General features: G+C 36.5%; 7 protein-coding genes and 3 pseudogenes across 12 annotated transcripts; 4 read left to right on the top strand and 6 right to left on the bottom strand.

Moving 5' to 3' along the window:
• The first annotated feature begins 16,203 nt into the window (after window positions 1-16,203).
• Window positions 16,204-23,341, top strand: LOC103940483. Its single transcript, XM_048591735.1, has 7 exons — window positions 16,204-18,050; window positions 18,899-19,017; window positions 19,970-20,596; window positions 20,685-20,997; window positions 22,428-22,593; window positions 22,732-22,834; window positions 22,948-23,341. Exons 1-7 carry the CDS (start codon window positions 16,893-16,895, stop codon window positions 23,063-23,065), a joined length of 2,604 nt encoding a protein of 867 aa, XP_048447692.1. The 5' UTR covers window positions 16,204-16,892; the 3' UTR covers window positions 23,066-23,341.
• Window positions 23,342-53,000: 29,659 nt separating this feature from the next.
• On the bottom strand, window positions 53,001-56,797 carry LOC103940484. 3 transcript variants are annotated; one of them, XM_009350596.2, is made up of 5 exons: window positions 56,691-56,797; window positions 55,454-55,622; window positions 53,900-54,971; window positions 53,353-53,519; window positions 53,001-53,236 (listed from the first exon to the last, which is right to left on the bottom strand). In XM_009350596.2, exons 2-5 carry the CDS (start codon window positions 55,585-55,587, stop codon window positions 53,131-53,133), a joined length of 1,479 nt encoding a protein of 492 aa, XP_009348871.2. In that variant the 5' UTR covers window positions 55,588-55,622; window positions 56,691-56,797; the 3' UTR covers window positions 53,001-53,130. The 3 variants fall into 3 exon arrangements, with proteins under 3 accessions (XP_009348871.2, XP_048447834.1, XP_048447833.1); XM_048591877.1 differs by lacking the exon at window positions 56,691-56,797 and adding an exon at window positions 55,303-55,360 and having other exon boundaries at window positions 55,454-55,591; XM_048591876.1 differs by lacking the exon at window positions 56,691-56,797 and having other exon boundaries at window positions 55,303-55,592.
• A 6,211-nt stretch (window positions 56,798-63,008) lies between these two features.
• On the bottom strand, window positions 63,009-72,752 carry LOC103962808. Of its 3 annotated transcripts, XM_048591763.1 has the most exons (14): window positions 72,112-72,751; window positions 70,746-70,832; window positions 69,970-70,073; window positions 69,747-69,797; window positions 68,565-68,736; window positions 68,131-68,442; window positions 67,620-67,823; window positions 67,016-67,525; window positions 66,677-66,886; window positions 66,170-66,358; window positions 65,237-65,409; window positions 64,076-64,228; window positions 63,893-63,974; window positions 63,009-63,815 (listed from the first exon to the last, which is right to left on the bottom strand). In XM_048591763.1, the coding sequence occupies exons 1-14, from the start codon at window positions 72,598-72,600 to the stop codon at window positions 63,426-63,428; spliced, it is 3,126 nt and encodes a 1,041-aa protein (XP_048447720.1). In that variant the 5' UTR covers window positions 72,601-72,751; the 3' UTR covers window positions 63,009-63,425. The 3 variants fall into 3 exon arrangements, with proteins under 3 accessions (XP_048447720.1, XP_048447722.1, XP_048447721.1); XM_048591765.1 differs by lacking the exon at window positions 63,009-63,815 and having other exon boundaries at window positions 64,076-64,175; XM_048591764.1 differs by lacking the exons at window positions 63,009-63,815; window positions 63,893-63,974 and having other exon boundaries at window positions 64,185-65,136; window positions 72,112-72,752.
• Window positions 72,753-79,284: 6,532 nt separating this feature from the next.
• On the bottom strand, window positions 79,285-79,820 carry LOC125480720 (annotated as a pseudogene).
• A 1,471-nt stretch (window positions 79,821-81,291) lies between these two features.
• Window positions 81,292-93,034, bottom strand: LOC103962776 (exocyst complex component SEC5A). The gene is given in 22 exon segments (XM_048591762.1): window positions 81,292-81,722; window positions 81,985-82,197; window positions 82,630-82,779; window positions 83,012-83,068; window positions 83,174-83,251; window positions 83,774-83,867; window positions 84,621-84,843; window positions 84,929-85,044; window positions 85,194-85,404; window positions 85,482-85,608; window positions 86,194-86,337; window positions 87,670-87,731; window positions 87,734-87,854; window positions 87,944-88,081; window positions 89,126-89,200; window positions 90,048-90,152; window positions 90,492-90,650; window positions 90,746-90,873; window positions 91,588-91,782; window positions 91,923-92,011; window positions 92,106-92,263; window positions 92,357-93,034. Coding segments are annotated over 22 exon segments (3,294 nt in total). The 5' UTR covers window positions 92,792-93,034; the 3' UTR covers window positions 81,292-81,506.
• Window positions 93,035-99,628: 6,594 nt separating this feature from the next.
• Window positions 99,629-102,119, top strand: LOC103941463 (annotated as a pseudogene).
• A 15,402-nt stretch (window positions 102,120-117,521) lies between these two features.
• Window positions 117,522-118,184, bottom strand: LOC125480692 (E3 ubiquitin-protein ligase SDIR1-like). The gene has a single exon (XM_048591721.1). The coding sequence runs from the start codon at window positions 118,182-118,184 to the stop codon at window positions 117,522-117,524; it is 663 nt and encodes a 220-aa protein (XP_048447678.1).
• A 4,291-nt stretch (window positions 118,185-122,475) lies between these two features.
• On the bottom strand, window positions 122,476-133,391 carry LOC103962807 (SEC12-like protein 1). 2 transcript variants are annotated; one of them, XM_048591827.1, is made up of 11 exons: window positions 133,090-133,391; window positions 132,799-132,899; window positions 131,354-131,486; window positions 131,148-131,239; window positions 130,706-130,802; window positions 130,511-130,583; window positions 130,300-130,420; window positions 129,726-129,845; window positions 129,262-129,332; window positions 129,064-129,171; window positions 122,476-122,818 (listed from the first exon to the last, which is right to left on the bottom strand). In XM_048591827.1, the coding sequence occupies exons 1-11, from the start codon at window positions 133,273-133,275 to the stop codon at window positions 122,733-122,735; spliced, it is 1,188 nt and encodes a 395-aa protein (XP_048447784.1). In that variant the 5' UTR covers window positions 133,276-133,391; the 3' UTR covers window positions 122,476-122,732. The 2 variants fall into 2 exon arrangements, with proteins under 2 accessions (XP_048447784.1, XP_009373853.1); XM_009375578.3 differs by lacking the exon at window positions 122,476-122,818 and having other exon boundaries at window positions 128,720-129,171; window positions 133,090-133,389.
• A 2,077-nt stretch (window positions 133,392-135,468) lies between these two features.
• Window positions 135,469-136,752, top strand: LOC125480691. The gene has a single exon (XM_048591720.1). It carries the CDS (start codon window positions 135,469-135,471, stop codon window positions 136,750-136,752), a length of 1,284 nt encoding a protein of 427 aa, XP_048447677.1.
• Window positions 136,753-141,413: 4,661 nt separating this feature from the next.
• LOC103962810 lies at window positions 141,414-142,691 on the top strand (annotated as a pseudogene).
• Window positions 142,692-144,179: the final 1,488 nt, after the last annotated feature.

The raw sequence follows: 144,179 nt of genomic DNA, 5'->3' as shown, positions 1-144,179 counted from the left end.
TTGATTTGTATCAGTGAGAATTTCTTTCTGTTTGATGAATTCCAAGGCCGATTGTCATCGTCAACTAGTTTGCTCGTCGATTTCTTGAAGAATTGTTGATTGTGGAGGTTTAAAGATTTGGTTTTGGTTTAATTTTTGGTGCAAATCAGGTGATTCGGTTCTTCGAAGTCATGCATATGTCTATAATATTGTTGAGACGATTTACTGTGTTCTAGGTAGTGTAATTTCTGTGATGCTTTCGATTTCTCCAAAATCAGGGGTTTTTTTTTTTTGTGATAGTTGTGATCTTGAGATTTTCATATGCTAAAGTGTAGTCTGGTGATATGATGTATATTCATCCCAAGAAAGTGTCATTCCTTCTTGGTTAAGTAAGTGTAAATTCTGCGAAGTGCACAGGAGTATCAATCTCTTGTTATATCAGATTTGTTTTACTGTCAAAGAAAGTGTCAGTCTTTCTTGGTAGAAATCGATATAATTTTTTTTGTTAAGTTTCATGTCAGTGAAGTGAAAAGGAGTGTCATTCTCCTTGGTTGATTTGGGTTCTTGGAGTGTCATTCTCCTTGGTAGATTTAGTTTCTTGGGGTGTTATTCTCCTTGGTAGATTTGGTTTCTTGGGAGTGTCATTCTCCTTAGTTGATTTGGTGCCAATCTCTGTAAAGCTTGAGTTAGTTAGTCTCATCTGTAGATGACAAAGACTTCAACAAATTAGGATTAGAAACTGTATTGTGCAGAGCATTTTCAGCAGCAACATAAATTTTAGCAAACATCACAGGTTGATCAATTGAGCTATCTGAAATTCCTAGTGAAGAGTAATTGATTATTCCACAAAATGTTCCACATCCTTTGAAATTACAGAATGATGTTGTATTGGTGGAGTAATTGCATTCCTAGAGGAGAGTAATTGACTATGGTATTTGTGGATTCGCGTAATGGTTGAGTAATTGACTATGGTATTTGTGGATTCGTGTAATGGTTTTCTTTTGCCAACACCTCAGATGAAGCATCTAGTGGAAATGAGGGCTAAACTGTAGACTTCGACTAGGGAAGCATGTTTAGTGAAGCACTATTTCCTGCTCATTAATGTCAACAACTCCAGACTATCATACACTGCTCACTGCTCCAAATGGTATAAGACAGGGGTTTGAGGTTTTATGCAGTGTTTAGCTTCATAACAATAATTGCAGATATATTACCAAAGGATTGCATAGTCTAATGTTCTTGAAGCATTGTAGACATCTTGGTCTTGCAGTTCCAGATCAGTTTTAGAGCTTTAGCTAGTTCAAACTTCACTTGGTCCTAAGTTCAGTTTGAGGGGGGAGTAATAACATAAATGTTAGTATTGTTAGAAGGGTATTATTGTAATTAGGTTATATGGCTATATAAGGGATTGTATAGCTATCATTTCCTCAAGTTCATTTGTATACATTTTCTTCATTCAATCAATACAATCTCTCTAGTTTTCTCTCTATCATTTTCCTTTTCCTTTGTACGAACTTTATCTTTTGCAATGTAGTTAATAAAACTGAGGACTGCTTCCTATTTTGATGTAGATTCCCTCTTTAATAGGAAATTAGATCCTTCTAGGAAAGGGAAATAAATTTCTCTCAAAGCCTATTTAAGTCCACCTTAAGTGGGTTATTAAATCAATTTTGGAGATCGATTTATTCTACCCTACAAGAGAGAGAGAGAGAGCTTAGAGGATATTTGTTCCCATTCCTCTAGCAATCTTCTACATCTTGCCCGTGCAAATGACCATCTTTCGTTACTTTCTTTGTCTTCTCTGTGCCGCACCGATGTAAGAAAAAATTAATTTTCCTTATTTTCTTCTTAGATAGTGTTGTCGTAGGGCAGCCATCGGGGTAGTGCGACAGGTCAGTTAGCAGGGGCCAGGAGTCAACTCAGCATGGACCGATGATGTGTTGTGGCAGAGACCACTGTTTTAGGCTGCTTGGCTTAGCTAGAGCCAATGGCAACTTATGTGGGGCCGCAGATTGTGGCGTTGGGGCACAGTGCTAGGCGATCACATGGCTCATGTCCTGGTGCCCAGGCTAGGGCAGCCGGGGGTGAAGCGCTGGATGATGTCGCTGCTAAGAGCGTAGCGACTGCTGAATGTGTGGCTAATGAGTAGTCGTGGGATGTCTAAGTTGTTAAAGTGTAGTCTTTTAGGTAGCCTTTAAGATTTTCTTTGTTTTTCCTTGTAGCTCTTGTTTTTCTTGAACTCTTTTGGCCTTTGCTAGTTGTTTATTAACATGATTTCTTCGCTTTTCTTCATCTTCGTTTCTTTTGTTCATGCCCTAACCTTTAGACTTTATAGACCAATGGCAAGCGTGCTACTTTTCTATAAGCAAACAGGCATGTGTAGCCTATGCAATCGTAGGTGTTGGTGTAGAACTTTGCAGAGTTGTTAGTCATAGGGTTGGCAGCTGAATGCCTTACTTATAGAAGAAGACAAGTCTGCATAACCACTAGGCTGTTAACCTTGGCATTCTCCGATTCCGTAGGTTGCTTAGCAAGAATCACAACACTTTAGGACTTGGTGTAAGTTGTTCCGCGCTTGGCAGATGTAAAGCTTATCGACTATGTAGCATGTCGGCAGTGGATAAAGCTTCGTATATGCACGCTATCTTATTTAACCTTTCACAAGAATGTGCGGTTCTGTAAGTCTAGCATGGTTTTACTACTCGAAGGGCAAGTCGTAGGCAGTCTTCTAGAAATTGTAGGCTACCTTCATGCACTCGGTAACAATTTTAGGGTTCCGGGGCAGCCGTCCATCGGATATACTGCATAATGTGCCCCCTCCGTCTCTAGGGCCCGGTTCCCCATGGATTAGGCCAAGAGACTCAAAATCCTTCAGTTAGCTAAACCTTGAAAAAGACCATTATGGCTACTTCTAGGAATCCCGGCACAAGCCATTGTGCATCTAGTTATACTAGGGTAGCTAGGTTCATCCACGTCTGGATATTCGGAGTGTAGAGTTTATTCTCCCGTCTTGGAGAATTGACCCATATGGGTGTCGGGGAATTGGTTTACCCTTTCGCACTGTAGAGCATGGTTGGTCCATTCAGGGGCGCAATTCCTGTGATGAGTCCCTAAGAAAGGTGAGGTATTCTTTTGAAGTGTAGGAGTGATCAGTTGTTGTAAGCATGCAGCCGAGCCTAAGTTGTGATTACTTCTGAATTCCTCATTAAAAAAACGAGTGAAACGAATAAGAACTTAGTTGTAACGTAGGAACTGCATAACAACTGGATAATCCTCGGCTTGTAAGGTGGTGCCCGTCGAGTTGCTTGAGTTTTTGGGCTTTGATGTAGTGAGGGGTCACACATGGTACTTTTTCAAATTGTAGGCGATTCACTACTTTTCTATCTTTTTGTCATTTCATGGTAGCGAGGGTGTAATTACTCTTGCCGCCTACTCTGCTGAACTTGTACGGACCTTCCTAGATGGGATCCATCTTTTTGGAGCCTTCTTTGTAGGCAGTGATGAAGGCTTTTCTTAAGACTAGATCTTTGGGCTAGAATTGCCGGATCTTGGCCCTTTTGTTGTAGTTGGAGATAAGTTGATGCTGGTAGGCTGCGATGCGGGTGATGGTTTACTCATGTTTCTCTTCTGCCAGATCTTAGCTTGTGGCCATCTCCTTACTGTTCTACTCAATGTTTGGCAGTAGAGCGACGATACTTGGCTTGATGACATTGGGATGAATGATTTCTTCTGAGCCAAATGCCAAAGAGAAAGCAGTCTCACCGGTTGCTCGCCTTTTGGTGGTGAGATATGCCTATAGACATCCGGGGAGTTCATCTGGCCATTTTCCCTTCTTGTAGGTGAGGGATTTCTTGAGGTAGTCGAGGATCATCTTGTTGGATGCTTCGCCCAGCCTATTTCCTTGAGGATATCTCGACGTGGACATGTGCTGCTTGATGCCATACTTTTGGAAGAACTTCGCCACATCTTTGCCCACGAATTGCGGACCGTTGTCGGTGACGATGGACTGAAGGATGCCAAATCGACAAATGATGTTCCTCCATATGAAGCGCTCTATGTCCGTCTGAGTCGTGGTGGTCATGGGTTTTGCTTCTACCCATTTGGTGAAGTAGTCGGTTGCCACGATCATCATGCATCTGCCGCCAGTAGCAGGCGGCATAGGTCCTACTAGGTCGATTGCCCAGTAGCAAGCGACATAAGTCCCACGATCATCATGCAAATTTCTTCCTCCTTGATGTTGGACAAAATTGCACCTACAAAACAATTAACACCTTTGGTCAAGGCCAAGAGCCTCACGCACCCATGATGAATTGGGGGGGGGGCCTTTGGCCGAAAAACCTCCGATGCTAAAGTTAGAATTTAGAGAGAAAGTGTTTTAGAATTTTAGAGAATTTTAGTAAAAGAATTGGAAGTGAACTTTGAGGAAAAGAATGGGGTTTAAATAGGAGAGTGGCCGGCCTCCTAGGTGAGAGAGGACTGGCCACCTAGCTTTGTTTGTGGGCTAGGTTCTTGATTTGTGTTAATTTGGGAGTTATGGAATAATTACCTAATCAATTAGCTAATTAATAGAATAATTACCTAATTGATTAGCTTATCAATATAATAAAAATGAAAGATTTTGGGAGTTACCTTGTGGAGAATATTGGATTAGGATGGATGAAATAGATTTTGAATTGTTACCTATTTTGGGTATTTTTGACTTGGTTGAGAGCTGATTGCTCATTACTTGCGCATAGGAATTCCGGTATGCATCAAGGGTATTTTTGTCTTCTTATATCTAAAAATTCACGTGTCGCCTTATGATTATTTTTGGCTCCACAATTATGTTGGGAGATAGTATTGAGGTTTCAGGTTTGCAAAAAGGAAATTATCCTAATTTTTAATTGTCTATGAGATTGACAACAAAAAAAAAAAATCTATGAGATTGGGGCCAGTGATCGGATATTGAAGCATATGCGGAAGCCTAAAGATTTGGTTTAACTTGTACTTGAAGCATGTGAGGCATCTTTTTCCTCATTTGGAGTTTTCTTCCCCATGATTTCCTTCAAGCAGATATTTATTTAGGGTCACTTCATTAGTGTCCACGTTTAGCATGTTGCCCCTTTTTTTTTTTTTTTTTTTTTTGGGAGATTTTGTATTTTAGTTAGAATTATTGCCAGTGCGTTTTTCTTGTCTTTTATACTCCATGAAAGTAATCAGCAGAGAATAATAGTTTTATATCATCCAATATATTCCTATGAAAAGAAGAAACTAATAAAAAATTAGTAATATTAGATAAATTAAAATTTCAAATCAAATAATATGCTACTAATAAGAAATAAACAAGTTAATTAATATTTAAATAATAATTTAATCATTAATTTTTTTATTTAATTTATAAATTTAATCTGCAAATTTAATATCATTAACGTTACTAATAAAAAATTATGTAGATGGGTCGGGCCATCCTAGAGTAGGTTATCGTTTTGGAGCAACATTCTTTTTATGTCTTTATTGATTTATTTTGGTGTATATAATATATCAACCTTTTGTTTAATTTATTTGGTAAGTTAGGTCTATCTCCTTATTTGCTCAAGGTGGAAGCATGCATGGGCGTTCACACATTGGAAGGAACGCAATGTGTCGCCATGCAGAAGCAGATGCACGTGGGTTCCATTGTAACTTTCTTCCTCAACATCTGTACCTACGGAGCAGGTGAAGATAACGACAACAAGGGAATTCTTTTGTAATTTTAATTCTCCACCCCTCTTATTTCGATCAATTAGTTTTTTCTTGAGCAACAAAACAAAGACTGCCAAAATGATCCTTCAAATCTTAAAACGATACATATCTTATTCTAATTTAGGATGCACAATTGTATGAAAGTTACAAATTGAATACAAGTCAAAATTTTGATCATATTTTAGAGGACATAAATGTTTGTGTTCATTTGGAAGACTTGTTTCCTGACTTATGATTTTACAATCTTTACTGTCCGAATATCATAATCAGAACCAATTTTTTTTTTCTTGTCATCTAAAGAGCATATCTATAAAAAAAAAAAAAAATCATTTGATTTGGAGATCGTTTAGTCATCCATACGTATTAAACCAATCAATAATTTTGGTAACAAGTAACATCCTCATGATGAGCCATCTATTTGTTTTCATATGAACAGCTAAACGTCCTCCAAATTGAATATATTTTTTCCGGATATGATCTTTAGATGAGAATAAAGAGAATAAACAGTTCTGATTATAATAATTATATCTTATTGCTTAGACATACAATTAAACATATAAATACCCATTAAGCATAGAAAAATTATGTCAACCACATAGGATTAGCTTGATATTGGTCATCCTTACTAGTTTATCTACTCATCTTAATCTTAATTCTAATAAATCTAATTGATCTAGATGCAAAATTCTTAAGGTGATCGATCATTAGAAATCCAAATCTAGAATAGAATGCATGCAAAGATTAACAATATAACATGTCATGTAATCAAATAATGATAAACAAATTAGTTCACGATCATGTCATGGCTTCATATAAACTTTAGAAAATAACTTAGTTACACATACAAATAAAAATAAAAGAAAGAACCTAGGCTTCATGGCGAAGTATGTCCCTAAACTCTTCTTCACGAATTGCGGTGTGTGGTAATGGTATAGTATTATGATGGAAGGGAGAGAGAGCTTAGGAGGCCTTATTTCTGCTATAGAAAACCTAAAAGGTCTGGTAGAACTCTCCAAAACAAAACAAATTTCAAACCAATTAATGACACAAACTAGTAAAGAATCCTTATTGGCTTGGGAAACACATGATCCATTTTTCACACCAGTTTGGTGTTACAAAATATTAGCCACATTTAAAATTGAGACATTTACAGATCAATCAAAGAAATTCGGAACATAGTGTTTAAAAAAAAATTCAGATCAAATTAATCTTTTAATATAGAAAGATGATCTATGAATGAAGTTAAAAAAAAAAAAAAAAAAAAAAAAAAAAAACTATGTGAGTCATGCGTCCGGTAAGTAGTCCCATGTTTTGTTAAAAAGAAAATGGCGAGGGAGTAGTAAGCAACCTATATACACAATGGAAACACAAAAGAGGATTTGTTTGGATTATTTTTGTCAATTATTGTACAAAGAAACAAGCATTTCCAATAAAAGATTAGACTAAGAATTATATATAAGAGCACTTCGGAATGAGCGTTTAAGCTATATTTTGGTAAAGGATTTCCATATCCCACCCTTGAGGTTAAGTTATTAAAAAATAGGCGATCACAAAATATGAGATATAGGATTATAATTAAAAGCCCTCCATGACTATTATAAAAGCATGTTAGAGGAATCTACATAAGCTCTACGCTAAGGGAGTAAGGGAGTGGGCTATGACTCACAATGAACTAGTAATAATGTAGTTTAAACTTTTCTTTGGCAAGAATCAAACCTAAGACCTCTTGCTTACAAATGAAGAGAAATACAAATATATAGAAATACAAATAAACAGTAATACTAAGTGGCTTGTATTTAACAGTACACTTTTTTCACACAATAATTTGAGCTCTTATTTGCAAATAATTTTCTTACATTTTAACCAAAACCCCTTTCTTCTTCGAATTTTGAAATGAGGATTCTACCCTAAACAACTAAAAGAATAGAGAGATCAAACTACGGTTTGGTCAACCGTAATGATAGAATTGTGAGATGCTAAATCGCTTTGAATATTCACACATTTGTCAGCAGCAAGTTCAAACCCTTCAATCAAAGGGTCCACAATAAGATAAATATGTTTTCACTTCAATATCATTTAATTATAAGCATGCTAGAGAACTTAAGTACCCTCCAATATTGTTGACCAAAAAAAAAAGGCACCCCCCTATATTATCACTATCACCATCTAGATAACCATATAATTAATATAGTTTAGTAATATTATACGAGTAATAGAAATTATATGACATTTTCTCTACTTTCTTGACTTTGAGATAAAGCTAGCTTAGGGAATCTTATTCTCCAATCATAAAAGGAGATAAGATAATATGTTTTATTTAACTTATGTTCGAACCTCGTTTCATGCTATATATATATTAGAAAAAAAAAATACCAGGTGGATCCCTGTGCATATAGTTGAAGGAGATTGTAGATGTAATAATTATAGTGAAATTTCTCTTCTCTTTAATTATTTCTTTTGGTAGGAGTGCTCAATCAGCTTAAATCTCGTATTTGAACACCCTTGAATTTTATTTAAAATGTAAAACTACTACAAAGTACGTAAAAGTTTCTTAAAAGAAAAAAGAAAAGTTTCTTGCAAACCCATATATCGAACACACACTAGGTTTTGAAACAATAGAATGTGAGTTTGCATAAGATATATTTCAAGTAAGTTTTTACATAATCTTCTTTTGTCCGAAGAAATAATTCATCGGAAAAATGAGTCATAATTTTTATCGATACATCTGAAATCGTCAAATGTTTAGGTGTGACATCCCACTTCGTCCAGGGAAGTGATCCTTATATGTATATTCTCATCTCTACCTAGCGCAAGGCCTTTTGGGAGCTCACTGGCTTCGGGTTCCATGGGAACTCCGAAGTTAAGCGAGTAGCGCGCAAGGGCACTCTTAGGATAGGTGACCCATCGGGAAGTTCTCGTGTGAGTTCCCAGAAACAAAACCGTAAGGACGTGGTCGAGGCCCAAAATGGACAATATCGTGTTACAATGGTGGAGTGGGCCTGGGAAATGGTCCCCCCGGGCTGGGATGTGACAATTTGGTATCAGAGCCTAACCCTGGCCGCGTGTGTGCCGACGAGCACGTCGAGCCCCTAAGAGGGGTGAATTGTGACATCCCACATTGCCCAAGGGAGTGATCCTTATATGTATATTCCCATTTCTACCTAGCACGAGGCCTTTTGGGAGCTCACTGGCTTCGGGTTCCATAGGAACTCCAAAGTTAAGCGAGTAGCGCGCGAGGGCACTCCCAAGATGGGTGACCCATTGGGAAGTTCTCGTGTGAGTTCCCAGAAACAAAATTGTGAGGGCGTGGTCGGGGCCCAAAACGGACAATATCGTGCTACGGTGGTGGAATGGGCCCGGGAAGTGGTCCCCCCACGAGCCGAGATGTGATCTTAGGTGTTCCTCTATTCAATCTTTTTCCTTCTTCTTGTTGCTGGATATCTCATTCGTACACATTTTCTCTTTGTTTCTCAAGCCTATAGTGAGTTAGACAAAGAGAAAAAGTATAGTCTGGAGTGTTGGAGAAATATTAGAAAATATGAAATATAACAATATAATTCCAATGATAATAATCATAAGGAAATTCACAACATCAATTATATATGAGATTAATATAAACAACTAGAGAGAAAGTTAGAATAACTGACAAACTTGGAGATTGAGGCTTGCATAAATGCAATGTCCTAAAGATAAAATTTCGCCCCTACTTTTGTGCTTATAGTTCGATAGGCGTTCATCTCCCAGGATTCAACAATCTATAATATGAAGTCAAAGCGCTTCAATCTTGGGACTCTGGCGAATTTTATATATTCCGTACTCTCAAGACACGACTCAAAATTTGACTCACGAAGCATGAGAGAAACAAAGTGGGGAAACCCTATTTCTCAAAAGTAAAAATTAACTCTAATTTTCTATATTTAATACCAATGGTTTCATGGGTTTATATAGAATCCAATGTCTACTTATTAAAGAGATGTAACTTTTCATCTATAAGTATACGTCACTTCTCAAGAGAATACACCTAAACAACATAACCTTTCTAAGAAATTGGTTAACAATATTTTTCATTCAATTATTAAAATTATTTATTACAATATTTCATATTATAATATATAATTTTTCATTCAATTATTAAAAAAAATACCAGGTGGATCCCTATGCATATAGTTGAAGGAGATTGTAGATGTAATTATACTGAAATTTCTCTTCTCTTTAATTATGTCTTTTGGTAGGAGTGCTCAATCCGCTTAAATCTCGTATTTGAACAACATTGAATTTTATTTAAAATGTAAAACTACTACAAAGTACGTAAAAGTTTCTTAAAAGAAAAAAAAAAGTTTCTTGCAAACCCATATATTGAACACACACTAGGTTTTGAAACAATAGAACGTGAGTTTGCAGAAGATATATTTCAAGTAAGTTTTTACATAATCTTCTTCTGTCCGAAGAAATGATTCATCGAAATAATGAGTCACAGTTTGTATCGACACATCTGAAATCGTCAAATGTTTAGGTGTTCCTCTATTCAATCATTTTCCTTCTTCTTGTTGCTGGATATCTCATTCATACACATTTTCTCTTTGTTTCTCAAGCCTATAGTGAGTTAGACAAAGAGAAAAAGTATAATCCGGAGGAGTTGAGTGATGGGAATAGCCAAAGTTCATTTTAGGGAATAACCAAAGTTCATTTCAGATACAATACAAATAGAATATGATCCTCTTTCATTTCTTTCTATATTCATCGACAACCTCTATAATCTTGATAACAAACAAGTAAGTCTTATGAGTACTTTTACAGTTTTTATTTGGATTTTATTGTCTGATCGTTGTGTTGCATACGATTGCAGATCATTGTGTTGGCACGTTTCAATTTTTATGTTGAATTTGCTTAGAAGTAACAAGTAGCCTGTAGTTTTTGTCAGTGATTATTCCACTGTTATTAAAACATTTTATTCACTTTTAATATAGTAGTCAAATATTATTATTGTTGTTAGTTGTGAATAACTAAACAATATAAGCGTAAAAGAATGCTAATCACTATAATTCGGGTTTGCTATCTAATTTGTTTTGGTTGTTGAGACTGATCCCAATTAACCTATATGTTCTAAAATGTTCTCAGTCATAGGATTGTGTGTTGACTATTCTCAAAAACTGGTATTTATTGTGTTTATAATACTCGTTTCATGTCAACAAGAGTTTGATCGCTAAAATAAAGCAAATTAATCATTATCTTTTGCATATCATTGACTTTGAGATTCTACACCACAGGTTAAAGGTTTGTTCTGTGTATCATCTGGATTTTTATCCTATGTTTTACATAAACTTGAATGGATTCATAATACTAATTTCCTAATGCAAGTTGAACTAAAGCTGAAAATATTATGTACTTAGTAAAATAATTGTGGTTCCACCTTTGGATTTCCTTCCTTACATAGGTTTGATTTGGATATTGGTGCATACTTCCTTCCTCCAGATAATACACTAAATATAGAGAGGCTATGTATGGAGTAGCTATATGTCCTTAAATAATATCATGTTATATATCACGCCTATAGCCGGCTATAGGATGGTGTAAGTGATGCCACCCAGCAAGATCTCGGTTTTATAGAACCCCAAATTTTGGTCTAATAGTTCTGTACAAGATGTCAGTTTTTTCTTAAAAAGTATACATACAGTAAGAATCTCTGACATCCTCATTTTCTTCAACTCTAATATTGTGTATTGACATGGTTAATTGTCTTTAGTATAGATCACCATATAGAAATTAGGATTTAGATCTTTAGTAGCATATTAGTGGATCGCTTTGATTTTTCTTTTATGATACCTAAAATCTAAAATCTAAGTTCTAAATTCATTATATACTCTATATTTTGAATAATCCACTTAGTAAGTAGATTTATAGTTGAACAAAAGTAAGCATGTTATGCTATATTTTCTTAATTTTTATTTTCAAAAATATAAAATGGAAAAGAGTTTCAAATCACAATTTTTTTCCCTTTTTGCATTTCTATAACTCTTTTGTTTCTTCTTTTATGAAAGTTTTAGTATATTGTTATCTTCTAGTGTTTTTTTTCTTCGGGTTCGTATGAATTTTCGACGCATATATTGAATATTCTTTAATTTTACTATTAGAACTCCTTTTGCTTTAATTATTGTTTACAATAATTTTCTTCCATGAACTTTATGTAGCCTTTGGAGCTTGGTATTTAACGATGTCTATAGCTAAGACGCCTCATTTTAGTTTTTTATTGAGTGTGAAGCCATAATTTTTTATGCCCATGGCATGTGGTACTCACACTAAATGTGATTGGAATAACCATAAAGCCCTCATAGTGTAGTCAGAGCTATATACGTATTCCGGATTGGACTACCACATGTCATGGTAATCCAGCACGACTCCATTAGTTTTAAGCCCATTAAAGCATATTACTTGTTTTCTAAGTAAAGAAAACCTAATTCAAGTCAAGTTAGGATATCTTGGGGATTAGGCAATGTAATCGTAATCTTAGGAGGATTAAATACCTTATCCTTGATTCCTTACTAGATAGTCTCCTAATTTAATAGGAATTACTCTCTCAAGATCTATATAAATACCCTAGTCTAGGTATTTACTGGAGTGCTCTCTTTGACATCTCCAAGGATTCTCTGTGGATATCTCTACAATTCATATCCTATACATTACACATATTCTTTCATGCACATCATTGTCTATGCGTAGACATAGAGACTCATCTCTGCTACGCGCCTAAGCCAAGGCACCTTCGTCAAGGATGTATTTCGATGTAGCACGTATCATACATACTCCTTTCTTAGAACTACACTCGTGATTTGATTCTCCTTCCCTGGAGATATGTAGGTAGTTCGATCATGGATTCATTCACACCCCAAGCAACCCCATTCTCTCATTGCCAGAGTTCATGAGCAATTCCAACTTAATTACGCCTCTATTTGTGGATGTGTGTGATTTTGGTTCCAACAATTGGTGCTTAGAAAAATCATATTTTTTAGCCAATGACCTTTGTTGGGAGAAATGACGAAAGATCTTGAAGACAAAGCTTTTGATTGATGCTCCAAAAGAACAAATCTCTTGTTGTTCATAATAACCACCAATTTCGGTGACTCACACGAAAAATACTTTCTGAATGAATATTGCTGTTGTCTATGATCAAGGCCTGGGTTTTCCAAGCAAACACAAAAAAAAAAAAGAATTTCTAATAGCTTTACTTATTTTTTTCCAATATCCTATTGCTCTGAAAAGTGTAATTCACTTAAGCATGAAACAACTAAGAACACAATTTGACTAGTTGTTATTGTTTTAGAAGAGGGACATGTGTTGCTCGCACAACCCATTTATTTTGTGTTATTTGGCAGCAAAAACTCAGGCTCCTAAACCAACGGAGCTTCGAGAGGCAATCTGACTGACCAAGGTCCCCATGTCGAGAACTTTTTTGTTAGCCATTCTGCCAGAGCTAGTAACTCCAACAACAACAAATCCTTTTTGACAAGTATAACAAAGTCCCATCATGGGAAGAATTTCACTGGGAGCATGTCACCCCAAAGGAAGGCATAAGTTCAATTCTGCAACTCTGCCTACAACCCAAAACGTCATGCATTGCGGGTACCTCATTTGGAACGCATGACAACTACGCCTAGCAAAGGCTCGGAGCTTGTTCATGCAAAACGATCCTTGAGTTAGATAAAATATAAACAAGGTGCTACTTGACGATACAAACTCTGACTAAATGCTTAGTCTGGAATGACTTGTTGAGCATACAAAGACCTTGTCAGAAGTCTACAATCAAATTTTCATGCGAGTCAATATGAGTTCACACTAAATGGGGGCAAGTGTTCAAAAGCTCTAGGAGTAATGTAATTGTGTCTTAAACCAATTATGCGCACTTAAATGATTTATATCAGAAAAATGACTTTCCGTATGAATTTCATTACATAGCCAACTGGGAACGAGAGCAAAGCTTGAAGATTGACAGTGTCAAATTAATTTTTGACCTAATCAATCATTCCAAATCTTTAAGCAAAGATAGTCACATATGCATTCTCGTCAAAACTGCACATATGGGAGAATAAATCTTCTTGATTTTTCCATGTGATGTTCTTTATATCCTTGGAAAGATAAGAGACATAACTATAATGTTCCTATTTTACAAAAAAATTCAGAATGAAGAAAAGTCTCAGATCTGGCATGTAACACAGCTAAACAGAAAACCAGCACAACCAGCACATCACAGAAGCACTGTCAAATTAACATGTTAAACTGTACTTGCTAAAAAAGAACTAGGCGTTACTATATTAATTTGGTATTGAATTTGTTATCTATGAGATTCGAATCTAATACCTTTTACTTACAAATAGAGAAGAATACTACTAGACTATAATACAAATGGCTATACCATATCAACTTAAGCTGCACAATATGGATGACTTGGTAAAACATTCACGCAGTTACAATCACGCTCTCATTTTTTGGATTTATTTCCTTATATAGTTTGGTTTTGGATATTATTCTTCTTTTTCTTAACAGTTCTGGATATTATTTCACCTCTTTAAGGAAAAGTGAGACTCAATTATTAAAAAAAAAAAAAAAAAAAAAAAAAGTGGTTATTTTGTAATTTCTTACATGATGTTGAAAATACCGCTAACCCACTAAAAAAAGAAAATCAGTATTTAAATGAAAAACAAAGAAGTATATGGCATCGCCTAATAGCTCGGCGCTCTTGTCTCTCCTTACCCTTTTGGACTGTTCTCTCTCTCTCTCTCTCTTGTGTCTCCCTGAAATGTTAATATATGAAATTCTGCAATCATTCCCTTCTCTATACTTTCTTTCTCTTCTTTTTATTTTCTCTGCGTCTTCAACAATTCTCTCGTTCACTCACATTTGGCTAAAGCTAATCCTAAGCTTCTATTCAATTTAGCATGAAACAACTAAGAACACAATCTAACTACTTATTATTTTACAATAGGGGCATGTGTTGATTACACAACCCCTTTATTTTGTATTATTCGGTAGCAAAAACTCAGGCTCCTAAACCAGCAGAGCTTTGAGAGACAATCTAACCAACTGAAGTCCACATATTGAGAACCCATCTGTCAACCATTCTAGTGAAGGCAGTAACTCCGACAACAACAACAATAATGACAAAGCCATTCCACAAGTATTTAGAAGTGCCATCATGGGAAGAAATTCACTAGGGGCATGTCACCCTAAAAGAAAGCATAAGTTCAACTTCGCAACTCCACCTATAACCAAAACGCAATGCACTGGGGGCATCTCATTCAGAACGCATGACAACTCCACCTAGCAGAGGCTTAGAGTTAATTTGCTCATGCAAGCGATCTTTGAGTTGGATCAAATATAAACAGGGTGCTATTTCATAACACAAGCTTCAACTAAATGCTTAGTCTGGAACGACTTGCTTAGCACACAAAGTACGAAAAAAGGAACTTGGCTCATTCCAAAAAAAGGTAGCAAAAATGGACCAGCACCTCATAACGAATCCAACTCGTAGACCTCTTGTCTAAAGTCTACAATCAACTTTTCATGCGACTCAATTTGAGTCCATCAACTCTCAAATTAGGGCAAGTGCTCGAAAGCAATGAGGGCCACGTATTCATGCCTTAAACCCATTCTACACACTTAAATGATTTCTATCAGAAAATTGACTTCTTGAATGCATTTCAACCCACGACCAGCTGGAAACGAGAGCAGAGACTAAAGATTGACATGTCAAAATTTCACAATTTTACCCAATCCATCCTTCCAGATCTTCGAGCAAAGAACGTCACATCACATTTTCCATCAAAACTACACTTGGGAGAACGAATATTTCGAAGTCTTTCTGTTTTTTCCATGTGATGTTCCTTATACCTTTAGAAAGATAAGAGACATAACTACAATGTCTCTATGTTTAACCTAAATTTTTTTAGAAGGAAGAAAAGCCTCAAATCTGGCATGTAAAGACAATAAACTAGCACAACCAGCACATCAAAGCAGCATTGTCAAATTAACAGATTAAACTGTACTTGCTAAAAAAGAAGTGGGGTTCGCTATATTAATTTGATATTGAATTCGTTAAATACGAGGTTTTGACTTAAAATGTTCTATTTACAAATAAAGAATAATATTACTAAACTATAATATAAGTGGCCATGACATATCAACTTAAACTGCACAAATATGACTTACTTAATAAAATATTTATGCAGTTACAATCATGCTCTCTTTTTTGGATTTATTTCCTTATACAGCTTGGTCTTGGATAGTATCCTTCTTTTTCTTAACAGTTTTGGATATTATTTCACCTGTTTAAGAAAAAATGAGCCTCAATTATTGAAAAAATTAATAATAAGTTATTTTGTAATTTCTGACGTGACGTGGAAAATACTGCTGACCCACAGAAAAAAGAAAATCAGTATTTAAATGAAAAACAAAGAAGTACGTGGCATCACATAATATCTCTTCTCTCTCTCTCTCTCTCTCTCTCTCTCTCTCTGTGTCTCGTGTCTCCTGAAATGTTAATTTATAAATTCTGAAATCATTCCCTTCTCTGATCTCTCTCTTCTTTTTTGCTCTGCGTCTTCAACAATTCTCTCGTTCACTCACATTTGGCTGAAGCTTAGGGTTTCGTTCTAGACGAAACTCTCTCTATCTCTCTCCATCTCTCCCTATCTCTCTCTAACATACACCCAGTGAGGTTAGGAAACCAAAAGATTGAAGCTTCAGAGGTACGTCATCTTCTTCTTCGTCGAACCAATCATAATTCCGACATTTCCGCGAATGCTCACAGGCCGATCTATTTTGCCTCCAATTTTCGTGTTTTCATCTTCCTGGAATCATCCAATTCTCAATTGGGTATGTGCAATTGTCTTGTTAGGGGTGTGCGTTTGCAACCTATGAATGGATGAATTTCGATTTTGAATTAGATTAGTGCTCACTGTTTCTTTGATTGCGTATTTTTTTTATATTTTTGGAATCAATTTGGGGGATTGATTCTGGATTGCCGTAGATTATGAATGTTGGTTAAGCTGCAACTTTTGTTTTTTGATTAATTTAATATGTTAGTTTTGACTTTTGGGGCTGGAAATGGAGTGTTAATGTTTAGGGGAGTGGCGGGAATTGAACAGAGCGGGTAAAGGTTGGTGCTTGGATGCCCTAGTGTGGGATTTGATAGGTTAGTGATGACGGATTTTGAGCCGTTACAACAGAAACCAGAATCCGCTGATGCCTGTGCCGATTTTGAGCGTGGATTTGAGGAATTCATGCGTGGGCACTTGGATGAATGTATGTCATTTGCATCATGTAGTTCTCCTCGTAATCCTGATGATGAAGATGACGAGGGTGAGCAGCTTGTGCGGAGGAGACGCAGGTTGGATTTGGAGGGTGATGATTTAGCAGAGTCATCTGTTGCGCGGTGCCACCACTCGCGGATTTTGAGCCGTTGGGCTGCACGGCAGGCGCAGGAGATGATAACAACGATTGAGAGGAGGAATCGTGAATCAGAGTTGATGGCACTTGCAGGGCTGCACACGGTTTCAATGCTTGACTCCTCATTCTTGAGGGAGTCACAGTCTCCTACCTCAAGGCGGCAGGGGGCTGTGGAGAGGCCAAGCACTCAGGCATCTGCAATATTGCAAATGTGGAGGGAGTTAGAGGATGAGCATGTGTTGGATAGAGCACGTGAAAGAGTGAGGGAAAGGTTGAGGCATAGGAGGAGTGTTGAGGCTAATACTAATGAGTCAACCACAAATATGTCTGAAAGTCGTGGGACTGAGAATCAGGGTAGTTTGGCGGATGCAAGTGAGAGTGAGAATGAGTTTGGAACTTGGTCACATGATCAAATAGGTTCACAACGTGAACATGGTGCTAACGACGTTTCTAGTAGAGAGCAATCTCCTGATCTTGGCGAAGTCGAGAGGGAGAGAGTGAGACAGATTGTACGGGGATGGATGGAAACTGGGATTAGTGATCATTCGTCCAATGTTGCTCAGAGAAACACTAGTCCCAGATCAGAGTGGCTTGGTGAGACAGAGCGTGAAAGGGTGAGAATTGTTCGTGAGTGGGTACAAATGGCAAGTCAGCAAAGAGGAGCTCGTGGGGGCCAGAGCGATGAACAAGTCGCCAGTGGCGGTGCTCAAGTTGATCAAGCTCGTGATGGGACGGTTACTGACCATGAAGAAGGCCAAGCAGACCACATTCGCAGGGACATGCGGAGATTGCGTGGAAGACAAGCTCTAATTGATTTACTTGTAAGGATTGAGAGGGAACGACAAAGGGAGCTCGAGTGTTTGGTGGAGCATCGGGCAGTCTCTGATTTTGCTCATCGTAACCGCATTCAGGTCAGTTGTCTCATGAAGATTGTTTATTCATGCCTTCTATTTTTTAACATAAATCAATTTTCTCCAGTGGTGTGGTTGATATTTAAAAATTGGCTTTTATCAATGAATGTGATTTCTATGTTCTAGTTTTACCGGATTTTGTAGAATACTTAAAGTTTGTGCTCATTAATTGTCTGGATTATTTAGAAGATCAAATAGCTGGGTACAATTGTTGTCATATGAGTAGCAGAGATGTCCGCATTTTGTGTTTATGATCCCATTTTCTATTATGAATGAATTTTTCTGGTCCTATTTGTATCTCCTTGTATCAGTGGATAAGGATGAGCTAGAGGCACAGAACTGATGGTTCAGTATGGAAGGCGTTTTCTTATTTCTCTGATATACCTTGCTTCTGTCTCAGTGGGAGATATGGGCTTATTCGTAAGTGTATCGTTTTGGGTTGCTATATCAGGCTGCAGAGATACCATTGTATTCACTTAGCTTGCTCCCAAATTAGAATCTACACCCTGCAGAATACATTTTAACACAAACGTTTATCAATAATTATATTGCTACAAGGTGCATGATGATGTATTGTTAATTTAGGAAGAATAGCTATCAGTCATCCTCTATCTTTTCCCCCTTTTATTCATGCATTTTTTAAGGCATTTCCTATTTATGCCTGGTCTCATTGCCATTACCTATAACATAGACGTGCTACAAGTTGCATTGATGGTATCCCAACATAATGGAATTGCGTATTTCTTTCCGGCACAGCTACCCAAAATTTTCTGTTTTATGACAGTAGAGATTAAGTTTCCTGCAAATGTGGGCATGATTTGGCTACTAATACAATTAAACATTTTCAGTCATTACTCAGAGGTAGATTCCTGCGAAATGAAAGACCTGTTGAAGAAGAAAGACCGCCTTCCATGGCTGCTGGTGAATTAGTTCAGTTGAGACAGAGACACACAGTTTCTGGTTTAAGGTATGTGATGTTTTTAGTCATGCCATACGTCTTACGATGCCTAAATTTTTTCATCACTTCCTTATTTGTTAACATTGGTATTTTTTTCGTTTATTCTTTTGTTCAGACTTTTAGTAGTTCTCTGATTTTTTAAAAGCTATCTATTTAATGAGAAAAATCTAAGGGAACATAGCATACTTTATGTTGTCTTGAAGGAACACATTTATCATCTCTGTCATTTCTCTCTAGTTTTGTTGTTGAGTCAGTTTACATCATTATATGAATAATTGGTTGAGGTTAGAGAATTCTTTTGTGAGGCCTCCACAGTAGGCCGGAGAAAGTGAACATGATACCAATATATTGAACTCATATAGGAATCACACTTCTATAGTGGGCCTGAAAAATTTGTGTGTGATACCAATATATTGAACTCGTGAGTGTGATGCTTATAAACTAATTCTGGAAGTATTGACTCTGACAGTTATTGGTGGGCTTGTGGGAGATTTTCTTTTTAAATCTACTATGCTGCGAAGAAACATAACTAATGATGGGCTTGTGGGGGTGGGGGAGAAACATAAAATTTCTAGATGGCATTGCCAGATCAACCATTACTTTAAGCATGTGTTTTTCTCCTGTTTTCAAATAGAGTAGATAAAGTCTTATAGCTGAATAAATGTGCATCAGTATTACATATTAATACTAGTGGCTATGCTGTAATACTTGGGATTGCTTTACAATATTTCTTCCTGGATAATAATAAAAATACAGAAAAAATACGAGATACTCTTTTGGTTTGCGTTTTCTTATTCTTGGTTTTACTTTGGTTTACTTTATTGTTTGGGTTTTAATGCTCCAATTATATCTTTTGATTATTGTTGGATTCCATTAAATGAATGATAATTCTGTGTTGAAGGATAAACAAGAGTTGTGAATGTCAGTTGTTAGCATAATGACAAGTTTGTTTCCTTGTTAGGGAAGGGTTCCGCTCCAGATTAGAAAATATTGTTCGTGGTCAAGTTGGCAGCCAAACTGATTCTACGACTAATGGTAATATTAATGATTTTAGAAGCGAGTATACTCAAACAAGTGCTTCACAGGACGTCCAACAGGAAAATAATGATCAATTGCAGCCTGGCAGTCAGGCAACTGACATCAATCAGTTGCCAGATCAAACGGTTAGCTTGGAGAGCAACACTACTGATGAGCTTCTAGATTGGCCAGAAACTACTAATCAAGGAGGGCATTGGCAGGAACCAGTGGCTGAAAATGACACACGAAACTGGCAGCAGCCAACCTTTGGTCAATTGAATGAATGGAGAGATGGTAATTCCGAAGATACGGCTGAAAATTGGCAAGGAAATTCAGTCAATAATTGGCCTGAGGAAACAACCAGAAACGTTGATGGAGAAGCAGATCATCGACAAGAAGCCCAGGGAATTTGGCATGAGAATGGTACTCGGGAGGCTGTTGGAAATTGGGCCGAAGGGCCTTCTGGTCCAGTGAGAAATCGCCGCTCCGTTCCAATTAGAAGATTCAATAGATTTCATCCGCCAGATGATGATAATGTGTACAGCATGGAACTCAGGGAACTTCTGAGCAGGTATTTGATCACTTGCAGATTGATTACATGTACAACATAGACTTATTATTTGGTTCTTTTTATAATGGTTATGATTTCTATGTTGTAGGAGAAGTGTCTCTAATCTTCTTCGCAGTGGGTTCCGTGAAAGTCTGGACCAACTGATTCAGTCATATGTTGAAAGGCGAAGTCATGCTCCCATTGATTGGGAATTGCATAGAAACTTGCCAACACCAACTCCAGCTTCACCAGAGCATGATCAGGAGCAACAGCGGGATGAGCAGAATGAAGATCAACGTGATGCCATCAACAGACCTTCACTTATTCTACCATCTCCACCAGTGCCCCCACCACAGCCATTATGGCATCAGGACTTACATCACACAGGCTGGTCTCGTCATAGCATGCATCGTTCAGAAATAGTGAGCCATCTTTTCTTTCTCTTAATGCAGCTTGTTCAGGCTTTCTGATCATTTTTTTCTCAAAATTTTAGGTGTGGCTTACCAAGACCATGCGTAATAGCCAGCTCTATATTCTGTGTCACTGGCTTTTAAAGTTTTATACCAGGTTAATTAATATAATATATTATTTATAAAGATATAAAAGATATAATATATTATTTATAAAGGAGTAATGCTGGGGAGACCACATATTTGTACCACGTTGATGTACCATCTCATGTGGCAAGTGATGCGTACAATCAACATCCAATTAGATAAATCCATTAATCGACTTGCCACAATAGATGGTACACAAACGTGGTATAAATATGTGGCCTCCCTAGCATTTTCCCTTATAGTATATACAATAAACAGTAACATTTACTATTTAATATATATTTTTATTTGTATTGAATTTTATTGTCAATTAATATATTAGTATCCAATATCTATTATACTGATACTATTATTATATGTATAATATACAATTTTAAACTCGCTAGATTTTTATTTATATTTAAATGTCTAGAATTCATAGTATGTAGAATAAGACTATATTTAATTTGATCCCTATCTCTTTTTGTCATTCATTTTGTTGGTCATTGAGTAATTGGGACCTTAGTAAGATATCACCTCTAGGATTAAGGGCTGGTTTGGTATTGCTGTGTTTTGAAAAAAAAATTGTTTCTGATGTGCTGCGAGAATAAGCAGCTGTGAAATAAAGCAGCAGAGTGTTTGGTAAACTTTTTTGTAAAAGTACTTTTGAAAAAAAAAAAAAAAAGCAATATTATAGTGTTTGGTAAACTTTTATGTAAAACAAAAGTGAAAAAAAAAACCGATTTTTCAAAGCTGGGTTTTGCAGCTTCTTGTTTTTGGCTTTTTTTTCACCCAAAACTGTGAAAAAAAGTTGAAGCTGAATGTTTACCAAACACAAAAACAGCTCCCAGCTTTTTTTTATTCCAGCTTTTTTCAGAAGCACCTCAGTACCAAACCAGGCCTAAATGACATGATTTTTTTTTTTTTTTCACTTTTTCATTTTATTCCATTTATAATTCTGTTTGTAATTTATTTTATTCCATTACTTTTTCTCGTAACACCATGTGTTGTAGTGATTGCGATGTTTAGAATTTATAATATTTTACTTAATATTTGGAAATTGTTGTAAATTTTACAAATTTTTAAGGGACTCTTTCATTCCTAAGACATCATACCATAACAAAACTACTTGTGATGTATTGCGCCTGTTTAGTTGATGATTGATGCGAAATGCAGTTGGACTGGATTTTATGTATTGCGCCTGTTTAGTTGATGATTGATGCGAAATGGAGTTGGACTGGATTTTCTTTCCTGTGTCTAGTTTGTTTCCTTTCTCTATTCTGCTTTCTCTGAACGTGGATCCTGAAATGGAGCAGGAATGGGAGATGATTAATGATCTCAGAGCAGACATGGCAAGACTACAGCAAGGTATGAGTCACATGCAGAGGATGTTGGAGGCCTGCATGGATATGCAATTGGAGTTGCAGCGATCTGTCAGACAGGAAGTCTCTGCAGCTTTGAATCGTTCATCTGGTGAAAAAGGTTGGTTTCAGTTTCAATATTATAAATGACAAGGAAACAAGTTTCTTCCGAGAATCTGTATGAATGTGGCATCTGCTTTCATTGAAGCTACATTTTAATCTCCGGGTTATTCATATGAAAGATGCTATTGCTTTGCAGGTTTGGGCGCTGAGACATCAGAGGATGGGTCCAAATGGGGTCATGTGAGAAAAGGGACCTGTTGTGTGTGTTGTGATAGTCAAATCGATTCTCTCTTGTACAGGTATATTGCTTATAACCATGATACATTTGTTTTGACGGTTGTTGATAACTATCACTTTGTAATAAACTGTTCTTTGTATCCCTTTTCCCCCCTTTTCTTTCGTTTGGGTGCAGATGCGGGCACATGTGCACTTGTTCAAAATGTGCGAACGAGTTGATTCGTGGCGGAGGGAAGTGCCCACTTTGTCGAGCACCGATTGTTGAGGTGATTCGAGCATACTCCATACTGTAAATTTAACTATTTAATAGGAAAGAAAAGAAAAATAAATAAATAAAAACTGAATAGAATGACCGGAATGGTGGAAAGAGGGGGGAGACGGTGGTTGTTCCATAGGATGAAGATGAATGGGAAGCTTCTGTGGCCCTTTTTTCTGTGGAGTGTTTTAGTAGTTGCCGATGTTTTTCTGATTATATATGGAAATTCGAATGCATTGTATAATTAGAATAACAGACGGCACTCTTGATTCATCATTCTTACGTAAATAAAATCTTCGCTGAATTTTTTTTCTTTTCGTTTTGTTTCCCCGTTGGTTCTCAGCTCTAGCTATCATAGGCAAGCATAACTGTGATTAGTAAATTGGTACAAATTTTTACAGTATAGTAGGGCGGAGAAAGTAGGGCAGGTGAGAGAACAAAACGGAGTAGGTAAACGTAAGATTATGTGTAATTAGTGCATTTAGTGTAGTTTTTAACAGAATTGCTTGTAAATTACTTGCTGTGATGGGAACATAAATAACAGTTGCTTGTGTCACGATGGACAGATTTATTTCTTAACAATAGTATAAAAAAAAAAGAGCAGAATGACATCTTGTTGTCTTTGTACCGAAGCTTTGGGTTTGATGATATTCGTGTAAGTATTATTTCCCCCTTGTGCAATTCTAAAAATCTGCTTCTGGAAATGTGTCCTTGACATTTTTCTATGAAAAATGAAAGAGCTCGTGAATCTAGCATAAATCATTTTTGTTATTTCCCTTCTCTTTCGATGTTTCTTTGGATTATATTATATAACATGAGTATTTATAGAATATTTGTAATGATATTGATGCCAAAACCAAAACATTTGTCATGTTGTGCAGATGAGAAGATGTAAGTTTGGGATTAAAATTAGAGAACTTTAATGAAAAGCTCCAGTACTATTTATTTTAACGAAAAAATCACATTTTTACACTAAAAAATCAATCATGATACTATTTATTTTACTCTTTATTTTGTCATTATCGTTAAAACTAAGTTTTTAAGTTTTTTTTGTTAGTTTTTCTTTAAAATTAATATCGGTGGAATTAATAAAGAGGTGTGTTACTTACATGCCTTTTTTATCTCCCACACTTCCTTCTTAATTTCTAACCGTTATGGAATGAATTGAAGAAAGTTATATGACGGAAATTAACAAAGACGTGTAGGAAATAAATATGGGTGTGTGGAGACTGGAGAGCACCACTATTAATAAAAGATCATTGGCTTGTCATTTTGAATCTTGATCCTACACGCATAAATTGTAATAAAGCTTAAGAACTTGAAAGTTCAAATGCTAAGGAGATTATCTTAAAAGTTGGACTTTCCATGCATTATCTGCCATCTTATGTTTTTGGCACAATTTTCATGTTAATCATAAAACATTATGTAAAAAACATAAATGATGGAGAGTTCACGAAGAGTTCCACTTTAAGAAAACCTTTTTAATATTTCTCACTCGAGGTTTATGTTATCTTCTAGTTAATTTGCAGAGAAATCGAGATAATTAAGGAACCCAACAGTTCAGAGTTTGTAGGCTTGGAGCTAACTTGTTTTTGCTTTGAGGCTACCTCATTATCCAAACGCACTGATACTGTTCACCCAACAACAACTCCACTGCACATGTCCTGGGTTTCTGTTACATAAACTCGCTTGGCCAGTTTTAGCCTTCTTAAAGACAAGTTGCTCTAGTCATATATAAAGAGTTAAAAGACAAATGTCAACACACTCAATATTTGTTTTTTAATATTTTCTAAACACTAAATAAAATTTCGGAATAAGATTACTTTAAGCTTCTATGACTAATTACCCTTTTTTTTGCTATACCATTTCACCGATGATTTCATCAAAATATTTTTACTATAAAAGGTAAATGCCACAATTAATAAAAACCTCTTAGAGTGTGTCGAGAATATGGACCTGTTTTGAAAGTGCATTTCAAAAAACTAAAAGCGCTTTCAAATTATGTGTGACAGAAAAAGTTAGAAGTGCTTATGAGTCCAAAAATAAAACTTTAAATGTTTTCTAAAAGAGTCACTTATTGGTGATGTGAAAAATCAAAGGTACACATTTTCGCTAATGTAGATGTCAACTTTGCATCATGTAAATAAAAATAAGAGAATAAAATTAAAAACAAAATAGTAATGAACTTAAATAATATAATTTCATAATTAGATGATAGCTCTTTTAAATTACTTAAGAAATATTGACAACCTCCAAACTTAAAAAGTATAAATCTTGGGAAGGAGTTGCACTTGCATGATAGCATGGGTTCGAATTCTGTCAGTAGCTAATCTTACATTTAATCTAACAAAATTTATCGTTTGACAAAAAAAAAAAAAAAAAAAAGACTTAAAAATATAAACTTGGGAAGTTGATTGAAGTGAGACATTGAACCGTAATATATAGTTTTATGCAACTTTCTAGGTAGACAATTCCAAATCCCAGGAAATTCTTTTTCCTATGTTTGGATGAAGAAATTTAAAATTATTAAAGAATTTTAAAATGACGGCAATTGAAATGATATGATTTTATTTTCTAAAATTTGTGAATTTTCTTGTTTAGTTATCCTTAAAGAACAATAGAATTGAATACATAATTTGTTATTTTTTAAACTCTCAATCATATAAATTGGGAAATGACACTTATTTATATGAAATTTAAACTTGAGAATTAGAGGTCCCAAATTCCAAATTTTTTTTCCATACAGAAATTCTAAATTTCTATGTTTACAAATCTAAACAAGGGAATTGGTACATGTCAGTTTATAAATTCTAACTTTTATCTAAATTTTAAGTTTATTTTCTTCATCCAAACATAATGTAATTTTCCATCCATGAAATAACATGATGAAGTATAAAATCTACCTCAATTCCCAAGAAGCAAGATTCCTTCCAACCTTTCATTATAAAAAAAACACCTGTCTTACCAACTTACCGTAAGAATATTAAAAAAGTACAAACACTTGAAGCACAAAATGGTTGGTCTTAAGAGGAGCCCTTTTCTTTCACTTTTCCACGAGTCTCTTTTCCAACTTGTCATTTCTGTTTGATTTTCTTTTCCTTTAGTCCACCTTTTTCCTGAGATTTTGATTCCCTTCGGCATAAAGAAAGCAATATGTAATGCAAACGATTAATGTATGGATACTCTCTGTCTGGGGAAAGAGAAACTAACTAAAGCAATGTTCTTAGTGATGGCTTTAACAACGCGATCTCTGGAAGGTAGAATTGTCTCTTCAAATTTTTACATTTTAATAAAAAATTATCTACTAACTTTATTTAATGATAAGGACAAAAAGTAAAAAATAAAAAATAAAAAATAAACATAAAAAACACAATTTGCGTTGGACGCGCGTTGAATATAATTGAAAATAGTATTTTAAATATAATTACTGAAAACATAATCTTCTCAAGTTTTGATCTAAAGGTTCACTTCTGAATTCATTGTTTTCAATGCAATGGATACTTTTACAGGACCAAAAATTGTCTAAGTTTCAAACCTTATGAAACTGAACCAAGAATTAGACACTATTTATAAAACTTGACCAATAAGTAGACACTTTTTATTAAATTGGACTAATAAGTAGATAATATTTATGAAACTGGAGAAGTAAGTAGGCACTATTTATGAAACAAAACCAAGAATTAGGCAGCATTTCTAAAACTAAACCAATAGGTGGAAAGTATTTATGAAATTGGACTATACACTATTTATGAAACTAAACCAAGAATTAGACACTATTTATGAAACATAACCGAGAACTAGGCATTATTTATGAAAGTTGACCAATAATTAGGCACTATTTATGAAACTGGACCAAGAAAGAGACACTATTTATTAAACTGTAGCAATTACTATACATTATTTATAAAACTGGACCTAATAACTAGGCAGTATTTATGAAACATGACCAAGAATTAGGCACTATTTATGAAACTAGACCAATAAATAGTGTAATATCGTTCAGCATCATAGACAATGTTCAATTTCATAAATAGTGTTCAGTTTTATAAACAGTGTTTGTGATGTACGCATGAGTCCCACGTGTCAGTTTTTTTTTTAATTTTTTTTATATTAAAATTATGTTATTTTCATTAAAATTTAAGTTCTTTTGCCCTTTTTATTAAAACTTAAGAATTTTTCATTAATATTTAATTATTTTTCATTAAATAAAGTTATAGCATGATTTTTTGTTAAAGTAAACATAGCTCAAACCCTTTTCATGAAAGCTCCCTTTATAAAACTCCTTATGATGCTACAACTCATCCCTAATTTTTTTGTATTTTATTTTCCGAAGTTGTGAAATTATGAAAATGCCTCATACGGGCTAAGTGAAAATCCTACGTGGACATCTGAGCTCATTTCATATTTTGTCTCTTTTCTTGGGGTCTTTTTAACAGTGCTCATTGATATGAACGCGTGAGCGCAAACAGAACGTAGGTCGAATGTATAACGAACAAGTTAGACCATCTCCAAAGAATATGTCAAATCCTAAATGGGATGACACGCAATCAAATTTGAAAGTAGAAAGAAACTCCAACCGATATGTCAATCCTACATGCATTGACATATGAGTTTTTCATAGTCAAATTTGACATATGAAAAAGGTGTTGTCAAGTAATTATTTAATTATTTTATTGTGTGAGTTCCATTACTGCACTGATTATATATCTTGAAAATTTATTTTAATAAAAAAACATATGGGTTGGAGGAAGAAAAAAATCTAACATTACCACATCAACAATTAAATTAACATTTGACGTTTATTTTTTTACTTATTCATTGGAAATGCTCTTAAGCACCTTTCAAGATGAATGGCATTTTGGTAATTTGGTACCAACGTGCAGTGACTTGTTAGAATCTGCCAGCCTTACAAGTGGGCATTAGTTTAATGTTTTTTGATATTTAGGGTTAGTGGCTATCTAACACACTGTTCCCTAGGGGAAAGATTTTTCATTGTGATCGTCACACAAGGTGGTACATCACGTGTTACTATACAAAATGTGGGATATGTGTGTTAAAAAGTTAATAACTTAAAAAGTAAAATTTTTCATCACTTACATAAAAACACGTAATGTACCATCCATATTCTTGTCACAATAAAAAATTTACCCTTGAAGGGAACTTACCTAGACTAGTATCCTAGTAGCCAACCTTTTTTTTCCTTCTCTCTTTTCTATCTCTCCGAATCTCTTTTCTTTCCCGTCTATGCATAGAGACATAACGGTAACATATCGGCATCTTCGACGAGCCAAGCCGCCACACCACCACCATTTTCATCGTTACCCCGCACCCAACACAAAGATAACATTCATTTCCTCAAATTCAAACTCAAAACGTCGAATCAAAGAGCTCTAAAGCAAGTTCTTCCTTACCAGCGAACTTTCCTAACGGTTCGAACAACATGCTATAAGAATATAGATAATGGTTAGGATTGAGACACTTGTCATAAGGATGTATGTGTCATATCTTGGCCCGGGAGGGACCACTTCCAGGGCCCGCTCCACCACCGTAGCACGATATTGTCCACTTTGGGCCCCGACCACATCCTCATGGTTTTGTTTCTGGGAACTCACACGAGAACTTCCCGATGGGTCACCGATCATGAGAGTGCTCCCGTGTGCTACTCGCTTAACTTCAGAATTCCCATGGAACCCGAAGCCAGTGAGCTCTTAAAAGGCCTCGTGCTAGATAGGGATGAGAATATACATATAAGGATCACTCCCCTGGGCGATGTGGGATGTCACAGTATGTCTTAGTTAGTTAGTGAGTTAGTTAGTTAGAGATCTTATTCTCTATATATACCCCAATGTAATAGCTTAGTAAGTAAGAGAACATAATATACAACAGATTTCATTCTCTCTCTACAAACTTCTCTTCTTCGATCTTTCTCTCTCTCTCTTAATTCTTGAAACCCTATCTTCTTCTCTCTACGTTAACATGGTATCAAGAGCCATTGATGCTCACGCTGCTTCTTTCAATCTTCTGGCTACTTCCGCTCATCTTCTTCATCTTTGACACTGTCTGCTTCTCGACGGGTTTTGGTATTTTTTCTCGTTCTCTGTGATTTTCTAAGGTTTCTGCAAATCTTTATTTTTTGCTCCAAATTAGGTGCACGCAAGGTGTTTGTCAGTTGGTTTTTAGCATCTGCAACTATGGTGACTGCATTGCAACTGTAGATTTTACAATCTCTGATCACTAGTCTTATTTCTACTATTTCCACATCTGTGAATGTTAAACTTGATGATTCTAATTACTTGAATTGGCAATTTCAAAAGCAATTGTTGCTTGAGAGACACGGTATCATGGAGTTTGTTGATGGATCGCATGTTTGTCCATCTCGATATGTCGTTTGTTTTGATAATTCTACTGCTTCTGGTCTTGATGTTGCAAATTCTTTGACTCGGTCTGAGACTGAAGATTATACTGTTTGGAAGATGCATGATCGTGCCCTAATGCAGCTGATCACTGCTACTTTATCACCAATTGCGATTTCATGTGCTATTGGTAGCACCAGTGCTTGTGATTTATGGAATCGATTGAAAGAACAACTTTCGGCTGTGTCTCGGACAAGTATTTTTCAGCTTAAATCTAATCTTCAGACTATTCGAAAGGGTTCTGACTCAGTGTCTCAATATCTACAGCGTATCAAAGAAGCTAGAGATTATTTGTCTGCTGCTGGGGTTACATTTGCTGATGAAGATATTGTTATCCTTGCCCTTAATGGTCTTCCTCCAGAGTATAATACTTTTTGCAGTGTGATACGGGGTCGTGAGAATGTTATTTCTCTCAAGGAATTTCGAGTGCAATTGCTTGTTGAAGAACTGATTGTTGATAGCACGGTGTCCTCTCGGTTCATAACTACCATGATTGCTAATAATTCTAGCCCTAAATCCTCTACTGGTCAATCTCAATCTGGAAATTTCACAACTTATCCGTCTGCTCATAATAGTGGTTATTCTGGAACTTCTGGTGGTTTTCGATCTTTTAATAACAACAGGAAGGGCAAAAGGAAGTTTAATCAAGGATATAGGTATTCTAATCCTAATCCTAAACCGCATTTCTCCAATCAATTTTCTAATCCGAACCTTGGTTTTTCTAGAGTTCTTGGTTCGCATCCAACTCAGTACTTTGGTCAGAATACACATCCATAGGTTCTTTGTCAGTTGTGCAAAACATTTGGTCATACTGCTCCATTTTGTAACTCAAAACCAATGGACAGACAGGGCTACCACATCTGTGGTAAAGCAAATCATACTACCTGGAATTGCTTCTTCAATGATAAAGGTCCAAATTTTGGTGGTTATTACCATTCTCAATCGACTACTAATGCATATGCTCATTCGGCACCAGTATGTCCTCTCAATCTCATATGCAAGCAATGCATACAGTTACTTCTCAATCTTCTTCAGGCTCTACTTCTCATCAACAACCTCAACTCTGGATCATTGACTCGGGAGCTAAAAATCATATGACTGACGATCTTAGCAATCTATCTTTGGCTTCCCCTTATCCTACCAATGAGACTATGCAAATTGCGAATGGTGAAGGTCTACACATATCTCATATTGGTAGTTCCATTATTCGCACACCTTTGCATTCTATTAAACTCAATTCAGTTCTCTATGTACCTCGACTTTCCAACAACTTGTTGTCCGTACACCGGATTTGCCTTAATAACAATTGTTGGTTAATATTTAATGCTTATTGTTTCTAGATTCAGGACAAAGCCACAGGGAGGATATTATAGAAAGTGCAGTGCAATAATGGACCCTATCTTATACCTTCAATCGTCAGTCATCCCTTTCTTCCCACTCGCGGCTCTTCTCACACTACTGACTTTCTTGGTCAGCGTGTTAGCTCTAATCTTTGGCATAGTAGGTTAGGGCACCCTTCTAATAACATTGCCAAAATAATGTTGCACAAGTCTTCCATTGCTTGTACACAAGATGTTATTCCTTTGTTGTGTCATGGCTGTTTAGTAGGCAAATTCACTAAGCTACCTTTTCAGTCTAGTGCTCATTAGTCTGATGTTCCTTTTAAAATTGTACACAGTGACATTTGGGGTCCTTTTCCATGTACCTCCATTAATGGATATCGATACTATGTGACACTTATTGATAAGTGCACTCGATATTGTTGGTTGTTTCCTCTTGTGGATAAATCCGACTTCTTTGACACTTTTGTTACTTTTAATTCATTTGTGCAAACTCAGTTTTCTGTGTGTATTAAAACTTTACAAACTGATGGTGGTGAAAAGTATATCAGTGCTAAGCTTCAAAATTTCCTTCACAATAAAGGTATTTCACATCATAAATCTTGCCCATATACCCCAGAACATAATGGACTGGCTGAGCGTAAACATCACCACATTATTGAAACAACTATCACTTTATTGCAATCTGCACAGTTACCCTCTCAGTTCTGGTCTTTTGCTTGTCAAGTAGCTGTGCACCTTATTAACCATATGCCTACTCCAACTTTGCACAACTGTTCACCATTTGAATGTCTATTTGGAGTCCCTCCTCTTTTAAGTCATCTTCGAGTGTTTGGTTGCTCTTGTTTTCCATTGTTGCGACCCTACAACAACACTAAGTTACAACCTAAAACCACTGAATGTATCTTTCTTGGATATGCCTTGAAGTACAAAGGTTTTATCTGTTTTGATGTCTTAAAGGGTAAAACTTATATATCCAGACATGTTGTTCTTGATGAGTTTCAATTTCCCTATCCTCATTTAACTTAGGTACTTCAGCCTAAGTCTGCTCAGTTGCCTATTTCTCAGCCCTCCATTCCATTCCCTGTCCCTACTATGGATAACATGTTTGTTCAGCCTCTCTCATCATCTCACTCACAGTCCTAATCACAATCATAGTCTCCCATATCTAGTGTTCCCACCTCAGTTTCATCATTAGTTTCACCAGCAATTTCATCATCAGTTCCCTTGTCTTCTGGAACATCACCTGCTTCTGTTTCATATCAGTCCAATATTGTACCTTCTGGAACATCACCTTCACTCCCTGTGGATCCTGATTTTAGTCCTGGTCTACTTCAAGTGGTTCTGCCTATCGCTCCACTTAATTTGCATCCCTTGCAAACTAGAAGTAAAGATGGTATAATCAAGAAGAAAGTGTTTCTCAGCAAGGTACATGATTCTAGTGGTGTTGATCTCACTCAAGTGGAACCTGCCACTTACAAGTTTGCATATGTTTGGCTGAATGCTATGAAAGAAGAGCTTAGTGCATTGCATCATCAATAAACTTGGAGTTTAGTTCCTTTACCATCCCATAAGAATCTGGTTGGTTGCAAATGGGTGTTTAAACTCAAGAAGAATTCAGATGGCTTTATTGCTCGCCATAAGGCTCGCCTGGTTACAAAGGGGTTTAATCAAGAACCTGGTTGGGATTATGGGGAGACATTTAGTCCAGTGGTTAAGCCAACTACTATGCGCTTAGTTCTAGCTTTGGCAGCTCATTTCCATTGGCCTCTTCGACAGTTGGACGTTAAGAATGCCTTTCTGCATGGAGTGTTAAATGAAGAGGTTTATATAATGAAGAGGTTTATATGGCTCAACCACCTGGGTTTGAAGATGGTTCTCGTCCTACTTTGTTTGTAAGTTGCATAAGTCTTTATACGGTTTGAAACAGGCTCCCCGAACTTGGAATGAGAGATTCACCAGCTTTCTTCTTTCCCTTGGATTTCAGTCTACTTATTCAGACTCTTCTTTATTTGTCAAGATGGTTAGGAGTGATATTGTCATCCTTTTATTATATATGGATGATATTATTATCTCTGGTAGTTCTTCTATCGTCATTCAGCAGGTCATTCACTCTCTTACTACTGAGTTTGACATCAAGGACTTGGGCAAGCTTCATTACTCTTTGGGGATTCAAATCACTAAGACTGCTCAAGGTTTATTCCTGTCATAAACAAAATATATACAGGACCTATTGGTGAAAGTTGAGATGGTAGAGTGTAAAGCTTGTGACACACCATGTCTTCCCTACAACTGACTACTTAAGGATGATGGTACTCCTTATAACAATCCAACTGCATACAGGAGCATAGTTGGTGCGTTGTAATATCTCACATTTACTCGTCCCGATATTGCATTCTCACTTCATTAAGTGTGCTAATTCATGCAGTCTCCTATGATGTCTCATTTCACCGTTGTTAAGCGTATCTTGCGCTATCTCAAGGGTACATTATCAGTTGGCATTTCGTATACTAGGGGTGACTTATCATTAAAGGCTTTTAGTGACGCAGACTGGGCCGGTGACCCTAATGATCGCTGTTCAACAACTGGCATGGTGGTGTTTTTAGGCAACAGTCCTATATCGTGGTCCTTTAAGAAACAACACACGGTCTCTCGTTCTTCCATAGAAGTTGAGTATCGAGCTATGTCATCCACCGCTGCTGAGCTTGATTGGATTCAACAATTACTGCAGTTCATGCATGTTATACATGCTCCTGTGCTTTTCTGTGATAACCTTTATGCTATTGCTTTGTCCTTTAATCCTGTCCAACATCAACGAACGAAGCATATTGAGATTGACGTTCACTTTGTGAGATAACGGCTTGTTAGGAAAACACTGCTTGTTCAGTTTGTTTCCTCCCGAGAACAATTTGCCGATATACTGACAAAAGGTCTCAGTGCTCCTTTATTTCAATCTCATTGCTTCAACCTCATGCTTGGTGTTCCTTCCCATGATTTTGCGGAGGGATGTAAGAATATAGAGAGTGGTTAGGATTGAGACACTTGTCATAAGGATGTATGTCTTAGTTAGTTAGTTAGTTAGAGATCTTATTCTCTATATATACCTCAATGTAATAGCTTAGTAAGTAAGAAAACATAATATACAACAGATTTCATTCTCTCTACAAACTTCTCTACTTCGATCTCTCTCTCTCTCTTAATACTTGAAACCTTAGCTTCTTCTCTCTACGTTAACACATGCAACCTCGAGATGGTCATCAATCAACTTCTCATCATCTCATGTACATCCTAGACCTTTTGCATGTGAAGATTGTCTTCATATTTGTGAGATTCGAACAGAACTTCCATGCTCGAATCTCCCTTGGAATCGAAGAAACCAAAAACCTTCATTCTGGGCTGAGAGTTTCAGCCACTTTCAAGTCATCTCCAGCTATCTTTTGAGCTTCTAACGGTAAAGTTGAACTCCTTTTTTTTTTTTTTTTTTTTTTGTGGGAAACCTCGACGGTACAAGGGAAATTTTATTAATAACGAAAAAATTAGTTACACCTAGTTAGAGGGGACATAAACCTTACCCCTCAAAAAACAGAGACAATAAAAAGGAATACACGAAAAAGAAGAGGGGATATAAACCTTATCATTCTAGAAACAAAAAAACGAGAATGAAATAGAGAAAAAAAAAAGGGAGGGGGGGGGAGGGGAACATGAAACCTAACGCTCTAAAACCAAACCTAAAGGTCTAAACCTGCAACACAAGTCAAACAATCCCATAAAGTTAGGAGAAAAAAAAAGAAAGTGAGACAAACCTAGATGTTGACATGCACATTAATTTGAGAAGCGGTAACCAGGCAAGCCAACATAGTTTGAAAACAGAGCAGCCCGAACCGCCATCGGAGGAGAATCATGCCAAGTTAAAGATGGAGAAGACAATCTCATGTTAGCAAAATTGTCCGCAACAAGATTTCCTTCGCGATATATGTGAGATGCGTAGAAAGTCATTTTCCGAATGTGATCCAAACAAATAGACCATTGCGTATGAAGAGGCCAAGGAGGATCAAAATCAAACAATTGAAGAGCAGAAATAACACTAGAACTATCACTTTCCAACCAAAGACAATGCCAAAAGTTGAACTCCTCGTTGTCCAAGCTTCATTTTGACATATTGTACATGAAAGATGGTTGGATTTTGAGCTTGCTTTGACTCTTTGAAATTTGTCGGCCAAAAATCCAAATTCTGGCTAAGTTTTGGCTAATGGACTGCAGCGCACGGAAGCTACCAGCGAGAGGAAGAATCAAATGAAATATCCAGTCAACGTGACAAAATATTCGTACCCGCGTTAGCATATTCGTTACTGATGGTATATTCTTCTTCCTGGATATTCCTTGATACTGACGAAATATTCAGTTTGGTGACAGAAATTTGGATGATTCTGGCCATCGTCAACGGAATATTCCACCTCAGGCATGTGTCAACACATGGGCACGTAAGGCTCTTTTCAGAACTTTTTACTCCCGAATTGAGCAAACAAAGGGAATGGAGAGACTCATCACGAGGATTTCAAAGTGCAAACGTGACAAGGCTGCTACGACCCAATGGCATGTTAGTGATTGGGCTTTTATTTTCAACTACATTATTGTATACACTATATAGTTTCCATAATTGTTTTTATGATTACTCATATACCATACCATGACTTTTACTTAGTAAATACAAATGTTTTATATTATTAATTATTATTATTATTGCGATTTATGAGTTCTATGAATCCAACTATGGCATGATCACACATACATTCTACCTGCTCATCATGTATGTTTGCACGATGTATTTAGTACTGTCCTGGTCCAGGGGCAGCTTCACGTGTATGTTCACGTGCACTGTTACATTTACATTGAATCCATTGTAGATGCCAGCCTATATACTAGTTTTGCATTAGGCAACTAGGACTTGTATGTGATGCGATTAGCTCCAACTTCACGGCGAGAGGTTATTATGTTCCAAAAAACAAAAAATTTTAGAAAATTTTTATTTTTGCCCTCTTACGTTTCTGTTTTGCACCCCTCCAGGATGTAGTGGTTGTACTCTAGTGGAGATGAGTATTTCAGGCACTTTCTAACATTCACTTTCGATAAAGTCGGCAATTATTTCCATTGTTTGTAGAAATATCGATCTATCTAATGATGGGAATATTCTTTAAATCTAGTGCACTTTTATTAATGCTCTTACACAGTCCTGCATCATAATAAGAGCTCGACCACACACTCTTAGTTTAATTTAATTTTAGACTTTAGTTTTAATTTATTTGTACTTTTTTTATATATTACTTTCACATTATAGTTTCATCCACCTTCAAATATAGGCCAACAAGCGTCAATTTTGAGGTCCTCATAAATATCTAAGTTGGGGAGTGTCCTATGAATTATGGCCCCTCTGCAAATGACATTCCATACTACTTAATTTCAGTTGTCTTAGATATGGATATTACCCTACTCATGAATTACGGATATTGGATGCTCTCTTATGCTGTTTCTATGCTACATCTGTCTTGATTGTGATCACTCCAATGCTCATTTGTACAAACAATGGACAATACTTTAATAGACAAAATAAAAAGGAGAAATATTACATTTTAGAGTCATCATTTATCTTCTGTTTTATTTTTTTGTCAATTATCCTTAATAACTCTTTTATATATCTTGCAAAATAAAATATCGGTTAAGTACAAATAACTATCAAATTTTTAGAGATAATTCCAAATTGATTCCAACTTTTTAAAACATTCCAATTAATAACTTAACAATTTAAGAAATGGAAATTTGTTAGGTCAACTGTGTTAATTTTCAAAGTCGCCTTTTAAATTATGTAGTACTATTTGATGAACTGTTTAATTTTTAGGTCACCCTTTAAATTCAATGACACAAAAAATAACAAAATAAAAAATTCATTTAACCATGTAATTATCGTTTCATAATTTCAGTAATTAAGTGAAAACATGGTCTGCCTATTTATCGGATGACAGTTTGATTACTAAATAATTTCATATTTGGTTGATTTTGGTTGAGATTATCTTTTAATAGGGACCTAGAAATTAGACGGTTTAGATCATCATGCAAGATTGTTGTTGCAATCTTCGATACAAAGTTTGATGTCAGCAACTCTTATTAATAGGACGAGAGTGACGAAAGAACTTTTCACCATTGAAAATTGTTGTGTATACCGGGATGAGAAGGATAAATGAGAAGTTAGAACTTACGTACTAGTGATTGGACAGTCGTAGCTTTTATAAACAGTTTGAAGAACAAGCTAGCTAGACATCTTTCAGACCAGGAAAAAAAATGAACTAGACACCGTAAAGTTTATGCTCATCTGTCTAATTAACCACAACCGTTTTTACCGTCGTTAAAGTAGGATTATGCCTTTAATTTATTCTGCCAAAATTAAGAGACTGAGAAAGCAAGAGTAGCTTATGATCTAAGCTTGCTCTCTCTTGTTGTGATTATATGATTCCTTCCTTGATCAATTATTATGCATGACTAATTTTATAATATGGTATACGTACCCTACCTTTTATGACAACTTTAGAACACGTAAAACTCAAGCCAGCCTCTAATTTTTCGATTAAAATAACAGGGATAAGATCGATCTAGATGTTGTCCATATGGCCGTTTGTTGTCAACATTTGCAGAGACTGATGTGGCCCGTCCGGGACCGGAGACCTTTTTGCATGTTATTGCATGCATTACTTTAGGTAATTAACTGGTTCCCCAGATCTTATTGGCACATGGGGTATCTTTCTTAATCGATAATCCATGGCTGACAAGTTATATTAAGCAGTAATTAATCTTCATTATCTAATAAAGCCCAATACCTCTTAATTAATGATCTCTAGCCGCCAGCAGCCATTAAAGAGAGAGAAATTAATATTCTCAAGAGAAATATAGATTCAAATTTTGTATGGGAAAGAAAAAGAATTTATTGGATTCCAGTTTCTTTACATTCATATAATGTAGTAAAATTCGAATGGTGAATAATGAAAGAAAAATGAATTTGGAATTCAGGGCCAGACAAATAATTGAATATCAGAATACGCAACAAACAAAAAACCTACTGAATATAAAATTTTATTAAATGGAATTGCTAAGAAGACTATATGAACTGAAGAGACTACATCTTGACTGACTTATTATCTCTAAATAACAAAGTTCTCTATTTATAATAAACTAACCCTAGCCCCTAATAAGCAAGGAAACGAAAACCTAATTCTAATGGGCTAAGCTCAAATCTAAACACTAAATAAATAACTATTTTCCAACACCCCCCGTCAAACTCATGGCGATACACATCTTGAGTTTGCCAACAAGCAGATGCGAATGCAAGCTCTGTTAGGCAAACACGACAAGGCAAGCGATCAATCAAGCGAACAAACGAACAATCCAAGCAAACAAGCAAGCAAGCAGATTCTGGTTGAAGATCCAATTAATAACCAAGTACACAACGCCACTCGAATAATCATCAGTCCAAGCACTCAAGTAGTCGGGTGGTGGGCAACCAGGAGATTTCCAAGCTCAGTAATAACCATTCTTACATCAACCGTGTGAGCCGCAAACAAACCAGGCTAACAGAACTTCAATCAACAAGGGCCAACTAAAGGCCTTCAAACAAATCATAATAGGATCGTGGGCTCCATACCCTTTTTTTTTCCCTCTCTTCTTTTGTTTTTTTTTTTTTTTTTCTTCCTTTTTTCTAGCCTTCGTATTAACACAATGATCAAGAACAGTGACAAATTATGGCGCAATCTCGTTTCGGTCAGACAACAAGTAGCAAGCATGGTGGGTTTATCAGGTTCGATCTGCGCTGCCCGCAAGCAGGCGAGCGACATGGGTTTACAGCAGGTGGTGGTGAGACGGCGGGGTTGCAGGCGGGACTTGGTGGCATGGCGACGATGCAACGGGTGCGACGACGGATTTCTGGGTTTAAGTAGCGAAGCAATCAGATGGTGGTGCAAGTTCGGGTACGAGTACATGGGTCTGGCGACGAGTTTTGGCTTGCGGGGCTGCGAGGGGTGCGATGTCATCGGGATCTGATCGAGACAGCAGGCTTGTTGTCCTAGTGCAGCGGCGGCAGGGGATGCAGGTACGGCAAGGGAAGCAGCGGATTCAACGGGTGGTGGTGCGGACAACGAGTTCAATGGATAGCCGCAGAATCGATTCAAGCAGCGGAGTGGCGAGGCACAACAAAGCTTCAGCAATTTTTCTTTTTTTAATCTCTACTAATTAATAAAACACTCACTTGTCAACCAAAATTCTATATAATTATCAGTTTAACCCTCTAATTAAAACAGAACATGAATAAAAAATATGAGGCAAAAATGTAATTTCACACAACCAAATTTTGCTGTTTTTTTTCTTTTCAAAGTCTCACCTACATGTAATCCTAACAAATCTCTAATTAAAAAAATAAAATAAAATAAAAAATAAAAAAAACTTCTCACTCCCACATTCTCTATCACTCTCTTCCTCTCTCCTATTTCAAAAACAAAAATAAAAAAAATTTCTCACACACTTTGTGTGTGCCCATATGCTAGTATCAAACTAAACGAACATACGTAACTGATAAGAATCAAGGCAGATGCTCTGATACCAAGTTAATATTAGAGTACGCAACAAACAAACAAACAAACAATCTAAATATAAAACTTTGTTAAATGGAAGTGCCAAGAAGATTACATGAACCGAAGAGACGATATCTTGACTGACTTATTATCTCTGAATAACAAAGTTCTTTATTTATAATAAACTAACCCTAATGAGCAAGGAAACGAAAATCTAATTCTAATGGGCTAAGCCCAAATCTAAAGACTAAATAAATAACTATTTTCCAACACAAATAAAATGAAATTTGAGTGCACTCAGAATGATTACGGGAGAAGGTTTTTGTTTTTTTGTTATAATGTTTTAATAATACAAGTAATATTAGAGGAGAGGGATTGATGATAGAACTTGGATTTGTGGTAGCTATGATAAATGATATGTTGATGCATATTAAACAACGTAGGCTACGATAAGTAGATATGACATAATGGAAAATTTTACGTCTTTCTCTGGACAAATTTGTGTACTGTTTTTTCACAAGAAATGATAGCGGTATTTCATTGATCATCATAAATAAATATAAGGGTGCCAATTAGGTATATTGTTCAAATTATCCATACATTAATCTGAAGTGAATTTACAAAAACAAGCAATTAATTAAAACTCTTATACAACTACCACAAGGACATGTGCACCAATACAGATTTGTCACAAGAACGATAGATGCAACAAACCTATACTAGTACACAATGATTTTCGCTGATGAGTGAGACCACACAAAGTCATCACTGTAGAGCATTCAAGACTGGATAAAATCACTGTTGAATGACGAGATCATATAAAATCATTGCTGGAAGGCAAGACCACATCAAGCTCTCACTAAAAGGCAAGACTACATCTACGGCTAATGCGACACAAACAAATTTGCATACTGCTCACAACGATAGGACAATTAATACTGGCCACTTTTAAGACGTACGGAAGGGTTTTCATTTTTTATTATATATATTGTTAAGGTACATGATGAGATACAATCTTAGGTTTGAGGGTTTCTCAAGATAGAATCCAATGAACAAAGTATTAACATTAATCAGTCCACGAAAAACAAAAACTACTTAAAACCAATTCGAGAAATTAAAATTGATGTTAAATAAATTCATAAATCATAACCGTTGAGTTGACAAGATACAATTATCACTGTGTGTTATTAATTTAATAAAAATAAATTAATTTAGTGAAACCAAAGTAAAGAGAAATTTTTTTTTATGATGCTTCATGGTATGAAATATTCTAATTTTTTTAACCGTTAAAATAAAAAATCAAAATATCATATACTCCATAAAGCTACTTAACCAAACTACTCATAAAGTAAAAAAGATCTTATCATGTGTGCCGTTATTATCTTGTCGAGAAAAAGTTGTATATTATATGTATATTTCTAGAGTCGTCAAAACAGACAAGACACAAACACATTGAATTCTAGTATTGTATATGACATCCCATATTATGCATAATTCTTAGGATTGTTAAGTCTCTCTCTCTCTCTCTCTCTCTCTCTCTCTCTCTCTGGTTTCACACATATACACACAGTCGTCTCACAGAAACACCTAAATCTAATTAATCAGAGTTTATGGATCCCAAAGCCGTGTCAATCACTCAACTTAAAATGTCAAACACTGGACATATCAACCATCTTAATCAACACCCTTTAAATTATTCCAGAAATAAACCCACCAAAAGCTACCTTAATCTTAACTTAATTATCCTCTTCCTTCCAAACCACATGAACAAGCAATATTCACACCAAACCCTCATCCACCATCTCTCTCTCTCTCTCTCTCTCTCCTCAGTGATCATGTTCTCACAATGGAAAAATCTAATTCAGAAATAAACAGCGATGCGCAAGGAAAAAAAAGAGTGCAAACATCACAGCTGTGTATCAACCACTATTTTCATTACACACATACGGAGAAGAAAATCAACCCAAATGAATAAGCAAAGTCAAATTACCAATGAAAGAATCTAAATTATAAGAATTCAAAGAATACCAATTAGTTAGTTGTTGAGGAACAGTAATTCATATGATTGATTGAACATAATTAAACAAAAGATGTACATCCAAAATTTACCGATTGATTAGTTGTGAAGGAATTGAAGTACGTTACTCACACTCACAGATGATGAAGGAATACAAATATAAATTTAGATCCAATTGTGAAAAACTCATCCAAGTACCACCAGCACCCCGCCCCCGCCCCGCCCCACCCCCCAAAAACAAACACATATATAACCTGGATATTCAATCTTGCCCCAGCAGGCTTGAATCTATCCATGACCGTGTAATACAAATTATATGGACGTGATTGCCACGTTTTGGACCGTACAAATTCCATATATATAACCCAGAAACCAAAAATCGTGAAAAAAATAAGACAAAAGAAGAACCGTGTAATAACAGTAGTTCGTTGAATTGAATTGGCACATGATCCATGAAGCAGTTTTGATTTATGTACATGGGCAGCTCCTTTTGGCTTGTGAGTTGATCAAAAAGCTCGATCTGAACATATCTTCGACCTCTTCACGGTTTGTGATCTCGAAGAACTGGAGTTTCCTCTTGCATGAGGAAACCACCCTTGTGGCAGGCTTTCTCGGCGCAGGCGGACATGTAAGAATCGCGGGAACGTGTAAGAATCGTGGGGACTTTGTCTCGGCGCACTCGGAGACAACGTCACCGTCGCTATGGGATGCCGGTGATTGCGGTCGTGGATGTGGGGCTGAGATTTTGATGGTGGGGAGTCTTGGATTCAGGAGGTCTTGGCAGAAGTCCAGACCAGTGGCCATCGTGGTTTTTGTGGTGGAGAAACGGAGTTGGGAGGTGGTGTGACAAATATATATTAAGAGGTGTTTTTGTTGGGAGCGAAATGTGTGTTTTGTGGGGATAGTATGAGTATATTTATGGCTTGAGGGAGATGGGAGGAGGGAGGGAGGAAGGGTTAAAGATGGCTCATCACAACGTGTTAAAGAGTGGGAAGGCGTGCGTTAGAAGGTAATACAGCCGAGAGAGACGAAGAAAGAAGGATCATTGATGCTTCTTTATTCTATCTTTTAGCTATAAGCCTTCTCTTTGGAAAATGACCCTCCCTCTTATTTCCTCCGTCAAATCTACCCTCACTTTTAACCCCCACCAATATTTATTTACCACACACACACACTCTCTCTCTCTCTCTCTCTCTCTCTCTCTCTCTCTCTCTCAAGTAATTAAATTTACACGTAAATTTTAATTTTAAAGATATCCCCTTTTAGTGTCGATGAAAATTTGTCGCAGCAAAACAAGAATTCATAATAATTGTTCAGTTTGAGACCTTGAAAGAGTGGGAAAAAGTACTGCTTTTAGTGTTGTTTGATATTGTGAAACATTTCATGAAATTATATTAGGAAGTAAAATAGTCATATGAATTATTGAATAACTTATTACCAAATTCATCTCCTCTCTCTCTCTCTCTCTCTCTCTCTCTCTCTAACTTTGAGAAGGATTTCCAACCACTTTTTTTTCCATGCATTCTTATTTATTTATGGTATATGAATTGAATAAATCAAAGAAAAATGAAGAGACAAGAATAAACAGTAGTATGTACAAGGAGGACAGCTGTTGCGAGAATAATTTCCTTATTACACTCTGTAAAATTATAGAATCTTAACTTAAAAAACATAATGACCCCTTGAGTGTTGAGGAAAAATATGTCTCAATACAACAAAGATTTCATAAATTTTTTTGAATATGTGACCTTATGTGAGCAGGAAAAGATATTGGTTTTATTGTTGTGTGGTATTGTAAAATATTTCATGAAACTTTCTTAGGAAATAAAATTAGTTATATATCTATATCATCAAAAGAAAATAACTGTGAACGTTCCATAACATTTTTGTTATATTCATTTACTTTGGGGCCTAATTTCTATTTTGACTGGTTGAGCTGTGAGGGTGATTATGGAATGTCCATTTAGGTCATAAAAATGAACGAATAACCAACAACTAGGTAGCTTAGGGATTTAGTTTATCAGCATTGTTGTCATGTCAATATCGATCCTTAATTTCCTTTTGCAGGTAGATATTTGACATTGAAGTTACATTTATTATCGTTTTCTATCTATAAATTATGAAACTTATGGCAATGTGTTAATATCGTAATAAGTATCATAAGTTACATACATCAGCCAGTTATGTTATTAATTAATTTTGCTTCTTAAACGATAATGGCCAATCAGATATATTTAATAAAAATTAGTTGTTGATGTAAATATTAATTCAAAAGGAATCGAAAGAACTCCAAATATTCTTTTAGAATATTATGCTATTCAAGTATGAATAAAATGCTACTGTTTTGATTCAGAAAGAAAGAAATGAATAAAAAGTAACTGAGATAAAATATTTTGAACAAGTGCAGAATGCCGTGTCGCTTGAAGGCTATTCCTCGAACAATCTTTTTGTTCTAAACCTTGGCTAAGGTCTTTCGGAAGATAAATTTTCCTGTTGATATCTTTACTAACATTGGCAACTCCATTTAGGATACTTTTATTTGGAATCGGTGTTTACCCACTAATGCTAGAAATACCTATATCTTTAATTGTGCTGGTAATAGTTATACTCGTGGTTTCTCTCATTGAATAAAAATTTTTCGATAAAAAAAAAATAATTGCTACCGAAGAAATATCAAATATAGAAATTTAATCGTAATACTAATATATAGAAGGCATTGTATTTCAGGAGCCAAAGCCCTAGCATGGTTGCATGAACGATGAATCAGATCTTATTCTTCTTGCTTCTTTTTTCTTTTTGTGTTTCTTTTTTTGATTTATTTTCATGATTTTGTTTTGGATCGACATGTTTAACGTAAGTTTTATGTTCGGAGAAATTTTTTAATGTGACCAAAACACGAGGTGATACTATAAAAATGATGGAATATGTGTATTAAAGAGTTAATAACTTAAAAAATAAAATTTCTCATCACTTTCATAAAAACAAGTGATGTACCTCCTGTGTTTCCGTCACAATGAAAAGTTTTTCCTACTTTAGAGGCATAAGGTGGTAAGCAAAAGCCTTAGGTTCTAACCGACGCGCCCTGGAGGAGGGTGTATCGCACACTCTACCACAGCTGGGCCTTTGACATGATATTCACGTTTCTTTTTCTTTTTGGCACTGGGACGATATTCATGTTCCATGCAGAACGTTCAACGGTATTTAGACATTTAGACATAACAAATGAGGACAATATTGTCACCCTAGTATTCCGTGTTGATAATATATATATGTGTAAGTTGATATCCTAGCCTATATATAGCTAAACCAACTTGGTCCAACTTTTTTTACCGTATATAATTTTAGGGTTTTGACATTTTAGAAGTATACATTTCAGTTTTTTTTTACATTTTAGACCATTCGGAATATTTCTCTAGTTCATCTTATGCTAATTTCATAGTTCGAGTCTTTCAATTTAGGATTTTTTTTGGTGTTATTTTTGGTAGGGTTAAAAAATTGTTTTCTAATTACGTTTTGGCAATTTACATAAGGTCTTTCTAGTTAAACATCTGCTATATATGTGTTTTTATCAAGAATCACATAAAATTTTTAAATAAAGTTCGACATGCTATATAGTGAAAGCACTTCTACAAAAAATGTCTATGAGCAGAAGTTTTTAGAAGTAATTTCAAACGAGTCGTCAATGTAGATATTTATGTAGTGCCTTAGTTTTTTTTTTTTGGTTGTTAACAAAATATTAGCTGACCACGTATAAAATTTCTGGTTCCACCCCTATGTTTAGAACCTAAAATTTGTAGAACCCATATAAAAATTACACTCTACTTTGTATACTATAATTTTTTTAACAGTAAATATCCAAATGCTATGGTAATAATATCTATGTAAACTTTGGAAGTGCATTTCAAGTTTATAAAAGAATAATACTTGTGTTCCTCCTATGGGAAACTACACAGAATACATACAATGGCTAGGTTGATTACCTAGGAAATTACGAACAATAAATATTATTTAACATCAATCCCCCTTGCACAAATTGGACGACCTTGGTTGGGCAAGTTTGGAGCATAAAAGAGCATGTCGTGATTTGTGAAGCGCTTTGGCGAGCAAATCAGCTGTTTGATCAGCAGAAGGAACAAAGCATATTATGTGACTGCCAAGGGCAACCTTCTCTTACGAGCATGAAAAACCGGGTAAGCAACCATGTAAGTGGTGCTTAGGTTGTAGCAAAAAAGAAGGACTGGAAAACGAAGACGAACATCGAGTTCAGCGCGAAGAGAGCATAACCATGTAGTTTCGGCACATGCATGAGAGAGCGACCGGTATTTGAATTCGGCATTGGAACGAGACATGGTAAGTTGCTCTTGGAGCACCAGAAGATGAGGTTAGATCCCAAAAACCTTAAATATCCACTGGTAGACTGGCCGGTATCTAGACATCCAGCCCAGCAGGCATCAGTGTGTGCATAAAGAGTAGCAGCATAAGTCTGAAGACGAAGCACTAGTCCACAATTCAAGGTGCTTTTAATATAGCGAAACAGACGTTTGGAAACCACCATGTGAGTGATGCGAGGGGCACTAAGGTACTGCGCTAAAGTGTTAACTGCAAAGCAGATGTCGTTAACCAATTAGTTCCCGGTAGGAAATTGGAGATGCAAGTAGGGCACCATCAGCGACATTTAGTACTTTGGCTGCAAGAGGTGTAGAGTTGACTTACAATGGACCAGATTATGTTTCTGAAGCAGGTCATAGGCATACTTGAGCTGATTAATGTGGAGGCATCCATGATCATGGTGAACTGAAGACCTAAAAAACAATTGAGCGATCTCAAGTCCTTAATGTCAAAGTAGCGGCCAAGAGTATCAATGAAGCGGGTGAGATCACAGTGTCACTGCCTCTAATCACAATATCATCAACATAGAGTAACAGAAATATAGTTTGTGTGCCATGGCGAAATATGAAAAGGGATGAGTCAGCATGACTCTTTCTTAAGCCAATTGAAAATAGAAAAGAATTGATGATGGAACCAAGCACGATGAGCCTGCTTTAGACCATAGAGTTATTTATGGAGGTGACATACATGGTTGCGTTGATCAACAAATCCAGGGGGCTGTAACATATGAACTTCTTTCTGACGAAAGTCATGAAGAAATACATTATTTACATCAAGCCGATGAAATGGCCACCCTCTGGAGACAGCAAGACGAAGAACGGTGTGGATAGTGGTCGGTTTGACCACAAGAGTGAATGTATCAACATAATCAATACCAAGGCGCTTATGAAAATCCTTGGGAACCATATGGGCTTTGTAGCGCTCAACCGAACTATCAAGCTGCGTTTGATAAGAAAACCCATTTATAACCAACTGGAACATTACGTGCAGATGGCGGGACAAGAGACCATTTCTTGTTTTTCAAAAGTGCCTTAATCGTGTCAGACATCACAGCACGCCACTCAGGATGTTTGGAGGCTTAGGAGAAACAAGTGGGTTCAATGAAATCAATACTAGCAAGTAACGAATGTAGAAGAAGGTATCACACGTTTGGAGCTGCCATCGTGAAGTCGAGTCACCGTAGGATGTGTGGGGCGGGGACGGGATGATGTGGCAGGAAGTGGATCTGCTGGGCGGCTACTGGCTGCAAAGAGTAAATGGAAGGCGTTGAGGGTGCCTCCGGACGGTCTAGGCAACAATACCTTTTGTGCTCGGTAAATAACCATGTAGGTAAAGAGTACAATATATAGATGTACAATGTCTCTTCGTATGAATAGAAATTCATTGCAACTACAAAGGACTACATACAATGGCTAGGGAAAGAATACATAAGGTGGCTAGGTTCAATGGCTAGAACAATAAATATTATTTAATAATGGTCACCTAACGATCAATCTGCAAAAGATCATTCAATTTGGAAATCTTTTAATCATTATTATACATAAAAAAAATCATGAGAATGTTGTTTGTTACCAAATTGGTTGATTAGTTTGACACACAGGTATGGGTTAATAATCCCTAAATTGAATGATTTTTAGCAAGTGTGCTATTTAATTAATGATGATAAAAAGAATGAAGATTGATAGGAATTTTTACCACCTGCAAAATTAGGGATAAAAAAACTTAAAAACTTAAAAATACTTGCAAGAGAACAAGGTTATCGTAGTATAGCAGCTCAAGCAAGGTCGTTTTCCGCAGGGATTAAATGAATAATTTGTATTTAAACTAATTCTTAATTAACTATTTGAAAACAAAGTTTAGAACAGGTTGATTTAATGACCTAAAATATTAAAAACGAATTTAACTAAAAACAATTAAATAAATTGACAAAGTAAGGAAAACAAAAGAAAATAGTTTTGAAAACCAAATTGTAAAAACCTAGGGTTCCGCCGTCCCCTTAACAATCCTATGTAGATTTAGCAATTACTTATGAATTACACATGCAACTTTGAAGATTAGGTTTCCTAATGCATATTCTACTCGTGGTATTCAAGCTAGAACGTATATCAAACATGCAATCCGTCTATGGTATTCAGATCAAATATAAACATGCATGACTCATTGCGCTTTGTGAAAGCCCTTTGAAGAACCATGCAACCCCTAAGACGTGGTATTCATCCTAGGTGAAATTACAACTATTAATCACAAGAAGCAATACTCAATTCCCCGATGGTATTCTGACCGAATTGCATCTGATTACTTATCTAAACATCATAATGGTAGCTAAGCATTAAGATATAGAGATAGTTTAAAGCACAGTGATTAATAATTTAAAGCATGCATGCATAATATCATAAACAATTAAATAAAACTACATATTCATGCTAAGGCTCAAGGCATTGCCCTAGCAAACGTAAATTAGTTACGAACAACCATAAAACAAAAGGAATTTATTTAAATAGAAAAAGGATAGAAAACACCTTGAAAAAAAAACTTGAATTGTCAAAAGCAATTCTCCAACTGGTGCGTGCGTTCTCCTCCTCTCAACCTAATGGCTAAAAAGCCTTATTTATTCTACTACAAAATAAAACCCTAAAAGGTCTTAGAATAAACTAGGAAACATAATAAAATAATAAAACAGAAAATAAAAGGTTTCCTATTTGAACTAAAATTCGGACTTCTCAGAAAATCACATTTTTGACCGACCAAATCAACTCCGATTTGGTCCCAAGAGGTCTCTTTTTAAATCTGAAGATGTCCCTACAAATCCTCAGATGAAATCTTCCTCAAAATATACCATCTTGACCTTCAAAATACCCAGAACGTCCAGAAACGTCAATATGGGAAAGCTGCGCACTGGGCCTTAATTTCATCGCCACGGTCAAACGGCTTCGTAGAAAAATCTTGAATTTTGGTACAATCATCTTGAAAGACTCACGAACATCCTCCAATTGGATCACTCCAAAATTCATCCGTTTGATCACTTTTTGCTCCAGAGGAAGTCGAATGTCCTACATTGGAAATATATAACAAAGTTTCAAAAGTTCTACCAAAATAACTAATAAATTAATACTAAAATTTGGGTAAAATATATGGTATAATATGGACTCATCAAAGACTCCCGTTTATGATGTTTGTATCTCGAAGATAAGTTATCATAGTCAGTTTTCAACTTAGTGTACAAACAACCATAGCATTTTCACCCACCAACTGGTCTGCTCTTGGAGATTGATATAAATAACCTTGTTTTCCATAATTGCAAGGCTTAACCTGCTAGGGTCCATATACTTGATGCTATAGTTGGTAGAGAGTATTATCATGCTAATAAAACTATATCAGTTCATACTCATAATTGTATCATCTCAAACTATCAAGTGGAGATCACCTCATGTTCCTAAACTCAAAATTAATTTTGATGGCTCTGTGGTGGACTTTCAGACTGCTGTTGAATTATATATGAGATTCGAATGGTTCACCTATTGTGGTTGGGACCCACAATACTAGAGAATGTGCAATTTATGTTGCTAAAGCTCTTGCTCTTCGTGATGTTTTGAGATTTGCAAAGGTCGAGAGTTTTAAGAGGTGTGTGTTGAAGGAGATTCTAAGCTTATCATTAATTTCATTTTCAAATAAGTGTAGAATACCCTGGCGATTGAGGACAATCGTTGATGACATCAGATCTCTGAGCAATTCCTTTTCTTTTATTTCTTGGTCTAATGCCTTTTGATTAGGCGAATTTTCTTACCAATGTCATTACTAATGTCGGTCACTCGATCCAAGACACTTATACTTTGGGATAGGTCCTTACCAACTATTGCTAGAAGTGTTTTCTTGTTTAATTGTACTAGAAAATTGTGGTACTAGAGATTTCTCTCTTTAATCAAAGTTATTTTTTCATAAAAAGATAAAATAAAATAAAAAATCCTGGTCTACTCTCGGTATCTTTTACCCTTTACGGTAGATGATAGCCAATGTGAGCAGCCTAGCATATATTTAACGGATATATCTTTTCTTTTGGATCTAATAATTGATTGAAATGTGTTTAGAATAATGTTTTGGCCTCATCGATTGTGTTCAGTCCCACCAAGTGCGCGTAGAGATTTATATATTAGCTAAGCCTAATAAAACAGAGAAATTCCTGTAAGCCGATCAAAACGACGCGTACAGCACAGAAGCAGCAGCTTAGGATTCCATGGTAAGAGCCTTGAATACGCATCTACCAGCTACCAGAGACTCAGAGATACATTCTCTCTCTCTCTCTCTCTCTCTCTCTCTCTCTCTCTCTCTCTCTCTCGCATACTATATAAAATTTTAAAAACATATATATATATATATATAAAGTGCATGTGGATTAGGAGGTTACCAAATACCAATCCGTTGTGGTTGTGATGTTGAATCTTTGCACGTGAAGTGTCCCCTTCCAACTTCCAACCTTGCTTGGTTTTCCCCGTCAATCATTAGCTTGGCTTATATACGAAAGTAAGTGATTAATTTAATATGATAAACACATTAACATGCAAATAATCTTTGCACGTGTAGAGCTACCTTCCAAATAATAATATATTAATGAGATTGTATGTCTACAGTTATTTAGTCTAACGAGTTTCAGTCTTTAGATTTAGAATATTTCATGCTCAGATCTCATGAACCATGGTTTTAGACAAAATAACAACAACAATAACCATAATGAGATTGTATGTATGCATTTAAGTCTAGTGTAGTGTATTGTTCTCAAGGAAAAAGTTATATGGTTCTATTGAAGTTCAGCTCAAAGTATGAGTCTGGCTTCAATATTGCTATGTAGCATTTAGTGCTACAAGTGGTTTAAGCGTTAGATTTGGTTTCCACAACTATTAGATCTTTTATTTCAATCTTAGTCTTTCATTTTCTGGATCACTTTGCTATGTATTATTGAAGAAATTTTTAAAAATACATGTAATGTCTACAACTAGTGTAGAGACTCCGAGACCTAGGTAAGAGACTTAATCATGATTTTATCGTATGCAAAGTTTTAACAAGACGTAATTAAACTACACAATAACATTCCGAATCTTACCTCGTTAACCACCACTTTATTCCTGATGTCAAGAATAATATATATATATATATATATATATATATATAATTTATTATTATTATAAAGAAAATAAAAAGTTCAAAACTACTACAATAATTTAAGAGATAAAAGAATTTCAAACACCAAACACATGGGTAGAAATCAAATACCATATTCAACCACTTGCATCTTCATTATAAGAAGAAAGCTCTATAGAAAGGTTCTATAGCTCTAAAGCATTCTATAGCAAGGTTCTTTCTTCTATCTAATTCTTTTTAGTTTTTTTAATTCTGGGTTAAAGGCTTCAAGTTGGTGAGTCTGTTTGATTGTGGTCAAGGGCAGGCTGTAATGCTTCTATGAGTCTTCCCGGCCTCCGAAATAGGTGAACAACCGTAACTTGCCACCAGTTGTCCCCCTTTTGAAAAAAATAAAAAAAAAAAATTAATCAACTTTGTTAAGGAAAACTAAGTCAATCACCAAAGGGCAGGGGGAGTATGGCTCGTTTGGATGTGCTTTTAAAATGACTGAAAGCGCTTTTAGAGAAAATGTGTTTTGGTTCCAAAAGCACTTAAAGTGCTTTCTGCAAGAAGCACCAATTATGTGCTTCTTCCAGAAGCACTTTATGTGCTTTTTTAGAATTTACTTGCATTTTTACTAATGATTGGTTCCAAAAACATTTTTACCAAACATGCTTTCAGTCATTTTAAAAACATATACAAACGAGCTCTGTTTAAAAACATCACCAAAAATCGTAAGTTAATTAAAACTATAGGTGATATGTATATATGCATGCATGAGTGACGTATCCATGCGCTAATTGCTTGCTTGTTCAATGGAGTTGTTATTTTGTAACATAAAAAGGGAGCTGTTATTTTGTTCACTACGATTAAGTCAAAACCGTCGAACCAGAAAATCGAGGTAAAAAATTAAAAAAAAAAATTGTAAAAACCACGTTGACCAAAAAAGTCAAAACTGAGACAAAAACCGAACCAAACCGTCTCAAACAATTCCGGTTCCGATTTGAAAATACCAAGAACCAGAGGAACCGGAATTGGTTCAGTTAAAGCATTGATTTGCAAGCCAAAGGATTCCTCTTTGGTTTGGAGCTATAAGCTGACCTCACAATCTAGTGGTAACCCGAGAGGTCACTCAAGTCAGGAAATACAGCCCGGTCAAGTGAGGCCAGAAAAACAAGCAAAAGAACGAGTAGGACTAGGAGAGGAATGCCTCCACTTAGGCCTTTAGGTTAGCGCTCGGGGCTCTGTCCTCTAGACAGAAAGAGTAGACGGTTACCTAGAATTCATGAGCTAATATTCTATGTTCATTCACATGTTCATTGTATGTAAATTCCCGCTTGTTGACATGGTTCTAGTCTTGGTAAGGGTGCTTTTGGTGTTGATATTGAGAGCTAGTTCGGAGTTGGTCACTCTTGTGAAAGGTTCGATGACAATCAACGTTCTTTGCTTCTATTGTTTCAACGCTCGAGGCTCTGTCTAAAGAAAACCAACGGTTTTGTTGATCGACTTCACCCACACACTTGAAAAGGAGTTTGTTTGGGTTTTGAAAGCCAGTACCATTTTGCGGCCGTACTTGTAGTTGATTTGGGAAACAGTCACCACTCTAAGAGATGTCGAAAGGGCCGTAAATTTCATCGTTAAACTGAAAGGTAGCCAACTGTAAATTCGCCAAAAATGGTACTTAGAATCGGATCACAAGTATTTACAAGAGAATAAAAATCCCTCAAATTTCACAATAATAACTCATAACTATTACTAGAGTGCAAATGTACGAAAGACCATCCCGCTATTTCACGACGACAACGATATCTTCGAAAATAACTAGTCATTTTCCAATCATTGTCAAACAAGGCACCAACTCTGAAAGTGACCTGAACTACTTTTATATTGACGTCTACGAGAAATGATCGTACAACCCATCTTAATCAGCAATGTCACTCTAAAACATGGATGCCACAGAAAAGTTTGAAAATTTCGCAAACAGTAAAGGTGATGAGTAATGTACTAGAGATGATAACCAAGAAATCTAGATCGTTGATGAAAAGATGAAGCAACGTATGAGCCATGTTAAGTATGGGCCAAGAGAAAGGGATAATCTAGTGAAAGACCACACAATTAAATAAGGATCACCCAAGTGAAATCACAAATGACTCTGACAGGGTACAGGTACAGAACTCTATGCTCACTCAGCAATAGCAAGGTTTGAGACTATACTCTTAAGTTCATTCAGTCCAGAATTTCACAAAGGCATCCAAAAACGCTTTAAATACATCCCAAAGTGGGTTACCTTCTGGTCTGGTCTTTTTGGATTCACCTTCCCATGATTCACTGCCCAAAGAAACAATTGACGAGAGAAATTAATGATCCTGAAATGTCAATACTGCCATGTATTTGCATTTTCACAAGTAAAAATAAAACAGTGAACTGTTACAACACATCCTTACAGATTAATTCTGTCCAAAGTTGGTTTGCTTCCTTTCTTCAAGCTACCGCTGGTCTGGACATCAACTTCATCTTCAATCACAACCACCTCTTTGGTTTTCGACTGCTCGCTACTACAACTGGTACCGTTGGAAATCTTTGTATGTAAGCTATCTGGAGCTTTGTCAGCCTGTAAATATGTACCAATAGTTGAAGTTTATAAGTCAATAAATCTGAAATTTCCACTCTGACATGTTTTGAACAATAATAGGTATAGCAATCTTCCGAACATTGTTAAGAAAAAAAGCATTTTCACTCAATGGTATGGGTAATCAAATCTTTACTATCACTATCAATCTACAAGACAATGTTAAAGCATTTCCAACCAACAATAATAACATCCATACTTGAAAAAGATAATATCACAATATGAAAACTGAGCACACATTTTAATCATGAATTGTGAAAATGCAAATACATGGCAATATTGACACTTCAGTTTTAAAGTATGATGGGTACTTAGGAGAAAATGGAGAAAAATCTACACACAACATTCCAATTTGGTACTACCTTAGTTCCTGCAGTTAGCTGGTTTTGGTCGGAGATCTCAGAGGTTGGAACATCTTTATGAGGTGATTTGACATTAAGGTCTGTGCTTCCTGTTTCATGCACAATACCTTCGTTAAAGGTTGAGTAATTTGAGCTTTCAACTGATGGATCTATGGCATTTCCTAGTGCTTCATCCACTGGGCTGGATTTGTTTTCAACCAATGGACTTGAAAGATTCATCGCTACATTGTCATCCATGCTCTTCATGGAATATAATCTATCCACTTGCGAACTATCAACACCAGCTAACTCCAACCCTCTAGTTCCCTTGTCCTCAGAAGACTTAGTCAAATCCGTTACTTCTTGTAACCTTCCATCCAAAGCCGGTGTCGCATTTACCGGCTTCAATGGGAATGTCTCCACTATCACATCTGCTGTTAAAGGATTCACATTAGACTTGGATGTTGCCCGAACATCTTCAGCATTCTTCTCTGCTTCCAAAGTTTCAACTGTCTGTGGTTCTGTACATGTTCGTTCCTCCCTTTCTTTATCTTTCCTATCCATCTGGCTACCATTGATTAGTCCATTGCCAAAACTCTGATATTCAGGCCCAATACAATGCCCATTCGAATCTATAGATTCAACAGCAACATGCTTCTCTATTTCCACAGGTCCATTTGCTTGTAACTCTGTACTTTTGGGTTCATTAAATTCTTTGTCATTCACTTCTATTTGAGTACTATTGATGATTCGTCCATTCTCAAACAAGTGACGTTCAGGTGCAACTAAATGCCCATCGGAAGAGAAAACAAGTTGTTCAATTGCACCCTGATTTTGATTGGCGACGAACAGCAATTCATTTGATGATATTGACAAAGAATTTTGTGGTTCTGCAGCAATGGTACCCAATGGATTGTGTTCCCAGAACTGATCAATGGTCTGCTGCTCCTCTACAGTAAACTTAGCAGGACCAAGCACTCTATTTTCCTGAATTATATCTCGAACAATTTCTCGTACAGTGTAGAAAGACCCACCAACTTCTTTGTGGGTCAGATTAAGTGATGGAAAACTCCCATTGTTTATTTTCTGATACCTGTAAGCAAGATTAGTATTCTCGGGTGAGTAAAAAAAAACTCAAAATCATATGTCAATCAATTTGGCTGGCAACGAATCCAAGAATGCATTAATCTTCAAATTTAGTCAAAATCTATAAGTGGATATAAACGGTTATATATATTTTGTATATCCGTTTATGTACTCACAATAGTTACATGATTCTTGATCAATGTATAAATAACTACAATCATAGCTTAATTAAGATTTTGACAAAGCTTATCCAGAAGATAGAAACAGGGAACTAAAAATCGGCCCACACCTTAATAGTATACAGATGTACAAAGTATCCTATATTTATATTCAATTACCCTGAGTAAAGAGTAAGGAGAAGACTAGTGCCCGTAATCCTAGTAGATTTCATCAGAACTACATTGTTTAGAAGATTAGTGATTTCTCTTTTCTTCTTCTCATAAGTTACAACAGTAGAAAATATAAACAATGAAACAATGATGTTATTACTTTTTTATAAAGGATTCAACCATTGCCTTCCTCTCTTCCTTTGAACGCCGAATTCTGGACCTCCTTCCTTCAGACTCATTATTTTTAGCTAGGGCGAATGTCTGCCCAACCCAACTACCCTTTATAGAATGCATTACACTCAAAGCTCAACACCTTCTGAAATTCAAGCCTGCACATACGTAATCTTTATGAGATATAGAAAAGGTACTTATATAAAATCCTAATAAACAGATACTAATAACCTAATAAACAGATGCTAAGAACTAAAACAAAAGAATTTTTGAAAAGAAAAGAAACAATGTGATATAAAACAGATCAAGTAGTAAGGAAAGGCCAGTGAAGCCAATCCTGAACTATAACGGAGAACCAAAATGAAGACATATATAAGCATCCGTAACCATCATGAGTCATGAGTCTTACTTTCCACTTGGAAAAAAAATGATCCTGACTGTACTATTATTATCAAAATCCACAAGCTTATCAGTCAAGAATGGAAGCTTAAAAAGGAAAAAATATGTAAAAATTTATACCACCTTTATCGTATTCAATACAGCTTACAGGTAGAAGAAGTGAAAAATTGATGGCGAAATTTCTTTTGTACATGAACAACAAAAACCAAGCACAACGACACCAAAAGCTGACCCAACACTTCTGGGAATCATGATTTCTTTGCAATTTGGTATCAAAATATCGGTATTCAAAACAAGATCATAAAGAAATTTCAATACAAGTGCAAGTTCCTCTTTTCAAATTTCAAATCCAAATTTCTTTCATTTCATCTGAAGTTCAGAAGAATAGACAGCCAGCAGAGGTAAAATGGGGAAATTAAAAAGAAGCCCAAGAAATATTTTCTTCGATCAACCGGCCGCTGCGAGTAAATACGGTGAGCTTTGAGTAACTAAGTGAAGAAATTGAGTGTGAAAAACATACACTAGAAGTGTGTTGTGTGTATCTGTATATATGCGTACAAAAGACAAGAATCAAAAATCAAGAGACAGTGACAGAAACAAAATCCAAGAGTAACCCACATGAGAAAACATCTATATCAACAAAACCCAACAATCAAAACATGGATTTTACACAACTCAACAACTTACAGCTGCCATGCACTTAATTATGCCTAAATTCCAACAATTAAATTTAAAAAAAATCTGGAAATGACAGTCAGAATAAAGCATAAATAATGGGGAGAGAGAAGAGCAGAGAGAGAGAGAGAGAGAGAGAGAGAGAGAATCACCTGAAGAGATGGGGACGATTACGTTTTGGGGTTTTTCCAAAACCCTACTACTACACTACTTACAGAGTGAGAGATGACAGATAAAAGCAGCAGCCAAAAGTCAAAACATATAAAAGGCAAGACAATGCCACTGTTGTTGAGTGGCAACATTGTAAATTGGCGAGGATGTTTTTTCTTTTTTTTTTCTTTTTTTCTTATTTTTATGCAATTGGCGAGGGTGTGTGAGGGGGCGGGAGATGTGTAATTTCCTTAATATTATGTTTGGATAAAGAAATTTAAGATTATTAAGAAATTTTAAAATGACAAAAATTAAAATGACAGAATTTTATTTTTTAGAATTTATGAATTATCTTGTTTGGTTAACCTAAAAAAAAATGAAATTGAATATGAAATTTTTTATTTTTAAACTTCAATCATAGAAATTAGAAAATGACATATATTTACCTAGAATTTAAACTTGGGAATTGGAGGTTCCAAAGTCCAAGTTTTTTTTTTTCTACGCGAAAATTTTAAATTTCAAATTCCAAGTTTTTTTTTTTACGCGAAAATTCTAAATTTCTATGCTTATGAATCTAAACAAGAAATTAGTATATATCGATTTATAAATCCTCATTTTTATCTAAATTTTAAGTTTATTTTTTTTATCCAAATATAGTGTAAGTTAGAAGGGTGGTAATTGGCAAAATCATAAATACTCAATTCGGGTCGTTCTACAAACGCCCATGAGTGCAAATTTGGGTTAGACTTTGGTAGGGTAGAGGAAGAGAATAACCTTGTCAATTACTTTTGTATCCCTTTGTCTAATGACCAATAAGCCCTTACCAAATAAATGAAATTTATATTTAAAGTATGTTTTTTTAGTTAAAATTGTCCATGAGATTGTCATAAGGAAAATTTTATTTAAACCTATGTAACATATTTCTACACTCAACTTAAATGTCAGATGTTAATTGTCTTTTTTATCCTAGTGCATAATTCTCATCAAGTACCAAATGAATTAATAATAATATATCGATAAACTCACCTATTATAATTAAACCTTACCATGACTCCTTGTTTATCCTACGTCCATTCAACTAAAACCCTAATAACTTTTATAGAGAAAAACAAGTTTTTTTTTTTATAGTTGGATACTAATTTTGAACTTTTGAATCCTCTAACTAAAGTGTGAATCGATTTATGGAATTTTTTGTTCATTTGATTTCGATTTTTTTTTTTTAATTTTAGAATATGAGTATTTGGGTTTCAATTTTTTTTCGTCAATCCTCGGTGTAGTTTGAACTTTCTACAACAGTCGTAAGCAAAAAAATTACGACTTTGTTGCTGTTTGTGGGATTTTCTAAAGCACATCTCTATGAATGTCATGTTTGTTTCAATATTGAGTGTAACTATTGGTGTGTTTGTTTCAAGTACAGAATTATCTCTACTAAATAATAAAGCACTCATTGTTAACCAAAATTCTATGAAATTACCAGTTTAACCCTCTAATTAAAACAGAACATGAATAAGAAATGTGGAGCAGAAATGTAATTTCACACAACCAAATTTTGCTTTTTTTTTTGGGAGTTTTAACAAAAACTCGTTGTACTGTTCACTTTAACGAAAAACCACATTTTTATACTAAAAAGTCAAACCTGGTAGGTACTATTCACTTTACCCTTTATTTTGTCCTTAGCGTTAAAACTCAAAGTTTTCAAGCCTTTTTCATTAGTTTCCCTTTTTTTTTTTTTTTTCAAAGCCTCACCTACATGTAATTCTAACATATCTCTAATTTTAAAAAAAAATAAATTCTCACTCTCATATTCTCTATCACTGTCTTCCTCTCTCCTTCTATTTCAAAAACAAAAATAAAAAATTTTCTCACACTTTATGTGTGCCCATATGCTAGTTAGTGATTAATTCCAAGAGTTCGGACCAACCGTGTCCATTTAGTTATTAGATCTAAACAGTCACAATCTTGAGTCTTGGAGAAGATATAATAGTTTGTAACTGCTTATTCAACAACCACTTATGTAATGAAATCAAATACTGACCAAAACTAATTAAGATGAAAATTGGTTGGGGCAATTAGAATGCAGAAGGTAGATTACCTCATTAGAATTACAAAAATTTGCAAAGAAGAAAGCTGGTCTGTGAAGAGAAGGTGATGCGTTATTATTGTGCTGGTGTTGATAGCAACCCAAGTAAATGGTTTGGTTGAGAGAGCATGAATTTTGGTTTGGTAGAGAGAGAAAGCAAATGGTATAAAGATAACTTTAAATTTTGTTTTGGGCAACAAAAAAAAAATAAAATTTTAAATTACAGTTTTTTTTTTTTTTGGTAAACTGGAAATATTATTTTAGGGCAAAGGCCAAGTAAAGTTACACAGAGATCCAAACACAACTTAAGTACATAACAAAAAATTGGGCCTCAAAAGCACACAAAAAAGAGCCCAAAACAAGAAAACCCTAGCACCTTGCAGTCCCCAACAACAAAAAGGAGACCAGATTCTGAAACTAAACTCGCACAAATGGCAAAAGAACTCTCAAAGAGAGAGAAGTTTTCTCACCAAAACGGGAGAGAAGAAGTTATCCATTAGGCTATTTTGCCTAGGCAATTTTAAATTAGGTTTGGAATGGTAGTTTAATAAATTTTGGTTTAAAGAGTTATTAATTTTTTAATTAAAAAATAATAATATGGGCGTAAAGAGTAAGTTGAGTGTAGAAAGAGGTTATATGGGTTCAAATAAAATTTCTTTTGTCATAACTCCTCATTTTGGTCCATCAGATTGTCCACCGTCAATCATTTGGTCATTCTATGAAAAATCTCTCTTAAATTGAAGAAACCTTTAGTTCAAGTGAAGGAATTGATTTGATAAAAATACCCTCAAATTAATGGAGTTTTTCACAAAAGGACCAAAATTATTGGCGTGGATAATCTTATGGACTACTTATATCGATTTTAAATCTCAGAGACTAAAGTGAGGAGTTATGTCAATCTTAAAGAACATTTTTATTAAAAAGTGTTTAAAATATAGAACAGTTCAAATTGCAAACAATTTCAAGACCCATTGATTGAATAGTCCCAGCCACCATAAAGTCGTAGGCCTCCTTTAGTGGCTCGAATATGGGTTAGAGCATCTCCAAATGAGACGTCAAATGCAAAACATCAAATTTCAATCTGATGGCTGACTTGACAATTTGACATATTGTCAATATTTTCCTTCCAACTGATAGGTCAAAATTTATTGCTTTATTTTTTTTTTAAATAAAAATAATAAAAGTTGGGTTGTTTTTTGTTTAAAAATAGTTAAATAATACTTAAATGTACTAGCATTTAAGGTAAGGCAAGTGGAATGCCTTTGGAAATAGCAAAAATCATATTTGAAGGCAGCTTTAAATTTGACATCTCTTTGTCTATGTCAGCTTAGCCTTCTTTCCCATGTTAGCTTTAACATCTCGATTAGAGTAAATGGTACGTCATTTGTTATTGTTATATGTCTATGTGGCATTTTTGACATCTCGTTTGGAGATGATCTTAATGAGAGCTCTTAGCTAAAATTTGTGGAGGATTTAAAAAATAATAATCAGCTTCAATCATGCTCCCACTTGTAAGTGAAAAGTCTTAAATTAGATTTTCGCAAAAAGACAAATTTGAACTAAATTATTATAACTATTATGAGGTTAGCTTACTCCCTACACCCGTAAGTTAAGATAATGTCATATGTATTCCAATCATTATCCCTATTTACCTCCTAAGACGGTGAAGAAGAAAGAAGGGTCTAGCCGAAAGATTTATCAGTGTACCTTTGAATATAAGCCAGGTACATAAGGATGGCAACGATTCAGTTTGGAGACGGAAATGTTATATCCATCCCCATAGCCATGAAAATTAATCATATTCATAACCACAAATTAATCATCAGGGATTATCCATAACCATACTCACTTGGTAATGCATATTCCTATCGGTTAACAGTTATATCTATCTTCGTCAAAAACAAAAATTTATTTTGATTCAATTGACGCACAATAATTTAGTAGATATTAATTTCGTCATTAAATAGCCATGTAACATCCCACATCGCCCAAGAGAGTGGATCATGTAAGCCTTATATGTATATTCTCATATCTACCTAGTACGAGGCCTTTTGGGAGCTTACTGGCTTCGGGTTCCATAGGAACTCCGAAGTTAAGTGAGTTCAGGCGAAAGCGTTCCCAGGATAGGTGACCCATTGGGAAGTTCTTGTGTGAGTTCCCAGAAACAAAACCGTGAGGGTGTGGTAGGGGCTCAAAGAGGACAATATCGTGCTACAATAGAGTTAAGCCCGGGATGTGGTAAGGGCCTCAGGCCGAGATGTGACAATTTGGTATCAGAGCCAATCCCTGGCTGAATGTGTGCTAACGAGGACGTCAGGGCCCTAAGGGGGGTGGATTGTAACATCCCACATCGCCCAGGGGAGTGGATCTTGTAAGCCTTATATGTATATTCTCATCTCTACCTAGCACGAGGCATTTTGGGAGCTCATTGGCTTCGGGTTCTGTAGGAACTTCGAAGTTAAACGAGTTTGGGCGAGAGCATTCCCAAGATGGGTGACCCATTGGGAAGTTCTCGTGTGAGTTTCCAAAAACAAAACCGTGAGGGTGTGGTAGGGGCCCAAAGCAGACAATATCGTGCAGTACGATGGAGTCGAGCTCGGGATGTGGTGGGGGCCTGGGCCGGGATGTGACAAGCCACGTCCAATAATAAAAAACATAACAATGATTGAATTTTGGCAAGTATAAAAATAGGAGTATTGAATAAAATAGTGTTAATGTTGGTTGTTGATATCTCCCATAAGCATGATATTTGGTGCATAATGAACATAGTACAGGGTTCAGGGAATACTATTATATTATATACTAAATATTTATGTGGTGATTAATTAAGTATGGTAATAGTAGTATAGGTTCACTCAAATATAAATATAATATTTATATATATTATGGAAATTGTTATTAGCACTTCAAAAATCTTATTTGACATTCCAAACTTTCTATAATTAGAAAGAAAAATGCATTTATGAGAGTGCAGAATAAGATTTTTGAAATGCTAATAACAGTTCCCTATTCTACTATATATTATATATATTATTCGGTTTAGATTCGGATTCAGTGATGGATATGAAGTGCTAATAACAGTTCCCTAAATCCCTGGTTGAAGTAAATTTTCTTAAGAAGCTTCCAAAAAACCATTTTTGATATATATATATATATATATATATATATATTGTCAAAAGTAATTTTTATTACTAAGAGAGTATAAGTACATACAAGGGGGCCCAAATACACTTTAAACACAATACAAAAAGTGAACACCCAACACTAAACGAAAACCCAACCCGAGGGAAGAGCTCAAAACAGAAAAACACAAAAGCGAAAAATCCCTAAAAGACTAGCTTCCTTCGCCGCTGTCAAAGTACCTGCTGTCGACCACAAGCCATCATTCCATGCCCTAGATCGCACCAAACACGACCCCATAATCAGAAAAGATGAAGGCTCCATCTTCCTCCACCAAGCACCACACAAATCAAAACTGCAGCCACCAAAGGAAGAAGCCAGTGGGAAAGAACTTTCCCCCAACAACAAAGCCGAAAACGACATACAATTGGAAGGTGGTGGTGCGTACACCCAAGCTGAAGCTCTACACACCTTCCGAGAAAGTCGCGAAATGCGGCGAAAGATATGGTTGTAGAATCGGACATGTGTGAGAACGATGGAGGACAAAAGCAAATAGAAAAGTCAGAAGATGGCTGGATTAGAGTCATAGAGGTGGAAAAACTTGAGGGAGAAGAAGAAAAAGAAGGTTCGAAGTGGGACTTTCTAATTGAGGCCGATGCAAGGTAAGATCGGAGGCCATAAGGGGTGGATTACCAAGAAAAACGGGTCGAAAAACATGGAGAAAGCCAGTCGCACAGATAAGGGAAGAGAGACAAAAGAAGAAGAAAAAGGGATGCCACCTACCCTGGCCACTGCTAGGGCCGACGACTGAGCGGTTGACGGAATTAGGAGCACTCACACACCGGTGAGAAAGTCCTAAACACATCTATAAAACACAAAGAATGATTGAGATGCTCTTACCCTATAACATTTCTGCAGTTTTCCATTCATTCCATCTCTATGTACAACACAACGTGTAATAGGGATGCGTGCGGGTCAGTTTGGCTCGGTTAGCCAAAACCGAAACCAAACCAACATAATCGGTTGGGCCAACACAAGTAGTTAATCTTGTCGAATCTTTCCCAACACGAACAATAAAATCGCTGGTTGATTCAGTGTGACAAAAATCAAAACAAGAAACTGCCAACAACTGCTTTTTATTTTAATCAAAATTTCCTATCAGCACTGCCAAAAGAATACATGATGCTGTCAATTTGTGAAAAAGAATTTCAACGAATGTTGTGTGTACTGCTCAAAAACCTGACATCTCTCTGCCACTTCAAATGCGACGGTAAATGCCACACATGCTAAGTAAGCTGCCATCGCTGGAAAAGCTACCGTCTTCCATCCACTTTGAATATCTATATCCTGTCGGAGAAAAATACCTACAAAATCCGTCTTTCCAGACCATGCTGTCGCTGTTAGAAAGAATAAATCTTATCCTCAATCATCGAGAGTCCTTTTCGCACTCCACAGTTGAGAAATAGCGTGTTCAGTAGCTGTATCACAATTCGAGTGTGACGGAAACTAGACCATTTCAACTACAAGTATAACCTTTCTATCCTCCAAGTGACTTCTGTCTGTATCCATGCCTCATTCTTTCAAATAACTTTTCTTTTGTTTTCCTTTTCTTGTCCATCTTGAGTCTATATCTCTCTTCCCTCTCCCTCTCATAAATTCCTTGCCAATGCACTTCCCCGGTGAGTGGCCACAACCACATCTCCCTTGGATGATCACCGTCATCTGCAGCTTCTGCTAAATCTTCATCCATACTCTTTAGCAATGTACTATCAAAATACTTAGCCCACATAAATCCTTTCCGTAGCTCAACTGGGTGCTGCCCTTCCAGTGCACCAGAAATTGGATCTATAAAAACCATCTTTCGTCCACTATGATAAGCCCATACATTCACAAGGACTTCTAATACCCGACAGTAACAATGCTTTTTCTGTTGATATTTAAAAAATGTAAGTGACGAATGTTAAACTCCATGCGAGACCAGAAAACGTGATCTAAATAACATACCTCAAGTTCTGAAGAACCCAACAAACAAATACTTCTATTGCCAGAATTGGCGTGTAAGGCATCCAGAGATTCAACAAACATCCTGTAGTTTAAATACAAAATTTCAGTTATATTAATCATCCGCAAGTTCCTTTTGTCTCAGAAGCTATAACAGAAAAGCAGAAATTGTTGTGATTAAATTACCGAGAAAACATGACAAACTCAACGAAGGAACGAGTTGGCATCACCCAACTATGCAAGGCAGACCAGTGACCACCATCTTCTGGCATGGGCGGGAGAGCTTCTGTATTTGAGGGCAAGTTATACATCCAACGAAATGCATCTTCAAAAACGTTTCTGCATTCATTTTAAGTAATTTAAAAAAAAAAAAAATCATACTCTATCTTGATGAATTAATGAACTCATTGGCATTTGCTTTATGGATATAAGAAACCTAAATGCCTCATAAATCTGTGTAAATATCTATATGAATTAACGTTTTGCACATGCAGCCATGCACACATTTTGAGATTGACAATGCCCCCATCATTTGGGTTCATGAAAAACAAAATCTCTACACCTTCGTATTTCTATTTTTGTGCTTGACAATATTAGAGAGTAGTCGGCAGATAAAGAAAATTAACTTTTGTAATCCATGATTCCTGTCAGCTTTGTTCACACAGCTTCCAAACTGAGGTCCACCGCCGAACCTGACAATTTTTTAGGGCAGGACACACTAGCAATTGCTAGATTGGTATCTTGGGGTTTTAGAGCTTAAGACCACACGGGAGAAACCAATGTGCCTCAGCCAGACCCACTGAGCTAGCATCAAAGGTAAGTTGTGGTTGGAGTGTAATGTATACCCAAAATTTACTGTATAGAGTAACGCAACTGGACTCATTATTCCATGGATTTTAGCTCTAAGTGTACCATTGGCATTGGATGACAATAGGGAACCTCACTCTCATAATACCAACATCCATTGTTTAAAAGGAAAACTAATGAAAAAGGCTTGAAAACTTTGAGTTTTAATGATAAGGACAAAATAAAGAGTAAAGTGAATAGTACCATATTTGACTTTTTAGTGTAAAAATGTGGTTTTATGTTAAAGTGAACAGTACCATAGGCTTTTCGTTAAAACTCCTTTGTTTAAAAGGACAAATTCTTGTACCGGACAGCCCTATGCGGCCACTGTCCCACCCACTGTGAGAGAGTGGTTGCATACAGCTGCCTCACCAAAGAATTCTTCATTCAAGGAGGTATCTCTGTGGAGCATGGCATCACTTATTAGATTCCCAAACCCTTGACAACAATCACAGTTATATCTCATTCACCAAATTTTCAACTAATATTCCAAACAAGTACCTGCAGTGTCCCTCATTTAAGATGTCGCATGCAGACCAAAACGTGAGTGCATCTTTACTTCCTGTCACTCCACCATTCATGTTCAAGCGTCCCCAAAAGTATATCACATCACCTTTTGTGTTGTCTTGTATTGCTTCTTCCAAAACCCTTTCAGCTTTCTTGGACAAAGCAACCTGCTTTGAAAAACAATGACGAATATGATGGCAAACTAAAGAACAATGCATGCCTACATGCACTTATGAGGTGTTTGATTGACTGGACTAGGACTGATATGGGTTATTCAACACCAATATCAGCTTGGACCAGAAATGGGGTTAATAAACAACTGATAAGCTGGGACCCTTATGCAGGCTTATTTTGTACCATTTAAAATGAGGGGCGTAAATAGAACCAACCCAACCCAAACAAATCCCATGTATCAAAACGTGCCCTAAAGAACAATATTATATGTATAGAGAGTATAGATTATACACACACACCCCTACATAAATTCATACGTCAATCATTATGTACAAGTTTCAATACTTGTACCATATATGTTTCCTTGTAACTATACTTCTGTTCAATTTATCTGTCATCAAAACCATTCAAAGGAATCTAGAGTTTTGTGTGTCTATACAGGAATGTATGTTTGTAGGCAAACACAAGTCATCCATGCAAAATATAAGTCATAAAATGTTATATAGCTATTTATGATCCCGATTATTCTATATTTATTCAGAATATTGTGTTCATCTATTTGCTTGGACGACAAGGATGGCAATTACATGACTATACTTTGTTTATTTATTTATTTTTATTTTTTTTGCAGCGACAATAATTAAACAGAAACCAATTAAATATACAGTTTGGACCACTGGACAAGATTGATTGTGGAACTTAAATGAGATCGGACAAATGCTTCTGAATAAAATTACCAAAAATAAGAAATACCTTACTACCAGCAGCACGCCAAGATTGAAACCCAATCCAAGGTCGCTTATGAACGCTATCCACCTTGTTTGCAATAGCGAACATTCCACCAATCTCACAGAGAATATTGCGATAGTAAGTTTCATTCAATACGGGAAGCCGGTCAACAGCATCCACATCATCTGATGTTGACCTCTGTGTTCTTTTTGACTACCACAAACATTGTAGGATAATTTAAAAAACATTAGGCAACTGTTCAGATGTAAGTATTATTTTGAAACTTCAAAAAGAACTGGAGCTTTTGCATTAAAACAAAGTTTCTAGCTGTTAATAAAATGAAAGCATACAGTAAACGCAAGTTTAAAGCTTTCATTGTTGTCCTTACAAGAAATGCATCTTAATACAGCATAGGATATTAGAAAAGATGATAAGTTTAACCAAGAGAATAGTGAAAATAATGAATCTTGAAGGTATTAAAAAACATACAGCATACAAAAAAAAAATAGAAAGAATAAAAAAGGAACTCACAAGGCTTAATCCACGGTACAGAGAGCCATGGTGCAAGAACGGCCAGGTCCCAGACCCACTGTATATCTCATAAATGCATACTGTCTGGCCTGTCCTCTCAAGTTCACCCTCATCCCTCTCATTTGCTTCAAATCTAAGCTTTTCAGCTTTTCGAGCATTACGATATATGTCATCCCATAAACCAGGATCTTTCTCCATTCTTTCTGATAGCTACAAGAAAGAATGTCCTGTTTCAGATGTCTTTCGAGAATGACTATATTAACATAAAAAGGGAGGGAAAAGAAGAGTCAGAATTGACCTAGAGACACACAAGTTCTGTATTTTCAGGAAATGACATACCTCCTCCATTTCTAAAGTCTCATATTCTTCAGAGCTTACAATTTCCTTGAAGAGATCCCAATCTAATTGAGTTGGAATATCTAATGCCGAATCCCAAGTTACATTTTCAGAGATGTTTGGTGAGTAACCAAAACCCAACAAGTCTTCTTCTAGGGCATTAACAACACTAGTGTTTTTCCAGGATGACTGCTCATCAATGTCCATAACATTTTCTGTTCTGTAATCTATTTCATTCCCTAACAAATTCCACTCCCATGTAGCCTGTTGAAGCTGAGAGATTGGCCCCGGCAGCAGAGCATCTGATGGAAAATTTAGCACATTCTCCAAAAGCCTTGCATAACCGGTTATGCATTCTGATGCCAGCAAGTTCGTAGCAAGCAGCCTTCCCGAAGAGGCAACCGTTCGAGCAAATTTAGAAAGTTTCCCATTTGAAATCATAAGTGAGAAAGCACTCATTAAAGCATCAGGATTATGTTTTGGGAAAAATATCATGTGAACTCCATCAACCACCTGTAATATCACAGATGTAAAAGACAATAAAACAGACACCTTCACTTGTATAAGAAAATTACTGTCAGGACAAAAAGAATTTGAGTGAACTCACATATTTCTTCAAGACAAGAAAATCAGGTGCAATAACTGGGATCCCAAAGGTCATGGCACGGATAAGTAATGGCGGAAAACCCTGCACATCTTGTGAAGAACCGTAGAGAACAATGTCAGCCATTAATAACACACTGTTCACATCACCATTCAAGCCATAATGCCGTACAGATCCATGAAGAAGTCCCAGATGTGAAGTAACTTCCTACACGAGAGATCAATGGATCAAAATGACTATGAATAAATGCCAGTGCTAGAGTAAAACACGCCAGAAGATTAACCAGATATCACAATGAAATATACAAAGGACATCATTTTCAGTCAACGTTGTCATTCTGTCAGCAACCAGATTCATATCGCAAATTTTTTTTTTTCAGTTGCCATTAGCCAGAAAAATCATTTGTTCGGAAAATAGAGGCGCTTGAATACATTAGATAAGATGCAAGAAGCTCAAATTGTTATGCGTACTGGGGCAACAGCATAATCTAGAGGCATCGATTAAGGCTAATTACCTGGAAAGCATCATCAGAGGAATTACCACATAAGAAAACAAATTTAAACGGCTCTCCTGCATCATCCCTCCTTGCATATTTTATTAGCAGTGGCCCTATAGAATGCATTGCCACAGCATAGTCCCATGAAAGCTCATCGTAGAAAAAAGAACTTCCAACAACTACAACCAGCATATCATCTTCACTAAATCCATTTATCTTCCTCAACTGATTCTTGGAGTGGGTTTTTCTGTACCTTTCTGCAGCCCAAACATCTACTGGTGATCCCGGAATGACAAAGAAGTTTCCAGTGTCAAGAACACTATATAACATCTGACACAGGATGGAAGGAAAAAATAAGACAATTTAAGAAACCACAGAACAATCATTTTGCAAAAATAATTAGGAATACAGTGCAACAAAATATTTTTAAAACAAAAGAAGGCAATATCTACCGGCAGAGTGAAATCTGGAAACACGACAATATTAGCTCTGCTAAAAGCACTTTTCCAATGAGAAATAAGATTCTTCAAGCCCATTTCTTCATACACGGGAAGCCGATTTGCAAGTGTATCTTCTTGAATTATCCATATCAGTGGTACTGAACAAAAAGGCTCCTGCATAAGGCTGCATGAATCTAAATCTCACTAATCATAGCAAGTTCAACTGAAGCAACTTTATACATGCATTTCATTATGTGAAAGTACTAGCTTGAGTACGCTTTTACTTTTGGTATACTTAACTATGGTATGCTGCGGTTATAAAAGAAAAAAGAATGAGAAAAGAGAAGGTAGAAAATTCTTTATGAGAACATTTATATTGTTTCTGAAAGAATTAAAGAAAGACAAGAAATTAAAAATAGTAAAATGGAGCAGACCATGGGTTAAATTTATAAATAAATAAATAAAACCAAAGCTGATTTAAGTTTACTGCCTCTCATGCCTCATCTTAAATACCTGCAGTAACCACGTCTTACCCTCAAAATAAATAAAAAAACAAAGGAATATATCATAAGTTTGTGGACTTAACAATTAGCTTTAATAATATCTACTGCCTCTTGCCTTGATTCCAACTTCCCAAAAAGTTTTGTATCCAATCTATTGTTTATATTATTTTAACAAACCTCTCTCTCTTCCCCTCCCTCCTTCCTTGAAATATACCTTTTATTTATTGGTGTCTATCCCTAAAGGAAAGGATTTGAAAAGTTGCTACTACCAATGCTGCAGTTAGTCATAGTTACTCAGTCCTGATCAGGCGATATTGCTTCAAAACACAGGCGTGCTAATACCAAATATTTGTTGGCTACCCAAAAAACATAACTTATTATGGTACAAACTTTTTATATGCTCTGTAAATCTATAACAACTTCTAACATCTATTCCGAACTCCACGTGGTAATACAAAACATATATTAGACACATTCTTAGCAACTTCCATGTTTTGTATATTCTCCCAAGCTGGGTTGCAATAAAATGAATAACAAATCAGTCTAAACATATGATCAACCAACCAGTGAAAATACTCTGGGTTTATGAGATGGGATATGAATGGATCCATGGTCATGTAGGTAGTGCATGCAAAAGAAACCCTCTTAAAGTTAATTACAGGACCATAGAAGGACTGTCATACAAACCCACCTTGAAATGGATTCTTTTGCTTCCAGTGAGTCAGCAATGACACCTCCAAAACTGTAGAAAGTAACAGGTGTCAATATCTTGCCGAGTAAACCAACCAAGGGTAAGGGTAAATTTTGAAGTCACTTGAGTATCAACAAATTTTTAAGACTTTCAGTCCAATTAAAAATAACAAAACAAAAATTAGGGTAAAAAACCCCAAATACAAAATAAGAGGCGAACGTACATTGACCAATCAATAAGCCCATAACTCTCCGGAGCTAAAATGGAAATCTGGCCATTAAATTGCTCCCACATTTTATGTGCTTTACCATTCGCTACAGAAAAAATCTGTTACATAGGCATTGCAAGAGCGCATAAGTAGCAGTTGAGTACATAGGTACTTATTTCTATGAATGACTTGATTTAGTAACACAATTAATTTGCACTTCTACTTCCTTTTCCCATACAAATGAGCAGCATATGCTATTAAGATAACAGGATCCACTTTATCCCCCTTGTAATCTTTAAGAACCCTCGCATCTTGTTCTATCCACACCACCCAAATACAACCATCACACACTGCAATTCCGTAAAAATTTTGCATTCTCCCAATCCATTAGCAAAATGTCCTCAATTACCAAAGAAATACATGAAAATTTGTTTTCTTTGGGGCATTGTTGTGGGCATCATTTTCCTGTGAAATTCCAAAATCAGCCTTTCTTCTTTATTCATGGGGATTGGAAGGCAGCTGTATCTTAATCCTACAATATTGTTTAGTTTAGCCATTTTGCAATTATAATTTGATAAACTGAAGGAAGTTATACGCATGGTTCTAGCACAGGGATTAAAGAGGTTGTTTATTTATCATCAGAAAACAGCTTGTTCCCAAAGTTTGGACCTCTCTGCTCTGCATTCACATTTAACTTACTAACGCTATCGCTCGAATAAAAAAATAAAAATATTTTGTTTCTCATCAGATGGAAAAACAAAATTATGAGCACATTTGCACTAAGAACTGACCTTAAGTTCATAACCCAGTTTCTTGATATTCTTCATCACGGTAATCAACATCAAAGATTGTGGATCTTTCTTCATGTTTCCCAAGATCTGACAAGTATCAAAAGTAGGCACAACCAAAAGTGAAAATCAACTCGGTGCATAACACTTGTTGAATTAAATAAGATTGCCTATTATGGTGAGTATGGTAGCCAATGATATTGAGGTACACATCTCCATATTCTAATTATTATATGAAAATAAAGATTTAAACAAGACAGGCAGCTTCAAGATACTTCTAACCATATATTTACATTCACAAGAAAATTGCATATACAATAAACATAGAAAGAGAGGACCAGATGTCTTAAACAAAGAAGAATGGCATATGAGATGAACACAAAGATCAAGCTTGCACATAACCATTAGCCACTCTATGCTTTAATACGAGGCAGCATTGTGACATACAGAGATCAAATGGAATGTTTTCCAATAAAATATACTGGTCCTGTGAGTTACTAGAAGAGAATTACTAGTTATTAGAAGAAAATAATGAAAGCCCCTTACACTACCATAAACTGGCTAGCTCAGCTTCAAGCAGACAAATTATTGAGACCAAAAGATTTAGCCTATTTATCAAAACAGGGTTTACCATAAACATACAGTCCAATATGTCATCCAGCCAAAAAAAAAAAAAAGGTCTGAGGAGTTGGACTACTTCGTGTAATGAAAATTAGTTCTTCATTGCAAGATCTGCTTATTCTTGGTGGGCATCAGCTGGTTCAGAGTTTAAAGAGTTGGTTCTGCTATCCACACCTCATAAATTTGTAATTAAATACGTCCCTGAAAACTGTCCTTCCACACGACACAATAAAACCAAACTAGTATGCCAGGACATGTTGCACCCCCTCCTTCATAGGCCTTTTTAAAGATTCAAGTGATACGGGTGGCATTCAAATATCTGTCGAAAATGAAAATATTACTACCCAAACACCTCATTCACCATTCTCATAAAGTACATTCTGATAGCATCAGCCTCTGCTGATAGCTCCAATTAATCTCCACCCCATTCCAACAAAATTGTTTTCTCCGTCGTAACCTATCCAAACCGAACGAAATAATCCCTCCTATTTCATTAGAGAAAACTGTACATCGGAACCATAAAATACATATTTAATGCTAGGGAGATTAAAATTCTACTTTCCTTATTGGCCAGAATCAAAAATCTAGTTTACCAGCTCCCGATATGCTCCTATTGTCCAAAAGTGCTCAATTAAAAGACCTCAAGCACACTTTGATAAACACGATTACTACAAAATGTAATTTCAAATTTCAAATTCATAACAAACAATCCAGATTCAGGCAAATGCAGCAAGAAAATAACACTCACAAGAGCAAGCCTCGGCGGTCGAACACCAATCCTCGCCTCATTTCGAGCCCGATCAAGCCCATCACCCTCCACGACCCTCTTCGAAACCCTCCCAGGCATAAACCTCAAGGTGCTCCCAAACTTCAAGCCTTCCCTGAGCAAGCGCCCTCTCTCACTCCCTTGCCTGAAGACCAAGGTCATGGAGCTCTGCAACAGCATCGTGGCCACGGCGAACACAAAAAGCGCGAAGATGAGGACCGCGTAGAACGCCGACTTTCCTTTGAAGGGAAAAAGACAGAGCAAGCCCTTGCGATAGAAGCGGTGGTGCGATCTCGGCGGGGGGCGAGGGAAAGGTTGTCGATCCGTGAAGAGCCCCCTGGGTCGGTCTCTCTGGTGGATAGGGTTAGGGTTCCGCTTGAAAGGAAAGCGATCGCGAATCGAGTGGAAGCCGAGATCGGTACCGCCATTATCGTCGAGGATAGCTGGAGGAGACGACGAGTTCCGGCCCATTACAAGGAGTTAATATTGTCCTTTTATCCTCGTAGGCTATTTTCCCGGCAAAGTGACGAGAAGCAGCCTCCGAGAGAAAGAGAAAGTAAAGGAGGTGATGGTCGGGTGCTGGTGCGATGTAGCATGGACATGGAGAGAAAGAGAGAGATAGCGAGATATATATATATACATACATACATACATACATATACATATATATATATATATGGAGAGAGAGAGAGAGAGAGAGAGAGAGATTCTACCTTCGAAGAGTTGAGGGACGGCCTCACCGGTGTTAATAGTGGGCCCTTTTGGTGCTTAGTTGCAAGTTAAATCATTTAACTTGTTGGACTTGATGGATCCAGTCCCATTGATGCTAACTTCATGTGACGGCTACGAAAGCCCAATACTAAGTTAAGGTTGAATTCAAAACTTATTCGTTTAACTTTTAATTAATTTAGTCATAAACAATCAAATTATTTAGGGTCCTTATCACAAATAGTTTTTGAAATTGACCCACACTATCAAGATAATTTCTAGTATTGAAAATCGATTAATGTAGTCCCTAAAAAAATATCGCAAATCAATTTGGTATTTCCGTCGCAATTATGTCAAATATTATGTTAAATGCCAATGTGGCACATAAATGGATCTCACAAGATTTACGGGTTTTTATTGGTACCTGAAATTGATCCACACCATCAAAATGGTCCATAGAATTGAAAATCGATCAATGTAGTTCTTGAAAAGAGGTGTCATAAATCAATATAGTCATTCCGCCACATTTTTTTCAAAAATTTTGTTATGTGCTTATGTGCGTTTAATAATTTAATATTTAATTTAAAAAGTTATCAAAATACCTTTTTGAACAATGGGATTATCTCAAGGCAAAGCTAGTCGCTCTCCGTGTTACCAAGATCACTAGAGGAGCGCCCAACAAGCTCTCTAAGTTTAAGGTTGTGAGGTTGTCAATCACCCAAGTGTTAACTGAATGTCATAGAAGTCATCGTCAATCTAAGGCGTAACTAAAGGTGGTCCCAATTCGGTGAAGGGTGTTGAAAGATGTAAAGATGGGTGTTTTGAGATTTTTTTTTTTTTTTTTTGCAGAGGAGACAAAGAAGGCTACCATAAATGGAGGTAGTGGGGTGTGGGTTGGGATTAGAGGTGATTCCAAGACTAGGTTACTCGGTTGACAACTTTTTTTAATTTATTATTAAATTATTAAACCTATTTTTATTTATTTTTAAGTGAATTAGATTTGTGGGATTCGTTTATGGGTCACATTAGCACATAAATAATTTTTGGCAAAATTGTGACAGCACCACCACATTGATTTGAGACACTTATTTCTAAGACTACATTGAACAATTTCGAGGACCATTAATGACCCTAAAGAAAAAAACTATTTTATGAGACCCATTTATGTGTCACATCAGCACATAACAGAACTTTTGGCAGAATTGTAACGGAAGAACCACATTGACTTGTGACACATATTTTCAAGGACTACATTGATAGATTTTCAATTTCAAGGACCATCTTGATGTTGTGAGTCAATTTCAGGGACCATTTATGATAAAAACCCAATTATTTATTTGTTAACTTCGTTGTACTTTAATCTCTACCTACATGGTGTACAAACCATTGAGTTTTATTTAGAACTCTTACTATTTGATTATGAATTGAAACTTACTTTTCAATTCTTTCTTTAATGAAGATTAGTGATTTCTAATCTTCAGAGCTTTCACAAGTCATGAGTGACACCTAGCAGTGTGTCATGGCTACCCAAAACTAAGCAGAAGATGCGGAGAACCTATTCCAACTACCTATTCAGTTGGAATTGCAATGCAATAGTCCTTTTCTATATCAATACTCTTGATCACATTATTGGGTTGATAGTTTATTCATGCCTACTATTTAATGTAATTTTTTTATGTAAGGTGCGAACTGCACTTTGCGCACCTTACGTGTGGACAAAATATAATATGTTGGATCTAATCTTACCAGTCGAAAACAAATCAATCATAACAATCTAAGGGTGAAACTGGATCATAAATGATCATCATTAAATCTAAAATAGGACCCGACAACAATTAATCTCCCCCTCTTGCGAACGATTTCAAAAAATTTGTAGTCGACTTCCTTCCCGTTCGAAACTCAATCGAAGTTGTCTAGTGCTTCTTGTATCCGGCCCAGCGTTCGAAACTCACTCAACTTCCACACCGCATGTTCAAAACTGAGGCGAAGTTGGTTTGAATATTTTTCAGTCTGTTTGACAAAAAGAACGTGTTGCTTGCTTCCTTCGAGTCGCATTCAGAGTCCTTGCACAATACTCGACGTCATACTTCATTCTCCCAAGTAAATTTGAAATTTGGTGAGTTTGAAAATTTGGAACCCTATAAATAACGGTGTTATTTCCATTAAATTTGATTAATTAATTTTTTGAAATCTTGTCCCTGGATTTCACTGTTCAATGATTTTACCTTGCAATTTCGTCAAATTATTTTAATTTCATTAATTTTGGATTTTTGGTTTCTTAGTTAAAGTTTGATTTTCCACAAATAGCTATAAAAGTCCGTTACTCTTAGCATTTTTGGATAGACTTCGATCCAATGAACGCGTAGGTAAAAACCATTTGCGAAACTGGGTTAAAACGAAGGAGAAATAGGTAAGGAAATCAAGGATATTTTTGTATATTGGATCTTCTGTAAACAGAAGGTCCCAGATTGTTGGAAGGAGGACCTAGCCATTTTTAGAAAAGCAACCAGTTGCACAACTCGAGTCACTAATCAGAACTGCGACATTGAACTAGTTTCTAGGCAACTTTTCCTATGGCTTTCTTGGCCAAATCCAGTGGCTTCAAGCGACGCCACCACTGGTAACAACTCAGCGCCACCCCACGATCATTTCCCACCCAGAATTCTCAACGTTGGACCGTCGTACAAGACGTATCGATGTTGGACGTTTTCTAGATTTTCAATGCTGGGGATTGGCCCCTTTTTCAACCACCCTGACAACACTCACCACAGGTCCACCACCATTCGACAGCTCTTGGTCCCAAGAACAAAACCCAAGCTACAGATTAGACGTTGAATCTCCGACGAGTCCACGACGAGGTACACTATTTTTCGGCAATCCACGACTTTGACGGTGAAATTCGAGGTTCTCCGGCCAGTGTTGCACTCCGGCGGAGGTATAAAAATTGTCACTCTTCACAAGCTTCATTTTGACATACACGTTGCCAGAAGAACTTCTTTAATTTTTACACACTCAAGTGGAGTGTTGTAGTTGATATTGATAAGGAATGTGATTAGTAAACTAGTGGCTCGTTTACTAATCTGTAATCAGAACGAGGGAAATTGAATTGAAGATTAATTGAATTAAGGAGGAATTGAATTGATAAGGAGTTAGAATGAGGTGGAGTCAGAATCATATTCCTGTTTAAGTTGTTTACTAAAACTTAGTAGAATCAGAGTATGATTGATATTGATTCATATAAGATGTTTACTAATTCAATTGATCGGAATATAAACTTACGTGATTAATAAAATGCCCTTATTCTAAGTAAATAATTTTTATGCCAATAATTCTTTTCTTTGTGTTTTTATTAAAACTCTAATTCTTTTGTGTTGTTTAAAACTTTGTGAAAAAAGCTTTAAAACACGCCATTAATTATCTTTCAGTTTTAATTTTGAATTAAGTACCTAAAACTTCCCAACCTTTGTGTGTCATTTCAAATTGATTTCAATATTTTTAAACATTCCAAACAAGTACCCAACCTATTGAAAATGTCACATTTGTTAAACCTTACTTAATGTTAACATAGATTATATTCAAAACCCACCAATTGAGTATACCATGGTCAACATTAATATTAGTTGGCTCAAAATTTGAATTTCAAACGTAGGTTATATAATATGGAACCCCATGATCAAATAAGTATTGATTGTATTGAAAATGAACTCAAATTGAAATTACATTAGGAGGGCAATCTCCTAACAAAGAAAAGGGTTAAGGATTCAGTTAGGGTTTCAAGGAACTTGTTTCTACTCATGTGATCTTCATTCGCCGATTTCTCAGCTCGTAAAGCTTCCAGTTTTTCTTTGTGGGAGGTAAGGATGATGGTGGCCACATCATGATAGTCCATAGCATTTCAACAACCTCCATGATCTTCTCGATGTTGGTGACTTGAGTTGTAGGTGGAGTTGGTGGTTTTGTGTTAGGTTTGGAGGTGATGGCATGATAGGGTGATGGTGACTGTTAGTTGGTGGAGGTTATGCTTTCATGACTTTCTATAATTTGAAGACAAAGTAAGCTCTAGCTAATTTAACAGATTTTTAACTGGAACTTAACGGATATGACATTTTCAATAAGTTGAATACTTGTTTGGAATGTTTAAAAAGACTCGGGACAAATTCAAAAAATTGGTGGGTTTTAGGTACTTCATCCTTTTTTTTCTTGGAATTATCTTTTAGTTATAAACCTAGCAAAAACAACAAAAACCTAACATCAGCCTCCCTAACCTAGCCATGCAGTCACTTTTCATCGATTTAGATTTGAGCGTTCATTGTTCCAGATCATATGATGGGGGCGGTCTTTGCTGTGAGAGACACAAATACAAAGGGGAGGGATTGCTCAAGGTGTTTTTTGTTTAGAAACTTTGATTCCTAATGGAGCCTTCTACCCAGAGTCCAAATATCACGTCTTTATAGGTAATCCAATTCTGGCGAATTTAGGAATTGGACTCTGGATATTGGGTGGACCCCACCTAATTTCTGATTCCCCTAAGTGCTAGTAAACATACCTTATGACAGAAAGCCCCCTCTCTCTAAATTTTTCCTTTCAACATTTTTAAACTATAAGAGTCTAGTTTCTTTCTAAATCATCCTGGATGCTCATTGCTCTAATGCTAAAGCAACTATTTGGGATTCTATGTCATAAGCTAAAGCAGTCCGTTGGTACAAACCGAAACATATATGCAAAATCGTTTTGTTGTTAACACTGAGCGCGAGTTGATAAGGCGAACTCATGTGTGTGTTTCCGCAAGCTGCAAACAATGTCATAATGACGGTAAGAACCAACCAATGTGTCCAAAACTGAGAAGATGGTTCATATCATCCTCAATTCATACTCCAAGCAAGGATTCAACATTAACTAAATATATCAAACGCCTCTACGATGCAGCAAAAACACAAGAAGACAGAATTGTCTAAATTCCAACTCCGATACACTTCTCTCTTTTCCGAATGAAACATTGAATGGAAATCTAGCAGACCTGACTATTTTAAAGCGTCGTTCCCCAGTGATATATTTGATCAAACAAACACAGGTTACTGCTTTTTCTCTTCAGCTTTCTTCGGCTGAAAGAAACAAGCAAATAGAGCTGTGAGGAAAATAATATAGTATAACAAATAAATCCTTCTAGGCCTGAAAGTGAAAGTGAAAGATCATTTAAGATAACCAAAAGAGAGGTCTTCAATCCTTCTATATAAAAGCAAAGGTATGATGCATATGCAAAAGGCTACAGAATTCTCTTTCAAAGGCCTCGAAAGGCGCACACAAACACATACAAAATGCAAGAAGCATAAAATTGAAGTCCCCTGGGCAGTGTAAGGAAATGCTGCCAAAGCATTCAATGGCCTTTAAGATGAATAATCCATAAAATATTGACAGATAAGGATTTGGATGTGAACCGGTGATGCAACAACTATGATTTGATATGAAGAGGTGACTGGGGTGCTTTATAGATAACAAATCCCAACAACTCCGGTTCCCCAAATTCTTGCTTCACCTTGAAAATATGTTAAGGCAAAATTTCATGCACTTTCCATATTCCGGTAATAGTAAACACCAATGGTATTTGATGCACAAGACACAAATAACACACCAATCGTAAAATATGAAAACTGTGATCAAAATTGACGGTAAAGCAGATCAATTAGTATGGAAAGGCCAGTGAAGCCAATCTGAACTGTAATGCAAAACCAAAATGAAGGCATATATAAACATTGTCAACCATTTGGTTAACCACAGTGGTGAAGAGATACCATCACGACTCATTATCACAATCACCATGGACCATGCCTCATGTCACGAGTCATGAGTCTTACTTCCCATTTCAGAACAAAATGACCCTGACTGTACTATCACTATCAAAATCCACAAGCATATATAAGTCACAAATGGAAGCTTGAACCAGTCATGCGATGAAAGAAAAGGTATGTAAAAACTTATACCACCTTTATCTTATTGAATACGGCTTACAGGAAGAAAAAGGTACATGAACAACAAAAACCTAGCACAATGACACCAAAAGCTGACCCAAGGCTTTCGGAAATCATGATTTGTTTGCAATTTTTAAAACAAACGTTAAAGAAAATGCTATATAAGTGTCAGTATCAGTGTCAAAACTACCATAATTTGGAATTATCTTTCTGGGGTTCAAAAATTGAATAATTTTCAAGTTTTAATTACAATTTTCTTTCATTTCATCTGAAATTCAGCAACAGACAGTCACCAAACGGAAAATGGGAAAATTAAAAGAAGCCCAACGAATTTTTTCATCGATCAACCGAATGATTATAAATGAAGCTGGGAGTCAGTTGTGAGTAACTGAGTGAAGAAATTCAGTGTGGAAAACATACACTATAACGTGTGATGTGTGTGTGTGTGTGTGTGTGTATGCATAGATCGTTATGCACTGCATGCAGCAAGGATAGCAATCAACAATGGTGATAACATTTACATCAATCAAAAGAATAGCATAATTACAAGTTTCAAGCAATGCACGTTACATGTTCGACGAAATGCCAGACAGAAGAAGGATACATTCGCTAACACACAAAAGCACTTAGCCCTTAGGAGTAAAATGTAAGTTCTTTTACCTTGGTGTCGGGGGCCGGTTGGTGGAGCTCGTCGGCGGGGATAATAACGGGCCAGGACTCGCCAGCGTCGCGGAACATCTGCTCGGTCTCGAGGCTCTGACCCTTTTCGAGGATCATGTTGCGGATGTCCTGGGCGGGAGTGGCGGTGGCGTCGTAGACCTGCTCGACGCCGTTGACGAAGGTGACGGTGATCTTGGGGGGCTGGTCGTCGGTGCGGCGCTTGACTTGGACGGCGCATGAGGGGTTGGACTCCTTGGCCTTGCGGGCGTTGCACTCCGCCAGGAACTCCAGACACGACGCCGTTCAGGGGTCCAAGGCATTGAACTCGATCCTCACTCTCGATAGGAACTTCAACATGATTTCTGACTGATTCTCTCTTTGTTTCTTTGTTTTGGTTACTCGAGAGTGAGGGACAGTGGGGATGAACAAGAATCGGCCCAATCTTATATACCAACTCTAACTACAACTGTCACTAAAAAGTTTATACCAAATGTCACTACAATCTTTTCATATATTTTTTTTCACTTTCATAGGAAGGAGGGATCAAATTCGGATCTTATAGATGACAAATGAAGACGATGATTCAATATTTATGAATTTCATGTTTAATAGGGATGGATTTCAGGCTTGTATTCAACACGTATGTTTTGGATTCGATTTCTGATGTTGGTGAATCGTACGATGGTGGTTAGAGAAAGTTGAAATGTCTCTGTGAGTCTTCCTAGCCCCCAAAAGAGTGGATTGTCATGACATAACCACTAACTACTTATTATTTCTTAACAAAAGAAAAAGAAAAAAATAAAGGAGATGATGATTTAATATTTATGATTAATTTGATACCTAATTATGAGTAACATCTTATGTTGTTTAATCTCATTTTCTATTACCAAATTATATCTAGTTATAACTAGAAATATAAAAAGAAACAAAATAGAGAGATCAAGAAGAATTGCCGCTTTGGGGATTATGACTTCCTTATTTATTTGAATCATAAATAAAAACATAGTTTGCGTAGCTCATGCACCCGAAAGCAACAACGACAACAAGATGTCAAAGTCTTTAAAAATGTTGGTGACACTAGACGATTGTTCCATACGCTACATCTCAATGAAACCACTCTCAACACCTATTAATTAAATTAAATAAATTGTGTTTTTATCAGAGTGCAAGTATTGTTGGTGAGAATAAGTTAAATGTGACTATGATCCATCTCAACCGTTGTATTCAAAGAGTTGGAACTACTTCGGCTTGTTAACAGAGTTTCTGTGCATATATATTGAATTGGTCTCTTTATCAAAATTCAGCTCTTAAATTTGTACATGTGTTGTAATTCAATATAAAAGTACTTTTAAAATAGTTAAAAACTTTTTTGATCTGAATGTGCTTCAATCTGATTATTTCTTTAACAAATTAGTATTTGCAATTTGTGAGGGATAATAAACTCTTGATATATAACAACTAACCAAAACCGCTTCATTGTCAGCGAAGCACATGAAATTGCTTACAATAGAACTTGCGCTTCTCACAAAAGCGCTTCATTTTCAAACGAGCCCAATTATAATGAAAAATTGAATTACAAAACACTTATGAACATAACTGCTTTTTAGAGAAGCATTTCCAAACGGACCAATGGAGCATCCATCATAATGGCTACATGACAGGGTAACAGAAAAATTTACCATAATTGGTTCAAACTGCAATGGACTGATGTCTCAAACGGTTAAAGAATGTTTACCCTTTGCACTCGAGATCCCGTATTCAGATTCCTCTCTCCTTCAATATCGCTTTTATACAAAAAAAGAAAAAGAAAATAAAGTGTAAAACCATCTAACAGCATAAAAGAAGTATACTGGCATTAACACAATAGAAAGAAATATACATCGTCGTGCTTGACAGTGTCAGGTAAAAATAAAGAACAAGAAAAGCTCAATGAGGGCTTAAACAATAAAAAGAATATGCTTTCAGCTGAGTAATCACAGTACAACAACACTAGCACGTATGGTAAAAACTCAGAAAGTCAAAAACCTTGGGCCATTTACAGATTCATCGACGCCTATTCCGTGAGTAGCTTGGGGATCCTGTGTTGCCTCTGTAGTTTCTGCTCGGAGAATCTAGCGGTCCCCTGAACGAAGCATAAGCGCGTTTAGCTGATTCAGGTACTGAGTCTAACGGAATTGACTCCACAAAACATGCCGTGTTGATGTGAGTCCTCTCAAGCTCTGCTTGAAGTAATTCAGAGCTATACTGCTGGGCAAGTGCCTGAAGCATTCAACAATTTACTTTCGAGTTATTTGCAAATAAGAAAAAGACCGGGAACATAGAACTTTACTACGAGGTTTAACATGACAACCAATTGACGTGGTAAAGATTTCTTTCATCCTATTTACTATCCAATATTACTATTCTAGTCGACTATGCATACGTATGCACACATACCTGTCACCATAACCAACTAGTCAACTTGGCATTGTGTTTTAAACATTGTACAAGAAGAAATCACTAGAGAATTAAGGTTTCTTACAATGAGGTCATCAGGTGACACACTCATCCCATCCTGTCTATCATCAGCCGCCTCTTCACTTCCACGTGTTGCTCGTCGATTATGCCCTGGATTCTCCACATTTTCTGATACATTCTCAGTGGCTTTATCGAGAAGTACACCTTGTAAGGACTTCAAAGACTCCCTTGCACCCGCAGTTAAATATGGATTTAATACAGTCTCGAAGTATTCAAGCTGCATTATTTACACAAAAGGGAAATCTCTTAGAACCACATCCGACTATGCATGATCAATGATGGTAATGACTTGCTCACTCCCAACGAGATATCATATGAAATGAACACTCTGTAATTTTCTATTTCACATCAACCTTTCAAGGTTTTATTTTTATCACATATACATATACAATGTATATATGTATATATTTTTACAAGGGAAGTTGTCAAAATATTTTTCCATTTTTTATATGCATAACGTGTTGGATACATTAATATCTTATCAAAATTAGGTGCATTTAGAACAAAAAGGTTTTATCTCAGAGAATATCATTCATCGAGCACCCAAAGGAATGTGGTGCAATTGCCATTTATTGTTGCTCATCACCAAAGCCATATGCAAATTAAACCATCAACTTGATACAACATGCATACTGCAAAAATCTTTTACCTCAAGCATTAGCTGACAGAAACCATTTGCATCAAGTGACCTAAGATCTTTCGATTCATATTCATGGAACAGGCTGATAAACGTGTCAATTAGACCTTCAACAAGAATGCCAAGTGTCTTGTCCAATAAGGGCTTCGCACCAGAGAATACCTGGAAAGTCGAAATTGATTTCATCAAGTTTATTGAGAAGACGACTCAAAAGTTAGAGCTAAGAATATGAAACCGCATATATGCATAAGTCCTAACCACTGGAAAATAACATATAGAAAGAAAAAAAAAAGATATTTACATGCTCATTGAGCAGGCAACGTACCAATTCATACTATGGCCTAAAGAATAAAGACATCAAAAATTAATATAATACATGGCTTGCACTAAGTACCTCTGCATGCACAGCTACCAAAGTGTGCAGTAACTCCACAGCAGCATCACGCACACCCTGCAAGACACCATTTATTATGAGGTTCCAGTTCAGTTATTGAAAAAAAAATACTAATAGAAGTACAACTATAAATGCCAAATGCTAAATTCTTAAGTTTCTTACTTTTACAGCAGGTGCTGCTCCCCATTGAACACCAGAATCCAACAAATAGTTCCAGGCAGCAGTTCTGATCAAATTTGCCTGAGAGGAAAGTGAACTGTTAAGTTTCACGTAAAGGACTAAAGAAAGTGCATCATAACGTCAATCCATGTCCACTTGAATTTCGTGAACAAATGATAGGAGCAAAAAATGTCGGCCGTGTTCACATAAAGGACGGAATGATTGCAGGCAAATTTACTCACACAACCGAACAGGTGTTGAACCTGAAAAGTTGCAAACTCACCCCTTCCCCAAAAGAATGGGGAGAGAATATGTCGTGTGGCACAAAGGAAATGGATTGCCTTATTATAAACAAAGTAAAAAGAGATTCTTTCAGAAAGAACGCACCACTGCACTCATTTAGTTATATCATATATGAAGTTACGAACACATCAACAGAAGTGGACCTATAACTTTAACTACATTTTCTTAGCCAAGAAGGCAGTAAGTGTAGAAAATGCCCACACAGTAACACAAACTGACAAATGAGAAAAGCAAGATAATATAGTAGACCTACAGAAGAACATGATCGATGTGCGTGTTTGTTGGGGTGTTCAACTATACCTTAGCAAAAGTATATTGCTCAAGGACCTTCTCTTCAAGACCAGAAAATGACATAACTAGGTCTTGTACGTCACCATCCTCCTCCTCTCTTTCCCTATAAAAAGTAAATAGAAAATATATAGCAAGGTAATCAGGCATAACCAAACAGGTCATATTAAGTGCATAAAAGTTTTAAACCATCAATAAATGAGCATGAGTCAACTATCAATCGATGAGCATCACCTACTGGTCCAATGCTTTGTTTGAGTTTTTTAACTTTTTTTATAACCTGGAACATCCACATCTTTGACCCGACTAACCTCTAAGGGAACATTTTGACCCTCCATTTCGAATGGCCAGGAAAACCCATTGGTCTATCTACTTGACACTAAATTCAATACCACCTTCATTATCGCATTCTTATCACAGGTGTAGCAAATTTTCATGTGAACTAGTAGATTTCAACAATCGACTTATGCATTTTATTTATTTTCTACAAGTGTTATTGGGGGAGGGGGAATTGAACATAGAACCTCATGTGGATGAGTAAATGCAGTTAACCATTTGAACTAGAAGCCCTTGCTTCACAAATGAATCTTTAAACAAAAGAACAATATCCTAAAGCCTGCTCACATGCAAATTCTAGTCAGTCTTGATCCAACCAAATAGTTATTGAATATGACTACGCCATTTGAAAGTGGAAGATACAAGATAGAAGCCAATATGATTTCTGGTTCTTGGGTCCCCACTTCAGTGAATTATATACAACATTCCATATATCAGGTATATCCAACTGCTCCTAATAAATAGGGCAAGAAACACGATGATATCCTACGGTTCAATGAAGAGAAAAATAAGGCCCACATACCTAGACTGTAGCCAGATGTGCTTGTAATTTTTGTACAACTCATAAGAAAGTTCTTCTCTGCAATAGCCAACATTACTCAAGACTATTAACAACTGTTGATGTGGGCCAACACTTCCTGGGAGATCAGACCTTTCTTCTAGGGTATGAGAATATCCATTTTGTACATGTGAACTTCCTTTGGATTTGTTTACGGAAAGCTCACTTCCAATGCGCTCTAGATGACCTGATTAGTGTGCAGAGAATGGAAGCATCACAACCGGACATTAAATACTTAACATGAAGTTGAGTTAGGTAGTCATCCATCATACCTGCAAAATCGAGCATACAGTTCAAAAAAGCAAGTCTGACAGATTCTTGTGTTTCTTGGAGTTGCATGAACATTTCTTCCGACTTCGTAGCCTCAGTTCTTAAAGATTGAATCATCCTGAAATATATAATACTGTTAATGATGAATACATAAATAATGAGTGAATGTTCTGAACTTCTGCAGAGAAATAGGTAATGAACACTTAAAAAATCTTGAGCATGTCTATCACATAAAAACCCTTGATTAAGTCACGCTTAGGGACTTACAACTTGATTTGATCCATTGCTGATGTCATAACATTACGGAATGCTAGAGGCAAGAAAGAGATTGTGTAGGGAGATTTATTCCTTTCAAGAACTGATACAGGAACCCATGTCTCGTCTTTTGAAATCTCTGCAGTTGATGCCCGCATCCATGAGCAAAGCCTGAGGATATAAATCTTCGTAATCTCTGACTGAAGCGCTCGAGTTGCAGTTACTATTACAAAAACAAGTCCAACCTTCAGAACACTTCAAGAAACCAGCACATTGCAGGTAAAGAGAAAGCTAAGATACCAGCAATAGAAGGAGCTGATTCCTTTGCTTGGAAAGCTTCACATGCTTTAGATATTTCTGTTATGGCATCCCTCATATACGGTTGCAGAATATTTGATTCTTCAAGATCACGGAATGTATTGCAAACCTGCATCAAGAACAAGAGTAATAAAATTATAACTACTTACCGAACGTGGGTTTAAACTGAAGATATGCAAAGAACAACGGTTGAATGGAGTTTGGCATGAGCTGATACTAAATTTTGATCTGAAGCATATAAATACAGCATATAGAATTAAAATACATTTTAATATTTATATTTGTAAGGCTCCCTATCTCTGATTAGAGTCATAAGACAAAGAAAAAAGAAAAATACCAACTTAAATTTGAAGGAAAATCACCATTTCTCTTTACACTATCCATAAGACAAAGAAAAAAGAAAAATACCAACTTAAATTTGAAGGAAAATCACCATTTCTCTTTACACTATCCAGATAGCCTTATTTCTAAACAAAATAAAGCATCAAAGAATGTAGAACAGAGTTGATCAAGAAAATTTGTCATTCTGCGATTACAATAGAAAATACTCAGTTTTACTAAAATTTACAAACTATATTGATAAATTTTGTACTCAAACATATCCACGTTCATCTATGTACCTAAGCTTAATGAACCAAGCCTTCCATTTATGTAATTCTAATTGGTAATAAGCAGGTTCAGCCAGCATACTCACCTTGACTCCATACGCGGATATGGTATTCCGTATCATTCCAGCAACTTCATCAAGAGAATGAGTGGAGTATTTCCCATTTCCAACTTTATCCTCAGCTTTATTTGCCGGAGCATTAGCATTTGATTCAGTAGAAACTTGGGACGACTGTACGATTGAGAGTCATAAGAATGGAAGTGAAATCATCTCTCACAGGAAAAAAAAAAAAAAAAAAAAAAAAAAAAAAGATCACTTAAATATGGCAACACAAATATAAATATGGTTTTTCATCACTGAATTTGCATGATGGGTCATCGAGAAAATGGGAACAGTGGCTTAAGCTATTAGGTGTAGGCACTTTCCAAGGTGGAATCTTCTAGTTTTTCCTATTTAACCTGAAACCGATCGACCTAGGCATGAGCAGGTTGAAGAGAGCTCTAACAGGCATTGGAGGGCCGAACCCACGTATGTGGAAAAGTACGGGATGAACTGTAGCCAGGGGTGAAAGGCCATATAACTGCTTCAATCAGTGTTGAACACGCAATAGGCTTAAAGTTCTCCATGCATATTCTCATAAAGCAGCTCACATAAATATGCACCAGCTCAAATATGATGCTTGAACAAACATGACAGTGTAGAGAACAGAAATCAACCTCTTCGGCATCAGAAATAATAATACCAAAAGAAGGGAAAATATGCAGAAACTGAGAAACTCCGGTTTTGCATTTAGGATAATGGTAAAAAGAAAACCCAGAGCGCATCCATCTTCATGCAGTTTGGAAGTTTACATTCCTTTCCTCAGGTATTTATGTTAAAAAGTGATTTTAAGGTTAGGATAATTGGAAGTCCATACTCCACAGTATAGCAGCTATTGACTGACTAGGTATACTAAGAACAATCTATAGTTCTATCCATTGCATTCTTCACGTCTCATGTTGAATGAATATATTTCACCAATGGAAAAATGGATACGTAAAAGCAAAATAATATCATTTAAAAAATACAAAAAGAGAAGGTAAAAAAGTAAATGAGAGATGGAGTGGGAGATAAGCATGTACTGGGGAACTTTGTAACTAACAAGATTTCCCTGTGGAATATTGTAATTTTACCAAATTACAGTTTATTGGCAAATTCACCATATACTGATGGCTTTCTAAATAAATAAGCCGGTCAAAGTTTCCAGCCTACCTTCTACAGTTGACTTTATATTGCAGTATTGATGTATATGATTAAGGAAAACAGACCAAATATATTTAATCAGTTCTATGAAAGTGAAACTGTATCTCTTATCATACTAAAGCATCAGAAGACCAAATATATTCATGTGTGCATTACGTGCATGTATACATGTACTTCTGGAACCGTAGAACAAAATACAGCGCAAAAATTATTAGCTGTATATAAGACAAAATGCATGAGCATCATTATAGACAAATTTTATCAATAAATAAGAGTAGATCTTACATATATGCCAAAGTTAGAATAAAGTGTTAACCATACCTTTGCGAATTTTCCACTGAAAACAGAAAGTGCCACTTTCCAGAAAGCTGGTATGTGATGATAAGTACAGCAGTTAATCTGCGAATATACCTCCCTCTAAGAGCATCAACTTCTTCACCTGTCAAGTCTACTGGCAGAGAATTTACTGGAAGGTGGTTGTCCCCAAGAGAATAGTTGACATCCGACTGACAGTAGTGTAAAAGAACAAATTGTTAAGCACTGACCCACTCTTTAGCTGTTCCTCAGTGTAAGATGATCCAAGGATTACACTTACAGATTCATTTAAATCTTCTTGAATCTGCCTCCATCTTGCATCAGACAGAGCCCTTTCACGTAACTCATTATGTAAAGTCTCCATCCTTGCTTCATGATCTAATGTGCACTTCTCAAGCAAACCTCGAATTCTGTTATTCTGAAGAAGAAACGAACAAAAAGAATTCAGTACATTGACAATGCGCCCCACTGTAGTTGTTTCTTAACGCGTAGTCATATTCAGGTGCATAGGAAATTCAGACAAACTATGTCCTCTGTTTTTATTCTGACTGATTTTTATCTGGTGGTGTGAGGGGCAAGAGAGATTGTGTCAGAAAAAGGAACTCGGGTTTAACCTCTCTTTTTACTAAGAACAGGATTCTACTAACATGGAGAATGAGTGACATGCATAGGAGGACGAGATATCCACAAATTAAAAGGAAGAGAACATAAATATCAACCATCAACAAGTAAGACCACTCCACTAGAAATACATATTACATAAATTTGGAGCACCCCATTCCGACGCCAGACTGTAACCCTTGCTCAGGTTGATTATTGCCAGTATGGTCCAGATTCAGTCTGGCAAGATAATTGTACTCCATCCACGTGATAGTGCAGTGATGCAAATCTAATTTTAAGCTTCCATTCAAAGATTATCCATGTCGAAAAAAAAAGGCCAAACTGAAGGGACTGATGCATCTAACTGTGATCTAACAAATAAACAAACTTGGTGTTGCCAGTAAACACTGAAATTTCATTATGATAATCAAATGGTGGTTCCGTTTTAATTGATTTTGAGCAAGGACTGATCCTTGATTTGCAATATAAAAAATAGACGTTCAGATCATTCAAGATATGGAGACACTCTACCATTCCTGCTTATATGTGGGCCTTTCCCATCACTAGAGAGCACATACTATGTGCTTAATATAAGTTGGGAACAGCAATTGCAAAGATTCTAATCAAGACTTCCTGCTTTGGTTGGTTTATCATTATTTCCAAAAGCTTTAAGCTATTAGAATGTGGCACAATAATCTTTTTATACTCGAAGAGACTGGCTTCAACAACCAAGCACTGCAATTTCGAATTCCAATGGTAATAATCTTGATGATTAAAATTCTAATCAGCACTGCTTAGTTTACAAACAAGGAAATTTAAAAATAAACAAATAAATCCCAAGTATAGTTACAAATTTACTAACCTGTATATTTAAATAGTGCCATACAGGATCTGACTCGGGCTCCAGCTCCAATAACAGCCTCACTGTGTTTTCAAGCTACATTAACCATAATAAAGCTTTAGTAGAAAATTATTAAAAGAATAAACAATAATAAATGCTAACAAACACAAAAGTATGATACTAGTAAACAAGATATGGAGTCTCACGCAACAACTCACTTCAATGCATGTGCATCATTTTGTCTAGCAAAATCACCCTATCACCTCTCAAAAAGTCATAGGTGAAAAATGGGCATGGGCCCACAAAGATTTCAAAAACAAAAAGGAAATGAAGAAAAGAAAAGATTATAGGTGGTTAACAAAGTCTTCTGTTCACAACTTTTTCAAAAATCTTGAGTTGTTATAATGTAGGCCAAGAATTATTTTATATTTTCATTCTTTCTTATATGGGGGCTTCTTTCCACCAATAAAGCTAAACAAACGGAATTCAACTTAATACTTGGAGCTGGGGGTTGAAACTATAGAAGTTCAACTCAGAACCTTCTCTTCTCATACAGAATAAGCTTAATCACTGCTCAACAACTCAAGCTCTAATGTAAGATTCAAGCTTCGCTTACAAAAACATGAGGAGGACCATAAGCCTCGTAGACTAGAAACAACTTAAGCTTTTCATCACTTTTACAACTTTTCCAATAATCTTAAATGAAATTCTAATCTTTGAGGTTTAATTTGAAAGTTAACCAGATAGCAACTGGTCCTGCACCTTACGATATGCTAGATAATGACCAAAAATGTGGAAGAAGGATAAAGGAAAAACTCTACTTCTGTCAGTGAAGGACTTGTACTTTGGAATTCACGACTATAGCACTAAGGACAGAACACCTCATGGTACTTTCATTAATGGTAAGAACATAATATTACCGAGATTTATATGTTGAGCTTACATTTGTTAAATCTATTTGTGGATCTTCCATAGACTTGTAAAGCATCCCTTTAAACTCATGCATCACCTTTTCAACCTCTTCAAGTACACGCTTCAGTATTCCCACCTGCAATCAAATGATAGCGAAGGTACATCTAATTTAGTGGGAACAGTGCACTCTAATGCAAAATGATTGAACAGATTACAGAAATCTAATAGTAGTACTAAGCTGTATTTATTCTGAATAAGGGGAAATGAAACCAGCTGTCTAATAGAGTCTTGCAACAATTATTATCAGGACCTTGCAAAATATTTACTTACGAATTAAAAATAAATACAAGACTAGAATATATGCGACTTTCTTTCCAAATATGCACAAGACTAGCATAGATGCGATTTAAGAGCATTAAAATTATATAATTTTACCCACACATAAGAAAATCTAATCAATAAAGATTGTTTATACATGAGAAGGCAGAGCTATCGATTTGGCCTTCTTGTACTCCCTAACTGCCAAGTCATATTCTCCCTTGCTTATGCTACCACGAATTGTACTGGGCAAGTTGAATAGCGTTCGGAACCTCTGTAGCATTCCTTGCACGGACCTGATCTTCTCAGCTTGAGCCTATAGTCATTCAAAAACTAGATGAAGCTTATATCATCCAAGTTGCATAACTGCACATAAATCTCCAACCAAAAAAAAATTTAGGTCTTACCAACCTGTCTCTCAAATAGAGGCTGGAATGCACGATTAGCCAATGAACTCACTCCTTGCATACAGTTAAACAAATGAGAGGTGCCTGAACCTTCAGGGTCTTCTTCAATCCGTTTTAACTTTGACTCAATATCTGTGCAATAATCAATATCTTCCACATCAGAAATCAAGAAGCATCCCACTTAACTAGTATCTATGTTTCAAATGAGCTTTCACATTTTTAGGCAATAGGAAGAAATAAATAAGGGCATTGGGAAGTTGTGTCTCAATCCAATAGGACTAAGCTAACAAGCAAATCTTAAACATAAAAGTAAACCAACTGCCTTGTTTTGATGTGCTTTCCACAGAGGTACTCCAAATTACAAGTTCAAAAGTGGCTGTTTATATTATGTCAAGATAGGTGTATTTAATCACTAAAGCAATTACATCTCTCAAACAAATTACAAGAATGCAGGCATGTCAGTTGGAAGTCCAATCTTTTAAGCAACCAGAAGTGCATGACAGGCGCTGATGACTTCCAGCTAGATGTTATTGGATAGTTACCACATGAACAAGATGTCTCTACAAGATTAACATGAGGGTAATGCAGAAAGGCTTACATTGACATAGTGATCATAACAATTAGCCATCCCTTTTGCTTTTTGGGTCCGAAATTAGGAAGACTATCAGATAATGTTTCTCTATTTTACATTTTACCTTCCAAACAAGTAACCAAACTACACTATGTCTAGATATTACATATGGCACATTTTCGGTAATTTCAAAATTTTGAACTGTAAAACACATCTAAAATTAAGCATCTCCATAAAAAAACCAGATCCCCAAGTGAGATGTGACAATTTCTTACCATCAATTGTGGTTTTACAAGAGACAAAGCAGTCAAAATTGTCTTTGACCAGCTGTTTTCTCTGCTGAGTCCGTCCTTTAAGATCACTTTTTAGAGCAAGAGCACCTGCCTCCAAATCTGCTGCACCAGTATCTTGGTGTATCCGTGATATAAAGAGCTTGGCATCAAATTTCTCAGAGAAATACAACAACTTCTCTGTAAATAATCCAATTCACGTATTAGTGTTTGTTAAGCAAAACGGCAAGGTGGTACTAGAAACTTGAAACTTGAAAGTCAATTAAATACAAAGAATAAGAAGATAATGCAGCATAGCAAGAGCGAAGGTGGTACATTACCACGAAGGTTGTTATCCAGTTTGTCATCCTTGGACGGAAAATGGTCCGACGACTCAGTAATCAATCTTAAGGTTTTGTTGTCTATGATCCTGTAAGAACAACACAATGCAAATGCAAATGCAGGTGAAAAGCGAGACCCTCCACTCTAAATAAATTCGGAAAATAGTGGAATAAAGTGCTAACCCCAAGCCTAAGGGATCAATGCATTCCATGCCCCGTGGGAAAGACTGCAAATTGTTAAGCCCCTTTCGTGCCAAGCCCACTGTCGAAACTTTGCGCTCAACCTTTTGGGCCACCGGTGCTGATCTTGTCTCTCGCATTTCACGAACCCTACGAGCAAGCTGCCAACACAAACCCAAATCATTCCCAAAATTGAAAACTCAAAGCATTCAATTACCCAATTCTCTCTCTTCAAATGTGTATTATATGTATACCTCGGCCTCGTCGACGTGCTTCCAGATACCGGGCTCTCCGCCGTCCCAAGCGGCATCATCATCTCCTCGAGAACCACGTCTGGCGGCAGCAGCAGCAGAAGCGGCGCTGCCGCCTCGATACCGCGCGCGCTGCTGATCTTTGGCGGTGGAGTCCTCATCGCCGCTGGATATGCTGAGCATGTCGACATCGGATTCGTCGTCGTCATCCACCACCCGCCGCCTGTTGCTGGTGTTGCTGGTTTTGCCGGCGTGATTGGGGGCAGGAGAAGCGGCGGGTTTCCTGGGCGGTTGCTGGTGGGGCTGCTGGACGTAATTGGCTACGGGGGCAGAACGGGAGTTGCTGGAGGTGGGCTTCCTGTAGTTGACGTCGCGCTGGGCTTGCTCCTTGAGAGCCATCTGGAGGAGCTCATCCTCGTCGTCGCCGTCGCTCGACATTGCTGGGGATTCTGCTGCTCCCTCGACTCAAATTCGCAATTTCAGATTTCAGATTCCGAATTTCTGAAAAATCCAGAAAAAAAATTGTGGAATCGGAAGGATCTGAACTTGTTTCCCACCAGAAATTGAGATGCAATTATATAACACAGCAACCGGTTGCGTTTGGCATTCTGTTCCAATTGTCCAACGAAACAGTGTAATGGACTGAAACCATTTTAGCCCATATAATCAATCGGTCTCATTTTTTTATCCTTTTAGTTGAAAAAGGTCTCATTTCTTACTCGTCAAATAATTGAAATTTGGAACAAAAATGCTATATTGCACCGTACACATGTCACTCTTTATTACTATCTTTTTTTTTTTTTTTTTTTTTTTTTTGTCAAATGAGTCGTTGTGTGATCAGCGTCTACAAAACTAGAATCTTGAAGAATACATAATGAGAAGCATATAAAAAAGGCACACAAATCAAAATTTAAAACTTTATTTTAAGTTGATTTCCTCTTTAAAATTTTGTTTTTATATGTTATTTGTTGAAAATGCTAATGGGTTAATAAATGCCTACAGTGATATTGAAAACCTTGGTAAATTTTTTCAATACTCACACATATTAGATTTGCAACATTGGTAGTGTTGATATGTGGACTTGGAAATGAAGGAGATCATTTTTCAAAAGGTGTGTTGTAAATTTTCAACATGTAATAATACGGAGTTGTTCTATAAATAGAGCATTCCGATTGCTATAGAGATAGAAAAGAGAAAGAAATGAAAGAAAAATAACATCAGTATCTATTCCTTCCACTTTTATTAGTCATTCCTTTGTGTTACAATTATAATGTGATATTTTACACCTGCTTCGCTCTTGTCACTACTAAAGGTCATCTCTTTGACTTTTACCTATTTATAACGCCACTAGTACAAAAACATGTTTGCGCGACGGAAACTTGCGCGACACAGCTAAATTCGTCGTGCAAAGTATGTTTGCACAACGCTAAACACAAAACTTCGCGCAAACGGCCTTTGTGCGACTGCACTTTGTGCGACGAAGACTGGCGTCGCGCAATACTGTTTTACGCGACGTAAGGACACTTCCGTCGCCAAAAGAGTATTGCGCGACGCCAATCTTCGTCGCGCGAAGGCCTTGCCCGACATTTTGTGCTTCTCGCAAGATTTTGGCGCTAAACCAAGAATGTTTTACCACTTTTTTGTTGACTTTGCGCGACGCAGGGCTACAAAAGTCGCGCAAAACAGCTTTGCGCGACGCACGTGCACTTGCGTCGCACAAAGATGTTTTGCGCGACGCCACATGCGTCACGCAAAGTCAACGACTTTTTTTTACTTCACTTAATCAGTTTGGGTGGTAGAAATTGCAAACTAGTTGCAGCTGCTACCTCCCTCCCCCATCTCTCTTCAAAACGTTCTCCAATTCTCTCCGTTCCTTAATCTATTTGTATCCGGTAAGTGATTTGATTTTGTATATGTAACTTTGAATTGAGAATTCAAACTAAAACTACTAAATTTGTTTTGTACAGGATTTTTGTATACAATTATCATTGAAGAACGAATTTGAAGGTATTTTCTTCATATTGCATATGGGATTTTTGTATATGTACCTTTGCTTACTTGCTATGCTCTTTTTTGGTAATGGTGGAGTTTTGTAAGATTGAATTTTGAAGTAATCTTTATTAATTTTACCTATTAAAAGGAGTGAGACTATAGATATATTGTTGAAGACTTGTTTGGGCTTCATTTGAATACTTTATCGAGGTTAACTTATATATTTACATAGAAGAAATTGTAAGAAAAGTTGGTTTCCCATTGAAATTTCCTTAATTTGTGCTATACGGTTGAATTGAGTGTAAATCCAATGCGTTGCAGGTAACTAAGAATTATATAGAAAACCTACAAAAGCCAGGATCTTCAAAGCTAATCTTATCATCACTATTAAATTCTCAATGCTAAGACAATAGGTTTTAGTTTAATAATGAGCGGGTTGATTTTTGTGAGCATATGCCATACTTATGTAGATAAACAATGGCTATGATTCTCTTATTAAATCCTTGTAGAAACTCAATATCATCTTCCAATTTTAATACAAGTAAGTAATTTAGGATTCATTTTTAGTCTCAATCCTTTGTAAACTTGAAGACAAGCAAAACATCTTTCAATAAGATTTTTTAAAACCAATATCTAGCCAAAATACGCTTACACTTGTGTTCATATTCTAACAGTACATTTATCTCACCACCAAAATTACTTGAGTGTAACTAACTAGAAGATGTATATTCTATGATATAATTAGTATAAACAAATAAAAACTAAGGCCATCAACAGTTATAGTTTACAAGTATTAATATTTTGTATCTATTTTATTTAGTTTCACTAATTATTGTGATTTAATTTATTTGTCTGCACATATTTTTGTACATCAATTACAAAATTGTTTTGTGTTGTACGAAGTTAATACTACTTAACTTCGTACACTTTTTTTCAAGAAAAGCTTAGTTTCCTATTTGAGAGTTAGTTGGATTTTGTGCATAGATGCAAAAGCATGCCTGCGATCCAATTAATTCTTGAATTGTCCCATTTTTTGGATAGTTTGGGAATGCATAGTTATGTGTTGTAGTTTACGATTCACAGATTAGATTTCGATAGTGGAAATTTTGGTAACATTTCCTGATGTTCTTCGAGTACACAGTGGATATTATGTATCTACTATGTGCACTTAAAGAACTGTAAGGAGATGCTGTTGAAATTTGCCCACGTTGAAATTTAATCCATTGGAATCGTAAATTACGGCACATAACTATGCATTGTTGAATGGGATAGGCTCTTACCGAAGGAATAAGGTGACAAGACAATAGTTGAAGCTTGTTGTACTTTTATTGGGATTGCAGGCAAAATGGACAAATAGTGGATATAGAATCATAATAGATGTGCTATCGAGTACTTGGATGGAATAAATTATTTCATTAAATTCGAAAATGTTCGATTTCATTTAGTAAGAAATGGGATAATGGAGACCTATACTACTTGGTATCATCATGGAGAACGATTAGACCAAGCTTCGTCTTCATACGTGACACAAGTGGAGACTGTTGAATGTAATGTGGATCCTAATGAATAAGTTATGGATATTCTAAATGATGTTTATCCATATGCTACAACCAACACCAATCAGGAAGGGAGAGATGACGGTCGTCCAACCATGGACAGTGAGGCATTCAAAAACTATGAAAAACTATTGAAAAATGCCAAGCAAGAATTATATCCGGGGTGTGAAAACTTTTCGATGCTCACAACAATTGTGGAGTTGATGCATGGCAAGATCAAGTTTTGTTTGTCAAACAAGTGTTTTGATTACTTTTTAAGAGTTATCAAGATGATGCTTCCAAAGGACAATTGTTTACCTGAAGATCATAAAAGTGTCCAAAAAGTGTTGAAGGGTCTTGGATTGGGGTATGAAAAAATTCATGCATGTGTAAATAATTGTATATTGTTCTATAAGGAGAACATACAGTTGGATAAATGCCCTGTATGCATTGAGTCAAGGTTTAAAATGACATCACAAAATAGAAATACCAAGATTCCACAAAAAGTAATGCGTTATCTTCCATTGAAGCCTAGGTTGCAGCGATTGTACATGTCGATGCACACTGCAACTGATATGCGATAGCATAAAGAAGGACGAGTAAATGACGATGTTATGAGGCATCATGCAGATGGAAAAGCATGGAAAGAATTCGATCGGATGTACCCTGATTTTGCAGCTGACCCGCGAAACGTCAGACTGGGACTTGCCATCGTTGTGTTTCCTTATAATCTGACGCATTGGAAGTGCATGAAAAAAGAATACATGATGTTGACTCTATTAATTACCGAAGATCCAGGAAAGTCCATTGATGTTTATTTGCGGCCGTTGGTAGATGAGCTAAAAGATTTATGGGAAAACGGTGTTCGTACATATGATAAGTATACTGGGCAAATGTTCACCATGAGAACAGTAATGATGTGGACAGTAAACGATTTTCTCGCGTATGCAATGGTTTCTGGGTGGATGACTAAGGGTTATTTGAAGAAAGTTGGTGGTACATTAAAGAAAGGCCATCATTTTTTTGCAGTTAATCCGAATGGGAAGAATGAGTTTTTCAACTTTATTTCTTCTGTAAAGTTTCCAGATGGGTATGCTTCCAATATCTCGTGTTGCGTGAACATAAGGGGGTGTAAATTTTCAAACATGAAGAGTCATGATTGTCATGTGATACTCCAATGCCTTCTACCGGTTGGTATTCGACACTTATTGCCTCTTGATGTGGTGAAACCAATCATGTTGTTGTCAAGATTTTTTTTGTACTTGACTACAAGGTGTTTGTGGAAGTCAGATGTTAAACAATTGCAGGACGACATTGTGAACATCTTATGCAAGTTCGAACAGATATTTCCTCCAGCTTTCTTTACAAGTATGATTCACGTGATGATTCACTTGTCAGATGAGGCATTACTTGTTGGACCAGTCAATTGCCGATGGATGTATCCAACAGAAAGGTACTTAATTAAGTATATATATATACATATATATAACAGATTAATGATCAATGAATGCTTTGAATAATTTGTAGCATACCTTTTATTTGTGTAGATATCTTGGTGAGTTGAAAAAAGTGTGTCTGATATAGGGCAAAGCCCGAAGGATCACTTGTGGAGGCATGGGTCGCATATGAGTCACTTACTTTTTGTGCAATGTATCTTCAAGATATTGAGACAACTTTCAATTGTCCTCAATGCAATAATGACGGTGGTGTCAGAAAAGAGAAACTGTATGTTTTTGCCCAAATTGCACGACCATTCGGCGATCCTGTAAAAGGCTAATCGTTTACCAAAAAAGACATAGAGGTAGCGCATTGGTTCATACTTAACAATTGTGATGAGGTTTTGCCATACCTTGAAGAGCATGAACAGTTGATGAAGCGGGAACATCCTTCACATTTATATGCCAAGAAGCACCGTGAATTGTTTCCTTCGTGGTTTCACGAACATGTAAGTTGTATGTGTTTTGAATTCAGCATATTTTCCAACTTGTTCATGCCCGTCTTGAAATTTGGTTACACTAATAGGTTAACTTTTTGTATATGTTACATTAGATGAACAAATTGAAGGAATTGAATTCACCCTCTTACGATGAAGAATTATATAACTTGGCAAGAAGTCTGTTTCACGTTGAATTGTTCTCAGGTTGTCATGTCAATGGGATCAAGTTCTTGGGGGCAACACGCGATGACAAGTTGTCTACTCAAAATAGTGGTGTCCACGTCCCGGGTGCAGGCGACAGTGAAGACATTGATTTTTATGGCAAACTAACTAGTATAGTACAATTGCTTTACAAAGACAGGTGTCAAGTGATACTGTTTAAGTGTCTTTGGTTTGATACAAACCTACATAACCGAACGAGTATTAAGAGAGACCATGGTTTACTATCAGTAAACACTACCAGATGTTGGTACGATGAAGACCCATACATTTTGGCAACTATGGTGAAACAATATTCTTTCTAGACGACCCTAAAGCAGGCAGTGGTTGGAAAGTTGTTCAAAAGATTGATCGAAAAGGGCTATAAGATATTCCGGAACTAAATCAGGATGACAATGACAACAACGTCGCTGACCAACAATTATCATCTTTGATAAAAATTGGTGAAGAAACACTCTGAGATACTAATGTTGTCCAAGAACCGTTTGAAGTAGCTGGAGTTCCCAAATTTGAAATACCAATAGAGTTAATTTCAATTAACCTTGGTGATCTGCCACGATATAATGTACCGGAAGAGGCAAACGAAGATGAGGATGAATGGAAATCTGAAAATGATAGTAGTGAGGAAATCGAGAGTTATTATTGTAGTTTGGATGAGGATTAATTTAAACTTGTAAAGGAAAAACCAGGAGACTGAGGAGAGGCAAAGTCAAACTAAAAAAGGCACGGGAAGAATATGATCATGATCGTTTGAAGGTATTCTCCATTTTTACTTCGATTTGTTTCATGCAGTTTTGATAGGCAACTTATCTAAAAGTTAAGCTATATAAATAAAATACAATGTTGATAGTTTGTAATTATGTTTTACCAGTCTGAACAACGAAGTACAAGTTATTTACACTTGTTATAGGTTCTATTTGTGCAGATATGCTAGTATTCATGCTCATTCGGTTTTGAAGCTGCATTTTGTTTTAGCATGTAATTATTTGCTTTTATTATGAATCGACTTATTCATTTTGGATTCACTTCATTTGGATCAGGTGTACATGTCCACAGTAGGCTAAATTATTCAGAGTTTTATGTATTTACTTATGTTTGTTCACAAATGGTTACTTTTAAAAATATTTGTCCTGGAAACTGATTGGCATTCGGTTACTTACAGGTTAAAAAGGCCTTAAAGAGGGTCAAGGTAGCACTTTCTCATCCTGAGGATAGGTCTTATAGAATCACAAGGGTCTCGGTGGAACCCCTGGCAAGCTGATGTGAGTCTTATAATCTTTACGTTACGTTTATGCTTATATCTTGTTTATATGTATATATGTTGTTATGGCACTTGATTCGCTTGAAGTGTAGAACTGGAATTTTCACGCTCATTATCTACTTTCGTTTAACTATTTTGATTGAATTTGCAATATCATACATCATAAAGAGTAAATATGAAAACAAAATCAAATTGGGTTATGACGGTGTTTCATGGCAACAAAATGTTCATAACTTATCATCCATGTTTGCGTTTTAGGTTCACTCTAGAAGATTAAAGTAGAAATTCAGTAGTATAATATTATCGCGAGAGGTACAATATTGTGTTGAGAGATGTGGCAATGCATGTGCTTCAATGTGGGAGCGATTCAAAATCCAACCATAGCTTTTGTGCTTTTTGGAACTGAAGGCATTCAAGTTGGGCTTAACGATGATGATTTTTCAATCATAAATGCTGATATTAAAGGGTCAGGCACATTTATTTTTTGGCATAAACTGTAATTTAGTCTTTCGCTCCTATCGTTTGAATAATTTTGAGATATTTACTGAGCTACGATCTTGGCCTTGCAGTTGGCACTCCTTATGAGAATGGTGTTTTCCGCATGAAGTTGTTATTGTCCAGGGACTTTCCGCACTCTCCTCCAAAAGGTTTGTTTGTTATGATTATAAATGACGTAATTGATAACACTATCATTTAAGTGGACATGTCATATTTCTGTTCCCTCATTCTATTTGGAATGCGTGACCGTAGACAACTGAAGATGTTTTTGTTGATGAAAGGCCTATATATGGTAGAACTCTTTTAGTCCCTATTTGGATTATAATTTCTGGAAAATAATTGTTGTAGGCTACTTCCTGACGAAAATTTTCCATCTAAACAACGATGAGATTTATGTCAACACCTTGAAAAAGGATTGGAATCCATGTCTTAGATTACGACATGTTCTGATTCTAAGTTCCCTTGATGGTTCAGTTATATTCTTTCATTTCTGCTTATTCATATGAGAATTTTGTGTTCTCTTACAAACTCAAGTTGTCTTGGCTCCGTGCTTTGTGATAACAGGTAGTTAGATGTCTATTGATTGAACCATTTCCAGAATCACCGTTGAATGAACAGGCAGGCAATATGCTCCTTGAAAATTATGAGAAGTATGCAAGATATGCAAGGTGAGCTATAGTAATAATGTCATCTACTTCGGGTTCAGATAAATGGAGTAGGGAAGGAACTTATTCACGCCAGCTTTTATCTCAATTGTTATAGAAACCAAAAGATGCATATGCCAACTATAGATAATACTATTACACATGACTATGCAACTTAAGTAGACTTCATTTCTTGCATGTAGGCTTTGTACTGGTCTCCATGCTAAGCCAAAACACAAGTTCAAAACAGGAGCTACTTCAGAGTGGACAACTGCATTGAACGTTTATCAAACTAACACTTTGATGCTTAATGCTGATTAAAAGAACATAGCACTTGGTGCTGCTTTGCTAGTGATCTTTAGGGACGAATGATGACAATGCCTTCGATAAGGGTCATGTGCTCAACACGTAACATGTTTTGATGAGATTCCTAACCAAAGTTGACGAAAGTGGTACCAAACGCGAGAGGAACAAATTCACCGGCAAAGTTTTACTTTTTCAGAAATACTGCTTATTGGGGTTATGTCGGAAAAGTCTTGAGCCTCTGAAGGATATGGATGTCCATGGAATATGGAAGAAAGTTGAATCATCTGTTGTACGTTACTTTCAAGCCATATTACTACAAAATACAAATGCACTGATACTTTCTGATACTTTCATTTTACGTCAAAAGAAATAAGTTGTACCAAGACTTTGTTTGCTTATTCACATCCAAATGACATATGCAGTAAGTTTCAGCATATGTCATTTGAAAGCTGTACCTGCATGAGAAAGCTACAGAGTATGATAATCGGGATTTACTTTGAGGCAAATGGCCATGGCACCATCTTGTTCTCAGAACATTACTTATCATGGCTGAAGGCTAGGACTGCTGAGCTTTCTCGTGTAACTAAAGGTCACGCAAGGCGTTTTATTTTGTTGGGGTCAAAAAAACCAGGCAGTATTTATTTTATGCACGAGTGCCTGACTTGATTTTCCATTACCGATCTAAATGAAGTATATGATCATTTCTTTCAGGTTCAGAACAACATAAAGCTGATTTGAGGCTCTTGGCTGTTAGTGAATTGATTAACCAGGCTGTTGGGGATGTGTTGGCAGAGACCTCTTGTCGAGGCTATTCTGAAAGATAGGGGCTGGTCAATACAGAGGTGGAATGAGCTCTATCAAGATCTTCCCAGTAGGCAGCTTAAGGCAAGTGTAATTGGCCTTCTTCTATGTTACGGACTGTTTATTCTATTCGTAATTGTTTTTGTAGCATTCTTAAGTTTTATAATGATACTCGCTTCAGAAACTAATTCTTCCCCTTCTTAATTACTAGGCCAAGGTTGTCGATAGAGCTGCTGTTGTTACAACAAATGCAAAAATCATGGCCTGACAACCCCCGGGCATTCAAGAAGCCATCGATGCTGAAACTGGTAGGCATCATAAGTGGCCCCATTGATTCAAAGCGATAATTGGCATGTTTTACATTTCAGAACTAGATGTCTGGTAATTGTTTGTTGCATGAGAAAATTGCCTTTTCCCTAGCTTTATTGGTATATAATTCAAAATTTTTTTTTCAGGATTTTTTTTATTCCTATTTATATTGCAGTTAAATACCGTAGAAGCCAATGTTTTATATGACCATCAGGTATTGAAGATGTTATATGCGTATATGCAGAGGCATTCACAGACAGTGTAGCAGACAGTCCAGCCAACTTTATTGCAAAACTAGTAGACCAGTTTCTTGGGTTTGGTAGCTCATTAGTATCGAAAGTGATGGAATTATCATATCGTCGATGTTTACGACAGCTTACAGGGTGTTGTGGATGTGGTGGACCTTGAAATACATTAAGGGCAGACGACGAGAAGTAGAAGTGTGAAACATTGAATTTTTCTTTACATTGTTTCTGTTCTTATTTTCCATTTAGCAGTCTGTTAACACATTAGTCCCATAAGTAAATGTACAATTTTAACAAATTGAGCATTCTTGCAATCAACTTGTAGCTGATGTGATGAAGAGTGATGAAAAACTGATGCATTTGGAATAACATTTCTCAAATGTAACGTGACTGTCTTAAAAAAAATCCGAGTAAATTATTCTCGTCTGTAAAACTAGAGCGGTGGTGGAAACTACCAAGCAGTAAGATGAAATTCCAGAACAAAAAGAAGACCATCCAAAATCAGCTCGAACGATGTTCTCACAGGCCTCTACAAAAAATAAATTCAGAACATGAGAAAACGTACATAAAGAAAATACTTAAGAATCCAAAACAAGAAAGACATCATATGAGTTAAGAGTCACATAAGAAGGAAGTTTGAAAGACAAACTAGGTAAGCAACAAGTGTAAAAATAAGAACAAAAAAACCTCCATCGACAACATTATAACCTTGTGAAGAGATGGCCCTTTTATTAATAACCAAACAGAAAGTTGGAGAATTTAATAAATTTTTCTCTTCCCTTTTAGTTTATCCATATTTGGTGAAGCAAACAAAACAAACAAATGGTTGAGTAAACAAAACAAACAAATGGTTGAGTAAACAAAACAAACAAATGGTTGAGTAAAATTTCAAAGTTGTTTTTTGTTTTGGAAGGGTAGTCAACAAACTACAAGAAGAAACAAAGCACTCAAGTAAAAGTTGTCTTTCCAAGGCATAATCTCAAACACTTGAACTGCAAAACAAACTACAAGCTGGGAAAAGGCTTAAATACAGTAAAACCTTCCATTATTCTTAATCGTGTAGTGTAAACCTACAATAAACGCCCTAATCTTTATTCCAGATATTGCAACTCACTTCACCGATCCAGCAACCCAATCACTGATCAATAAATTTCAAACAAAGTCTTGGTACAGCTTATTTCTTTTGATGTAAAATGAAATAACCTGGGGAGGACAGAATTCCGTCAATTGCAGCTGTAAGTTTCAGTCTTCTATTATGATTTCATTTTAATTAACAATGCATAATGTGTTAGTATTGAGGAATTGTTTTAATTAAAAATGCATAATGATTTCAATCTTCTATTACGATTTCTTTTTTTGGATTTGCATAATCCACTGCTTCAAGACTTCAATTGGGTTTTGGATAATGTGGGTGATGAGCTACTATTTATAGTGAATGAGTTCTTTTGCATGAGTGAGGAAGGTGTCCACGTGGCACATTTGTGTGTCCCCTGTGGGCCCTATTTCAGGAGATATTACAATCATGTTTAACTTTGAAGTGTATGATCATGTTTATTAATATATGATATGAAGTGGTTGAACTTTGAACAAAGTGTGTTTCAATTATACATTATATTCTTGATTTTTTTTTCGTTAATTTTTTAGTGGATTTTGGAGATTTTATGGATTTCAGGATTCAATTACTTTTCATTTTTCATATTTAGTCACCAAGTAGTTGAAGTAGGAGTGCTTTGTTGTTGACCAATTCAACTTGGCTATCGTTTTCTTTTGAGTTTTGGTTCGACCTTTTGAGTTTTTTAAAATATAACTTTGCGCAATGCCAGAGTGGGCCAATGCGTCATGCAAAGGCTGTTTGAGTTTTTTCTTTTTTTGTTCAGACATTTTGCACGTACATTCATATAGTTTATAATTAAATACTTTTTCTTGATTTATTATTTATTGTTTAGAATTTAATTACAATATGTATTAAAACCTAAATCAAAAATATTTTTGTCAAAAAAAAAATAAAAGAGTTTGCGCGACGAAGAAGTTCCATAGGTCACGCAAAGTGTCTTTGCGCGACGTCGGGGATGCGTCACGCAAAGTATCTTTGCGCGACATCGAGGGACGTACGTCACGCAAACTGTCTTTGCGTGACGTCAATTGCGTCACGCAAAGTGTTCTTAATACTTTCCTCAAATATAACATAAGATTTTGTGGTGGTATCCACTAGTGTAAATATTTTAAATTGAAGATTGATTTCATTCATTGTATTCATATAGGGTCAAGGAGTGTATCTGTAAAAATCATCAAAATTAGAGTAAAAATAACCTTTAAATCATGCTCTTTTGTTTATAATCGTCGAAAAGTTTTGTCTAGTTACTTGATCTCTAAATGGTTTTTTTTTTGCTATTTTTGGCGTATGCAATCTCGAAGCATATAAAAACAATTTTGACGGTTGGATCGTTGAAAGTAGTTTCGTACAATGAGTTTCCCATCAAAATGGTAGATTTACTAACACTTAGAGTTTATTAATACTTTCATTAAGTATAACATAAGATTTTGTGGTATCCACTTGTGTAAATACTTTAAATTGACGATCGAATTAGTTCATTGTATTCATATAGCATCCAGGAGTGTAGCTGTTAAAAATCATTAAAATCGGAGTTAAAACTACCGTTAAATCGTTATTTTTCATTTATAACTGTCGAAAAGTTTTGTCCAATTACTTGATCTTTAAATGTTTTTTTTTTCTATTTTTGGCGTATGCGATCTCGAAGCATATAAAAACAATTTTGACAGTTGGATCGTTGAAACTAGGTTCGTACAATGAGTTTCCCATCAAAATGGTAGATTTACTAACACTAGTTTATTGATACTTTCATTAAGTATAACATAAGATTTTGTGGTATCCACTTGTGTAAATACTTTAAATTGATGATCAAATTAGTTCATTGTATTCATATAGCATCCAGGAGTGTAGCTGTTAAAAATCATTAAAATCGGAGTTAAAACTACCGTTAAATCGTTATTTTTCATTTCTAATCGTCGAAAAGTTTTGTCCAGTTACTTGATCTCTGCATGTTTGTTTTTTGCGATTTTTGGCATATGCGATCTCGAAGCATATACAAGCAAGTTTGACGGTTGGATCGTTGAAACTAGTTTCGTACAATGTGTTTCCCATCAAGTGCAATGGTATATGTATTTACTAAGTAGATTTTAATTTATTTATTTTGTACTTATAACACTTAAGAAATTGAATGATATATATATATATATATGTAAAGAAAATTATTATGGGTTTTTGTTAGAATAATATATTATTGTGGGGTTTATGTAAAAAAAAATTGAACTTGAAAGGAGTAAAGTCACATTTTTGCTAATTTTTTTAATAATTTAAAAAAAAAAAAAAAAACCTTGTGTGACGCTTGAATGTAGTCGTCGCGCAAAACCACTTTGCGCAACGTCAAATTGTATACCTACGTCGCGCCAATTGATACTTTTGGCGGTCTCATAGCGAAAAATAGGCGCTTTTTCCAATTTTTCCAAGTTTCGCAACCATTTACCCTCTCCTTTTTTCCTCTCGGTCTTTCTTTCCGTAGACCTCTTTTCCTCAAATTGCAGACCTCTTTTCCTCTCGCTCAAATTGTATAACTAAGATCAAATTGCAGGAGTAAAGTCTTGCGTCTCCTCTATCTCTTCCCTCTCGCTCATCTTTCCCTCTCTTTTTCCCGTAGACCTCTCTCTCCTCTTCGCAACCTTGATCCCCAAATCTTGAACCCAGACTTGTTTTCCCTCTCTCTTTCCCGTAGACTTCTCTTTTCCTTCTCGTTCTAAACGACGGGTAGCCACGCGAATCTCGAAGCCGATTCGAATCAAGTCCCAAAATCAAGGTAAGGGTTTCTGATTTTCGATGGGTTTTTGTTATTTAGGGATTAGGGTGTGTTGATGCACAAAATCAGCGAGGACTTTGGTACAACACAAAGTGTCAAGTTTGTGACCTTCGCTAGGTTGCTCTGGTCATTAGTGTGGATAAGTATGTAAATGAATAGAGATAGGGAAGCAAACAACACAAGATGTACATGGTTCACCCAGATTGGCTACGTCCATGGAGTAGAGGAGTTCTCATTAGTTGTGAAGGGTTTACACAAATACATAGGTTCAAGCTCTCTTTTAGTGAGTTCTAGTGAATAGTTTAGTACAAGTGACATTAGGGATTATTGTGGGAGAATGATCCCCTTTTATAGAAGAGAGTTTCTAGCTTTGTTCTGACATTGACACGTGTCATGTTGTGATTGGCCTCTGATATCGACACGTGTTGTGCTGTGATTGGCCTCTGATACCGACATGTGTCGTGTTGTGATTGGCCTCCTGGTTGGAGGAAAAGTCTTGTGGATCCTTGACGGTATATTGTTGACCATTGCTTAGTAGTTTCAGGATTGGTCAAGTATGGTACAAACATGGTGAAATTGCATGTTGATTTTGAGTACTTTGAAAACTAGAGAGCCAAGAGTTGTTTCGTTTTGTGATTGAAAAACAAATTTATTTAAGGGGGGAACGACTTGTCCCCATTTAGCACCACCCGCACACCCCTGTTCAGTCCCCTGCCCTATTGAATTGAATCTGTGCTTAAATGTTTATTGTTATTTGAATCGAATTATGAATCGAATTTTTTAATAATGATTATTGTTATTTGAATCATTATTGTTATTTGACATCACAGGAAAAAAAGAAGATTTAAAAGTGGAAATTTGGTGTTTTTAATTTGTTTTTCCCTGTGCTTTCTGGATGAATAAACAAGGGCTTCATGTTTCTTCTGTAGCTCAAGCTTGTTCCTTTAATTTTGTTTTACAATCTTGGTACTTTGGTTTACTTGTTCGTTAAGTGATTTTGAGAGTGAATGAACATTTCCATGTTTTTGGCTTTTTATTTGGCATTATTTTCTTCAAGCCTTGGGCATTTGGTAGTTATATTGTTAGGATTTCCCTTTGCATGGAGTTCTGTAGAAAAAATGTATTCCAAGTGTTGTTTTTGGTCTCAGATAGCGAGGTGCTTTGAGAAGAAATCGTGCTGTTCATTTTTTGTGTTTTCCAGTGCTTGCTTTCGAGTTTTTTTGGTTGTAGTTATGGAGAAAATCCATTGCACATGCAAGGCTATTTTCTTCAAAAGAGATGCAATTTCATTAATTTACTTTCCATGTTTTTAGCTTTTTATTTGGCATTCTTTTCTTCAAGCCTTGGGCATTTGGTAGTTATATTGTTAGGATTTCCCTTTGCATGGAGTTCTGTAGGAAATATGTATTCCAGGTGTTGTTTTTGGTCTTAGACAGCGAGGTACTTTGAGAAGAAATCGTGCTGTTCATTTTTTGTGTTTTCCAGTGCTTGCTTTTGAGCTTTTGTGGTTGTAGTTATGGAGAAAATCCATAGGAAATGCAAGGCTATTTTCTTCAAAAGAGATGCAATTTCATTAATTTACTTTCCATGTTTTTAGCTTTTTATTTGGCATTCTTTTCTTCAAGCCTTGGACATTCGGTAGTTATATTGTTAGGATTTCCCTTTGCATGGAGTTCTGTAGGAAATATGTATTCCAGGTGTTGTTTTTGGTCTCAGATAGCGAGATGCTTTGAGAAGAAATCGTATTGTTCATTTTTTGTGTTTTCCAGTGCTTGCTTTTGAGCTTTTGTGGTTGTAGTTGTGGAGAAAATCCATAGGAAATGCAGGGCTCTTTTCAGAGTAATGGATGCAATTTCGTTCTTTTTCATACATAAACAATTTATTTGTAATGAATTTCTACTCCGGGGAATGATAGTGCCTTGTTCTTGTTATAAGAGTTTTTCATAATTGGGTTGTCAGTACTGTCTGTTAAGTGTGGTCAATCATTATGTTAAGGATGAATTTGATTCAAATAACAATAAACATTTAGCACAAATTCAATTATTTTGAATCATAATTTGTGCAATTCATATAATTTAGGAAGACAGTTTGATATAGCAGTGGTCATGAGAGTCTTGGTTTCGTTTATTAGATTAGCCAATCTCCCTGAAGAGGTGGAGAAGGAACTTGCATGTTTTGATTTCTCTTAAGCCACCAGAAAACATCAATTTATCTTGTTCTTAGCCGCCATGTATTAGGTATAGTTTGGATGGAGTCGTGGAAAAGAAAAGTTGAAATCTGGAAAGCCTGGTATCACCTTATATTCTTTTGTTTTATAGTTTATTTTGTTAGAAACTCTTAAGAACAAGTTATGATTTGCTTTTCGTTTGTGTTTTGTTTTGACATTGGTTTAATTAGACCTTTGCACAGTTTCTTTTTGTTATGTATTTCTCATCAAGAACTTGGTGGTTGAACCTTGAAATCCTATATTCCATTAAGCAAATATTATAAAAGCTGAAAAGGTATTCTTTCAACATTTTGTGTGGCATGCTTTTAAGCCTTTTACCTTCTCTTTAGCGAGAAAAGATTTATGCTTTCACTTTTTGTTTTCTATTCTTTTGTTAAATTTCTTACTGATAAGTTTGTCTTTGAAATGATGTTGAGTTGAATGCTTTCTTCAAAAAGTGTATAGATGTCACAGTTGATCACTCGTCGAGAGAGTGTGACCAATGCGCCTCCTGCATTATCAGCATTTACTGCTCCATCCGTGAGTGCTCCATTGATTGGGGAGCCTACACCCCTTACTGAGGCTACTGCTACAGCGTCCCGGGTGCTTGTATCATCGACGTCATCAGTGTCGGTTCAGTCGCTCAATGCACGGCGACGTTGCCGCAAATTGGAGCCTTCTGTTCACACTTTCTCATCATCCAGAGTTGAGGATGGGGGCTCCCAGCCAAGTAGTTTTTTTTTTCTAATTCTCAATTCGTTGTATTTTTTTTTTCATTTTAAAGCTATTATTTTTATGATTGTGAAAATTTGCTACGGGTTGTGAATTACTGTTATTTTACTTTTTTAAGGTTTTGGGAAATGATATACTATTAGGGGAGGTTTTGCAAAATTTTCTATAGAAATTTAAGCTTAGGATTTTCACCATTTAAGTTTTTTTTGGATAGCTAAAAAAAAACCAAGGGGCCTAATCGAATGCTGAAGACGGCACAGAATGTACGTCTGTTCGCCTCCTTGATCAAGATTGCGTATGACTCGCGACATCGTGGAGTGGCTACCACATAGAAACATAGCATCGTCGCTACTAGCTGTGGTTGTGTTATTCGGAATCGTTGTCCTATGCAGTGGGAGACTTAGGCAGAAATTCCTCAGGAGACGAAGATACTGGTGCGAGACAAGTTGTCGGTTAGTATATTAATTTTTAGCCTTTGAACATTTTTTTTAATTATGTTTACAAATATTATAAACCAAAGTATATTATCTGAATATTATTAAATTTCTTACTATTATTTTGTTGTTTTATTTGTAGGTCAATTTTGATTTTAAGGACATATCCCCTGAGGTCATCACCTACTTAGACGAGACCTTCGCAAATCAGTACAAAAATTGGAAGAGCGATCTTCATTTGCATTTTAAGAAATTTAATGATCCAGAGATTGCTCGCCTAGAGGATTGCCCATCCGAGTTAAGGACCGGCCAGAGGATTAGGAATGGCTCTGAAACCATTTTACGGACCCAAAATTTGTGGTATGTACATAATATTTTAATAATAATTCATTAATGTTTTAGTTATTTTTTTAAGCTTTTTAAAATTATTTCTTTCAAATAGTCGCACTAACATGTATATTGTGTGTTTAACAGAAGAAATCTGTTGCTGGTAAAATAGCTCGGGAGTCTAAGACACTTTTTCACCATTCCGGTTCGAAGCCCTTTTCGTATAGGCTTGAGACACGACGTCAGGTAAAAGTATATTAATTTTGAAATTTTATACAAATTATTTTTTATTATTGATTAATAAAATTTTCCTAATGTTTTTTTTTTTTTAGGAGGGTTCCAAGTTCCCAAAGATTGACGTGTTCAAGGACGTTTACGTTCGACTTGGTAATGAGATTGCTGAGTAGCTTCATGTAAGTAGATGTAATTGTTATTATTCTTATATTTATGAATCGTTCAAATATTATTTATATTTTGTTATTAACCATTATATGTTTTTTCTTTATTATTACAGGCTATTATGGTGGAAAAGGGCGATGCTGTTCTCCAAGAAGCAACATCGCAGCTTCCCCCGGAGACCTCGATGGAGGACGTCACTTTACCCGAGGATGTAGGTTTTCAAATCATGACTGAGGTCCTGGATCAAAATTACGGTCGTCGTCATGGCAAGGTTGTTCAGGGTATGGGGAAGGCGCGGGTTCGTGAGACGAGTGCCTCCTCTTCCAAATTGACCACAGCAGAGGTCAATGCCCTGAAGGAGGAAGTGACAACCCTAAAAAGTCAGCTTTGATAAGTCACATTTTGCATGCACTTATATCGTCCTTATTTGGCGTCTTTGTGATTGTTTTGGATTAAACTAGTTGCATTTTACCTTATTTGGTGTTAGTGTGCAGCCAAGGGTGAAATTGGATCAATGGGAAGGCAATTGAAGTAAAAACATTCCAGAAAAGATGTGAAGTGTTAAGAAATGCAATTTGGCCATATTGGGTGATTCTAAACAAGGCAACAACATTGAAGTCAGCCATGTGCTTCCAAACACCATAACATGCATTCACATGCATGTTCAAAACTTTAGCCGTGCAAACCACATCCATTCCATCTCCCTTGTGCGCCAAAAACACCATTTCCATCACTTAATTCATTTCAGCCATTTTGACACCAACAAACACATCATTCCATGCCGTGTACTATCATGAGATTTCAAGTCAGATTTTGCAACTCTAAACATGAAAACATGCATTCACATGCATGCTTACAATCTGACCTTGCATCCCATTATCTTTCTCATGTTTAATCTTTGCAGAAATTCACATGTTTGCACCTTTCCCTTTTGTTATTCAACCATTATTTCAGAAAATCCCATCATGTCCATGTCGTGTGCTCCCTTTCCCATTTCCAGATTTGTTCAAAGCATTTTCTGGTGGTTTATTCCACCTTTGCAGACTCCACTTTATCTTGGCAGAATTTCACATGCATTTGGATTAAATAAACCACATGTTTGCAGACTTTGTCCATCCCATGCGCCCACTACCTCAGAAATCCATCATTCCACCTGATTTATTCTCTGCCATTGGAGTTAAACAAAGGCTAGATCCAATCTGAATGTTTGGAGTCAGATTCTTTTCATAAAACAAGTCTCATTTCTGTCCTAAAGGGGTCCGAAAATCTTCTTCTTCATACCAGTCCATTACACACTTGAAACTCTCCCATCTCACTCCATTTTCGTCCATTTTCTGTCCCAAGGGCAGAAACCATTCAAACTTCACCATTCCACCTTCATCCGCACCATACTTGGAGAAGCAACACCAAGGGACTCTTTAAGGACTTCAACATCAGATTTGCTTCAAGGGTTCATTCTTATCAATTCTATGTTCATTCATGTTTTATATTTTTATGTCAAATCTGTTGTAAACATGAATTGTAACTAATCTATCCTTAGGGATTCGATGTAACCTTGCAAAGTTTGCCATGTAATTAAGTTAGAATGCTCATTTTCACCAATCTGTGTTCTTGTTTCATTCACTGATTTTATAGTTTAATTTGTTTGTTAATCTTAATGTTTGATCACCATTAGGGCTGCTTATGAATTATTTGATCAAGGTTATAGTACACATCATGCTTAATCTTGGTAGACATGTGAATGAATGAAGAAACTGCTATGCATACATCCTGCCATGTGATTTCTTTGATTCATTGAAGTTTTCTTGTTCTTAATGGATTCTTTCTTGCTAATCTAAGTTGAACATCACAACTAGGTTGCATATTAGGAGTACTTGATCACAACCACACATCAAATGGATGATCATAAATAAGTAAAACGAACCCTAGTTGCAGATTGGAGAGTATTTTGAGTATAAACTAACTTAACAAACATGGACTTAGTTGAGCAATGGTGAAATCGAATCCCTAGTTTCATTTCCATTGATACTATCCTTTTATATTAGCTATTGATTCATTGATTTGTGTTTACTTCATTTTCTTATGCTTTCTAGATTCATATCTCAAATCTGCCTATTTATGCCTAGTTTGATTAGTTTGATTAGTTTGATTCATTTCTTAGAGTTCTAGCAAAACAAGTAGTTACATAGGTCCAATTAGTCCCTGTGGATTCGACACCCTTGCTTGTGCCATTATACTAAATATATTCTAGCATTAGGAAGGAAATATACATCAACAAGCTTGCAGCCCAAGACGAGCAGATAAAGGCCCATAGTGAGCAAATGAGGGCTTAGAGAGAGCATATAAAGGCTGAGAACGAGCAGATGAGGGCTGAGAACAAGCAGATAAAGGCCCATGGCGAGCAGATGAGGGCCTAGATGAGTATGATTGTACAGGCCTTAGCGATGTCCGATCTCCAAATCCAGTTGCCAGCACCTGATCTTACTCCACCTTCGACCTCCCAGCCACCTCACCTACCCGATACCCAGTAGTTTGATGTATCAAACCTAGAAGACTACTTGTTGTAGTTTTTTCTTTTTTTGTTCGGACATCTTGTATGTACATTTTCATATGGTTTATAATTAAATTTTTTCTTGGTTTATTATTTATTGTTTAGAATTGAATTACAATATTTATTAAAAATTAAATAAAAAATATTTTTGTCAAAAAAATTAAAAAAAAACAAAATAAATAAAAAAGTAAAAAGCTTGCGCGACGAAAAAGTTCCATAGGTCACGCAAAGACACTTTGCGTGACGCACACCTACGTCACGCAAACCCACTTTGCGTGACGCACGTCACTACGTCGTGTAAAGACACTTTGAGTGACGCATAACTACGACACGCAAACCCACTTTGCGTGACGCACACCTATGTCACGCAAACCCACTTTGCGTGACGCACGTCACTACGTCACACAAAGACACTTTGCGTGACGCATGGAACTTCTTCGTCACGCAAACCCTGCTTTCACAGGCTTAGCGCGACGCTTGTCGCACGACGAAGGTTCGTCATGCAAATTTTTGCGCGAAGTTTTTTGACTTTGCGCGACGAAGGACCTACGCCACCCAAAGTGTTTTTTGTACTAGTGCACTATTAGATGTGTTTGTTCTCTAAAATGAGAAACTTTTTAACTTTTGATGTTAATAAGGCCAAAAACACTATAAATTTATAATTAAGGAGGGTGTATTCCATAGATGTGATTATGACAGCCTGTCCCGAATTATTTGTACCGTAGGTGTAAAATGATGATTTTGCCCTTGGTAGTTATTTGTCATTTTAGGGTGATTGTTTTGTTGTTTTGTTGGTTGCACCCAGACCACACACCCACACCCACATCATCTTCTCCCGTGTCTCTCTGTCTCAAACTCCCTCTCTCTCTCCTTCTCACTTGTATGGACGAGACTCAAAACCCTTGCAAACATGACAGATTGAAGTGGAAAATGGTACCTTTGTGTTTGTGAGGTTCATACGAGTTTAACCATACCAATTTCAGGTAAGGAATCCTTCGATTTCACGTCGAACCAGGAATCTCCGATTTGGTCACTATTCATGCACAAGTGAATTATTGACTTTCAGGGAATTTGAAGCTTATAGGAAGCTTAGTGAGGTCTTTAGGAAGCTCGGGGTGGTTCGTGGGGTGGAATTGGACGTCGGGATTGTGAGTTGCAAGTTTGGCCGATTTTTCTTAAATTTCTCCGACGATATCTCGTGATCTTTGAGGCCTTAAACAGGTAAGGAAATGTTCTACAAGTTAAGAGCTTCAATTTAGTACTGGTTTCATGAAATTTGGTGATGAAACGAGTGAGAACGAAGGGTTTGAAGTTTTTACAGGTTTCCGGGGATCGGCGTTTCGCCAGAGAAGAATGCGGTATATTCCGTCAGTTTTGGACGGAATATGTTGACGCCGTCAGTCAGTTTTAACGGAATCTGTTAGGGTTTAACGAAATATTCCTGACGGCGTTAACTGACGCTGTCAGCGTGCCTGACACGTGGTCGGGCGTGGGGGGCGCGTAAGTCCGTGCACTCGTCAGTGTGTGGCGGCACGTGGGGTCTCGGAAAATTATTTTAAAAATATGGGGATGTTTGTGAGGTTGAGTAGATCACGTTGGTATATCCAAACATCCCATTTGAGCATTGTATGAAAAGTTATTACCTAGTTTTGGTTATGTGCTTTAGACCTGGTTTGGTACTGAGGTGATTTTGAAAAAAGCTGCTGTCAAAAAAAGCTGGGAGCTGTTTTTGTGTTTGGTAAACACTCAGCTTCAGCTTTTTTTCACAGTTTTAGATGAAAAAAAGCCAAAAACAAGAAGCTACAAAACCCAGCTTTGAAAAACTGGCTTTTTTTCACATCTGTTTTACATAAAAGTTTACCAAACACTCTAATACTACTTTTTTTTTTTCAAAAGCACTTTTACAAAAAAGTTTACCAAACACTCTGCTGCTTTATTTCACAGCTGCTTATTCTCACAGCACAGCAGAAGCAGCTTTTTTTCAAAGCACAGCAATACCAAACCAGCCCTTAAATTGACGATTTTATAGTTGTTTCGCATATAGGTGAGACCCATCCTGAGTACGAGCGCAATCGCTCAAGGCAAGGGGGTTACGACCCTTCAACATATCAGTGAGTGGGCTTTTGGTTTTTCGTATATACCTATATACTTGTGGTTTTTCCCAGAAAATGAAATGAAATGTTTATATGTTTTTAATGTTATGCATAGCATTTGCCTATTTATTTATGCATTAGTAGTTGCATATATGTATGTTTAGTGCTGCGGATGCACAGGTATGTGCCATGTAAGTTTATGGTTTATGATTGTGAATTAGTGGTTATGTAAGATGCATAAAGACCTCATAACCTGTACCCCCGGTGTTAATGCTCCCGCCCAGAGTAGGGCACAGTCCTTCACGTGATGTTCACCTCCCCACCATACGTTCAGCTTGGATCCAAGTTAGGTGCACAGTCCTGGTATAGACCACTATAGGTGGTTCCGACTCATAGGTGACCCGCGATTATTCGCTCAGTCTTCACGTGATCGTAGCACTTGAGCGTATTTATTTCCACCCAGTCCTATCGTACAAACCACTTTCGGTGGTTCCGACTCGTGTGCACGTATAGTTAGTGAGTTGGGGATTTGAGCTCTAGATTCAACCGTACAAGTCACGTTAGGTGACTCCGGCTGACATGTTACTTGCATTGATTGACATTACCTGGGTTACTTACATTTTATGTGGAGGCATTCGACATGGCATATTTCTGAACATGTTTTCGATATATGTGTATATTCTATTTTCTGGGAAATTATACAGGTTTTACGGCGAGGGGTTAGAACTTTTGATAATGAAATGATTTTGAAAAACTTTGTTTTTGCCCACTCACACTTTCTGTTTTGCGCTTCTCCAGGTTCTAGTTAGAAGCAGCTTTGGTGGTTCACGAGGACTTGACGGTGGTTCTGACAGAGCATCACAAATGTAGGATTACCTTTGGGTGTTGTGTATTTAGTATTCGTTCTTCTGGACTGCACTTATGTTTTCTGTGCTCTGATTATGTTTATCCCACTTAGTCTCACACTAGTGTGTTACTTTAATTAGTTTATTTAGTAGTTTGGTTTTTATTTATTCGTACTTTTATTATTATCTTTTGCTTCCGCACTGTGCACATGGCTACATCACCCTCACGTGACGGCCAACACGTCTTGATTACGGTCGGGGTGTGTCAGTGATTGAGTTTAATTGATTTGTAGAGATTTCATGTAAAATTTTAATTTAATTTCTTCGAAATTTAAGAGGGAATTGTGAGATTTGTGAATGCTTAAATTACTTTGGAGGAATTGTGAGATTTGTGAATACTTAAAATACACTATGAATTCTTTCTAATTCCCTCAAATTCCTCAATTTTTAAAATTTTTTAAAATAAAGAGAAATGCTGGTTGCTTTCCCTATTTGTTTTTCTCTAGCTACCTTCCCCACTTGACATGTATATTCTACTAGCAAATTAGCATAATTCATGCTTTTAAGTTGGAAAAGTAAAATTTATGATTTCAATGCATTAATTATGTGGTTATTTTACTCGTGGAATACACGTGTCATATGATGAGTGGAGAAAGTAGATAAGGAAAGCAAATGAAGAGGTAGTAAGCATTCCTTTAAAATAAATTCCTCTACCTAAATTGTTATAAACTTATTTAAAATCTTAATTGAATACACATGGATTTCAAATTTTTTTTATAAATTACCGCCCCTAATGCAAATTAATAGAGACACATTCATATTTTCGCCCCTAATAATTAATATTCATGTATTGGTACTTTCCTGTTTTGAAGTAGTTCTTTTTTTCGGTCACACGATAGAAAATTCTATTGGATTCAAATGGAAACAGTAACATTGGATGCAAATGTATCGTGTAGGCTTAAACTAATCCCACCTATAAACCGCACCATTACGAGTCACAAAGAAGCCAGTGGGTGTACCGCCCAGCTACTGACACTGGGAGCAAACACAAGTACTACCGACTTCAACTGTTTTCTGAGCCTTTGTATATCAAATACCGCCCCTTCCATCACAGCGTCAATTTGGATATCACCCTTAATCATGTCAATGAGAGTTTTCGAATCCGACTCCACTCAACCTCCATGAAACCTTCTTCTACACAAACAACGAGAGCCGCCCGATCACCTCCTCCGCCTCCACCATAAGACTAGAAACGCACGGGAAGGCATGCAACCATATCCCCCGGCGACTTTGAATTGACATGGAATATATTGAAGATCCAATTCTGTTCTGTAATGGTTGATTTTCCAATATAGTCTTATCCTACGTCTTAACCATGAACGTAATACTTTTTGTTGAAGGAATAGTGAAAGAATTTCATCTGTTCTTCGCTATGTTTTTCTATAGATTATCTGGTAATACTACTTGTTTACGACAGTCTAATTACATTCAAATTTACATGTGCTTTCTCTCCGTTTGAATTCACGAGTGTTTCTAATACAGTAATTTTAGTTGGATTTCAAATTTAATGGCTAACATATGAACTACAAGCTGAGATCCAAATATAATTAATGTGTCATAATCACGTTAAATGGCATGAAATTTTCCATGTGGACGAGAAAATAATTTGGTAGGAGCTTGAATAACTTCAAGGACGAGTAATTTATCAAGAACAAATGGCATGAAACTGATAAGATTATAGGCAGTGGCATTCACTCTTCTGATATTGTAAGTATATATTATTGGAAAACAGATAGATATGGTTTCAGCAGGAAGAAAAGGATACCGCAACTAAAGGAACAACTAACTCATCAAACTTTCAGATAAATTGCACAAATTAACATCAAAACAAAACAAATGCATGTCGAGTGAACCATGAACTAAAAGCCCTCCGTGGCCAAATTAATCACTTAATTTTTTGTTCTTATTTCGAAGGCATGGCGAAGCGGCACAGTGGGCAAACCCTGCTTTTGTCCAACCACTCAACAATGCAATCCTTATGGTAAAGATGCGAGCATGGCATGTGAATTGCTTGCGAACCAACCTCCATCTCCTCCATGCAAACCGAACACGTCGCAGATACTTCCACTCTCGCCCTCTTTAGCTTCTCGATCGATGACTTACTTGCAGGCACAAATTTAGGGTCATCCGTCTCCAAGCCCTCAAATTCATCATCAACAACAACAGTGATGAACGCTGCCATTTGAACAAACATGTCATCACTGTAAGGTCTAGAATCAGTTTCAGCGTCTAGGGATTCTTGTACTATTTTTTCCACCACGGAGTCGCAAATCTGAGGAGGGACATGCAGGAAAGAAACTAGAGCTTCAGCTAGGGCGGCCCTTGACCTGTCTTCATCCATCAAGAAATCAAGTTCGAGTTCGAGTTCCTCGGAGTAGGTTCCTTCGTAGTGTTCACCGTCATCCTCGTCCTCGGAGTGCAAGGCTGCAGGCTGACTTGAAAATATTATGGCCTTGACAGCCAGCAAGAACTGGGTGCGCGGCAACTCGTTGTCAGGTTCAAAAACCTCCAAGTGCCTCACTTCGCAATGGTATCCCACCACTTGCCGATCACTTTCACTTTCCATGGGTGGATCAGAAAAAGAAATTTAAGAAAATTAAGAAGAAACTAAGAACCTGAGAGATGGAATTAATTAGTACGCTATTTCTAGTTCTTCCGAAAGCGAATTAATACGTGAATTACTTGAGCTATGAATCATAATCCACCTACCCACCTATATATACACACACGCGCGCGCGCGCGCGAATTTCCTTGTTAGGGTAGGAATCATATTTCCAAATGAAACCAGGATTCGGAAATAATAATAAAAAATGGTGATTTTGAATGCGGTACCTATTTATTAACGTTCTTTTATTAAAATTCTTGAAATTAATGCAATAATGTATTTCTATGTAGGTTATTATAATTTTTAATTTAAAATTTGATAAGTTATTTATATTAATGAGATTTTAAATAAAATTCATAATATGTTGAAAATATATAAAAAAGAAAAATTATACTTAAATAAAACCCATGATTTGTCATTACTTATATTAATGACATTTTACATACAAAAAATTGGTAATTTTTATACGATAAATTTTACATACAAAAAGTTGGCACATTTTATACAAAAAAAGATGATATGTTTTATATAATAGGTACATTTCATTTCATATAAAAAAAAAAAAAAAAAAAAAAAAACAATGGGTACATTTTATGACACACCTCGACCGAAGTCAGGACATGCTGGCCGTCACATGAGAATGACGTAACCATGTGCACAGTGCGGAAGCTAAGAATAATAATAAAGTACGAATAAATAAAAAACCAAGCTATACACCAAGTAGAAAATATACATGTGCAGTCCGGGGGAATAAACACTAACTAACACACCCAGAGGTGGTCGTACACTGGTGATAGTCTGTCAGATATGCCATGAATTCCTCGAGAGCCACCAAAAGAGTTATCCAAACTAGAACCTGGAGGGGCGCAAAACAGAAAGTGTGAGTGGGTAAAAACAAAGCTTCTCAAAATCATTTCAATATCAAAAGTACTAACCCCTTGCCGTAAAACCTGTATAGTTTCCCAGAAAATAGAATATGCACATATATATAAAACATGCTCAGAAGTATGCCATGTCAAATGCCTCTAAATAGAATGTAAGTACTCAGGTAATGTCAATCAATGTCATGTAATCTGTCAACCGGAGTCACCTAACGTGACATGTACGACTGAATCTAGAGCTCAAATCCACAACTCACTAACTATACCTACACACAAGTCGGAACCACCTAAAGTGGTCTGTACGACAGGACTGTGCACCTAACTTGGATCCAAGATGAGCGTGTGGTGTGGGAGGTGAACATCACGTGAAGGACTGTGCCCTACTTTAGGCAGGAGCACTAACACCGGAGGTGCAGGTTATGAGCTCTCTATGCATCTCAAATCACTACTAAACACAAAACGTAAACCATAACTTACCTAGCACTTACATGTGCGTCCGCAGCACCAAACATATGTATATGTAACTAATAATGCATAAATAAATAGGCAACATAATGCATGGCATTTAAAACATATAAACATTTCATTTCGTTTTCTGGGAAAATCACAAGTATATAGGTATATACGGAAAACCAAAAGCCCACTCAGTGGTATGTAGAAGGGTCGTAACCCCATTGCCTTGAGTGACTGTGCTCGTCCTCGGAATAGGTCTCACCTATATGCGAAACAACTATAAAAACGTTAATTTAATGCACATAACCCAAACTAGGTAATAACTTCTCATACAATGCTTAAATGGGGTGTGTGAGTACACCAACGTGATCTACTCAACCTCACGAACAACCTCATATTTTTAAAATAATTTTTTGACGCCGCACATGCCCCCATGCGCAGGCCAAAGCACGGCCACACGCGCTGCCCACGCGTAGGCACATGCCTAGCACACTGACGGCGTCAGTTAACGCCGTCAGGAATATTCCGTTAACTTTGACAGATTCCGTTAAAGTTAACCTAACGCCGTTAGGAATATTCCGTCGTCTTCTCCGACCAACCTCCGGCACCGTCGCCGTCGCCGGAAAATCGGGAAATTTTCTAAACTTAATTTCTAACTCGTTTTTTCACCCAAATTTCACGAAATTGGTACCAAAATGAAGCTTACAACTAGAGGAACAAAACCTTACCATTTTCAAGCATTAAAACCAACAGAATCTCGCCAGAAAAATCTCACCAAATCCGGCCAAACCTGCAACTCGCGATCCCGACGTCCAAAACCTTCAAACGAACCACCCTGAGCCTCCTAAGGACCTCACCAAGCTTCTTACAACCCTGAAATTCCCAAAAACACATGATTTTACATGTGCATGAACAGTACCCCGAATTGAGCATCTCGGGCTCGACGTGAAAACGAAGGTGTCCTTACCTGAAATGGTATGGTTGAACTCATATGGACTTCACGAACACAAAGGTATGATTTTCTTCCTCGATCTACAACATTCTCGAGTGACTTGGTCTTGTCCGTACACAAGCAAAAGAAGAAGAGAGAGAGACAAGGACACGGGATAGAGAGAGTCAACGGGAGTGGGTGATGGAAATGAAGATGGATGTGTGGTTGAGATGCAACCAACCAAGCACCCAAAACAACCACACAAACAACAATTATCCACTAGGGGGAAAACCGTCATTTCACACCTGCGGTACGAAAAATTCGGGACTGGCTGTCACATTTTACACAAAAGAGATGGTACTTACAAAAAAAAAAATGTTACGTTTTACATATAACAAAGTGGTACATTTGCAAAGACAAATGGGTACATTATTAATAAATTATGGGTACAAATAAAAGGTCAAAAAAATATGAGTACAAATAAAAGTTTGAAAAATATGGACACAAAAAGAAATTAATATATGGATACAAACTCAAATTGAATAGAAAATTGGTACAATTTTTTTTAAAAAAAAGATGCAAATTAAAATGGGTACAAACTAAAAACAAAAATATATGATACAAAATTTAGCCATAAATATAAATATATCAAATGTAACGTTTCTAACACTAAATGAATAATTTAGAAATAAAATTTAATTATCTTGATATGTAAAATATTTTATTATTGAAATAATTAATGATGTTTATTAAAACCAAGGGACCTGATTTTTTTAGTACATCGATATTTGTACACTAAGAGGAGGAGGAGTTCGGCAAAGCCACACAATGGGCAGACTAATTTGGTATCGAATTCGTCATTGACGAGATTCGAACCTAAGACCTCTCACTTTTAAGTGAAGATGAATACCACCAGATCGTAGTATTGAGGAATTAAAATTGAAAAGGAATAAGGTTTCAATCAATAAAGTTGAAAAAAAGAAGGATGTGAACCTAATTTCTCTAATAAAAAAAATATATTAAGAGTGGGGTTCCTTATTTCCTTAGGATTACTAGGCTGTCAATAAAGATATGAGGGTATTATTGTAATTATGCAGCGAAAAAAAAAAATTAGAAACTTTTGTAAAATGTGTCCCTCGTAAAGAACCTAAGTATAATTGAATCTATTATTAATCGCTCTTGTGTAATTAAAAAAGGGCCAAATGGCATTTACACCTTTTAAATTTAGGGTAATTTTCTAAAAAAAACCATAACATTTGAATTTTTTTCACATTGTGCTTTGAGGTTTTAAAATTGTATAAATTTATACCTCTTGTATGTTTGAACCATCTCATCCTCCATTAGATTGATGAGTTTTTTCATCAATATGATGCAAATGTGACTTACACGCCAGCTTCATGTACAAGCTTATTATGTCATCAATTTAGTGAAAGATCAATTAATTAATCAGATCAAATGCCAAAATTGATACAGTTTCATTATTTTATGGTGTAATATGAGAAAAATGGTTTCCTTTTCAAAAATCATTATATTTTGAAGGCAACAATAGCATTTCCAGATAGTTTGAAACCATTATATCTGGTGCTTTCATTATATTTTGAAGAATATGAGTCAGTTAATTTAATTAGGAGAACTAGTTTTCAACTAGAATACTTTTGTTTCTTAATAGGGAACTTCCTATTTCTTAATAGGAAACTTTCAAAACTCCTCCGCAACGGGAAGAAGTTCTTCCCGTTCGAGGAAGGCATATTAAGATCAAGTCTTGCCAAAATCGAATTTCCCTTTTGTGGACAAAACACTTCCACGCGTTAAAAGAAGGTTCACCCATTTGATTTGACAGTATTCAGTTCACCGATATCCATTGCGTTTAGAGTATCTCCACATCTTGGGCATCCATCTTCTCAAAGATACTTTCCCAATATGTTATTGTCAACTTTAGTAGGCCACCTTGAAAAGGAAAAACACAAAGACGGTAAAAACTCGATCGTCGGAAAGTATGGTGTGGTCAGTCCACACCCTTATACATATGAGAAGAAAAATCCAAGTTTCTTCCGTAATCAAGAACGTCGCTTAGTAGCACGAACAAGTTTACACACATAAAATGCATTCACACACAACCCCGGGGATTCCCAAATCAAATATGCATTTCGAAAAGCTAGACGCTTTCTGTGCATGCTACAAGAAATGTTCTACACGCCTTAAATAACTGGCATAGTTTGTGTCCACTTGCCGATTCTAAGGTTATCACATATCTACCGGACCCCAAATATTTCTATCATCAGAAGGCGGAGACTCTAAAAAAGCTCCGAGTTGCGGTCTTCCTGGTTGATTTCTTCCAAGAGGGAAGTTCCAAAATGAATCAGAGTTCCAAAATGAAAACAAGAGACAAGAATACGTGTACAAAAATAATATTTTTTGTTTGTTTAATGATTTTGGGGTTACGATCTCTCAAATTTGGTCCTCTGATTCGATCTCCGTAAGATGTTGATTTGTTGATCCAAGGGCCGTCGAGGCTTGATCTTGGATGAACAGTTGTAAGTTTCTTCAAGGGCCTTCGTGACTTTGATCTTGAAGGTTGATGGAAGTTTCTTCAAGGGCCTTCAGGGCTTGATCTTGAATGTTGATGGATGAGCGGATCTTCAAGGGCTTTTGGGCTTGATCTTGAAGAACGGTTGGTTTTCTTCAAGGGCCGTCGAGGCTTGATCTTGAATGAACAGTTGGTTTTCTTCAAGGGCTTTTGGGCTTGATCTTGAAGAATAGATGTGTGGATTTGTTTGTTGATCCAAGGGCCGTCGGGGCTTGATCTTGGATGAACGGATCTTCAAGGGGGGTTGGGCTTGTTCTTGAAGAATGGTTGTATAGGTTTGTTGAGGTCGTTGATCCAAAGGGCCGTTGGGGCTTGATCTTAGGATGAACGGATGATGAATGAATCTTCAAGGGGCGTTGGAATTGATCTTGAAGAATGGGTGTATGAGTTTGTTGAGGTTGTTGATCCAAAGGGCCGTTGGAGCTTGATCTTAAGATGAACGGATGATGAATGATGAACACTTTCTTCAAGGGCCGTCGGGGCTTGATCTTGAATAATGGTTGTGTGGATTTCTTCAAGGGATTTTGGGCTTGATCTTGAAGGTTGAAGGATGAGTGGATCTTCAAGGGTTTTTGGGCTTAATCTTGAAGAACGATTGGATGTGTGGATTTGTTTGTGTTGTTGATCCAAAGGGCCGTTGGGGCTTGATCTTAGGATGAACGGATCATGAATGATGAACACTTTCTTCAAGGGCCGTCGGGGCTTAATCTTGAATAATGGTTGTGTGGATTTCTTCAAGGGCTTTTGGGCTTAATCTTGAAGAACGATTGGATGTGTGGATTTGTTTGTGCTGTTGATCCAAAGGGCCGTTTGGGCTTGATCTCAGGATGAACGATGAACACTTTCTTCAAGGGCCGTTGGGGCTTGATCTTGAGTTGGTGGAAGTTCTTCAAGGGCCGTCGGGACTTGATCTTGAAGGAGGATTTGACGAAGAATGAAGAGTGCTTTCTCCATTCTTCGGGATTCTTGGGAATTTGGGGGTTGGATGCTTGAGAGCTTTAGAGTTTCAAAGCTTCAAGGATTTTGGATGTGTGGGGAGTATTCTCTTCCATTTTGGGAGTAGAGAAATGTATTTGTGAATTGGTCTCCATATTCCTCTTGATGGAGAAGCCTATTTATAGGCTTTGAGAGTGAATCACCACCATTCATTTTTTTGGTGAAGTGAGTGGATGATGTAGGTGAAGTGAATGGAGGTTGTAGGTGAAATGAGTGGAGGTTGTAGGTAAAGTAAATGAATGTTGTAGGTGAAATGAGTGAAGGTTGTAGGTGAAGTAAATGGATGATGTAGGTGAAGTAAATGGATGATGTAGGTGAAATGAGTGGAGGTTGTTGGTGAAGTGAGGGAATGGTATAGGTGAAATAAGTGTTGTAATTTTAATACATTAGTTAACATTTACTTCACTGAAATTTCGATGTCTACGTAAATTCCTCCACCTGAATTGTTATAAACTGATTTAAAATCTTAATTGAATACACATGGATTTCAAATTTTTTTTTTTATAAATCACCGCCCCTAATGCAAATTAATAGAGACACATTCATATTTTCGCCCCTAATAATTAATATTCATGTATTGGTACTTTCCTGTTTTGAAGTAGTTCTTTTTTTCGGTCACACGATAGAAAATTCTATTGGATTCAAATGGAAACAGTAACATTGGATGCAAATGTATCGTGTAGGCTTAAACTAATCCCACCTATAAACCGCACCATTACGAGTCACAAAGAAGCCAGTGGGTGTACCGCCCAGCTACTGACACTTGGAGCAAACACAAATACTACCGACTTCAACTGTTTTCTGAGCCTTTGTATATCAAATACCGCCCTTTCCATCACAGCGTCAATTTGGATATCACCCTTAATCATGTCAATGAGAGTTTTCGAATCCGACTCCACTCAACCTCCATGAAACCTTCTTCTACACAAACAACGAGAGCCGCCCGATCACCTCCTCCGCCTCCACCATAAGACTAGAAACGCACGGGAAGGCATGCAACCATATCCCCCGGCGACTTTGAATTGACATGGCATATATTGAAGATCCAATTCTGTTCTGTAATGGTTGATTTTCCAATATAGTCTTATCCTACGTCTTAACCATGAACGTAATACTTTTTGTTAAAGGAAGAGTGAAAGAATTTCATCTGTTCTTTGCTATGTTTTTCTATAGATTATCTGGTAATACTACTTGTTTACGACAGTCTAATTACATTCAAATTTACATGTGCTTTCTCTCCGTTTGAATTCACGAGTGTTTCTAATACAGCAATTTTAGTTGGATTTCAAATTTAATGGCTAACATATGAACTACATGCTGAGATCCAAATATAATTAATGTGTCATAATCACGTTAAATGGCATGAAATTTTCCATGTGGACGAGAAAATAATTTGGTAGGAGCTTGAATAACTTCAAGGACGAGTAATTTATCATGAACAAATGGCATGAAACTGATAAGATTATAGGCGGTGGCATTCACTCTTCTGATATCGTAAGTATATATTATTGGAAAACAGATAGATATGGTTTCAGCAGTAAGAAAAGGATACCGCAACTAAAGGAACAACTAACTCATCAAACTTTCAGATAAATTGCACAAATTAACATCAAAACAAAGCAAATGCATGTCGAGTGAACCATGAACTAAAAGCCCTCCGTGGCCAAATTAATCACTTAATTTTTTGTTCTTATTTCGAAGGCATGGCGAAGCGGCACAGTGGGCAAACCCTGCTTTTGTCCAACCACTCAACAATGCAATCCTTATGGTAAAGATGCGAGCATGGCATGTGAATTGCTTGCGAACCAACCTGCATCTCCTCCATGCAAACCGAACACGTCGCAGATACTTCCACTCTCGCCCTCTTTAGCTTCTCGATCGATGACTTACTTGCAGGCACAAATTTAGGGTCATCCGTCTCCAAGCCCTCAAATTCATCATCAACAACAACAGTGATGAACGCTGCCATTTGAACAAACATGTCATCACTGTAAGGTCTAGAATCAGTTTCAGCGTCTAGGGATTCTTGTACTATTTTTTCCACCACGGAGTCGCAAATCTGAGGAGGGACATGCAGGAAAGAAACTAGAGCTTCAGCTAGGGCAGCCCTTGACCTGTCTTCATCCATCAAGAAATCGAGTTCGAGTTCGAGTTCCTCGGAGTAGGTTCCTTCGTAGTGTTCACCGTCATCCTCGTCCTCGGAGTGCAAGGCTGCAGGCTGACTTGAAAATATTATGGCCTTGACAGCCAGCAAGAACTGGGTGCGCGGCAATTCGTTGTCAGGTTCAAAAACCTCCAAGTGCCTCACTTCGCAATGGTATCCCACCACTTGCCGATCACTTTCGCTTTCCATCGGTGGATCACAAAAAGAAATTTAAGAAAATTAAGAAGAAACTAAGAACCTGAGAGATGGAATTAATTAGTACGCTATTTCTAGTTCTTCCGAAAGCGAATTAATACGTGAATTACTTGAGCTATGAATCATAATCCACCTACCCACCTATATATACACACACACGCACGCGCGCGCGAATTTCCTTGTTAGGGTAGGAATCATATTTCCAAATGAAACCAGGATTCGGAAATAATAATAAAAAATAGTGATTTTGGATGTGGTACCTATTTATTAATGTTCTTTGATTGAAACCTGATTGGTTTCGGTTTTTTATTGAAGTCCTTGAAATTAATGCAATAATGTATTTCTATGTAGATTATTATAATTTTTAATTTAAAATTTGATAAGTTATTTATATTAATGAGATTTTAAATAAAATCCATAATTTGTTGAAAATATATAAAAAAGAAAAATTATACTTAAATAAAACCCATGATTTGTCATTACTTATATTAATGACATTTTACATACAAAAAATTGGTCATTTTTATACGATACATTTTACATACAAAAAGTTGGCACATTTTATACAAAAAAGATGATATGTTTTATATAATAGGAATATTTCATTTCATTTAAAAAAAAAAAACAATGGGTACATTTTACACAAAAGAGATGGTACTTACCAACAAAAAAAAAAAATGGGTACATTTTACATATAACAAAGTGGTACATTTGCAAAGACAAATGGGTGCATTATTAATAAATTATGGGTACAAATAAAAGGTCAAAAAAAATATGAGTACAAATAAAAGTTTGAAAAATATGGACACAAAAAGAATTTAATATATGGATACAAACTCAAATTGAATAGAAAATTGGCACAATTTAAAAAAAAAAAAAGGTTGCAAATTAAAATGGATACAAACTAAAAATAAAAATATATTATATAAAATTTAGCCATAGATATAAATATATCAAATGTAACGTTTCTAACACTAAATGAATAATTTAGAAATAAAATTTAATTATCTTGATATGTAAAATATTTTATTATTGAAATAATTAATGATGTTTATTAAAACCAAGGGACCTGATTTTTTGAGTACATCGATATTTGTACACTAAGAGGAGAAGGAGTTCGGTAAAGCCAGACAATGGGCAGACTAATTTGGTATCGAATTCACCATTCACGAGATTCGAACCTAAGAACTCTCACTTTTAAGTGAAGATGAATACCACCAGATTGTAGTATTGAGGGATTAAAATTGAAAAGGAATAAGTTTTCAATCAATGAAGTTGAAAAAAAGAAGAATGTGAACCTAATTTCTTCAATAAAAAAAATATATTAAGAGTGGGGTTCCTTATTTCCTTAGGATTACTAGGCTGTCAATAAAGATATGAGGGTATTATAGTAATTATGCAGCGAAAAAAAAAAATTAGAAACTTTTGTAAAATGTGTCCATCGTAGAGAACCTAAATATAACTGAATCCATTATTAATCGCTCTTGTGTAATTAAAAAAAGGCCAAATGACATTTATACCCTTTAAATTTAGGGTAATTTTCTAAAAAAACCATAACATTTGATTTTTTTTCACATTGTGCTTTGAGGTTTTAAAATTGTATAAATTTATGCCTCTTGTATGTTTGAACCATGTCATCCTCCATCAGATTGATGAGTTTTTTCACCAATATGATGCAAATGTGACTTACACGCCAGCTTCATGTACAAGCTTATTATGTCATCAATTTAGTGAAAGATCAATTAATTAATCAGATCAAATGCCAAAATTGATACAGTTTCATTATCTTATGGTGTAATATGAGAAAAATGGTTACCTATTAAAAAATCATTATATTTTGAAGGCAACAATAGCATTTCCAGATAGTTTGAAACCATTATATCTGGTGCTTTCATTATATTTTGAAGAATATGAGTCAGTTAATTTAATTAGGAGAACTAGTTTTCAACTAGAATACTTTTGTTTCTTAATAGGGAACTTCCGATTTCTTAATAGGAAACTTTCAAAACTCCTCCGCAACGGGAAGAAGTTCTTCCCGTTCCAGGAAGGCATATTAAGATCAAGTCTTGCCAAAATCGAATTTCCCTTTTGTGGACAAAACACTTCCTCGCGTTAAAAGAAGGTTCACCCATTTGATTTGACAGTATTCAGTTCACCGATATCCATTGCGTTTAGAGTATCTCCACATCTTGGGCATCCATCTTCTCAAAGATACTTCCCAATCTGTTATTGTCAACTTTAGTAGGCCACCTTGAAAAGGAAAAACACAAAGACGGTAAAAACTCGATCGTCGGAAAGTATGGTGTGGTCAGTCCACTCCCTTATACATATGAGAAGAAAAATCCAAGTTTCTTCCGTCATCAAGAACGTCGCTTAGTAGCACGAACAAGTTTACACACATAAAATGCATTCGCACACAACCCCGGGGATTCCCAAATCAAATATGCATTTCGAAAAGCTAGACGCTTTCTGTGCATGCTACAAGAAATGTTCTACACGCCTCAAATAACTGGCATAGTTTGTGTCCACTTGCCGATTCTAAGGTTATCACATATCTACCGGACCCCAAATATTTCTATCATCAGAAGGCGGGGACTCTAAAAAAGCTCCGAGTTGCGGTCTTCCTGGTTGATTTCTTCCAAGAGGGAAGTTCCAAAATGAATCAGAGTTCTCAAAGAAGATGTAAAATGCGACAGCGGATGCCAAAAACATCCCTAAAAGCACCAGATAGATCTGCCACTCTGCATTTTTGAAACAAGGGGTAAGCAAAATTGTCAACCACATACGCACACGCACGCACAACACACACAAACAGAGAGAGAGAGAGATACCTTTCCAATCTGCTGGAACATTTAACTTAGTCACCACAGCTCCCCATTGATTAGAAGTAGTAAGCACAACCCTGAAACCAAGGAATATGTTAGTATAAAACAACCAAAAGGGGAGAGAATTATATTTTTTTTGGGTGATAAATACAATATCTAAATATACAGCAAAATCGTCTCAAATTTGAATTTCATTCAACGTATCCAGCAAGGGTTGGTACTCATTCCAATGAAAAGTATCAAGAATCAAGACAAATGCTTTCAGAAAAGTATAAAGAATCAGAAGAACGAAAAAAAAAAAAAAAAAAAGAGCAAGCATGTATTTATTTGTACTACTTTACAAAATAAAGTTAAAATTCAATTATATTTAAGAAATGGTTAAGAAGTCCTTTGATGTTTAAGCATTGATGAATCAATTATGGTGCTTCAAAACACAACACATATGTGTAGAACTGGTTCGAAAGCCTTACCTTTCAGTTGGACAGAACTCCAAAGTTTCAATGCCTGTACCCAGATGTAGCCTCTTACTCCAGTGGCAAATTTCCATTTTCTTAACTTCAACCACGCATATATCACCATCTTTGCTTCCCCTGCAATTTTAAGAATAACTAATTGCATATTAGCCAAAGCGATATCATAAACCATGTTACAAACATATGGCATTCTCAAATTTACCAAGTCATCAGAACACTGTATCCTCATGTTTTGTGACTCATCGTAAGATCGAAAAAAGAACATAATGAATGATTGATTCATATACTTTGGTTTTGAATAAGTAAAATAGCAGATTGAAAGTATGGTGTTCTCGCTCTTATATGTGTACTCAGTAAGTGAATACATGTGGAAGCACACCAATCTGTGTGTATCAAACTATTAACCTACTCGAGTCCCTAAGTGTCAACAAGTCTTCCATACAGTATCCAACTACCAGCAATCTTTGACTTTCAAATCGATGCACCCAGCAGAGAAATTTGTTATCTAACAAATAGTCAAGTAAAGCCTATTACTATAAACAAAGGATCAAATGCAAAGTTAAGTGCTTACAGTGCAAGATATTTCCCATCTTTGCTAACAGACATAACAGAAGCAGACTTTTTAAGTAGCCGCTTATGCCCAATTTTACTCCATGTACTTATGTCCCAAACTGCAGTGAGAGCTTTATCGCCTGTTTGATTCATACAAATACATTTAATTGTCTGGTAACCAATAATATAGCAGTAAATATTGTTTTACTTCAGAATTCAGAGAGGTAGACCTTTTTGAACAGTGCAAAACAGAAAGGGTTTTGTCCCATCTTTGGAAAACCGGCAAAGTTCAATCTTTTCATCCTGTAAAAATAAAAAACAAAACATTATGCCAAAATCCCACCAAAGGAAAAAAGAAATCTAATATTATGCGAATATAAGAAAATTGGCGGTTTATTTTCAAAAGTTAAAGAAATCATTTATACCGAGTTGCGAGTCAAAGTAGTCAAAACACCATCTTCCAGCTTCCATATTCTTGCTGAGCCATCCGTCGATGTTGAAGCTAGGAACTCAGAGTCTAGGCTAAAATATAATACAAAAAGGTTTGAAATATTAAGAATCAAGAACAGGACAAATATGGAAATCTAAAAATAAATTCAGTCCATAAACAAAAGAAAATAAAAAGGAAAATAAACCCATTAGCGCCTGTTTTTTTTTTCTTTTTTTTTTCATTATATTACCAACTTGTAATTTTTATACTATATTCAATCACGACTGAGATGGTTCAACAATGAGTTCAGAGATTCTTTGATGAGTGGAATAAGTACTGCAAGAAAGCGTAAAGGTTTTCTCCTATGTAACTACATTGACATTGCTTAAAAAAATACATAACTCCTTTTACAGTCATATCCCAATCTCGTTTCTCACCTGAAATCCATATCACGCACAGACTTATGCGCTTTTGGTTCATCTAAGATTATTCGCAGGCTTGGCCACTCCAAAATTCTCAAATGCCCATCCTACAGTTAATTAGGACATAAGTAAAAACATGTTTCAAACAAAAAAAGATAACTAGAGTAGCAGCACGAGAAGTCAAATGATAATAATGGATGGAACTATAGATTACTGCTTACCACACCGCCAGTAGCTAATTTAGATCCATCAACACTAAAAGCTAGACAATTCTGGGGACCAATTCCTTGCAGAGGAGGTAGTTCTTTTGCCAGCAGCTTTGCTGTTGATTCTTGGCCATATAACTCAAACGATCTACAATATTTAAAAAAACCTCATTTGACGGCTAGATGCTAAAGTGGCAACGTAAGGCAAAGTACCAATGGTGGTCATATTTGGAATACAGTGTCTGCTAAGTGTCGATAAAAAGACCAGCTAACACAGAAGGAGAAGCAAAAGGAGAAGAAGGTAGACTAGTCTACGACCAATAGCAAGTTAGACATAAAATCCGTGCAATAAAGTATCCTCATCATCCTTTTGACTCTGTCTTAGTTTTCTCCTTATAAATCCCGCCAAAAATTGAATGATATCTTGATATGAAACTTATGTTCTTCAGTTTAAGTGAATCAAAATATGCAACTATAAAGCATTGATATTAGGCCACTTCAGAATCAAGAAGAACGAGACCAAATTATCTTTTGGTTTCTAAATTTCAACTGATCCAATAAAGCAAAGATATCATTTCCACTCAAATAAAATAGCATTGAAAAGCTGGAAGGAATTCCACCGATATGTTTACCCCACTATCAAAGCCCTAATAGCGTATAGTTTTATCAAATTTTCAAGCAGTGAATCATATGGTTAGCTTTAGGTTAATCAAAGAGAGCTACACCGACAACATCAACCACCTTTTCCATGTCAAAGTTGAGTCCCTACTTAGGTTCCAAACTGGTTTGTGATACTATAAAATGTGAAAGCTTCATCGAGACATTCACCGGTTACAGAGACCAAAATCACATTAACTATCACAAGACCCTATATAAACTTGGTTCATATTGATGATAAATTTTCCAGCATATCATACACGTGTGGAAGTGTATGAAGGAAAGGAAAAAGATAAGCTCCAAGGGAAACATAAAATGGAAACTCCGTGCTCAACCAAGAATGACATATCCCACTGAATATGAATTGTAAACATAGTAAGGGCCAATCTGGAAATGCTTCTTGAAAACCCTACATAAGCGCTATTACTAGAAGCACTTGTATTAGAAGCCTGCTGAAATTTTTAATAAAAATTCAATTGCTTCCATAAAAAGCACTTCCAGGTAATTTCAAACCCATGAGCACTTTTGTAACTTTTTCGACCAAACATTGTCGTAAATGCTTCTGGTTATCTAAAACCACCTTAGCTATTTTAAAAACACTTCAATAGAGGCCTTAATTACCGCTAGTTAATCAATAAAGTGTGTCATTTAAATAAAGTGATGGATTCACTGACTAGAAAATTACATATATAGGCTACAGATTCATCTTATATAAATCTCGCAACGGTAAGATTCACAGAAAACAACAAAAAAGATGGTAAATTTGGAAAAAAAATAAATAAGTGCAAGAGAAAGAAGCTCACCTGCAGCCACCATTAGAGGTAGAGCAAACGACGTCGTCGCCGCTTGGGTGCACCGCAATCGAAACTACATCACCCTCCACTTCTTCAAGCACATACGTCGTCTACAAAGTAACCAACAACCAAATTAGTAAACCCCAACCCAACACAAAAGTCAAACTCAACCTTCCTTGGAGCTCTCTTACGTTAACCCCTCAAACAAAACAAAACAAAAACCCAATTCACAGAGGAAGAAAAAGCTTCCAAAAAATACATATATAAAAACACGGATTTTAGAGAGAGAAAGAGAGAGACCAGGGGAGAGGAGGAGTGAGAAGTGGTCTTGGGGTCGAAGGAGAAGATCTCGAGAACTGACGAAGAGGAAGAAGGGGAGTCCTTAGCCCTGGACCTCCCAAACACCACCCAATTGGCGTTTTCGGAACGGCGGATCCACGACCCGCACGTGACCGGACCCTGCTGATCGGACCCACCGCTCGCCATTCAATTCAACTTGGGAGAGAGAGAGAAGCAAGAGGCAAAGTCTGAATCAGATGGAAGAAGAATTCAGGAATTCGTTAGAGATTTAATCCTTTTTTTTGTTTTTATTATTTATAGAGGGATTGAAAAAAAAGAAAAGAAAAGTCTGAAAAGGATTATGTTGTTGTTGTTATTGTCGTTGTGGGTCCTACGTATGTACATCGACGACGGTGATGCCGGTGACAAAGCTGGCCGTGATCGATGTCAACGCCTTTGTGAAGCATTGTTGATGGATATTCGCTCAAAATTCTACGCGTTTTTAACTTTCCCATTTCTGCTCTTGAGGCCCATTTAAGGCCCATCGATAGTTTCTACATTACCTTTTAACCCAATTTTAGAGCATCTCTAAAATAAAAGTAAAAAAGTCTGCATGAGCAATAACAGTTAAAAAAAAACAGCTTCAGTGTTTTCCAATAAAAATGTAAGTTCCTACGTGGCATGACGTAAGTTGTTTTTGGTATTTTTTTCTTACAGTTTGTCCTTAGTCCATTACATCACACATTGCCAGTAACATTTCCAATACTAAGAAACAAATGTTTTTTTTTTTTGAACAAATGATATTACCTACACTAAGAGAAATGGATGAAGTTTACCCGTTGTTGTACATGCTAAATTACTACATACGTTTTTGTTTTTTTTTTGTCAATTGTTTAGTATTAACATTTCATTATTTTTGTACACTTTTTTGTGCTAGGCACCTTATGTGCTTATGCTTCCAGGCTTTACCACAAACTTCCATACTCCTTCCCTCTCTCACTTTTTCTGCAAACAAGTTTAAGATAATAAAGAAAAAAAACTCTACAAAAACAACAAGAGCCAAACCCCTAAACCAATCTGAATCTTTTGTTGTGTCCTCTAATTAAAGTATGAATTTTGTGGGCTTTATTATGCTAAATCAGCAAATTCATCAACATACCTTCACCAGTTTGATTACTGTGTCCTCTAATTCAAAGAGACTACAAAATTGCATAAGAACTTGTAATTTGAAATTGGGGAAAGCATAATAAATTTGAAGAAAAACAGCAACCGTGTTGAATTTCCACGCATGCATTTTGAGTTCAAAATTCTCTCGTTATCTAAATTATTGTAATAATTTCGTGTCTCTTCTATTCTTTAAAAATTAAGAACAAACATATGTATACTGGCGTATTTTTTGGTGAAAGGGGCGCCAAACTTCAGGGGCATTTTTGTGATTATACAAAAATTTGTTTTTTCGGTAATACCTCTCAGCTCTAGTCCGATACTAAAACCCCACCGTTCTCTTCTGGTTCCCCGTCGGGAAATTCCAGACCGCTGTTGGCCAAATCCGCTTCTCGATTTCTGTCTTCTCTCCCTCTCCCTCTCGAGCAGCAACAACTAAGTTGCAGTCATTAAGGTATTGCTTTTGTTCATCTAACGTTGTACCATAGAATGCACACCAAGCGTTGGATGATATGTCCAATCAACATTTCCAATCTTGGTGGTTTGTTTTTTGCTTGCTATTTCTGTTCTAGTGTCTTATGTTGCGTACTTCTTGTCTTATGTTTCTGTTCAATTTCTTACGTTTGTGATTTGCTATTCCTTTGGTGCTCGATGTTAAAATGCATGAAATAAACATGTTGGAATAATGGTAGGCTAGTCAATTTTCTTGTTCAAAGTTAGGCAAGTTAGGTTAGTCAAGCAAGGTAGGTAAGTTAGACAAAATTAAGCTTATGATCTTTTTCTTCCTTATATATATGTTTCATCTTGTAATTGTTTCATCAAGCAAATATACATCAAAATTCAATATGGTATCAGAGCTGTGATCTGGAAAAAACCACAAAACACAGCTCTAAAGCAACCACGAGGTCAACCATTCTAGGCATGGCCTCTCATTCAAAATGGGAAAATCCCAACCACCCGCTCTATCTCCACCACTCGGATCAACCTGGTGCAATCCTCGTACCACAACCATTGGTGGAAGACAACTACAACACATGGGTTCAATCCATGAGTATGGCCTTAACGGTCAAGAACAAACTTGGTTTTGTTGATGGGACGATCAACAAACCAAGTGAGGATAATTTTGAGGAGCTGCAGCAATGGAATCGCTGCAACAACTTGGTCAAGACATGGCTACTAGGCTCCATGTCAAAGGAGATTTCAGGGAGTGTCATCAACTACAAGGATGCTCGATAAATGTGGACTGATCTGCAGGAGAGGTTCTCACATGTGAATATAGTTCAGCTGTTCCATGTTGAGAACGAGATCCATGATTGCGTCCAAAGCAATATGAGTGTAAGTTCTTACTTCACTAAACTTAAAAGTTTATGGGATGAACGTGATACTTTGTGTTCCATTCCAGCATGCAGTTGTGGAACAAAGAATGAGATGAACTCATATGTTGAAACTCAGAAAACCATGAAGTTCTTTATGGGACTGAACGAATCGTATGCTACGGTTCGAAGCAATACTTTTCTTCTCGAACCACTGCCTACGGTGAACAAGGCATATGCATTAGTCATTCGACATGAACGCCAGACAGAGGTTTCCAATGGGAAAAGCACACAACTAGAAACTGCAGTCTTTGCAGTGAAGAATCTGTCGCGAGAACCTACACCTGAAGACAAGGAGATGCGATGTGGAAAGTGCAATAAAACCAATCACATCACCAAACATTGTCGTGCACATCTCAAGTGCACTTTTTGCGGATGGAAAGGCCACACCTTCGATTTCTGTCGAAAACGGAAAGCAGCCACAGAGACCGAATCCAATCGTCTCTTTTCTTCAAAGGGCAATCAAGTTTCACAAAGTAACAAGCAAGAGACAGTGCCTAATTTCCCGTTCTCTCAGGAGGACTGCAAGCAAATCCTTCAGATGTTGAACAAGAACAAATCATCATTTGCCAATCAAGTCAGTAATCCTCCTAGTCATGAAGAACTTTCAGGTAAAGCCTTCTCTTTTTCATGTAAAGGAACCAAAAGTATTTGGATCCTGGACAGTGGTGCCACGGATCACATAGTTTGCAGTCCTAGTCTCCTTACACACTCACGAGCTGTTGAAAATCATACAGTTGAACTGCCAGATGGTTCCGTTGCCAAAGTCACTCACATTGGACAAGTTGTTTTCTCTCATGATCTTATCCTTGAAAATGTCCTATGTGTGCCGTTCTTTAGGTTGAATTTAATATCTATCAGTAAACTAGCCTATGATTCCTTATATGTCACCATTTTCTTCACCCAATTTTGTGTCATTCAGGACCTTCACTCGGGGAAGATGATTGGGACAGGAACTGAAAGGGATGGACTTTACTACCTCGACCCATCAAAGAAAGGAACATGCAACAATATTCAAATCGTCTCACCAAAGCTTTGGCACCAACGCCTAGGACACCCATCTCATAAAGCCACTTCGTTATTACCTTTATTTAACAATAAGGCTTGTGATTTGGAAAAATGTTTAATTTGCCCATCTTTCCTTTGAGCTCTATTTCTACCAAATCATGTTTTGAATTATTGCATATTGATATTTGGGGTGGTTATCAAGTTGCTTCTATTTCAGGTGCCAAGTATTTCCTTACCATCGTAGATGACTACACTAGAAGCACTTGGGTTTATTTGATGAAACATAAATCTGACACAAAAGACATTTTAGTCGGATTCATTCAAATGATTGAGACTCAATTCAATACCAGAGTTCAAATCATACGAAGTGACAATGGCCCTGAGTTTAAGCTTGAGCAATTTTATGCTCTCAAAGGCATCATACATCAATCTAGTTGTGTCAACACACCACAACAAAATGGTGTTGCCGAACGTAAACACCGACATTTGCTCAATGTTGCTCGGGCTTTGCTCTTTCAAGCTTGTTTGCCAAAACGTTTTTGGGGGGATGCAATCTTAACCTCAGCCTACCTCATCAATAGAACACCCACTCCACTTCTCCAAGGTAAAACACCTTACGAAAAACTGTTTCACAAAGCACCTAACTATTCCCATTTAAAGGTTTTCGGTAGTTTATGTTTTGCTTCTACACACGCCCAAAGGCCCTCTAAATTCGACCCCTGTGCAATCCAATGCATTTTTCTTGGGTATCCTTATGGTCAAAAGGGTTATAAATTGTTTGATATAAAACACAATAAGACTTTTGTTTCTAGGGATGTTGTTTTTTTTGAAAATCATTTTCCATTCCAAAATCATACCACTTCCGTTGCCCCGTCTCCATCAAACATTACACCCTCACCCATCACGTTTGACTTGACCTCTCCCATTGAGTCGCACTCAAGCCTTGCACCCGAAGAAATAAACACCACCTCTCCCACACTTACCGACATCACATCATTCTCATCTCCTTTACCTACTACAACTCCACCACCAGATACCTTATCAACACCTTCACATACCCTACACTCTTCCCCACCTCCAACCACTCCATCACCAGACCAACCACCTCCACTCCGTCGTAGCACTCGACCGACCAAAACTTCCACATTTTTGCAGGACTTTCATGTTGAGGTGGCCCTCCCTTCCCGTGTTGCTCCCACATCTTCCACAAGCATGGTCCAGTCATCAGGTACATCTCACCCCATATCTCATTATTTATCTTATGACCATGTATCCCCCACTCACAAAACCTTTCTCACCACCTCACCATTATCAAAGAACCCACTAGTTTTTCGCAGGCTGTTCAGGATCCAAAATGGCGTGACGCCATGCAAAAAGAGATTGTTGCCCTTCATGACAATCGCACTTGGACTCTTGTGCCCTTACCACCTCACAAACATCTCATCGGTTGCAAATGGATCTATAAGGTGAAGCTTAAACCTGACGGCAGTGTTGAACGCTACAAAGCTCGTCTCGTTGCTAAAGGCTACAGTCAAATTGAGGGGCTTGATTATCGGGAAACTTTTGCTCCAGTTGCCAAGCTCACCACCGTCCGCGTCCTCCTGAGTATTGCCTCCATACGAGGCTGGCATCTTCATCAACTTGATGTGAACAACGCATTTTTGCATGGTGACTTATACGAGGAGGTTTATATGTCCCTGCCTCCTGGGTTCGGACGAAAGGGGGAGACACGAGTATGCAAATTACACAAATCCATTTATGGTTTAAAACAGGCCTCGAGACAATGGTTTATCAAGCTGTCTAGTGCTCTCAAGACTGCTGGTTTTCATCAATCATGGTCAGATCACTCATTGTTCGTCCGAAACCGTCAAGGCAGTTTCATGGCATTACTTGTGTATGTTGATGACGTGATACTTGCAGGTAACAATTTGAGAGAAATTGAAGAGACTAAACTCTTCCTTTCCCAACATTTTAAACTAAAGGATTTGGGAAAACTCAAATACTTTTTGGGGATAGAAGTTGCAAGATCTAAACAAGGGATTGCCTTGTGCCAACGCAAATATGCGTTGGAGATACTAGAAGATGCTGGGTTCCTTGGTGCGAAGCCCTCACGATTACCAATGGAACCAAACATGTCCCTTACACAAACTGATGGGACGCTCCTACATGATCCTTCTTCATACAGGCGACTCGTAGGGAGGCTGATTTACTTAACCATCACGCGACCTGACCTGACTTATGTGGTTAATATGTTGAGCCAATTCATGGACAAGCCACAACAACCACACCTTGAAGCGGTGCATAAGGTTCTCAGGTACATCAAACAATCTCCTGGACAGGGAATTCTTTTGCCTTCTACAGGTTCACTACAACTACAAGCCTTTTGTGATGCTGATTGGGCTCGGTGTAAAGACACTAGAAGGTCAATAACCGGTTATTGTATCTTCCTTGGACAAGCACCGATATCTTGGAAAACGAAGAAACAAAACACAATATCTCGTTCCAGTGCAGAGGCAGAATACCGTTCTATGGCTACTACTTGTTGTGAAGTTATATGGCTAAGAAACATTTTGAAGGACTTGCAAGTAAATCATGCACAACCAGTCACAATGTTTTGTGATAATCAAGCTGCCATGCACATTGCTTCGAACCCAGTGTTTCATGAACGAACGAAGCATATAGAGATAGACTGTCACTTAGTACGTGAGAAGATTCAAATGGGAATGGTGCAAACAGCTTACATACGGACCTCGAATCAACTTGCAGACTTGTTCACCAAACCACTAAGTTCGGCACAATTTGAGGTCTTAATTAGCAAGTTGGGTGTCATCGACATTCACACTCCAACTTGAGGGGGAGTGTTAAAATGCATGAAATAAACATGTTGGAATAATGGTAGGCTAGTCAATTTTCTTGTTCAAAGTTAGGCAAGTTAGGTTAGTCAAGCAAGATAGGTAAGTTAGGCAAAATTAAGCTTATGATCTTTTTCTTCCCTATATATATGTTTCATCTTGTAATTGTTTCATCAAGCAAATATACATCAAAATTCAATACTCGAAAAATCCCAGAATTTGATATTCTCAAACTCAGTTGTTTTTCTCTTGATTTAATGTTCATCTATTACAAATCCACCATTTGATTGGGTTGGTTTGTTGGTTTGTACGGGATGTGTGTGGGTGTGGCGCGTGAAATGTTGTGGGTTTTCAAGCTAAAAGATTTATGTGGACCGGTTTATCTTTTTTTCTTTAGAAAAATCAAATTTGAATGTCGTAGTTGAATTCTATTACTCATTGAGTTTCAGGGCACTTTGAGTTTGAAGGATACGAAACTGCAGTAATCAAGATGGGTGTGAAACTAGATGGTGGCACTATTGCGCCTGCAACGGAACAGGTATGGATGAATTCTTATTTTATTTTATCTTTGTGTAAATCAATTGGTTATATTTTATCTAGAAGCTCTGTAAGATCTGCTTGCAGTCATGATTCTACTCAGTCTCATTGGATATGTTTGTTAGATGTTTTGTTAGGTGGAGATATTCGAGTTTTTTTGGCATTTTAGTTATAATAGCTCTCTGGTTCAAGCTGGAGGAGAGGGGGAGTTTGGAATGTCTTTCACTTACGAAATTTAAAAATAAATGGGCAGTATCTTAATTTGCAGGAGAAGGTTTCTGATGAGTTAGATAAGAGAGTGAAGAAGTTTCTAAGAGGTGCAGAAGCCAATTTGGAGGTATGGCCTAGAAAGTTTGATTTTTCATGAAACTTTTTACTTGCTTTTTTGTCACCGTATCTTGAATTTTTTTTTTCGTTTTCGGGGCTTGCAAGATAAGAAATTGAAGGGTCAACTCGCTGTTAGAGAAGAATTATATGGAAAATCTGCACAAGCCGCTGCCAAGGCTGAGAAGGTGATTTATTTATTTTAATGTGATTTGTCAGTCTTTTCAAACTTTGAATGGAAGCGAAAAAGAATCTTATATAGTGCCATGCTTAAGTAGTAGACCGGATTCTGTATTTTCTGTTTTCCAGTTGCATACTTTTAGTATTAGAATTTTCTCTGATTTACTGATTTAGTTCATACCGGTCAATCTTTTATATGATATTTTGCTTCTCCTGTTCTTTTAGTCCATGTCATACTCATGACAATTGATTTGAATGTTTTTTTCTTTATTTTTTATTTTTATCAAAATTATCAGTGGCTTCTGCCAAGTGAGGGAGGCTATTTGGAGACTGAAGGTATGCCAATTTATTAGTAATGCTAACCATCTTAACCACTGTTCTTTTTAGCTAAATTGTTCATTTTGGACTGCCTACAGTCCAAGATACTTGAAAAATCACTTGAATATGACATGGCTCCTTAATAACGACTAGGAACATAAATAGTGAACAGAACATAAAACGCAAACAAAACAAATAAATTAATCTATTATTGCAAATGCTAATTTTCTTTTCGCATGTCTCTGTGTTTGAGTTATCTCATGGTGGTGTATGTATTATGAACCTGCTAATCACTTATTTCTTGACTTCGTGTTCCTGAAGAGTCTATATAAAAGATGGAATGAAGTTTATAAAGCTCTCCAGATAGATTCGTGATGGTATGTAACATTAAAAGTATTTTAAGATTGGTGCATTATCTTATTACTCAAACTATCTGTGATTCCGGTCTTTTTATGATAAATGCTTAATTCACAATTAAAAGCAATTCTGAACTGTGATTTGCCGCCTGTAAAACAGTACTGCTTTCCCTTTATAAAGTGGTTTAGGTGAATTCTTAGGCAGGTCAGGTAAAACGTTTCAATAGTAGGAAATGAAACCTTCATCAACTGTGACATGTCAAAGAGTTCCTTGTGATTGCGTTGTTAAGGCAACCCTAATATTCAGATGCATCGTTATGGAACTAAAGTTATACTTCTTATCATATAGGAACATGGCACAGTTTTAAGGCTTCAGTTTTTGAAAAATCACTTTCTCTTGGCATCAGTAAACAAATTTGGGCATCTTCGTTACAGGACGTAACAATGGGCAGGATGATAGGTAGTTACAGGACAGGCTTAGGCCGTACTGATGCGATGCAGGTGAACCCCTACAACGGGGTTTTTGCTTTGGGTCATTCGGGTGGTAAAGTTTCCATGTGGAAACCTACAAGCTCTGCTCCCCTCCTCCAGAGGCTGTGTCACAAGGGTTCCATCTCAGCTATGGCATTTCATCCTAATGGCCATCTCATGGCCACAGCTGGGAAAGAGAAGAAAATCATGCTTTGAGATTTAAGGAAACTTCAGGATCAGCCTCTTCAAACTTTACCGGGCAATGCAACGACTTTGGATTTCAGTCAGAAAGGTCTGCTTGCTCGTGGGACTAGTTCATATGTGCAGATCCTGGGAGATTTTTCTGGGACTCAGGACTACGAGAAGTATATGGATCATACAATGATTAAAGGGTACCCAATAGGAAAGGTGTTGTTTCGACCTTACGAAGATGTCCTGGGCATAGGGCACTCCATGGGGTGGTCTAGTATTCTGATTCCTGGTTCTGGAGAACCCAACTTTGATACCTGGGTGTGGCGAATCCATTTGAAACATCTAAACAGAGAAGAGAGAAGGAAGTGCACGGTCTACTTGATAAGCTCCCACCTGAGACAATCATGTTGAATCCGACGGAGCTTGGCACCCTAAAGCCTCAGAGGAGGAAAGAGAGGCGAACCAAGGAGGAGAAAGAGGCAGAGATGGAAGCTGCCATGGAAGCTGTCAAGGGCGTTGAACATAAGAAGAAAACAAAAGGGAGGAATAAGCGGAGTAAGAGGGCAAAGAAGAAGCAGGAGATGATCGTGAGCGCCAAAAGGCCGTTCTTGGAGCAACAAAAGAAAGAGGAAGAACAAGTGGCTAGGAAGAAGCAGAAAGTAAGTGAGCATGTAGAACAACCAACAGCTTTGCAGAGGTTTGTTCGCAAGAAAGCAGCTACTTGATTGTGCTGATCTAGGTCTCGCTCTTGTCTTGTATTTTAAGGTAAAGTGTATACCAAAATTTTGTTTGCATTTCATATATTGAAATCTTCTACTTTTCTATAAGAAGAAACATTCAAAATTCTAGATCCCAAAGGGAGTGTATGGTTTTTTTATTACAAATGTAAATATTGTTCGAAACTACACTAAACGGAGGGATATGATTTGAACCCGAGACACAGGAAATGTTGCTTTGGCAGGCTTGCATGTGGGACTAGACTTTAAAGAATTCAATCCATGTTTGTTGGTTATTCGGATTGGAAGGTTTTTCTACTGTACACTGGGGCACGGTATGCATTGAACTTTTGGACCATTAGATTCTTTGGACGTTTTGAATAAATATAAACTACGTATTAATATAACCTTATTTGTTTGCCAACAAAAAATCAACGAAAATAGTAGAAAGGACAAAATGTGAACGTTACAATAATTTCGCACAAATAAATTTTTGCTGTTTTTTATGAGCCTCACCTGATCAATACCTAAGCTCACTCTCACTCTCACTCTCACTCTCTTTTTCTCTTATTTGCACACACGTCTCTTGTTTTTTTCTTTCCACTTTTTCTTTCTCGTTAATGTTAAGGAGATTAAATTTGTAAACTAAATGAAATGGAAGTTGATGATTGCACCTCAGGTTTTTGACACAATATTTTATAATGTTCGGCACGAGACCTGTGCCAAAAACATTAGGTGGAGAGAGCATGAATAGTCCCACTTTTGAGAGTCTCCTTAGCATTTCGCTAACATTTCTATAAAGGCGAAAGCGAAATGCTAAGGAGACTCTCAAAAATGGGACTCTCTATGGACTTTCTGTCATGTTTTTAGCATAATTTTCGTGCCAACATTATAAACCAATGTTTCAAAAACATGAAGTTGTAGAAAATCCATGAAGAATCCGACTTTGAAATAATCTCTTCAGCATTTCTCATATCAAAATTCATAGAGCCAGATGAGACGGCACTCTATCTTTTTTCATGATAATCCACCGTGCCATATATAGGCTTCAAAATTTGTAACCAAGCAACAATAATTCTGATAGGTTTTAAATTTCGGTTGTTTAATTTTTTTTTTTTTTTTTTCTTTTCATGGTTGTTTCATTTATTTATGGGCAGTAATATTCACACACATCTTTAATTGGGTGTGTTGATAACACCACCCTTAAATTTAGCATTTGGCTCGGCATTGTGCCTATAACGGATTACGTTTATCCTGTTCATATCGTTTTAACGGATTTTTAACATATCACTTGATAATTACCCTAGCCGTTAAAAAGATTGTATTATTTTGAGTAGATTGTATCGTTTCGAGTCGAATTAAACGTACTTGTTAACAGATTCTTTACAAGTGACTGACCTAGTAACCCATAAAAACCCGAGTCTGTTAATAATTGTGCAAGAAATTACCGGACCTAATTGTGCCGTCTTATAGCAAAAACAGAATTCCATGAACTACCACATTAGCTTTTTGAGAAGAAATTATAGCAATTTCTTGGAAATTAGGATTACAAGCGACCTTTTTAGGGATATTCTGTCTCATTCACGTCCGCAATACAATATTTTGGAGTGAGAGTGTTAC

Source organism: the organism of the source record quoted next, unplaced genomic scaffold, assembly GCF_019419815.1.
Source record: "Pyrus x bretschneideri cultivar Hongxiangsu unplaced genomic scaffold, Pyrus_bretschneideri_v1 Contig35, whole genome shotgun sequence".
NCBI classification, from domain to species: domain Eukaryota; kingdom Viridiplantae; phylum Streptophyta; class Magnoliopsida; order Rosales; family Rosaceae; genus Pyrus; species Pyrus x bretschneideri.
This window is presented reverse-complemented; position numbering and strand designations above follow the sequence as displayed.

Excerpts from the sequence above, each read along its gene's own strand:
- LOC103940483 (XM_048591735.1), top strand. The coding sequence starts at position 16,893 with ATGACGGATTTTGAGCCGTTACAACAGAAACCAGAATCCGCTGATGCC. Across the intron at positions 20,597-20,684 it reads CTCAGGGAACTTCTGAGCAG|GAGAAGTGTCTCTAATCTTC; the intron begins GTATTTGATCAC and ends TCTATGTTGTAG. Across the intron at positions 22,835-22,947 it reads ATCGATTCTCTCTTGTACAG|ATGCGGGCACATGTGCACTT; the intron begins GTATATTGCTTA and ends GTTTGGGTGCAG.
- LOC103940484 (XM_009350596.2), bottom strand. The coding sequence starts at position 55,587 with ATGCATTCTATAAAGGGTAGTTGGGTTGGGCAGACATTCGCCCTAGCT. Across the intron at positions 53,520-53,899 it reads AGCTAACTGCAGGAACTAAG|GCTGACAAAGCTCCAGATAG; the intron begins GTAGTACCAAAT and ends ACATATTTACAG. Across the intron at positions 53,237-53,352 it reads ACTTTGGACAGAATTAATCT|TGAATCATGGGAAGGTGAAT; the intron begins GTAAGGATGTGT and ends TTCTTTGGGCAG.
- LOC103962808 (XM_048591763.1), bottom strand. The coding sequence starts at position 72,600 with ATGGGCCGGAACTCGTCGTCTCCTCCAGCTATCCTCGACGATAATGGC. Across the intron at positions 65,410-66,169 it reads GGCGTGCTGCTGGTAGTAAG|GTTGCTTTGTCCAAGAAAGC; the intron begins GTATTTCTTATT and ends TTTTCAAAGCAG. Across the intron at positions 64,229-65,236 it reads TTAAATGAGGGACACTGCAG|AAACGTTTTTGAAGATGCAT; the intron begins GTACTTGTTTGG and ends AAATGAATGCAG.
- LOC125480692 (XM_048591721.1), bottom strand. The coding sequence starts at position 118,184 with ATGGAAAGTGAAAGTGATCGGCAAGTGGTGGGATACCATTGCGAAGTG.
- LOC103962807 (XM_048591827.1), bottom strand. The coding sequence starts at position 133,275 with ATGGCGAGCGGTGGGTCCGATCAGCAGGGTCCGGTCACGTGCGGGTCG. Across the intron at positions 130,803-131,147 it reads GTGCGTGATATGGATTTCAG|CCTAGACTCTGAGTTCCTAG; the intron begins GTGAGAAACGAG and ends ATTATATTTTAG. Across the intron at positions 130,584-130,705 it reads CTACTTTGACTCGCAACTCG|GATGAAAAGATTGAACTTTG; the intron begins GTATAAATGATT and ends TTATTTTTACAG.
- LOC125480691 (XM_048591720.1), top strand. The coding sequence starts at position 135,469 with ATGTGGACTGATCTGCAGGAGAGGTTCTCACATGTGAATATAGTTCAG.